This window comes from Delphinus delphis, chromosome 7 (genome assembly GCF_949987515.2).
Source record: "Delphinus delphis chromosome 7, mDelDel1.2, whole genome shotgun sequence".
NCBI classification, from domain to species: domain Eukaryota; kingdom Metazoa; phylum Chordata; class Mammalia; order Artiodactyla; family Delphinidae; genus Delphinus; species Delphinus delphis.
The window spans coordinates 109808739-109937846 of NC_082689.1; the positions used below are offsets into that span (position 1 = coordinate 109808739).

General features: G+C 42.3%; 1 protein-coding gene, 1 non-coding gene and 1 pseudogene across 7 annotated transcripts; 2 read left to right on the forward strand and 1 right to left on the reverse strand.

The window, feature by feature from the left end:
- The first annotated feature begins 4027 nt into the window (after window positions 1–4027).
- On the forward strand, window positions 4028–4100 carry TRNAG-CCC (transfer RNA glycine (anticodon CCC)). The gene has a single exon. It is a non-coding gene; the product is annotated as a tRNA-Gly (tRNA).
- A 38116-nt stretch (window positions 4101–42216) lies between these two features.
- On the reverse strand, window positions 42217–117831 carry SAP130 (Sin3A associated protein 130). 6 transcript variants are annotated; one of them, XM_060017001.1, is made up of 21 exons: window positions 117667–117831; window positions 115925–116042; window positions 108400–108635; window positions 107527–107685; window positions 106201–106312; window positions 105063–105187; window positions 103304–103428; window positions 97564–97711; window positions 97305–97395; window positions 96992–97096; window positions 93364–93505; window positions 91267–91388; window positions 86635–86937; window positions 85638–85812; window positions 78956–79060; window positions 67792–68150; window positions 63460–63708; window positions 63153–63278; window positions 45414–45517; window positions 43518–43631; window positions 42217–43295 (listed from the first exon to the last, which is right to left on the reverse strand). In XM_060017001.1, the coding sequence occupies exons 2-21, from the start codon at window positions 116034–116036 to the stop codon at window positions 43137–43139; spliced, it is 3171 nt and encodes a 1056-aa protein (XP_059872984.1). In that variant the 5' UTR covers window positions 116037–116042; window positions 117667–117831; the 3' UTR covers window positions 42217–43136. The 6 variants fall into 6 exon arrangements, with proteins under 6 accessions (XP_059872984.1, XP_059872982.1, XP_059872987.1 ...); XM_060016999.1 differs by having other exon boundaries at window positions 85638–85815; XM_060017004.1 differs by lacking the exon at window positions 117667–117831 and adding an exon at window positions 116988–117015.
- Window positions 117832–124573: 6742 nt separating this feature from the next.
- Window positions 124574–125210, forward strand: LOC132428216 (transgelin-2 pseudogene; annotated as a pseudogene).
- Window positions 125211–129108: the final 3898 nt, after the last annotated feature.

Genomic DNA, 129108 nt, shown 5'->3' on the forward strand with positions numbered 1-129108 from the left:
AAAAAAAAGTTATGTCCTCACAAAAACCCTTATTCTATTGTCATAGCAGCTTTATTTGTACTAGCCTAAATCTCGAATACTGCTCAGTCGTAAAAATGAACAAACTCTGGCTGCCCAACCCTGCCCAGAGGGAGCTTGAAGCTCAGGACCTGGGGGCCGTGGGCTCTGAGACCTCAAGGAGCACACCTCTACCATGCTTCAGCCCAGCCTTCAGGTCGGCTCAGCTTTCAGCTTCACGGCAAGGTCAGGATGCAACCAGGCCCGGCATCTCATCCTCCTTGTCCCAGGGAGTGGTCAGGCCTGACCCCATGATCTAATTCAGGCCAAAGACAGTTGCCGAGCAAGATTGGCGGCTTGCCTTTCTCCTGGCACTGCCGGCTGGGGTCTTGCCGCCTTGTCGCTTATGACCTGGAGGAGCTGGGAAGAAACCAGGCTGATTGTACCATCTGAGCCTAAGACACAGTCCATGCCTGGAGGTAAAGCTGCCCCCAGGCTCATCACTTATGTGCGCCAATAAATGAGGTCTTCTATTGAAAGAATAGGCATAATATAAAGTGACCCTGGAACAGGTCACATGGCATGAGACAACAAAAATGCCTCTGCCTGAATGCGAGAGTCGCTGAAATCCTCAAGTCTACAGGAAAGAGGAGTACGTTAGGGAAGAATTATTGTGCATGCCCTGAGCTCCAGCTTCCAGCCTCACGAAAACGGAAGATCCTAAAGAAATCAGAAGATTTTTGCAGGGGCTGTCACCCAGTTTTCTGACCCTGTTTTGTATCAGTCTCACTAAGGAATACATTTCCAGTTCCATCAGTGGAGCCAGGATTGGCTCTAAAGAGTAAAGACTCAAAAGACGGGTAACAAATAGGCAAGGTGTAATGCCTCCTCTGTCCCCGAGAGCCAGGACTGGGGTGTGTACTTGGGGTGTTGCTGACCGAGGAGAGGCCACAGTTTCTCACACTCCAGACTTCGCCGGAGAAGCGACATGAATGTGGTTTTAGCAGCTTCGAGGAAACTGGTCCTTCTTTGTTAGCCTTCACTTCTCTCAGCTGGTGCCGAGGAAACGTCAGGCTCCAGAGGCCTGGTTATCGTTCCTGTCTATCCGAGGGGCTGGCCATTGCACCCTCCCTGGGACAGGTCCACGGGAGGGTGCAACGTCCCCCTGATTTTTTTTTTTTTTCGGTACGCGGGACTCTCACCGCCGCGGCCTCTCCCGTTGCGGAGCACAGGCTCTGCAGCCAAGGCTCACGGGCCCAGCCGCTCTGCAGCATACGGGATCCTCCCGGACTGGGGCACGAACCCGCGTCTCCCGCATCGGCAGGAGGACTCCCAACCACTGTGCCACCAGGGAAGCCCCTGATTTTTTTTTTTAATTTTCAATTTTATTTGTTTATTTTTTGGACGCGCTGCGAGGCTTGCGGGATGTTAATTCCCAGACCAGGGATCGAACCCGCGCCCTCGGCAGTGAAAACGCAGAGTCCTAACCTCTGGACCGCCAGGGAATTCCTGAGCTGATCCTGATTTTTAGCAAGAAGAGTGGGACATTGAGGAGATGGGGCCCAGGTAAGGCACAAGTAACCCACCAATCCTCTGATCTCAAAATCAATCCACCTGCCCCACAGGAAACTTCGTACTGGTCCCAAATTTCACACTACGGTATTATAACAAGCTGTATTAGCCAACTTTATCATTAGGACCCAGAGACTTCAACAATTTGGGCAGAAAATTACTCCCAAATTCTCATCACAAAGTGACACTTTTTGTGAGATATTTCAGGAACCTTGGCAGGAAGCAGGAACTGCCTCAAGATATCTGAACTAAACACCTTTTCAAATAATTGTGAAGGAAGTGATGTTTAAAAATAAATTACAATAGAAGAGGTGCTATAGACTGAATGTTTGCGTCCCTCCAAAATCTGTTCGTGGAAGCTCCGCATCCCTTCTCCCACGCCTTGCCCTCTGCAACTCTTCCTTTGGCTGTTCCTGAGATGTATCCTTTATAATATGCCAGTAACCATGAGTAAAGTGTTTTCCTGAGTTCTGTGAGTCATTCTAGTGAGTATTGAAACTGAGGAGGGGCTGGGGGTACCCCTGATCTGTAGCTGGTCTGTCAGAAGTAGGGGCGGCTCCCTAGGACCTGCAATTGACGTCTGAAGCGGGGGCTGGGTTAGGTCTCGTGGAACTGACTTCTTAAACCAGCGGGGTCTGCCGCTAACCTGGGTAGTTAGGGTCAGAACTGGATTGACTTGAATTGTTGGACATCTAGTTGGTGTCAGAGAGTGTCTGACAGTTGGTTTCAGAACCACAGGTACACGTGGCCTTTTCTCTGGCTCCAAAAGGAGACATCTGTGGGGAAGGAGCCTGGGCGGGCAGGCCTACTCGTGTATCTAGTGCATATCAGATGCTTGGTACCTGTAGAAGAAATGTTGATTTAAAATAAGTATTGCTGAAATGCCTTGCAATGTGGGACATTCGGGGTATTCTAGTAAAAGTTGTAGGGGACTTCCCTGGTGGTCCAGTGGTTGAGAATCTGCCTGCCAATGTGGGAGATGCAGGTCTGGTCCCTGGTCAGGGAACTGGGATCCCACGTGCCGCAGGACAACTGGGCCTGAGCACCGCAACTACTGAGCCTGCGCACTCCAGAGCCCATGCGCCACAACTAGGGAGCCCACGTGTCACAACAAAGGATCCTGTGTGCCTCAACTAAGACCCCACGCAGCCAAATACATTAATTAATTTATTAAAAAAAAAAGGTGTAGGACATTTACCAAAGGTTCTGATTTGAAATTATGATCTGTGCCTTTCACTTTGAACTTAGTCCCATGTGACAGGCGAGGCCTGGCTTATCAATTTCATTCTGAGTTTATAGAATATAAAACCTGTATTTTAAAAAAATGCTTTTTCATTAATTATTTGCAACCTTCTCCAAATCAGACACAAAAGTCTTCATGTGAGGGGATTCCCTGGAGGTCCAGTGGTTAGGGCTCTGAGCTTCCACTGCTGGGTGCCCGGGTTCAGTCCCTGGTTGGGAACTAAGATCCCGCAAGCCGCACAGCACGGCCAGAGAAAACAAAAAGTCATCAGGTTTCCCTGGTGGCGCAGTGGTTAAGAATCCACCTGCCAATGCAGGGGACACGGGTTCGAGCCCTGGTCTGGGAAGATCCCACATGCCGTGAAGCAACTAAGCCCGCGTGTCACAACTACTGAGCCTGCGCTCTAGAGCCCACGAGCCACAACTACCGAGCCTGCGTGCCACAGCTGCTGGGGCCCGCACACCTAGAGTCCGTGCTCCGCAACGAGAGAAACCACCACAATGAGAAGCCTGTGCAGCACACGAAGAGTAGCCCCCGCTCGCCACAACTAGAGGAAACCCACGTGCAGCAATGAAGATCCAATGCAGTGAAAAATGAATAAACAAATAAATTTATTAAAAAAAAATCCTCATGTGAGCTGCATAAAGATACATGTGTTAACCAGAGAGAGGGTGGATGGGCAGGAGGGAGGAAGGGAAGACACACTGTTTTGTTTCTTGATCAGCTGTGATCACACAGGTGTGTTCATTTTGTGAAAGTCCACTGGGCTGTTTACTTAGGATTTATGTACTTTTCTGTATGGGCTTGTTACTTAAAAAATAAATGAGGGACTTCACTGGTGGCGCAGTGGTTAAGAATCCACCTTCCCAGGCAGGGGACATGGGTTCAAGCCCTGGTCCAGGAAGATCCAGCAAGCCGCGGAGCAACTAGGCCGGTGCGCCACAACTACTGAGCCTGCGCTCTAGAGGCCGCGTGCCGCAACTACTGAGCCCACGTGCTGCAACTACTGAAGCCCACACGCCTAGAGCCCGTGCTCCACAACAAGAGAAGCCACCGCAATGAGAAGCCCACGCACTGCAACGAAGAGTAGTCCCCTCTCGCCGCAACTAGAGAGAGACCGTGCGCAGCAATGAAGACCCAATGCAGCCAAAAATAAATAAATAAAATAAATAAATCTATTTAAAAAATACACTTTAAAAACAAATGACAGGGTCTTCCCTGGTGGTCCAGTGGGTAAGACTCTGCACTCCCAATGCAGGGGGCCCAGGTTCGAGCCCTGGTCGGGGAACTAAATCCCGCACGCATGCCACAACTAAGAAGTCCGCATGCCCCAACTAAAGATCCCCCATGCCGCAACAAAGGTCCCATGTGCCACAACTAAGACCTGGCGCAGCCAAAATAAATAAATAAATAAATTTAAAAAATTGACACTATTCAAATAAAAAGTTCAAATCCTCTCAGAACGGTGAGGATTAAGAGATCACATACGTAAGGCACCTGACAGTTTTTAGCACACAGGACATACTCGTTAGAGCTTATGTGTCAGCTCTGCTCATTAGATGAAAGGCCAGGTGAATATGCAAATGACCAAAGTGGGTAAGGAATGGATCACCAGTCCATGACAAAGAGTAAGATGTTCACAGAGCAAAGTGCACAGATTTGTGGTTTGCATTTAGTTCCTCCACCTACCAAGCAGGTCACTTTACCTCTCTGAGCCTTAGCTTTCTCATCTGATTAATAACTGCCCAACAGGTGATTTGCCACGGTTAAATGACCTACACAAAGGCCCTGTCATGGCACTCTACCTGTACACACACAGTGGTGCTCAGTAAGCAGTAAGCATGATGGTGATTGTTATCAAGTCCAAGCTCATACTGCTTGCCCTACAACAGGAAAATAAATCAAGATTCAAGTCATTGGGGCAAGGAATGGTGAATTTATTTGGAAAGCCAGCAGACCAAGAAGATGATGGACTCGTGTCCCAAAGAACCATCTTGACTAAGTTATACTAAGTTATACTAAGAATTCAGGTTTGTTTTATACTAAAAGGGGAGGGAGTAAAGTCAAACATTTCCTGGTTCTGGTCAGTCTCCAGAGGGGATGTGTTTCTTCTTTCCTGCAGTCATTCACAGGTGGACCTGGTTGGGATGCTTCCTGTGAGCTAAATAAAGATATTTTAGATTAACACTCATTACTTGGGAGGCAAGTTTCCCAGAGATGGGCCATTATGTGCAATTTAAGCTTATAGGCCTTTCGTGATTAACTTGTGATAGAATACAATGATTTTTTTTTTTTAAATAAATTTATTTATTTATTTATTTAATATTTGGCTGTGCTGGGTCTTTGTTGCTGCACGCGGGCTTTCTCTAGTTGCAGCTAGCGGGGGCTACTCTTTGTTGCGGTGCACGTGCTTCTCCTTGCGGTGGCTTCTCTTGTTGCGGAACACGGGCTCTAGGCGTGTGGGCTTCAGTAGTTGTGGCACGCAGGCTCAGTAGTTGCAGCTCGCGGGCTCTAGAGCGCAGGCTCAGTAGTTGTAGCACATGGGCTTAGTTGCTCCGCGGCATGTGGGATCTTCCCGGACCAGGGCTTGGACTCATGTCCCCTGCACTGGCAGGCGGATTTTTAACCACTGTGCCTCCAGGGAAGCCCCCGATTCTTCCCTATTACATGATGACTGGGAAACCTTGCATGCAAAGCCCTCACGCTACTGCAGTCTGCACCATGGATGTGCAGGCAGCTTGAGATACAGATTCTCCAGTGGCCATGAACCCCTAAGCTTTTATTGGCTGAAGCTTTCAACGTTGCTCTAGAAAGTGAAGCTTTCCAGGAAACACTGTTCACAATCTACCTTCAAGGAAATGATCTGCAGGTGCAGCTGCTCTGTCCACGCATTAAGCTCATTGCTGGTAATGGCTGTGACAAGACCATCGTGCCAAACACAGTGACCTTAGAAAATGTAAGCTAATGGCAGTTTTATGTTTTATGGAAGCTTTTCCTGTCTATTCACTGCCAACAAGAGCCAGTCCTGGCCTCTCTGGCCTGCATCTCAGCCTGGACATTTTAGGAAACTCAGCAGGAAATTACATCAGGGCAGATTAAAATGGCTCTTGGATATCCTGTGAAACTTAGGAGTAAAGTCATCCAACTAAAGCCTGTGGAAATATGATATGTATTAACACGTACAAGGACTTCCCTGGTGGTCCAGTGGTTAGGACTCCGTGCTTCCACTGCAGGGGCGCGGGTTCAATCCCTGGTCAGGGAACTAAGATCCCGCAGGCCACAGGCTGCGGCCAAAAAATAAATAAACATTTGGAAAAAAGAAAAACACGCACAGTGTTAATTGCCACCACTTACTCAGGCCCCGCTATGCGACACATGATGGTAGACACGTCCACACATCACTCCCGTAACAGCAATTTCCAGGATTTACTTAACCACCAAGGTGAGGAGTAGTCTCATCTCCTACAGCCCCTATGCTCTCCCATGTCACTTTGGCCCTCCAATGACTAAAAGGTCATACATCATCGTGTTCTAGGTATACGAGGTCCACATTATACTCTCATAGTATCTGTACATCAAAGATCAAGAATGAGTAGATGGGATGGGCTTCTCTGGTGGCGCAGTGGTTGAGAATCCACCTGCCAATGCAGGGGACACGGGTTCGTGCCCCGGACCGGGAAGATCCCACATGCCGCAGAGCAACTAAGCCCGTGCGCCACAACTACTGAACATTGTGCTCTAGAGCTCACGAGCCACGACTACTGAGCCCATGTGCTGCAACTCCTGAAGCCCGTGTGCCTAGAGCCCGTGCTCTGCAACAAGAGAAGCCAGCGCAATAAGAAGCCTGCGCACCTCAACGAAGAGTAGCCCCGGCTCGCCACAACTAGAGAAAGCCCACGTGCAGCAACGAAGACCCAACGCAGCCATTAGTAAGTAAATAAATAAATAAATTTATTAAAAAAAAAAAAAAGAATGAGTAGATGGGGCTTCCCTGGTGACACAGTGGTTAAGAATCCACCTGCCAATGCAGGGGACACGGGTTTGATCCCTGGCCCAGGAAGATCCCAGAAACCAAGGAGCAACTAAGCCCGTGCACCACAACTACTGACCCTGTACTCTAGAGCCCAAGAACCACAACTACTGAAGCCCGCGCACTCTAGCTCCCGTGTACTGTACTACTGAAGCCCGTGTGTCTAGAGCCCGTGCTCGCAACAAGAGAAGACACCGCAATGAGTAGGCCCCAGTCATCATGACTAGAGAAGGCCCGCGCGCAGCAACAAAGACTCAACGTAGCCAAAAATTTAAAAAAAATCTATTAAAAAAAAAAAAAGAATGAGTAGATGTGTCTAAGGCCAAGAGCCAGACAATTGTGCTGCGGAGGGAGTGTCATCTGAGTGCTGCCCATGGGCGCCTGCATTCTGTCTTTGCAGACCTGCTCTTTCAAAGGAGTGGGGCCTGTGGACTGGTGACCTGAGCAGAAAGGGGGAAAGAAAGGTTCTCAGAAGGCGTGTCATCTTGCTGCTGTGCAAATGGGAAATTCAGAAAAAATGTTCCTGAATGTTCTGGGGGAAAAGACTTGTTTGCTTAACTTCAAGGCCCATGTTAACGTGCATGAATGTTTCATACCCAGGCATAAGAGAACTTAGTGTAAAAAAAGAGGGCAGGGCTTCCTTGGTGGCGCAGTGGTTGAGAGTCCGCCTGCTGATGCGGGGCACACGGGTTCGTGCCCCAGTCCGGGAAGATCCCACATGCCGCGGAGCGGCTGGGCCTGTGAGCCATGGCCGCTGAGCCTGCGCGTCCGGAGCCTGTGCTCCGCAACGACAGAGGCCACAACAGTGAGAGGCCCGCGTACCACAAAAAAAAAAAAAAAGAGGGCAAATGAGGAGCTTAGCTTTTGTTTGTTTTGTTTTTTCTTGAAATGAGATGGTAACATCAAGGCACAATTATAGACTAATCACAAATTAATAAGAAAAAGATACACACACACACAACCCTCCCCCCCAAAATCGGCCATAATATGAATAGACAATGAATAACATAAACAATGCAAATGGCTAATAAACATAAGTAAAAATGATTGATCCTCCTGGCGGTTAGGAAAATGTAAATTCGAATATTTTCCCACCGTCGACTGGTACAATGTAGTACTACTGACACTTGCCAGTGTAAGGGAGTGTGGACAAGTGGGGAGTGGTGACGCAGTCCCGTGGGAAAGTGACTTGGCGGTGATCTCCGCGAGAGAGTGGGGTGGGTGGGAGGAAGGCCTCGGTCCTTGTCTTCTTTGAGGAAAGAATTCAGCCGAGAGACAGAGATTGTGAAACAGATCATAATCTGAGTACATGTGGAAGAGCGCGACGGCGAACTCAAGAGTGAGTTGCACCCAGTAGGCGTGCTTAGATCTCTTACATGGGGGCAGTTTTCCTGGTTGTCTCTGGCCAATCTTCTTGCGTGTGCCCATATTTGGCCTGACTCAGGGTCCTTCCTGGCCGGTGCACGCATCTCTCAGCCACGAGGGATTCCAGCACGAAGGTTTCTAGGGGTTGGTAGGACATATTATGGGCTGGTGGCTCCTCCCTCCTTTGGCCCCTCCCTAGACTAGAGGACATCCTCTGTGCATGTGTTGGGCTGGGAAATCCCCTTGACCACGAGAATGAGGAAAACGTGGTTGCTTTGTCTTCCACTCAGTCAGGGCCCAAGGCTCCTGCTAGTATCTTATCTTGAAGCGTCAGCAGGAGACTGGTTGCAGTCGCTCAGCCTGGGGCCCATCGATCTCCTACCTCAGCAGCACCTACCAAAATCCAACCCTAGTCCTGTTTTCATTAGGCTACAGACACTGTGAGATATTTCTATACATACATGTATTTCTCCGTATGCATATATATTTGCATGCCACAGATTGGAGAAAAAAGACTAGAAGGATGTGTAGCACCTGTTAGCAGTTTCCTCCGGAGAACTACGTTTTGTCACCACTCCATTTCTAGGTGTCACGCACATGTGCACAAAAACGTGAATACAAGGTGGTGCAGCATTGCTGACGATGCAAAAAAAGAATTTTTTACCACCTAATTTCATCACCAGAGAAACTGAGTCCAGAGTGCACTATGGTGGATTCATATAAGGAAAACCACGTGGTTGGGAAAGAGAGCCTGGTGGAACCCCACACCAGCAAAGATTACTCTCTAAGAAACTGTGAAGGGAAAAAGCCAGCGACCTACTTGGTCTCATTTCATCACTGTCAAATCGCTGTGATGTGTCTCTGTACATGTTTATCTATCTGCATGTGACTCTATGGAAAAAAAGGAGGTATAGACACAACTATTAGCAGTGGTTCCCCTGGAGAGGAAAGGCAGATGTGGAAGGGCAGGGGGAGAAGTGAACGGGCTCTTGTTTTCTTTCCTTTCTGTGACTCTGCCCGTAAGCAGAGGGGACAAACGAACCAACGTGGATTTCTCACATCAGTGGGGGGGGGGGGCCCACTCTCACCAGACCTGCTAGCCAATGCTGCATTGAAAGTTTTTACCCCCTTAACAAGGATAAAGTATTACTACTATAAATTAACACGTCAAAGTTTAATAAAATGTCTGGAATGGATGTTAATTTTTATTAAAATAAGGAAATAGAAATATTTCTAGAAGGAGAGAAGGAAATGCAAAGTTTGAATATTGGTCTTGTTAGCTGTAACCACACATAGCTTTATCTGTTATAGAAAGGAAATGTAAGCCAAGGGTTAGAAATGATCCAGTCCAAATATTTCATTTTACAGATAAGGAAATTGAGGCCCCAAAGGGTAGAGTGACATGTCCCTGCCACAGCTGAGTTGCCAGCCCCATCAGAACCCCATCAAAGTCTCCAAACCACCAGGCCAGCGCTATTCCAAGGTGTGAGAAGCTGTCTTTCTGTGATTTGTTACATTGCAGGGGCCTTGCTGCAGGTTGAGATGAGACCCTCCAGCAAGAGGCCCGGAGGGTAGGGAGGAAGGAGCCCCGGAGGGCGTGTGCCCCTCCCACGGTGTCCAGAAACTTTAGGTCCCTGGCGCCAGTGGACAGGGCGTTTGAGGTCATTCCTGTCCCCAAACCCTGGACACGATCCTAGGCCAACATGCTTAGGCCTTTGGAAAATGCTTCTGTGAAGAGGAGAGACCTAGGGGGACGGGAGTGAAGCACTGAATACATTTAACAGGATTTAGGTCCTAATCCGTTACTCCCCAAGGCAAAACTTAACCGCCTCTTCATGGCAAGAGGCTGATCTCTTTTCTTCCTACACAATCACTTTCAAGAGCTGAAAATGAGAATAACAAACTTGTTTGAACCTTAAAAAATATGTGAGCAAAATAGCTGTTTTAGGTGTGCTTTTTAAAAATGACAGTTTGAAAGAGACCTAATTCATAGACCACAAAACTGACTTTTTTACAGGGTACGATTCCGTGCTTATTAGTATATTCAGAATTGAACAACCATCGCAATTTACTTTAGGATATTTTCATCACCCGAATGGAACCCCACACCCTTTCCAGCCACTTCCCATCCTTCCTCTCCCCAGGCCCTGGCAACCACTGAGTGCCTTCCTTTCTCTATGGATTTGCCTCTTCTGGACAGGACCCTTCAAATGAATGGAATTATACAGTCTGTGGTCTTCGTGATCAGCTTCTTTCACGTCACCTAATGTTTCCAAGGTCTCTCCACGTGTCAGTACTTCGTTCCTTCGATGGTTGAATACGAATCCATTAAATGGATATACTGCATTCTGTTTATCCACTCATGAGTCGATGAACATTTGAATAATTTCCACTCTCCCCCCCCTTTTTTTTAAAGGTAGAGATTTTTTAAAAAATTAATGAATTATATTTATGTTTGGCTGCGTTGGGTCTTCGTTGCTGCGCGTGCACTTTCTCTAGTTGCAGCGATGGGGGGCTACTCTTCCTTGCGGTGCGCAGGCTGCTCATTGCGGTGGCTTCTCTTGTTATGGAGCACGGGGTCTAGGTGCACAGGCTTCACTAGTTGTGGCTCATGGGCTCAGCAGTTGTGGCTCTTGGGCTCTAGAGCGCAGGCATAGTAGTTGTGGCGCACGGGCTTAGTTGCTCCGCGGTCTGTGGGATCTTCCCGGACCAGGGCTCGAACCCATGTCCCCTTCATTGGCAGGTGGATTCTTAACCACTGCGCCACCAGGGAAGCCCTAATTTCCCCTTTTGGGCTATTATGAATAATGCTGCTGTGAACATTTGTGTACATGTATCTTTGTGGGCATGTGTTTTCATCCCACTTCACCTAGAGTGGAATTGCTGTTTCATATGGTAACTCTAGGTTTAGCATTTTGAGGAACTGCCAGACTGTTTTCCAGAATGGCTGCATCAGTTTACATTCTCACCAACAATGTATGAGCCCTCAATTACTCCATAGCCTCAACAATACTTGTTACTGTCCGTCTTTTTATTTATTTTTTAAACAGATTTTTTTTAATTTTAAAAATTTTTTGGCTGTGTTGGGTCTTTGTTGCTGCACGCAGGCTTTCTGTAGTTGCGGTGAGCAGGGGCTACTCTTTGTTAAGGTGCACGGGCTTCCCACTGCAGTGGCTTCTCTTGTTGTGGAGCATGGGCTCTAGGAGCGCGGGCTTTAGCAGTTGCAGTGCGTGGATTCAGTAGTTGTGGTGCACGGGCTTAGTTGCTCCACGGCACGTGGGGTCTTCCCAGACCAGGGCTCGAACCCGTGTTCCCTGTACTGGCAGGCAGATTCTTAACCACTGCACCACCAGGGAAGTCCCTATTGTCCGTCTTTTTATTTTCTTATTTATTTTTTATTTATTTTATTTTATTTTTTTTGCGGTACGCGGGCCTCTCACCATTGCGGCCTCTCCCGTTGCCGAGCATAGGCTCCGGACGCGCAGCCTCAGCAGCCATGGCTCACGGGCCCAGCCGCTCCGCGGCATGTGGGATCCTCCTGGACCGAGGCACGAACCTGCATCCCCTGCATCGGCAGGAGGACTCTCAACCACTGCGCCACCAGGGAAGCCCTTGTCTGTCTTTTTAAATGAGAGCCATCCTACTGGGCATGAAGTGGTATCTCATTGTGGTTTTGATTTGCATTCCCCTAATATCTTTTAGTGTATATATTTTTGATTTGCAGATCTTTTTTTGGAGAAATATCTGTACAAATCCTTTGCCCATGTTTTAATTGGGTTGTCTTTTTATTGAGTTGTAAGTATTCTTTATATATTCCGGATACAAGTCAGATAAGTGATTTGCAAATATTCTCTCCCAGTCTGTGGGTTGTAGATGCTCTTTTTGTAGCTGGAAACGGCACGGCGCCTCACTTTCCTTCACAAAATCATTTGGCAGTTAGCTGCAGTTTAGTACTTGAGAAATTATTCTTCTCAGCCTGAAGTGCTGGCAGAGCTACAGGTAGTGTTCAATTACTGATGGAAGAAACGCCTAAAGTCCTCAGTTTTGAGAAAGAAATGGGGCATGTGTGGAAGCGCCCTTGCATATTTGAAAGAATGCATTATTTCTTTTCTTCTTGTCCTTAAAGGAAATATAGGTCTCAGAAAAGCGAAACTATCAAGGGTAATCCTGGTAGGAGCCCTGTTTGGGGACTGGGGGTAAAATCTTTTATGCCCAGCCCACAAATTTGGCTTTTCTATCATGAGACTTATTCATTCGGCACAGAACAAGTTAATGAGAAATGGGCATTTTCCCAGCCATCTAACTGCCGTATACGTAACAGTACCCTGCCAGTAAGGGTTCTCTATCTCAAATGACAAAAATCCACCCAGGCTGCTTTGAGAAGGCGAAGAATATGTGGAAAGACATGGACATCTTTGGAAAGAATCAACTGGGTTCCAAGGCCGTGCAAGGAGAACCACAGTCAAGACTATCTTCCCACAGGACCTGCAAGGACAGTAAGGCTGCCGCTGACCGGTACGAGACCCCAAAGCTCACCCAGGGACAGGGCTGTGGGCACTGGCGCCCCAGGAAAGGGGAAGCCTTTCAAAACCACTAGAGGTGAGGAGTTTCTGCTACTCCTGACCCTCTGTATCTTAGTGATGTATTCCAGGCCACGGATGACACTCCTAGAGCTTCCCGTATCCAGTCTTTCCCTCTCTGCCAGGAACAGCTGAAGTTATGCTCTCCTATTCCCTTGCAGTTAAGACAGGGCAATGGGCTGGGAGTCAAAGTGACAGGTGTCACTTCTGTTTTTGTTTGTGTTTTTCTTTTTTTTTTTTTTTTGCGGTACGCGGGCCTCTCACCGTTGTGGCCTCTCCCGTTGTGGAGCACAGGCTCCGGACGCGCAGGCTCAGCGGCCATGGCTCACGGGCCCAGCCGCTCCACGGCATGTGGGATCTTCCTGGACTGGGGCACGAACCCATGTCCCCTGCATCGGCAGGCGGACTCTCAACCACTGCGCCACCAGGGAAGCCACGTTTGTGTTTTTCTTTTCTCTTTTTTGGCCGTGCAGTGTGGCATGGGGGATCTTAGCTCCCTGACCAGAGATTGAACCCGCACCCCGTGCAGTGGAAGTGAAGCATCCTAATCACTGGACCGCCAGGGAATTCCCAACTTCTGGGCTAAAGCATTTTATTGCCTGTGTGAACCCCGCTCAGCTGGTTATTCCCTGGGGTGTTGACAGTGAGGGCCAGGTGTTCCCAGTCTTGCAGCTACAGGACAGTGACCCTATGTTGATCCGGGTCTCCAGGTGACAGCGTGGAGTGGAGCCCCGGACAACCAGCGTTGGGTGTGGAACGTAGACACAGAACACCGGCACCGCTGAGCCACTGAGATGACACAGCTGTTTGTTCCTGGGGGACAAAAAGCAGTCTAACCTCTGCTCACCACCTGAAAAATACATACAAACAAGTCAAAAGGCAGCAGGAGGGGAACTAGAAGGAAGTTAAACATTTTTCTCCTCATCTTTAAAAGACAGGAGTCAATGATCCTCCTTTGTTTATAATATTTATGAGACAGGCTTGGACCTGGGACCCTTTGCTGCAGTGCTTGCACCTGAACAGAAGGTCTCCTGGAGCAACAAAATACAAAGGAAATATAAGGGACTAAAAGTAAGTGCGTGCATTCAAGTGCAGTTGGGGCAAATTCTGGACAAGATACAAACAGACCAGAAATCCCAACTGCCACTTCTGAGGATCCGGGAGCAAAAGCAGGGGGTCGGGAGCAAAAGCAGGGTACTGCACATGCCCGCTGCACACACCACCACCAAAGGGGTGGGCAAACCACCTAAGCTACCCCTCCCACCGACCCCTGGACCCACCCCTACCCTCACCCCATATAAGGAACAAGCTTGCCCCTGCTGAGTGAGTGAACAAGCAAGGGAAGCTGTTGTTGGTTCTCGCTCCCGAGGCCTTGCCTGAATTTCTTGTCTGGCCTCTGATCAATTTCTATTGATTAATTAAGGAGGCCAAGAACCCTGGTCAGTAACATTTACATTTTATTTCAAATTATATTTCCCCCACTGTTTAATCATGGTTCTAATTTTAACTTGATTCCATTTTCACCTTCAGTCCTTTTACCTTGACTCCTCTGCTGTTGAATTCTTTCATTTGAATCTTTCTTATTTAGCTAGATTTCATTTTGGGTAGCTTTTTCAGCAGTCCGTCTGTTCCTCTTGTATTTAAAGAGATATCTTCACAGTGTATAAAATTCTTAGGTCAATCTTTCCCTTAGAATTTTGTAGGCATTGCTCTATAGTTTTCTGTTATTGCATTTGGCATGGAGAAGTCTAATGTTTGACCCCTTGAAGAAACTTGCTTTTTTTAGAAAAAAAAAAACAGCTTTATTGAGATATAAATACATACCATAAAATTCATCTGTCTAAAGTGTACAATTTGATGGATTTTAGTATATGTACAGTTTTGCAACAATCACCCTAGTCTAATTTTGTAAGATGCTCGTTGCTCAAAGAGAAACCTCCTCTCCCGTAGCAGTCACCCATTCCCTCCTCTCTCCGGCCCCGGGCAACCATTGCTCTATGATGGATTTGCCTAATCTGGACATTTCATATGTATACGGACTCATGCAATATTTGGTCTTTTCTGTCTGGCTTCTTTCACTTAGCATAATGTTTTCGGTCAAATAATATTCCACTGTATGGATGACGGATGGACATATCACATTTTGTTTATCCATTCATCAGTTGATGGATATGTGGGTTGTTTCTGCTTTTAGGCTATTATGAATACTGGTGTTATGAACATTCATATACAAGTTTTTGTGTGGACATATGTTTCAATTCTTTTGAGTGTGTACCTAGAAGTGGAATTGCTGGATCACATGATAATACTATGTTTAACCTTTTGATACATTGCCAGAACATTTTCCATAGTGGCTCCACCATTTTACATTCCAACCTGCAATATATGAGGGTTCCAGTTTCTCCCCATTGTGGACAAAACATGTGATTGTCATCTTATTTATTATAGTAATCCTAAAGGGGGTGCATTTGTATCTTAATCTGTTGTTGATTTGCAAAACTAATGATGTTAGGTATTTTTTTCATGTGCTTACTGGCCATTTATGTATCTTCTTTGAATAAATGTTTATTTAAATCCTTTGCCCATTTAAAAATTTGCATTATTTATCTTATTATTGAGTTGTAAGCATTCTTTAAATACTCTAGATACAAGTCGCGTAGCAGAGACAAGATTTACAAACATATTCTCCCGTTCTGAGGATTTCCTTTTCACTTTCTTGATGGTGTTATTTGAAGCACAAAAGTTTTAAATTTTGATAAAGTTCAAATATTTTTTTTTTCATTTATCACTTGTGCATTTGGTATTGTTTCTAAGAAGTTATTGCCTAACTCAGTGTGTTGCAGGAAGGGGGACCCCTCCAGGGCCTGAGAGTCTAATACTTGTCTAATACTAATACTCGGAAATGAACTGTCCGAGGAGACACACGTGCTGACAAACAAGAGACTTTACTTGGAAGGAGGGCCCAGGTGGAGAGCAGCAGGGTAAGGGAACCCGGGAGAGCTGCTCTGCCACGTGGCTCGCAGTCTCGGGTTTTATGGTGATGCGGTTAGTTTCCGGGTTGTCTCTGGGTGAGCATCTTCCTTGGTCCATATTTGGTCTGACTCAGGGTCCTTCCTGGTGTCACGCACATCCCTCAGCCAAGGTGGATTCCAGTGAGAAGATTCTGGGAGGTTGGTAGGATGTATGGACTGGCGTCTCCTCTCTCTTTTGACATTTCCCGAATTCTTCCAGTTGGTGGTAGATTGTGAGTTCCATGTTCCTTACCAGGACCTCCTGTTGTAAGAGAACTCTTGCAGGTGGTTACTATCCGGCCTGGCCAGGATGGGCAGTTTTGGTTAGCGGTTCCCCTAACAACTGTACTATGTTTTCTTTTCAGACAAAGCAAGAGACTTCATTGGGAAGGGGCGCCTGGGCAGAGAGCAGCAGGGTAAGGGAACCCAGGAGGACTGCTCTGCCGCGTGCTCTATACCTTAAGTTCTTACATATAGGTTTTGGAAGCATTTTGATCCAATTTTTGCATATAGTATGAGATGAGGATCCCAAATCATTTTCTTGCCTGTAGATACCCAGTTGGCCTAGTATCATTTGTTGACAAGTCTATTCTTTCCCCATTGAATGGTCTTCAGTGGAGCCTTCCTCTTTATGTCTGGATGTCTGAAGAACTGTTTATCCTTAAAGTTCAGAAACTTAACCAGGAAGGGTTTTTATGGCAATTGCTCTGTATCACTTTTTCCTTATGCCTGTTCCTTTTTTTTTTTTTTTTTTTTTTTTGCGGTACGCGGGCCCCTCACTGTTGTGGCCTCTCCCGTTGCGGAGCACAGACTCCAGACGCGCAGGCTCAGCGGCCATGGCTCACGGGCCCAGCCGCTCCGCGGCATGTGGGATCTTCCTGGACCAGGGCATGAACCCGCGTCCCCTGCATCGGCAGGCGGACTCTCAACCACTGCGCCACCAGGGAAGCCCATGACTGTTTCTTTGATATGCAATAGATGTAGGTTCATTTCAGGGAAAACTATATTGTATACTGGGAGAGGGAAATTTAAAAAAGGAATTAACATCTCATACTAAAATTCAGTAAGATTTTTGGTCTTTAAATGAATAAAATTTAACGTTATTTATATTTTAAAAACAGTGGTGTGGTACAATACATTCAATAAAATGATTTCTGCCCTTCATCTCAATTATCTACCCCTCATCACAGAGTAACGTCCAAAGCTATGATCACCATAAGTTAACACTGCTTTTTTGTCTAAGTGGTAGAACTTCAGGAGATTCACTAATTTCTTCTTTGTACCTCTCTGAGTAGATTAATTTTTTTAAATAACGGGGATATATAATTTTATATTAAAGTCATCATTACTTTAAAAAGTCACCACCTTCAGTTTTTCAAATACCTTTAAGCACATTTCAAAGTGATTTTATTCCTTAATATTGGAAGGGAACAGTTGACTGAAACCACCCGCCTTGGCCAGGCCCACTTGCCTGAGCTGTCTCACAACAGGAGGTCCCAGTAAGGAACATGGTGCTGCCACTGAAAACTAACCGGGAGAATCCGGGAGGGGCCGCAAGAGGGGGGAGACACCAGCCCCCAGTGCCCTTCTCGCTGGAATCCATCTCAGCTGAGAGATGCACATGCCACCAGGAAGGACCCTGAGTCAGACCAAATGTGGGCCAAGCAAGACGACTGGCCAGAGACCACCCGGAAACTAACCCCATCACCATAAAACCTGAGACTTCGAGCCACGTGGCAGAGCAGCTCTCCCGGGTCCCCTTACCCTGCTGCTCTCCGCCCGGGGCCCCTTTCCAGTAAAGTCTCTTGCTCTGTCAGCACGTGTGTCTCCTCGGACAGTTCATTTCTGAGTGTTAGACAAGAGCCCATCCCGGGCCCTGGAAGGGGTCCCCTGTCCTGCAACAACATCACTGCAATGTTACACTTTACTGATTTCTTTTATTTTCTCCAGTTTTGTTGAAATATAGTTGACACATAACATTGTATTAGTTTCAGGTGTACAATATAATTATTTGATATATTGTATATAGTGCAAAGTGGTCACCGCAACAAGCCTAGTTAACTCGCGTCGCCATACATAGTTACATGTTTTTTCCTTGTGATGAGAATTTTAAAAATCTACTCTCTTAGCAACTTTCAGATACACTAGAGTATTGTTAACTATAGTCGCCATGCTGTACATTACATCCCCATGACTTATTTATCTTATAACTGGAAGTTTGTACCTTTTAACCCCCTTCACCCAATTCCCCCTCCCCCATCACTTTACTAATTTCTTACCTAGAGATTCTTCAACTCTGACCAAAGTAGCTAAATATTCATCACTGTCTGAATATTGGCCCTTCGGAACTATCTTAAAGGCTCTGCACAGAATATTCCATTTCATCGTCTCGTCAACACCTCGGAAATAGAAATTATTATTATCTCAGTTTAACTGATGTAACAGTTGAGGCTTAGAGATGTTAATTAGCTTTCCCAGGGGTAATTGAAGAAATGCAGGAAACAAAATCCTACTTGGTGCCTTTATTGCTCCCCACTTCCCTCTCCAAGCCCCTTGAAGAATTCCCGTGACTCTTTTTAAAAATAATTTATTAATTAATTTATTTATTTTTGGCTGTGTTGGGTCTTTGTTGCTGTGTGCGGGCTTTCTCTAGTTGTGGCGAGTGGGGGCTACTCTTCGTTGCGGTGCACGGGCTTCTCATTGCGGTGGCTTCTCTTGTTGCGCAGCACGGGCTCTAGGTGCACGGGCTTCAGTAGTTGTGGCTCGCGGGCTCAGTCATTGTGGCTCGTGGGCTCTACAGCGCAGGCTCAGTAGTTGTGGCACATGGGCTTAGTTGCTCTGTGGCACGTGGGATCTTCCCGGACCGGGGATCAAACCTGTGTTCCGCGCATTGGTAGGTGGATTCTTAACCACTGCGCCACCAGGGAAATCCAGAATTCCCATGACTCTTACGGATAAGTGAAAATTATGTAGCGGGGCGTACAAGACCCTGAGCCATGGGCTCTGGCACATTTGTGGTTTTCTCTCTCGTTATTACTTCCCCTTGCATCCTGCCCTTCCGCTTTGCCATTTGTTGCTTTTTCCTTTTTCTGAAGACTATTTATCCTTTATGATTTACGGGATTTCTTCCCTACGTATTCTATGTCTAATCTACCAACTTTTTAACCTGCCCACATTCATTGGTTCAATGTTGTCTCTCCCTCCAGACTATACGTTCCTGGAAGGCAGAGACTGTCTGATTCATCTTTCTGCCCCAATAGAGTCACTCAGGGCTTAATAAATATTTGTTCAATTCAATTTCAAGATATAGTTCAATTGCTATCCTCATTCTGTCACTCCTATCCTGTGATGATTTCCTTCTCTAAACCCTGAAAGCACTTTTATTTCGTGTACCTGATTTACCGCTTAGCACATGCTGCTGTCTATTGCTGCCTTTCTTTTTGATGTAAACAGTCTGCAATAAAACAGCCAGAAAGTACAAACATGCTTTGCTCTATCCGTCCTCAGACTTAACCCTAGACCTTGTTCACAGTAGAAACTCAAGACAAAAGAGAGCAGCATGTTTTCCAAAATGCAATTGTTACACACTTAAAAAATTAAAAAAAAAAACAACTTGTGTTAGGTAGAAGTCTTGGATGGCCCCCAAGTTCCCTTCCCCTTGGTGTAAACGACCTTCTTCTTGCCTTGAGTGTGAGTGGGACTTGTGTATATGATGGGATCTTACGTTCATAATTTGATTTCATCATATGGCAAAACTGAAGGGATTTTGCTGATGTGATTAAGGTCCCTAATCAATCAACTTTAGGTTAATTAAAAGGGAGATCATCCTGGGTGTCCTGACCTAATCAGGGAGCCCTTTAAGAGAGGCTTAAGACACTCCTTTGGGCCTTGAAGAAGCAAGCCACCAGGAGTTCCACAGGAATGAATTCTGCCAAAAAGCATGTGAGCCTGGAAGAGGACTCAGATGAGATGCCAGCCCTGGATGATACCATCATTGTTGCCTTTCAGACCCTGATCAGGCTCCGGATTATGCGTCCTGAGCTCCCGAATCATGGAAACCATATGTATCAGGGTTCTCCAGAGAAACAGAACCAATAGGATCTATAGATATATATACATAAGAGGAAATTTATTACAGCAATTTGCTCACATGGTTATGGAGGCTAAGTTTCCCACAATCTCCCGTGTGCAAACTGGAGAAACAAGAAAGCTGGTGGTATAATTCAGGTTGGTATAATAAGGAGGATATACTCATGACAATTCGAGTCCTCATTTCTGTAAGGGGTTGTGTGGCTGTAGATGGTATTTATACCGGCCTTCTTCTACTATCCATTTTGTATTCACTTTGCCTTCAGCGAGCACCTCAGCTGGTCATAGTTCTTTACCTGGTAGGGTGACTCAAACCTTCATTCTTGAAGGGTCTGGGCCATAAGTAGTCCTGCCTGGATTGAGCTGCTGTGGTTTTCCATTGACCTTAATCACAGGGCATGGAAATACTAAGAGACGCCCTAAGGTATCTTCTGTATTCCAGATACACTCTTCTTTACCTCCATCGTGGAGTCCAATTTCCCCACGGTCATCTAGATCAATCACCAGAGAAACTCCCTCCCTTGCCTGTTGATTCAGAGGCATGAGGAATGCAAAGTGGCCTGGTGGCAGTCTTCACTTTCAGTTCAGTGGAATCATTGTTGTGTCTGCTGGTGGAAGCATTCCTCCTGTTGGAAGCAAGACCTCTAAGCCAGCAGAAGTCACAGGAATTGGAAGCAAAAATTTTGTTAGGGGGTCACTAAGGGTAACAGTGAGTGGTACCACTACCATTTCTACCCCTTGATTCCTAGACCTGTGAGTCCTGGCTATCAGAGAAACAGCACCATATATTGGACACTGATTCAGAGAATATACAGTCTTTTGGAGAACCTTGACCCAGCCCTGAAAGGTATTGCCACCTAGCTGGTGCTGTAACTGAATCTTCAAAAGGCCATTCCAGATACAAGTAGAGATTATCATACTAAGCGAAATGTCAGAAAGAGAAAGACAAATACCACATGATATCACTTATATGTGGAATCTAAAATATGACACAAATGAACCTACCTATGAAACAGAAACAGAATCACAGACATAGAGAACAGATTTGTGGTTGCCAAGGTGGAGGGGTTTGGGGGAGGAATAAAGTGGGAGGTTGGGGTTAGCAGGTGTAAGGTTCTATATACAGAATGGATAAAAAACAGGGTCCTATTGTATAGCACAGGGAACTATATTCAATATCCTATGATAAACCATAATGGAAAAGAATATTAAAAAAAGATGTATATATATGTATAACTGAATCATTTTGCTGTACAGCAGTAATTAACACATTATAAATCAACTATACTTATTATTAAATCAAGTATACAACTATACTTATTATTATTAAAAAAAATAATAATAAAGGAAAAGATAAAAAGGCCATTCCACCATTCTATCAAGTCCGCTGCTTCAGGCTAGTGGAAGGTATGATAAGACCAGTGACTTCTGTGAGCATGGGCCCATTGCCACACTTATTTTGCCGTGAAGTGCATTCCTCGATCTGAAGCAATGCTGTGTAGAATACGATAACAGTGGATAAGGCATTCTGTAAGTCCACGGATGGTAGTTTGGGCAGAAGCATTGCATGTAGGGAAGGCAAATCCATTGCCAGAGTGTCTATTACAGTAAGAACAAAATGTTGCCCTTCCCATGATGGAAGCAGTCCAATGTACTCAACCTGCCACCAGGTGGCTGGCAGATCACCCCAGGGGATGGTGTCACAGGGGGGCTCAGTGTTGATCCCTGCTGCTGGTAGCAGAGCGAGGCTGGCCTCGATGAGTGGAAGCCCATGTGTAAGCTCCATCCCTGCCACCATGGCCACTTTGTTCATGAGCTCGCTGGGAGATGATAGAGGTGGCTGGGGAGAGGCTGACTGGTATCCATAGGACAGGTTATCCTATCCCCTTGATTATTCAAATCCTCCTCTGCTGTGGTCATCTTTTGGTGAACATTCACATAGGACACAAATATAGTCTTATCCAGAGAGGTCTATTCACACACATCTTCCCCAAGTTTCTTTGTTGCCAAAGAAATTCATATTCCTTCCAAGTCCCTGACCATCCAACCAAATCATTGGCCACAGCCATGAATGGGTATATGATCACATCTGGCCATTTCTCCCGCCAAGAAAGTGAACAGCCAGGTGCACTGTCTGAAGTTCTGCTCGCTGGGAAGATTTACCATCACCACTGTCCTTCAGGGATGTCCCAGAAAGGGACTAGTGTGCAGCTAGTGTGTCCCAGAAAGGGACTAGTGTGCAGCTGTCCACTATGGTGCCTGCATATCGTAGAACCATTTGTAAACCAGACCCGAGTCTTTTTTCCTCTGTCAGCTGATTGTAGGGAACTCCTCACGAGGCCAAGAGTACAGGCTGGGAGAGAGAAGGCAATGTAAGAGGAATGGGGACCATTGGCATTTGGGCCACTTCTTCATGTAACTGACCGGTGCCCTCAGGGCCTGCCCAGACCCAAGCACATATATATTCCACCATCACGTGACGATGGAGCATTGCCATGCACACCCAACTTTATGGCTCGGTGGGTCAGGTAACACTCAGTTCACCATGCATAGCTCAGGTCGTACAGTAATTTGGTGGCCCACGGTCAAGCATACAGTCTCTACTAAGGCCCAGTAGCAGGCCAAGAGCTATTTCTCAAAAGGAGAGTAGTTATCCATGGAGGATGGCAGGGTCTCGCTCCAAAATCCTGAAGGCCCGTGACACGATTCACACACAGGAGCCCGCCAAAGGCTCCAGACAGCATCCTTATCCACCACCGTCGCTCGAGCACCACTGGATGTGGTGGATCATAGGGCCCATAGCAGAGCAGCTTGCACAGCAGCTGGACCTGGTGTAGAACCTCCTCTTGTTCTGGGCCCCAGTCGAAACCAGCAGCTTTGGGGTCACGCAGCAAATGGGCTGAAGTAACACACTCAAATGAGGACTACGTTGCCTCCGATATACAGAGGCTCGCTAGGCATTGCCTCTTTCTCGGTTATAGGAGAGGCCTTATCCTTCAACACAGAAGGCCTGTCTTGACATGTTGCACACAACTGTGTGCAATGTCACTGAGGTAGGAGGCCCCCGAATTTTACTTGGCTTTCCTTCTCATCCTCTGACACGTATCCTACCAATAAGTCTAGAGTAGTGCCTACTTCCTGCTTACAAGGTCTCATCAGCACAGTGTCACCAACGTGATGGGCCAATGTGACATCCTGTGAAAGGGAAAGGTGATCAAGATCCCTGTGGACTAAACTGTAACACAGCGTGGAGAGTTGATATACCCCTCCGGTAGGGCAGTGAAGGCTGCAAGCAAGCTGCTCTGGGGAGCTTTATGGACAGGTGAGGAGGAAAAGGCCAGGTCAATAGCTGCATACCAGGAACCAGGGGATGTGTAAATTTGCTCAGGCCATGCAACCACATCCACTACAGCAGCTTCAGTTGGAGTCACCACTTCGTTGTTCATGTTAATCCACTCTCATTCTCCAAGATCCATCAGTCACATAGGAGAGCTGAATGGGGATGTGATGGGAATCACAACCCCTTCAACTTTCAAGTCCTTGGTAGTGCTGCTAATCTCTGCAATCCCTGCAGGAATGGGGTATTGCTTTGACTGATTATCTTCCTAGGAAGAGGCAGTTTTAATGACTTCCATTGGCCTTTCCCACTACAATAGCCCTCACTCTGAAGGTCAGGGAACCAATGTGGGGATTCTGCCAGCTGCTAAGTATGCCTATTCCAATTCTGCATTCTGGAACTGGGGAAATAACCACAGGATGGGCTTGGGGACCTACTGGGCCCACTGTGAGATGGACCTGAGCTAAAACTCCATTGATGACCAGAACCCCATAAGCTCCTACTCTGACTGGAGGGCACCTGACATTTTTGGGTCTCTTGAAATCAATGCCTAGTCACAGCCAGTGACCCTGAAAGGTCTGGTTATTCCCTGTTCCCCAGTGCATAGATATTCTGGTAAAAGTGGTAAAAGGCTGTAGGTCCCTTTGGGGAAGGCTGGGAGAAAGATTAACAGTATACATTTTTGGTAGTGTACTGGGGTCCTTCCTCAAGGGGACCCAGACTCCCCTTCATTCCAAAGGTTCTGGATCTGTCAACTGGCTCAAGTTTGGGAACTGAGGGGGTGTGACTCTCTAGTTTTATAATTTGAGCTAGACTTTTGTTCACTTGACCTAGAACTTTTCTGCTTATACAGATGAAGAATCTAGTAGGCTTCCTATCCATTTCATGTCTAGTAACCCCATGATTAACCAGCCAACACCATAGGTCTGAGGCCTACGGCAAGTCAAAATATTCAGATTGCTGCTTTGACTCTGCTGTCCACTGCGGCAACTATGCCTGCCTGGCCTCTGGCGCTACGAAGCCAGAAAAGCACTCCTTTGGGCCTTGCAGAGGCAAGCCGTCTGTGTTCAATAGGAAATTATGCTGAAAAACCACGTGAGACTGGAAGAGGACTCAGATGCTATCCCAGCCCCGGGGGATACCATGATTGCAGCCTTGTGAAACCCTGCCCAGGGCTGCAGCTATGCTTTGCTGGGTTCCTGAAGCATGGACACTGAAATAATAAATACTGTTGTTTTGTATTTGTGGTAACTTATTACACAGCATGGAGAACTATGAGAATATGGATAAATGTAATGAGAAGAAAAAGCAGGGATGATTCACACCCTGAATGCAATAATTGTAGCAACCTGATAGCCATAAATCCCTGAGAGTGCTTTAAAAATACCAATCATAGGAATTCTCTGGCGGTGCAGTGGTTAGGACTCTGCACTTTCACTGCTGAGAGTGCAGGTTCAGACCCTGGTCGGGGAACTAAGAACCCGCAAGCTTCAAGGCCAAAAAAAAAAAAAAAAAAGGTAAATAAAGTAAAATAAAATAAAAATACCAATCACATGCTATTAAAATGGTAGAAGTTAACTTATAAGTGAGCATTTTATTTTTTTTTTGCGGTACGCGGGCCTCTCACTGTTGTGAAGCACAGGCTCCAGACACGCAGGCCCAGCGGCCATGGCTCACGGGCCCAGCCGCTCCGCGGCATGTGGGATCTTCCTGGACCGGGGCACGAACCCGTGTCCCCTGTGTCGGCAGGCGGACTCTCAACCACTGCGTCACCAGGGAAGCCCATAAGTGAGCATTTTAAAACACTGGTATGCTAGTTTGAATGAAAAGATTATACACACTTTCTTTGTAAAGATTCCACTTCGTCTTTGTAAAACAAAAAGGTAAACTATATGTGAATCAAGAATTTTATTAAGAGAATTTTATTAAAGTCAGTCAAACTGACATTCAATTATAAAAGGTGTTGACAAACAATTACTGATACACCAGAACTGAAGGAATATTGTACCTTTGAGGCCTTCTTGAGGAACTCACTGGAGAACAAGTTTTAAACAACAAAATGGAGACTTTGACATAAGGACTGGTGGTAAGCACTAAATATATAGTTATTTCTAGAACTAATACTAATTGAAGATTACAAGGGAGAGTAGTATGCTCCCTACTGTTGATGTGCTCTGATATTGTAGTATAGTATAACAATTTAAAAAATGAGGGAGGGACTTCCCTGGTGGTCCAGTGGTTAAGACTCCGTGCTTCCAATGCAGGGGGTGCGGGTTCGATCCCTGGTTGGGGAACTAAGATCCCACATGCCACATAGCCAAAAAAATAAATTTTAAAAATAAAAAATAGAGCTTCCCTGGTGGCGCGGTGGTTGAGAGTCCGCCTGCCGGTGCAGGGGACACGGGTTCGTGCCCCGGTCCGGGAAGATCCCACATGCCGTGGAGCGGCTGGGCCCGTGAGCCATGGCCGCTGAGCCTGTGCGTCCGGAGTCCGTGCTCTGCAACGGGAGAGGTCACAACAGTGAGAGGCCCGCGTACCGCAAAAAAAAAAAAAAAAAAAAAAAAAAAGGGGAGGGCTTCCCTGGTGGCACAGTGGTTAAGAATCCACCTGCCAATGCAGGGGACACGGGTTCGAGCCCTGGCCCAGGAAGATCCCACACACCGCGGAGCAACTAAGCCCGTGTGCCACAGCTCTTGAGCCTGTGCTCTAGAGCCCGTAAGCCACAACTACTGAAGCCCGCATGCCACAACTACTGAAGCCTGTGTGCCTAGAGCCCGTGCTCCACAACAATAGAAGCCACTGCAGTGAGAAGCCTGCGTATTGCAATGAAGAGTAGCCCCTGCTCACCACAACTAGAGAAACCCTGCGCTCAGCAATGAAGACTCAATGCAGCCAAAAATAAATAAATAAAAAAATAAAATAAAATAATGAGGGGAGAGCCTTCAAGGAGGTGGAGCTTAATTTTTCATCGCTTGAACATGGGCTATACTTAGTGACTTGCTTCCAAAGAGTAGTTTATGGAAAGGAGGTGGGGCGTAACTTTACAATTAATCACTACACTTAAATATGCATTTGTATATCTATTAAAAAGTCCTAGAAAGAATTACATACCCAATAGCAATAATCATGCCCCACTGCCTAGACTGTGATGTTTAAACACCACTTCCTAGTAATTGAAACCAGAGATTCTTAGAGAAATGACCAATTTGTGAAGCAGGAAATATACAAGATATGTTTAGAACATCTTGCCACACCAAAGAGCAACATCGTAACAAAAGGAATCAGGAGTAAACCTGAAGATGCTCCTACTGGCTGCTAACATTATAAAATTAGGCAGCAAGCAACTCCTGTTGAAAGAATACAACATCACACACAGTCCTACCAAAATAAAAAATCAAAAATGAACAGATCAAGACTCTGGATCCAGAGGACAGAGAATCACGTTTAACCATACTATTAAGTACAGTTGGCAAAAATCAGACTGTGGGGAAAGGACTGAGTTCCTTAACAAACAAATTCTAAGAAAAAAAGGACAGGAAGGCCACCTTTGATTAAAGATTTAAAAGGCATATCAACAATGGAATATTACTCAGCCATAAAAAGATATGGAGTTATTTGTAGTGAGGTGGATGGACCTAGAATCTGTCATAGAGTGAAGTAAGTCAGAAAGAGAAAACAAATACCATATGCTATCACATATATAAGGAATCTAAAACAAAACAAAACAAGTTTCTGATAACCTAGGGGCAGGACAGGAATAAAGATGCAGATGTAGATAATGGACTTGAGGACGGGGCGGGGGGAAGGGTAAGCTGGGACGAAGTAAGAGAGTAGCATGGACATATATACACTACCAAATGTAAAATAGATAGCTAGTGGGAAGCAGCCGCATAGCACAGGGAGATCAGCTCAGTGCTTCGTGACCACCTAGAGGGGTGGGATAGGGAGGGTGGGAGGGAGGGAGACACAAGAGGGAAGAGATCTGGGAACATATGTATATGTATAACTGATTCACTTTGTTATACAGCAGAGACTAACACAACACTGCAAAGCAATTATACTCCAATAAAGTTGTTAAAAATAAATAAAAGGCATATCAAAGACAATAAGAAAACAGGCAAGATGAACTGTAATGTTTAGACAGACATAATTGGTTATTAAAATCATAGAGAAATGTAAAACTATGATTACAATAAATGTCAAGATAGAGGAGTCCATTAATGCCAGAGTTGATTTAGTAAGATAAATCACATTTTGGGCCATAAAACATGTGTTAGCAAATTTAATAGAATAGAAATCATACGACGAATGTTTTCAGACCACAGTGAAATTAAAACTAGAAACCAGTAACAGGAAGATAACTGGAAAATTCCAAAATATTTGGAAATTAAACAACGTACTTCTAATTAACACATGGGCCAAAGAAGTTTCAAGAGCAATTAAATATTTTTTGAACTAAATGAAATTGAAAATACAAATTTTCAAAATTTGTAGGATGAAGTGAAAGCAGTTTTTTGTCTGTCTGTTTGTTTTGATGTGGACCATTAAAAAATATATATAATATTTATATTTTTTTGGCTGCGCCAGGTCTTAGCTGCAGCACACAGGATCTTCATTGGTTGGGGAACTAGATCCCACATGCTGCAACTGGGAGTCTGCATGCTGCAACTAAGAAAACAGTGTTTAGAAGTAACTTTCTGGCTCTAAATACATAAATTAAAAAATGAAGAAAGATTGAAGATCAATAATCTAAGCTTCAGGCTTCCCTGGTGGCGCAGTGGTTGAGAGTCCGCCTGCTGATGCAGGGGACACGGGTTCGTGTCCCAGTCTGGGAAGATCCCACATGCTGTGGAGTGGATGGGCCCGTGAGCCATGGCTGCTGAGCCTGCGCGTCCAGAGCCTGTGCTCCGCAACGGGAGAGGCCATAACAGTGAGAGGTCTGCGTACCGCAAAAAAAAAAAAAAAAAAAAAAAAAAAATTAAAAAAAATCTAAGCTTCCACTTTAGGGAACCAGAGAAAGAATGGCTATTTAAACCTAAAACAAGCATAGAAGTTATAAAAATCACAACAGAAATCAATGAAATTGAAAACAGGAAATCAACAGACAAAATCAACAAAACCCAAAAGTTGGTTCTTTACAACTATTGACAAAACTCTAGCTAGACTAACAAGGAAAAACAGAAGTCACAAATTACTACTACCAGACATTGAAGAGGGAACTTTACTATTGACATTACAGGAATAAAAAGAAGCATAGGGGAATACTAGAAACAACTGTATGCCAACAAATTAGATAACTTAGATGAAATGAACAAATTCTTAGAAAGACACAAACTACCAAACTGACTCATGAAGAAACAGAAAATCCAAATAGATCTATAAGAAATAAACAAATTGAATTAGCAATCAAAAAACTTCCCACAAAGAAAATCCCAGGACCAAGTGACTTCACTGGTGAATTCTAAAAAACGTTAAGGAAGAATTAATACAAACCCTTCACAAATTCTTCCAAAAGAAAGGACAGCAGGGAACATTTCCCATCTCATTCTGAGGCCTATATAACTCTAATAAAAAATAGACAAAGACATCACACACAAAAAGAAATGCACAGAATATCTTTAATGAATATATACTAAAAACCTTTAAAAAATTAGCAAATCAAGTCCATTAATAAAAAGGATTATACATCATGACCAAATGGGATATATCCAAAGAAACACAAAGTTGATTTAATACCTGAAAATCAATTAATGTAATACACTACACATCAATAGGATAAAGGACAAAAACCACATGATCATCTCAATAGATGTGGAAAAAGAATTTGACAAAATGCAACACTGTTTCATGATTAAAAAACACTCAACAAAGTAAGAGATTAAGAAGGGAACTTAATCTCGTAAAGGGCATCTATGAAAAACTCATATTTAACACCATACTTCATGGTGAAAGACTAAATGCTTTTCCCCTAAGATCAGGAACAAGACAAGGATGTTTTCTCACCACATATGTTCAATACTTACTGAAAGAGGGAAGGAAGGGAGGGAGGGAGGGAGGGAGGGAGGAAGGGAGGAAGGAAGGAAGGGAAGGAGGGAGGAATGAATAAAAGGTGTGGAAGGAAGGAATAAAAGATGTACAGACTGGAAAGAAAGAAGGAAAACTATCTCTCTTTGCATATGACAGGATCTTGATCTTGTATATATAAAATTCTAAGGAATACAGGAAAAAACTGTCAGAAGAAATAAACAAGTTTAGCAAGTTTGTGGGAACACACAAAATCCAAACTGTATATACATAACTTCAAACTGTACTGTAGTGACATCAGGAAAGATGGCAGAGTAGAAAGCTCCAGGAATCTATCCCTCCACTGACCCAACCATCAGATTGCCAGGAACTGTCTGAAGCAACTACATGGTACAGTCAGTAGAGTAGAAGAATACTTGCACCATCCAAGAGACAGCTGGATGAAGAGGCTGGTAAACTTTTGTCTATTTCGGCTTCCGTGAGATGGTGGCTGCTATTCCTTAGTCTTAAGCCCTGGAGCAGGCAGCTATGGAAACAGCAGCCTACACACACTCCTGGTGTGGCTTGCTGGACCCAGAGTGGGTCATAAGGACTTTGTCCTCCAAAAGATGGGGTTGTGGGTTCTGATTTGATAAATGAGCAGCAGCCATGGAGGTGGGCCATTGTTTCAACCCATGGGCTAATGGGCCTCCCAGACATGAGTTTAAAGAGATAGGTTTTTTTCTCTCTTTTGAGAGCCATTTAAGGAAATCTCTGTCAGTACACTGGCTGACTGTAGAGACAACAGAAGAGAAACTTCAGTGAACATACACAACAGAGAATATACACTTTGCAAAAAATAGTATGGAAAAGCTACAGAAGGAAGGCTCCAGACATCAACAAAGAAAACTCAGCAATCCCTGATGAGTGAAGTATTAGATTTCCAGAGAGTTACCACAACATGATGCCCAGAGCATCCACTTCTCAACAGAAAATACAAAACACAAAAAGAAATAGAGAAGTATGGTCCAGTCACACGAAGTAAAGAGTCTAAGGAAACTATCCCTGGGGAAGGCCAGATATTAGAATTATTAGTCAAAGGTGTTACAGCGACTATTTTAAATGTTAATCAGCTAAAGGAAACCATAAACAAAGAACTAAAGGAAATTAGTAAGGTGACATCTGAACAAAATGAGAATATCAATAAAGGGATGGAAACTATAAAGGGCAGTGAAAAAGAAATTCTGGAGCTGAAAAGTACAATAACTGAAATGAAAAACAGAGGGATTCAAAAGTAGATCAGAACAAGTAGAAGAAAGAATCAATGAATTTGAAGATTAGATATTAAGAAATTAACCAATCTGAGGATAAAAATAGTGAGGAAAAAATAATGAAGAAAAGTGAATGGAGTCTAAGGGACCTGTGGGATACCATCAAGCAGAACAACATATACATTATAGGAATCCCAGAAAGAGAAGACAGAAAGGGGCAGAAGAAATACTTGAAGAAATAATGGCCCAAACTTCCCAAATCTGATGAAATATATGAATACACACCTCCAAGAAGCTCAACAAACCCCAAACAGGGTAAACTTAAAGACATCCACATCTTTTCAAGGAATACATTATAGTCAAATTGCTAAAACTCAAAGACAAAGAGAGAATCTTGAAAGCAGCAAGACAGAAGTGACTCCTCACGTACAAAGGATCTTCAGTAGGGTTAACAGCAGATTTCTCATCTGAAGCCATGAAGATCAAAAGGCAATGGGATGACATTCTTAAAATACTGAAATAAAAAAGCTGTCACCTAAAAATTCTATATCTGGCAAAACTATCTTTCAAGAATGAAGAAGAAATTAAGACATTTCCAGATAAACAAAAGCTGAGGACGCTCATTACCAGTATATATGCCTTATAAGAAATCCTAAAATGGGGACTTCCCTGGTGGTCCAGTGGTTAAGACTCCACTATCCCAATGCAGGGGGCCTGGGTTTGATCCTTGGTGAGGGAACTAGATCCCACATGCTGCAATGAAAAGACCCGGTGCAGCCAAATAAATAAATAAATATTAAAAAAAAAAAAGAAATCCTAAAATGAGTTATTCAGACTGAAATGAAAGAACACTAGACAGTAACTCAAAGACATAAGAAAATATTAAAAAACAGTAGTGAAGGTAACTTCATAGGTAAATAAAAAGCCAGTATTACTGTACTTTGGGTTTAGTTTATATTTATAATATCTCCCTTTTCTTTTACATACATACATATATATATATATGTGAGTGTATGTGTGTGTGTGTGTGTGTGTGTGTGTGTGTGTGTGTGTGTGTCTGTGTTGGGTCTTTGTTGCTGCGTGCAGACTTTCTCTAGTTGCAGTGAGCAGGGGCTACGCTTCACCGTGGTGTGTGGGCTTCTCCCTGAGGTGGCTCCTCTTATTGCGGCACGCAGGCTTCAGTAGTTGTGGCAAGCGGGCTCAGTAGTTGTGGCTCACAGGCTCTAGAGCGCAGGCTCAGTAGTTGGGGTTCACAGGCTCAGCTGTTCCTCAGCATATGGGATCTTCCTGGACTAGGGATCGAACCTGTGTCCCTTGCACTGGCAGGCAGATTCTTAACCACTGCGCCACCAGGGAAGGCCCAATGTCTCCTTTTTCATATATGATTTAAAAGAAACATGCATAAAATAATTATAAATCTATGATAATGGGTATATAATGTATAAAAAGGTAATCTGTGACAATAATAACATAAAGAGGGAGAGGAGGCGATATACAGGAGCAAAGCGTTTGTATACTATTAGAACTATTATTCAAAGCATATTATCATAATTTTATGATGTTAATTGTAACCCCCGTGGTAACTCCCAAGAAAATAACTTTTAAAATATACAGAAAAAGAAAGAAGGGAATCAAAATGGTACACTGCAAAACTAACTTACTACAAAAATGGCAGGAATGGAGGAAATGAGGAATAAAAAACATGGAAGAGACACAGAAAACAAATAGCTAAATGACAGAAGTAAACCCTTCTTTATCAGTAATCACATTAAATGTAAGTCCTTTGGACTGGACATTTGTGTCCTCCCAAAGTTCATCTGTTGAAATCCTAACCTCTAATGTATTAGGAGGCGGGGCTTTTGGGAGGTAGTTAGGTCATGAGGTGGAATCCTCATGAATGGGATCAGTGTCCTTATAAGATGAGACACGAGAGAGCTTGCTTCCTCTCTGCTCTCCCCCATGTGAGGACACAACAAGAAGACACTCACTGCAAATCAGGAAGAGTGGTCTCACCAGTCATCAGGCATGCCGGCACCCTGATCTTGGACTTCCCAGCCTCCAGAACTGTGAGAAATAAGTTTGTTGTTTAAGCCACCCAGTCTATGGTATTCTGTTACAGCAGCCTGAATTAGGATAACATGTAAGTGGTAAGGAGATTGAATTAGTAATGAAAAACCTCACAACAAAGAAAATCCCAGAACCAGATGGCTTCACTGGTGAATTATACCAAATGTTTAAAACAGAATCAATACCAATTATTCACAAATTCTTCCAACAAACTGAAGAAGAGGAAAACACTTTCTAACTCACTCTATGAAGTCAGAATTACTTTGATACCAAAACTACACAAAGGCACTACAAGAAAAGAAACAACAGATGAAAATCTTTATGAAGATAGATGCAAACACCCAACAGAATACTAGCAAGCCAAATTCAGCAGCATATGAAAAGGACCATCCCATGACCAAGTGGGATTTATTCCTGGAACGCAAGTATGGTTTGACATATTAAAATTAACCAATGTAGTAAATCACATTATTAGAAAGAAGGAATAAAACCACATGATCATTCCAATTGTTGCAGGAAAAGCATTTAATAAAACTCAATATAAAAACACTCAATAAACCAGGTATAGCAGGGAAATTCCTGAACACAATAAAAGTCACATGTGGAAAACCCACAGCTAACATCATACTCAATTGTGAAAGACTGAGAGCTCTTCCTCTAAGATCAGGAACAAGGCAACAGTGTCACCTTTCACCACTTCCATTCAACATAGTTCTGGAATTCCAAACCAGAGCAATTAGGCAAGAAAAACAAATAAAAGGCATCCAAATTGGAAAGGAAGAAGTAAAGTTCTCTCTGTATGCATATGTTATGATTTGACATGTAAAAAAACCTAATGATTCCACAAAAAACTGTTAGAGCTAATAAATTCAGCAAACCTGAAGGATACATACAAAATCAACACACAAAAATCAGTTGTATTTCTATATACTTGCAATGAACAAGACAAAAGCAAATTGTAAAAGCAATTCAATTTACAATAGCATCAAAAAGAATAACGTACTTCGCAATGTAAAATGATGCAGCCACTATGGAAAGTAGTTTGGTGGTTCCTCAGAAAGCTAAACACAGAATTATCATATGATTCAGAAATTGCACTCCTAGGTACATATCCAGAGGAACTGAAACCAGGCACTTGAACAGAGACTTATATGCCAATTTTCGTTATAGCATTATTTATAATAGGCAAAATTTATAAACAATCCAAGTGTTCACCAGTAGATAAATGGATAGAATAAAATGTGCTATGTACATATAACAATATTATTCAGACATAAAAAGGAAAGAAGTTCTGATGCCTGCTACAACCTGGATGAACCTTGAAAAGCTCACGTTGAGCAAAATAATGCAGACACAAAAGGACAAATATTGTATGATTCCATTTACACGAGGTACCTAAAAATAGGCAAATCCACAGAGACAGAAAATAGTTTCGAGAATACCAGTGGTTGGGGAAGGGGGAATGAGGAGTTACTGCTTAATGGTTACAAAGAGGTAATGAAAACATTTTGGAAATAGTCGTGGTAAAGTTTGCATAACGTTGTGAATGTAATTAATGCCACTGAACTGTATAGTTAAAATGGCAAATTTTATGTTATGTATTTACTACCATTAAAAGGTTAATAATGTAATATATCAAAAACCAATGAATTATATACTTTAAATGGGTGAGCTGTATGGTATGTGAATTATATTTGTCAAGCTGTTTCAAAATAAATAAATAATAAGTACAATATTTAAAAAATCAATTGTATCTATATAGTAGCAATAAGCAAACAAAAAATGAAACCAAGAAAGCTGTTCCAACTACTCAGCCATAAAAAAGAATAAAATTTTGCCATTTGCAACAACATGGATGGACTTGGAAAGTATTATGCTTAGTGAAATAAGCCAGACAAAGACAAATACTGTATGATATCACTTACGTGTGAAACCTAAAAAATAAAACGAACTAGTGATTATAGCAAAAAACGAAAATAGACTCACAGACACAGAGAACAAACTAATGGTTACCAGTGGCAAGAGGGAAAAGGGGGGCAAGACAGGAGTAGGCGGTTAAGAGATAGAAACTATTATGTATAAAATAAATAAGCTACAAGGATATATTATACAACACAGGGAATATAGCCAATATTTTATACGTGTATGAAGAATAGCCTTTAAAAATTGTAAACCATTATGCTGTACACCTGAATACTGTAAATCAATTATACCTCAATAAAAAATTACAAAATAAAAAAATAAAGCTAATCAAAGGGGCCTGCCACAAATATTTTTGCTACATAGACCAGACCGCAACATTTTTCCTACACTTACTAATGCCAGTAATTATGTGTCAATGGCAGGAAGCTGTAATGACATGAAGAATCTACTACAATAAGGATTATGTCTTCTTAAAATCTGTAATAACCAAGGGGCACAGAAAAAAACTGTCTTCCTCTGGGCCTGACTGTATTTCTGCTTGAATGTGTTAAGTGAGTTGTATAATAAATTAACAATAGTTAATATTAAAAAAATAAAGCTATTCCATTTACAGTAGCATAAAAATAATAAAAGTTAGGAGTGAGTTTGACAAATGAAAAACTTTTACTCTGAATATTATAGAATAATTGAAAGAATTTAAATTAGAAGTAAATAAATTCTAAAATCAGTCCAGGTACACAGATCAGAAGACTTCATATTAAGGGGGGCAAATTTTTCCCAATTTATCTGTAGATTCAACACAATACCTATAAAAATCCCAGATGACTTATTTGCAGAAATTGACAGGCTGTTCATAAACTCACCTGGAAATTCAAGGGGCCCGGGACAGCCAGAACAATATGGAAAAAGAGTTCCAAAATGTAGAACTCACAATTTCAAAACTTATGGCAAAGTTTTAGTAAACAAAACAGTGTGGTAGTGGCCTAAGGCTAGACCAAGGAATAGAACTGAGAATCCAGAAATAAGCCTTCACAAATACAACTCACTTATCTTTGACAGATGCCAGGACAATTCAATGGTGAAAGAATAGTCTTTTCAACAAATGGTGGTGGAAACACTGGCTAGGCATGTGCAAAAGAATGAAGTTGGATAAAAGTCCTAGAAGAGAACATAGGCAAAACATTCTCTGACATAAATCATAGCAATGTTTTCTTAGGTCAGTCTCCCAAGGTAATAGAAATAAAAGTAAAAATAAACAAATGGGACCTTACAAATCAAACTTACAAGCCTTTGTACAGCAAAGGAAACCATAAACAAAACAAAAAGACAATCTATGGACTAGGAGAAAATATTTGCAAACAATGTGACCAACAAGGGCTTAATTTCCAAAACATACAAACAGCTAATACAATTCAATAACAAAAAAACAAATAACTCCATCAAAAAATGGGCAGAAGACCTAAATAGGCATTTCTCCAAAGAAGACATACAGATGGCCAACAGGCATATGAAAAGATGCTCAACATTGCTAATTATTAGATAAATGCATATCAAAACTACAATGAGGTATCAACTCACACTAGTAGGAATGGTCATCATTAAAAAGTCTACAAATAACAAATGCTGAACAGGGTGTGGAGGACGTGGGTGTGTACACTGTCAGTGGGAATGTAAATTAGTGCAGCCGCTATGGAAAACTGTATGGAAGTTCCTCAAAAAACTAAAAATAGAATTGCCATATGATCCTGCAATCCCACTGCTGGGTATATACCTGGAGAAAACTATAATTCAAAAAGATACATGCATCACAATGTTTACAGCAGCACTATTTACAATAGCCAAGACATGGAAACAACCTAAATGTCCATGAGCAGATGAATGGATAAAGAAAATGTGGTATATACCATAATTCCACAATGGAATATTACTCAGCCATTAAAAAAGAATGAAATAATGCCATTTGCAGCAACATGGATGGACCTAGAGATTTTCATACTAAGTGAAGTCAGACAGAGAAAGACAAATAGCATATGGTATCACTTTTATGTGGAATCTAAAATATGACACAAATGAACTTATCTACAAAAGAGAAACAGACTCAGACAAAGAGAACACACTTGTGGTTGTTGTGAAGGGGGAGGAGGGATGGATTGGAAGTTTGGGATTAGCAGATGCAAACTATTATATATAGAATGGATAAACAACAAGGTCCTACTGTAGAGCACAGGGAACTATATTCAATATCCTATGGTAAACCATAATGGAAAAAAATCTGAAAAAGAATATATGTATGTATAATTGAATCTCTTTGCTCTACAGTAGAAATTAACATAACATTGTAAACCAACTATACTTCAATTAAAAAAAAAAAGAATGAAGTTGGACTCCCTACATCACATCAGATGCAAAAATTAACTCAAAACAGATTCAACTCCTAAACAGGAGTAATGGTTATAGGGCGCAGGGCTTGTTTTGGGGGCAATGAAAATACTCTAAAATTGACTGTGGTGATGGTGCACAACTCTGTGAATATAGTAAAAGTCACTGAATTTCACACTTAAAGTAGGTGAATTGTATGTTATGTGAGTTATAGCTCAATAAATATTTAAAAAAATGAGATGAAAGATTATCACTACTGTACCTACAGACATGGAAAGAATAATAAAGAAACACTAGGAACAGCTCCATGCCCACAAATAACTTAGACAAAATGTTCCAATTCCTTGGAAGACAGAAACTACCAACACTGACACAAGGAGAGAGACAATCTGAATAGGCCTATGTCTATTTAAAGAATTGGATCAATAATTAATCATTTCCCAAAAAGAAAAGTACCAGGTCCAGATGTTTTTACTGCTGAATTTGACCAAACATTTGACGAAGAAATGGTACCAATTCTCTACAATTCCCTCCCAAAAAGAGAACAGAGAGAACATTCCCTAACTCATTGTATTACCAAGACACTGAAACCAGACTTAAGGCATGTACGAAAAAGAAAGCACAGACCAGTATCTCTCATGAACACAGATGCAACTAAGTGTTGGCAAACTGAATCTAACTATGTGTAAAAAGAATTATACACCATAATGAAGTGGGATTTATTTCAAGTGTGCTGGTTTGACTGGCTGGTTCAATAGTAAAAAATTAATTAATGTAATCTATCATACCAACATGCTAAAGAAGAAAACTCGTATGATCATATTAGTGATGCAGAAGAGCATATGACAAAATCCACCATTCATTCTATGATTGAAAACTCTCAGCAAACTAGGAAGAGGGGAGAACTTCAACTTGATAACAAACATCTACAAAAAAACCCTGCCGCTAATGTCATACTTAATGATGAGAAACTGAACACTTTACCCTTATGACTGGGAACAAGGCAAGGATATTCCCTCTTACCACTCCTACTCAACACCTTACTGGAAGGCCTATCTAGTGCAATAGATAGGAAAAGGAAATAAAACCTAAACAGATTGAGAAAGAAGAAATAAAACTGTATTTGTTCACAGATGGAATTACTGTTTACATAGAAAGTCCTGAAGAATCAACAAAAAAACTTCTGTGAATACAACAACATCACAGCACACAAGGTTAACAATATATAAATGTGGACTGCTTTCCCACATAACACCAGAAAACAATCAGAATTTGAAATAGAGAATTCCCTGGCGGTCCAGTGGTTAGGACTCCAAGCTTTTACTGCTGAGGGCCCAGGTTCAATCCCTGGGGTTGGGAAACTAACGTGCCGCAAGCAATGCGGTGTGGCAAAAAAAAAAAAAAAAAAAAAGTACCATTTACAATAGCACACACACAAAAATGAAATAATTAGGTATAAATCTAATGATGTACAGGCTCTACATGAGGAAAACTACAAGACTGATGAAAGAAATCAAAGATCTAAATAAATGAGGAGACAGTCCATGTTCACAGACTAGAACACTCAACATTATTAAGATGTCAATTCCTTCCCAACTTGATCTTAGATTTATGTAATCCTAGTCAAAATTCCAGAAAGCTGTTTTATAGATATTAAGATTCTAAGATTTACATGAAAAGACAAAAGACCTAGAATAGCCAACACAATACTGAAGAACAAAGTTGGGGAACTCATACTCTCAACTTAAAAACTTACTGTAAAGCTACAGTAATCAAAACAGAGTGGTTAAAAAAAAAACAAAAAAAACTCCCCAAAAAACAGAGTGGTACTGGCAAAAGAATAGGCAAGTAGATCAATGGGACAGAATACAGAGCTCAGAAATAGACTTCCACAAATACAGTCAACTGATCTCTGGCAAAGGAGCAAAGGCAATTTAATTAAGAATAGTCTTTTCAACAAATGATTATGGAACAATTGGACATCCATGTTCAAAAAAACCCCGAAAACCAAAACCCAAAAAACTTTACACAGACCTTACAACTTTCAAAATAATTATCTCAAAATTGATAATTATAGCCTAAAAGTAAAACACAAAACTATAAAACCACTATGACAAAACATAGGAGAAAATCTAGGTGACCTTGGGTTTGGTGATGAGTCTTTAGCTATTATCCAAAAGCACAATTCATGAAAGAAAAAACTGATGTTGTACTTTATTAAAATTAAAGACTGCTCTTCAAAATGTACCATTTATTAAGTAAATGGCAACATAAGCTACAGACAGGGAGAAAATATTTGCAAAACACACATCTGAAAGAGGACTGGTATCAAAAATATCTAAGGAACTCTTAAAACTCAATCAGAAAACAAACAAGCTAATTAAAATATGGGCAAAGATCTGAACAAATACTTCATCAAAAATGATATGAAGATGGCAAATGAGCATTTGAAAAATGCTCAACACCATATCATTAGGGAACTGCAAATGAAAATAATGAGAAACCACTACACACCTGTTCGAATGGCTAAAATCTAAACACTGACAACACTAAATATTGACGAGGATGTGAAGCAACAGGAACCCTCACTCATTGCTGGTGGGACTGTAAAATGGTACAGCTGCTTTGGAATATTGTTTGGAAGTTTCTTACAAAACTAAACATGGTTTTACCTTATGACTCAGCAATCACACTCCTAGGTTTTTACTCGACTGATTTAAACCTGAGATTCCACACGAGAAGCTGCATTCAAATGTTCACAGCAGCCTTACTCGTAATAGTCAAGAGCTGGAAGCACCAAGATGTCCTTCAGTGGGGAAATGGGTAAACAGACTGTGGCATAGTCACAGGGCAGTAAAAAGAAACAACTTAGGATACATTTAACACATGGAAGAACCTCAAATTATGTTGAGCAAAAGAGCCAGACACAAATAAGTACATACTGTGTGATTCCATTCACACGAAATTCAAGAACAGACAAAACTAATGGGTGTGGGTGGGAGGACACAGGTGTACTTGACTACAAAGGAGCTCCTTCTGAGGTTACAGTAATGTCATGTATCTTTATCTGGATGTTAGCCATGGTTGTATATGTGTGTCAAAATGCACAAAACTGTAAATTTAAGATTTGGGTATTTTACTCTCTGTAATTACATCACAATAAAACTGATTATTTGGAAGGGAAAAGTCAAGATAGTGGTTATTTTAGGGAGAGGTAGAGCGCTGTGATTGGGATAGAGCATTCTGTGGCTAGCAAAGTTCTATTTCTTACTCTGGGGGACCATTTCAAAGTTGTTCTTCTTTTAAGAACTTATAAAGCTATACATTTGTTTCATGTACTTTTCTTTACCTGTGCTGTATTTTACATAAAAAAGTACAAAAACTTAACATCCTTTCAAAGGTGTCCATTTCATCACAGGTTGGGCTGGACTATATATAACCTCTAAATAACTTCTAAACTCTAAAACTGTGTGATTCTATATTATTACTATGATAAAAATCAATGAAAATATTCTAAAGCATTTTCTATTTAATGATCTTTTGAAATACCTAGGTTTAAGAAAATAATATGAAAGATTTTCTAGACCAAGCAGATGGATTAAAACTTTTTCCCCAGGGACTTCCCTGGTGGTCCAGTGGCTAAGACTCCCCACTCCCAGTGCAGGGGGGCCTGGGTTCAATCCCTGGTCAGGGAACTAGATCCCCACGCTGCAACTAAGAGTTTGCATGCTGCAACTAAGACATGACTCAGCCAAATAAATAAATAAATATTAAAAAGAAAAACAAAACAGAAAAACTTTTTCCCCCAGATTTATGTTTCATTTTCTACTGTAAAGAACAGAAACCATAATCGACGTCCTACCTCAAATATATTTCTAATTCTTTCTCATCTTTAAGTATGTGAATGATAGTTTTCTGGACCAAGAGCCACTGGGTGTCTGGACTTCTCAGCACTATCTCCTGGTCATAAATCCCTGGAAAGTACAACCAACATAAAATCACCAATTAAGGTGTGTACTGACATTTATCCATACAAAGAACAGAAACGTACAAAGTAGCTGTGTCTGTAATGACCAAAACCTAACAACCTGAATGTCTTTCTACAGGTGAATGCAGAAACAACTTGTGGAAGGAATATCCATATCCATACGATGGAATGCTTGCTACTCAGCAATAAAAGGCAATGAACTATTGAAACAAGCCACATGAGCAAATCTCAGCATAAATTTCCATTATGCTGAGTAAGAGAAGCCAGACTCCCTCCCTCAAAAAAGAATATACTGTGTGATTTCGTTCAAATGAAATTCCAGAAAACGCAATCTGGAGTGACAGAAAGCAGATTAATCTTTGCCTGGAGATGGGGGGTGGTGAGGCAGGGAGGGGGGAGAGGCAAGAAATCACAAAGAGGCACAAGGAAAATCTGGGGTCTGATATCTTCACTCTCTTGATCGTGGTGATGGTTTCATGGGCATATATGTATGTAAGATCTTATCCGACTGTATACTTTAAGGTGCTTTGTTTTTAAATAATGCTGTACACACATATAATTCATCTCCCCCTCCACCCTCTTCTATCTTCTGATCACATTGTCCTCATAAGGCGAGGGAAAACAGAAAACACCACCGTTCTAACCTGCACTGACAGCAAAGTGTGTACTGACAATCTTCCTTTGACCAGGGTTATCGAAGTTTTGTTTAAACAGAGGTAACAATTCTTTGAGACAGAATAGGTCTATAAAGCAGGACCCAAAGTACCTGGGTCCTGTCCTTCAGAGCCAGCACATCACATATACCTGGGCAATATGCACAGGTGAGAAACGGAGGCAAGGAGCCCTGTGCCAGCACAGGCACTATACTGCACACAGCACTAAACCGGCATCGTCTAGTGCACAGTCAGTAACATCTTCAGGCTGAAACACTCCAGTGAAGCAGCCTTGACTGTTCCGAGGACCTCTTTAGCTTATGCTATGCAGGCCATGTGGCCTAACCGGGGGAAGGCTGGAAGCCTGCTTTGCTTCTCTCTTCCCCAATCCTACAACAGATGAGAGTTTACCATTCCAGTTCGAGGAAGGCTGTCCCAGGAGGGCCATCTCTGGTCCCAAAGACTGGATCACTCGGCATAGACTCCTGTCTCAGATCTGTGCAGGTCAAGGCAAAAAGCAAGGCTGGGCTTCCCACTTGAGCTAGTTCACAGGAAGCAACCTTGTAAAGAAACTCCACTCTCCTGGAAGCTCTACCCCTAATTGTCCTATACCATGACCAATTTCTATCTGCAGTGGGATACAATGTAGTCTCATATTTAAGATAACCAAAAGCCAACAGGCTTCACCATCTGTGACATCTTCAAGATACGAGGGTAAGTGGAACTCTATGTGGAACAACAAAACTTTAACAGAGTAGACTCAACAACGTGAGAGAAACTACAGTAGGGTAAACACTCGAGCGATGTGCAGTACAGCACTGATTAACTTATAAAAAGATGTAAACTGCTTCTGTACAAAAACCTCTTTGAGTCCTTTATTAACGTTTGGAGATGTGTGGTACATACAATCAACAGCATCGCACCAGCTACAGAAGTACAGGTAACCAAGAATGTACTTCAGAACAAAGATCTCAGAGCAACTTACGGTGTTGCCTGCTCCGAACCTCCACAAAAACCCAACTCTGACACACGCAGGACAGACAATATAACAATTTCACTTTGAAATGGTTCTTTAAAAAAATGACAAGAATCGATAGTTCAAACCCTTTAAAGTGAGATGTGGCAGGTCTCTCGGTGCCATGGCACTGCTTTAGAAGGCCAGTGTGGGCATCTGAAGGTCAGAGTAAGGACCGACTGGGGTGAAGGGAAGAGGTTCGATTTTCAGCGTAGAGAGAGAACAGATGGTCTGAGTGGATACTTTCAGTCCAGGCTCAGTATGGGTCCTGCAGGAATCCAGCAGATAAATACAGTTTATCAACTGGAAGGCCGAAAAACGCCAGCCAGTCACTTGTGTCACTGATTCCAACTGGGAGACACTGATGCATCAGGAATCATGGATGACATGGTAAGTCTAAGAGGGAGACGCCTGAAAGAAAGACTGGAGTCCACTGTGTCAGATCAGCTCCGATCCTTCCGTGTCACTGGATGCTATGGGCCCGTCTGCTTTCGAGCATGAGTTAAGGAACGCTGTCTTAATTTCAATGTTCTGCTTTGAAAATAACCAAAGCCCTCCCCCACCCCCAACACCATTCTTCATAAATTCTGTTTCCAAAGTCCTGATTTGGGGTCTAGACTTTTTCCTTTCGCTTCAATTTTGACACCTTCTTGACAGTCCCATTCTTATTTAGAAGCTTCAGGACACGATCTTTGTGATCTAAAACCTTAAGCATGGAGTCTCTGGCCTCACTGATTTGATCCATCACAAGTTTACACCTCTGCATATTCCCCTGAAACAAAAGACATCACATCGTCAGTAAGTAATCTTCGGAACAATGTGGCTTTTAAAGAACTTCCCACCTTTGGATTGAGCCATTTTGAGGCTTTCACACAGAAAAAATGTTTCAGTGTTTCTTGAAAATGCAGGCTGAAGTAACAGGTTTTTACTAAAGACATTAGTGGACGAGAGAGGGAAAGGGAGAAGGAAGGAGAGGGAAAGGACTCCTTCAAACCTGTATTAGTTCATTTATTCGGTGTAAATCATCATCAGTTGCTGCTTTTTTCTTTGGGATGATCCCTTCTTGTAGGTTGGTGAGTCTTTCATAAACATCGTGTTCTAGATTTGTCTGCAACAAACAAGAGGGAGGGCGTCATGACCTCGGAGATACTTCTGTCAAACTCAGGCAAACAACCCACCCTGAATCACCTGTGTAAACTGGTATCGGATCTGTTTGGGTGATAAAATCATTTCTCCCAATGACTAAGATGCAGCAAAGAAAATTGATCAACAATTTACATTACAATTTGCCATAATTCAGAGTCCATCTTCCAGGATAACTTTTGTTTTTAAATTAATTTATTTATTTTTGGCTGCATTGGGTCTTCGTTGCTGCACACGGGCTTTCTCTAGTTGCAGTGAGTGGGTGCTACTCTTTGCTGGGTGCGTGGGCTCTAGGCACTCAGGCTTCAGTAGTTGTGGCTCACTGGCTCTAGAGCGCAGGCTCAGGAGTTGTGGCGCACAGGCTTAGCTGCTCCGCGGCATGTGGGATCTCCCCGGACCAGGGCTCGAACTCGTGTCCCCTGCATTGGCAGGTGGATTCCCAACCACTGTGCCACCAGGGGAGCCCCCAGGATAACTTATTTATTTATTTGTTTGTTTGTTTGGTCGCACCACACGGCATGTAGGATCTTAGCTCCTCGACCAGGGATCAAACCCGTGCCCCCTGCAGTGGAAGTGCAGAGTTTTAACCACTGGACCGCCAGGGAAGTCCAAGGATAACTTTTAAATTCTGCCAGGAATTCACAATCCCTCTGAAAAACAAGTCTGTAAGTTTCAGAGAAATATGCTTTTATGCTACATAAAAAAACTAGCCATGGCACTACTTTAAAAACAATACTCATAAAAGACAATGTTCTTCAGATCACTGCTACTCCAAAGATGGAAAGACTTTGTGAGGTTTTTTTTTTATTTTTATATTTTGCGGTACGTGGGCCTCTCACTGTTGTGGCCTCTCCCGTTGCGGAGCACAGGCTCCGGACGCGCAGGCTCAGCGGCCATGGCTCACGGGCCCAGCCGCTCCGCGGCATGTGGGATCTTCCTGGACCAGGGCATGAACCTGTGTCCCCTGCATCGGCAGGCGGACTCTCAACCACTGCGCCACCAGGGAAGCCCGAGGTTATTATTTTGATCACCTCCTCTTTACCTTGTTGAAGGAAGGATTCCCGCCTAGGGTTAGGGAAAGGGCTGAACACCTAACACATTGGACAGAAGAGATCAACAGCAGTTTACTAGTCAGTATACTCACAGCCCAGGGGAAGAGGACACCGCACACCACGCACGGCCACATGGGGGCTGCACTCCATGACAAGCAGGGAACGGAGTGAAGGAGTAGGGGCTGTAGGAGGCAGGCACTGCAGTATCAAGAGGGAGCGGTGCCCCCTGGTGCTCCCGGGAGGATGTCACCGGCTTATCTGAGTATCGCAAGCTGGCAGAGAACTGAAGCCCACTATTCAGGAAGAAGTGGGAACTGTGCCTGGTCCCCACGACAAGGAGCAGCGTGAGGAGGAGGAGCTTACACAGCTGGGTCATCTGACGCCCCCTCTTTTTCAGATGTCACGGCAACAGGTAACACTGAACCTTAACTGTACATCTTACAAACTTAAGTTGTTCAGTATATTTCACTTATGGGGACCAAAACTAAGATATATTTAGATTACAATTACATCCATCCACAGAATAGGTAACAGTAATTATAATATCACACAGCACACATAAAAATTCTACCATGACCCACGTTAACTGGGAACGCTTCGGAATCACTCTAAAGAAAATGTTCTATGAACTCAGACGTCTCCAGCATCCATCCTTCTTTTCAGCAGGATGTAACAACTGCTAGAGCGCCACCTACCAGCTGCAGCAACTGGGCAGCACAGAGGTGAACCTTCCAGCCTTGGGCACGACAGGATACTCCTTTCTGATTAGCTATTTCCTGCAGCATAGCTTTCTTCTCCTCTGGAACCATAAAAAAAAAAAAAAAAAGTATATTTCAATTTTTATAGAGCTAAAGTCATTTGTGTTCAAGCCACTACTTTATTAAGAACTTTACTTAAATATCTTTAAGTCACTGAAAATACAAGTCACAACATGAATAAAAGCTCTTTTTGTCCACACCAGAAGAATTCTTTAAAGACCTACTGTGCTAATCTAGTGAGTTCAAAAGAGAGTAATTTAGTACTCTAAACTCTTAAATGAAGGAAATGGTCTTTAGTGGGTTGGAGCCTTGCTCATGTGTGAAGCTTGCCAGCTGTGGAGAGTTTGGGCATGAAGCTTAGAAGCTCCGTGGTGTTATCTAGATCTTGGAGAAGCCACAGGGCTCCAACCTGAGTCACATTTAAATGTAGGTAGAAAAGTCCAGTAACCAGCACTGTAGTAAAATAAATATGAATTGTATCATTTGGACTGGGGAAAGAAACTAGGATTGAGGGGGACCTGTCAAAGGTGAGTTTAGCTGTATCTGTGAAGTTTTAATATCACTGTTTAACTAGGACTTAAAATGTAATTACATAGTACATGGATAATTAAAAAACATTTTTTTAATTAAAAAACTTATTTTATTATTTTAAAAATTAATCTTGAAAAAACCTTACCTATATGTTTGTCAAAACTGATACAGTATACAATGCCAAGACCAAACTGGACCGTAAATGATGAACTTTGGGTGATACTTGTATGTCAGTTTAGGTTCAGCAGATGCAACAAATGCACCACTCTGTGGTGGTGTTGACGGTAGGGGAGGCTGTGCGTGTTCGGGAGGGGGTGGGGGTGGGACATGGAATATCTCTTTTGATATGGTTATGAACCTAAAACTGACGAACTTTACTTCTCAGAGCAATTAAAAAAAACCTCTGTCTACTAGACAAATATTAGCATGAATGGGATGAAAGAATTTTAACCTTTTTGAGAGAACTGTAGATTCACATACAATTGTAAGGAATAATACAGGGAGATCCCGTGTACTTTTTTTTTTCACATCTTTATTGGATTATAATTGCTTTACAATGTTGTGGATCCTGTGTACTCTTTATCCACTTTCCCCCAGTGGTAAGATCTTGCAAAACTACAGTCAATATCACAACCACGACACTGACAGAGTCCACTGACCCTATTCAGATTTCACCAGTTTTAGATGGATGTGTATATTTCATTACGAGCATTAAAAAACACTTTTTAGTTTCACAGAAGTTGCAAAGATAGTCTAGAGATATATCTGGTAAGGGACCTGTATCTAAAACATAGGAAGAATTCTCACTACTCAGTGATAAAAAGACAAAACAATTAAAAAGGGCAAAGGATCCCAAAAGACATTTCTTCCAAAAAACATATACAAATGGCCAACATCACATGAAGATATTCAACATCATTAGGCATTAGGGAAATGTAAGTCAAAACCACAGTGAAGTACCACTTCCGACCCATTAGGATGCTGTAATAAAAAAAAGAGTAAGTGCTGGTGAGGATATGGAGAAATCCGAAGTATCCTCATGCCCTGCCGGTGGGAAAAATGTATTTACTTTGGAAAACGGTCTGGGAGTTGCTAGAATGTTAACTATAGCTAGCAAATAACCCAGAAATTCTATTCCTACGTATATGTCCAAGAGAAATGAAAACAGATGTTCCCACAAAAATGTAGACACATGGGGCTTCCCTGGTGGTGCAGTGGTTAAGAATCCACCTGCCAATGCAGGGGACACAGGTTTGAGCCCTGGTCCGGGAAGATCCCACATGCTGCGAAGCAACTAAGCCTGTGCGCCACAACTGCTGAGCCTGCGCTCTAGAGCCCACGAGCCACAACTACTGAAGCCTGCACGCCTAGAGCCCGTGCTCCACAACGAGAGGAGCCACCACAATGAGAAGCCCGCGCATCGCAACAAAGAGTAGCCCCTGCTCGCTGCAACTAGAGGAAGCCCACGCGCAGCAATGAAGACCCCACGCAGCCAAAAATAAATAAAATAAATTTATAAAAACAATGCAGACACAAATGATCACAGCACCATTATTCATAATAATCAAAAAGTGGAAACAACCGAAATGCCCATCAAGTGATGAATGGATAAATAAAATGTGGTATATATCCATAAAATAGAAGATTATTCGGCAGGAAAATGGAATGAAGTACTCATACATGCTACATGGCTGAACCTTGAAAACATTATACACTAAGTGGAATAAGCCTGTCACAGAAGACTGTATAATATATGATTCCGTTCATAGGAAATGTCCAGCACTGGAAATCTACAGAGATGGAAAGCAGATCAGAGGTTGCCTAGGGCTGGGGGTATAGGGAGGAGTGCAGATGGCAGGACTGGGGAGGATGGCTAAGGGTCGTGGAGTCTCTTATTGGGGTAATGAAAATGTTTTAAAACTCACCGTAGTGATGGACACGCAACTGTGAACATACTAAAAATCACTGAATTGTACATGTTAACAGATGAATTGTATGCTACATGTATTATAGTGCAATAAAGCTATTACTGGGGAAAAAAGACAGTAAAGAGAGGTCAGGTATTTCTCCTTCACCACTGTCTACATCTTAATAACTGTAGTACAGTATCGCACCCAGGAAACCGCCACTGATGTAAAGTGAGTACACGCTATTCATCAGTTTAGACTGACGTGACTGCCACCGCAATCGAGATTCAGAACTATTGCATCACCAGACATCTCTCCTGTGCCACACCTTTATGGTCACACCACCCCTGCCCCATGATTAACCCCCAAATCCACTCATTTGTTCTCTATCTCTATAATTTTGTCACTTAGAGACTGCTATATAGATAGAATCACGTGATATGTCTTCTTTTTTTTCTTTTTGGTATGTGTCCTCCTAAGATTAGCTGTTTCCACTAAGCATCAGCACAATGCCCCTGAGATCCATCTAGGCTATTACATGATCAATAGTTCTTTCCTTTCCATTCCTGAGTAGTATTCAATGGCACTATAGTTTGTTTAACCGTTTGACGTCATTTGTGTTGTTTCCAGATTTTGGCTATTACCAAAAAGTTGCTATGAACGCCTGTGTACGGATTTTTCTGTGAACACAGGTTTCCATTTTTCTGGGATAAACGCCCAGGAGTGCAACTGTTGGGTCATATGGTAAGTGTATGTTTGGTTTTTATAAAACTGCTAAACTTATTTTTTTCCAGAGTAGCTCAGCAATGTGTAAGAGACAACTGACTTGTGACATGACAGTGTTCTTCTAAGCTGCTTCCCCAGTGAAACTGGGGAAAATTTTTAAATAACACTTTAAACCTCTGGGGAAGGTCCTAAGGGCAAAGAGCAAAGCAGAAACATCTACTCAAGCAAATCTACGAAAATGTGGAAAGAACAGGAAGTCTGTGGTATTTAAACCAAGACCGCTCCCTCTCTCCTCTCTCCAGTTGAGAGGCGGTGACTCCATCCCAGATTGCTGCATCCCAGCCCACAGAGCCCCCTCTCCGCCAGCCGCTAGGGAGATGGCTGTCCTCCAAGGAGAAGCGAGACATTTCTCATCCTGCTCCATGCTCCCTGCTGCTGAGGCCAAGTCCCGGGCGAGTCGAACTGACGTGGGGGCTCCCTTCTTTTTGCTCAACCCCACTTGTGGGATGGAGACTGTACCTTAGGCAAGGCGTGCTGAGAACACTGGGGCCCCAGGAGCCCTTCTCCTGGCTTGTTAAATGGTGGCGTCACATTAGGAGAGGCAAACCAAGCGGACATACCCCAGGCTACTCACTCCTCTTCCCCTACCCTGAGTGCTCACCTCCTAGAGCAAGGTGTTACTCGGAGAAAAGGCTGTCACTGTCCCACTCCCACCTCCAGAGCCCTAGGCTCAGAGATTCTGCCTGGAGGGAGAAACAGGCCATAGCACAGGAAGCTTCTAATCTCTTCCCAAAGGAGGTGGCTCCATTTTCAACAGAGTACGCAAGTTCATATGCTCCCCAAAGCAGCGGAGAGTGCAGTCAAAGTGGGAGGAAACGGACAGACCCAGTGAAAGGCGCGGCCTAGGCTGTGGGCTGACCAGTTTTCAGGAGAGAACAAAGAGTAAGACAGCTGGCAGGAGCTCTCCTGGGGGCAGAACAAACATCAAACACTGACCTCAGAAACCATTCTGGCAAGGAGCTACAATATGACTGGATTAGTTTGCAGAGGAATTTGTGTTTAAGGTCAAATTCCAGTACTGTGTTCTAGGAAATCAAATGGCAAGCAAGTAGTGGGGTTTATCAGCTGGATGTAGTCAGGGAAACAGTGGGGGAGAACCGTACTAATGCCACTGTCTTCCCAGGTGACTGTGGGCATCCAAAGCTGTGCCTCCCCAAGGAGTAACGTCAGAGGCTTCTTAACACTTGGTGGTGTTGGCGGGGTGCAGGTGATTAGACTTCACTAAAAGAATCCAGCCAGTCGATAAACAGATAAACAAGCAAACAGCAAATAACTACAGTGGGTCTTGGAAGAGATGGGGAGATCAGTGCCAGGAGTTGCTACAATATAGTATCTAAAATGTCCAGTTTCTAACAAAAATTATGAGGCATGCAAAGAAACAGGAAAGTATGACCCATACACAGGGAAAAAGAAACAGGCACCAGAAACTGCTTGAGAGAGTGACCAGATGTCAGATTTATCAGAAAAAGATTTCAAAGTAGCTGTTATGAATAAATTCACAGAATGAAAAGCATGAGTGAAGAAGTAAAAGAAGGTATGATGATCATGTCACATTAAATAGAGAAAATCAGTAGAGAGATAGAAATTACTTTTTAAGAAAAGAACCAAATGGAAATTCTGGAGTTAAAAAGTACAGTAAACAAAATGTTAAAAATCTACTAGAGGGGCTCAACAGTAGATCTGAACTGGTACAAGAGAATTAGTAGAGTTGAAGACAGACCAACAGCACTGAAGAACTGAAGGGAGAAAGAAATGAAGAAGAATGAACAGGGCCTCAAAGAAACATGAAACACCACTAAGAGCACCAAAACATGTATAAAGGAGTACCAAAAGGAAAAGAGAGAAAGGAGGAGAAATATTCAAAAAAAAAATGGCTGAAGACTTCTCACATTTACTGAAAACCAATAAACTATATATCCAGGAAGCTCAAGGAACCCTAAGTATGATAAATGCAAAGATACAAATAGACATATTATAGTATTATAAAAATGTTGAAAGTCGAAGTTGAGAAAATCTTCAAAGGAGCAAGACAAAACATGATGCATCACTTACAAGATAACCCCAATAAAATCAGCAGCTGACTTCTCTAGAGAAACAATGGAGGCTAGAAAGCAGTGGGGTAACACTCAAAATGCTCAAAGGAATGTATGAGAGATCTAGCTTCTCTACATCCCCACCTGGCATTATCAGTATTTTTAACTTCAGTTATTTTGGCTGTGCTGCGTGGCTTGTGGGATCTTAGTTCCCTGACCAGGGATTGAACCCTGGTCCCCGGCAGTGAAAGCGCCAAGCCCTAACCACTGGACTGCCAGGGAATTCCCTAATTTCAGTTATTTTGGTAGGCATCTCAATTTAAGTTCCTCTAATGGCTAGGGATAAACGCTTTTTAAAAATTAAATTTTACTGCTTTCTGTTCCAGAATCCAGTCAAGATACCACAGTACATTTACTTGTCGTGTCTCCTGAGACTCCTTCTGGCTTGATGGCTTCTCAGACTTCCCTTGCTTCTGATGACCTTGACAGTTTTAAAGAGTACTGGTTAACTATTTTGTAGGATGACCTTCTAGTTAGATTTGTCTGTTGTTTTTGTTAGGATTAGATAGTGGTTATAGATTCTTGAGAGGAGACATAGAGAAGTACCATTGTCATCACTGCCTGAGAAGGGTACGTATTATTACATGATTCATTACTATTGAAATTGACTTTGATCACCTGGCTGAGGTGATGTTTGTCACATGTCTCCACTGTAAAGAGAGAGAGATACCCTCTTCCACACAGCACAGTTTGGAACAAAGTCTCTACATAGCCCACACTTAAGGACCAGGATTTATACTCCCTTGGACATCTTCTCAGGTGCTTGCCATCCATGTATCTTCTTTGGTGAAATGTCTCTTTATGCCTTTGTCCATTTTCTAACTGGATTATTGTTTTTATTTACTGTTAAGTACTGAGAGTTCCTAATATATAATCCTAGACATGAGTCCTTTAGTAGAGATGTAGTTTGCTAATATTCCCTCCCAGTCTATAGCTTGTCTTTTCATCCTCCTAATAGGGTCTTTCACAGATAAAAAAACGTTTTATGAAGTCCAATTTATTGTTTTTCTTTTAGAGATGGTGTTTTTGATGTTATGTCTAAGAATTGTTCACCATGCCCTAGGTTTTGAAGACCTTCTCCTAGGTTTTTTTCCTAAAAGTTTTATAGTTTTACATTTAAATCTATTATCCATTTTGAGTTAATTTTTGCATGAAGTGTGAGGATTAGGTTGAGGTCCCCCCTGCCCCCACCAAACATATGGATGTCCAGCATTATCTGTTAAAGAGACTCTCCTTCCTCCATTGAATTCCTTTTGCACTTTGGTCAAAAATCAGTTGGCCATATTTGTGTGAGTCTATTTCTGCATTTTTTATTCCATTCCTGTCATCAATACGTCTATCCTTCTGCAAACACCATGCTGTTTTGAGTAGTGAAGCTAAAGAAGATTTGGTAAGAAGATTTCTGTTGTTTTTCAAGATTATTTTACCTATTCTAGTCCCTGTGCCTCTCCACATAATGTTTAGAACAAGCTTTACTAAGTTTACAAAAACCTCTGTGATTTTGGTAGAAATTGCAGTAAATGTATTGGTCAATCTAGGGAGAACTGACATCTTTGAGTTTTTCTAATCATGAGTGCTGTATGTCTCTTTATTTAGATCTTCTTTCATCAGCATTTTCCAGCTTTCAGCAAACACGTCCTGTACATGTTTTGCTAGATTTGTACCTGAGTATATCACTTTGGGGGGAATAATTGTAAATGGCATTATGCTTTCAATATGTTTCCACAACATTCCAGGTATCTAAAATTATAATTGATTTTTTTCATGTTGATATTGTAGCCTGTGACCTTGTTGAACTTATTTACTAGTTTCAGGGGTTTTTAGTAGAATCCTTGAGATTTTCTATGTAGACAATGATGTCATTTGCAAATAGTTTTATTTATTCCTTTCCAACCTGTATAGCCTTCTATCTCTTTTTTCCTTACTTTATGATGTGACTAGAACTTCCAGTTCTATCCTAAGTTAAGAGTGGTGACAGAAGACAGTCTTATCCTTTTGCTAATCTCAGGTAGAAAGCATTCAGTCTTTACCATTAAGTATAATGTTAGCTCTAGTTTTTCTGTAGACTTTTTATCAAGTTGAGGAAGTCTTCCTCCTTCTCTATTTTTGAGTTTTTATCATGAAAACGTTTTGAATTTTGTCAAACAAATTTTCTGCATTAATTGATATGATCATGTGATTTTTCTTTAGCTTCTGTTGTGGGTTGAATTGTGTCCCTCCAAAAGATGTTTAAGTTCTCACCCTTGGTACTTGTGAACGTGATCTTATTTGGAAGAGGGTCTTTGCAGATGTAATCAAGTTAAGAAGTCATACTGAATTAGGGTGGTCCTAAATCCAAAGAGTCAAGAAACACAGAGAGGAATGCTCTGTTGGAGATGGGGGCATTACTCCATTACTGGAGTAATGCAGCAGCAGGCCGAAGAATGACTAGGGTTGCTGGCAACCATCAGAAGCTAAAAAGAGGCAAGGAAGGATTCTTTTCTACAGCCTTCAGAGAGGGCATGATCCGGCTGATACCTTGATTTTGGACTTCTGGCCTCCAGAACTATGAGAGAATATATTTGTTATTTTAGGCTATCCACCTTGTAGTACTTTGTTATGGCAGCCCTAGGAAATTAATATAGCCTGTTAAAAACAGTGAATTACACTGATTTTCAAATGCTGAACTAACCTTGCAGAGCTGTAACAAATCCTACTTGATCAAGGTGTAAAATTCTACTTAGATATTGCTGGATTAAATTTGCTAACATTTTGTTAAGAATTTTTACAACCATATTCATTAAGGAATATTGATATGTAGTTTTCTATATTTGTACTCTGTCTTGTTTCTGTATCAGGAAAATACTGGCTTCATAAAATGAAGTGTTCCCTCCTATATTTGAAAGAGATTGTGGGAAATTGGTGTTGATTCTTCTTTAAACGTTTGGTAGGGCTTCCCTGGTGGCGCAGTGGTTGAGTGTCGGCCTGCCGATGCAGGGGACACGGGTTCGTGCCCCGGTCCGGGAAGATCCCACATGCCGCAGAGCGGCTGGGCCCGTGAGCCATGGCCGATGAGCCTGCGCGTCCGGAGCCTGTGCTCCGCAACAGGAGAGGCCACAACAGTGAGAGGCCCGCGTACCGCAAAAAAAAAAAAAAAAAAACGTTTGGTAGAATTTCCCAGTAAAAGTATCTGAGCCTATAGATTCCTGTTTGGAAGCTTTTAAATTATGGATTCAACTTATTTAATGGTTATAAGACTATTCAGATTGCCTGTTTCTGACTGAGTTTTGCTAGTATGTGGCTTTTAAGGAATTGGTCTACTTCGTCTAAGCAGCTGACTCTATGAGCGTAAAGTTGTTTGTAGTATTTCCTTATGCTTTTAATGGCTGCACAGTCTTAGTAATATCCTGTTTCCTTCTTTTAAAAAAATTTTTATTTCATATTGGAGTACAGTTGACCAACAATGTTGTGTTGGTTTCGGGAGTACAGGAATGTGATTCAGTTATACATATACATGTATGTATTCTTTTTCAAATTCTTTTCCCATTTAGGTTATTACAGCATACTGAGCAGACTTGCCTGTGCTACACAGTAGGTACTTGTTGGTTATCTATTTTAAATACAGCAGTCTGTACATGTCAATTCCAAACTCCCAATCTATCCCTCCCCACCACTCTTCCCTCCTGGTAACAATAAGTTCATTCTCTAAGTCTTTGAGTCTGTTTCTGTTTTGTAAAGAAGTTCATTCGTATGTTTTTTCCCCCCCACATATAAGCGAAATCATATGATATTTGTCTTTTTCTGTATGATATACTTCACTTAGTATGATAATCTCCATCCATGTTGTTGCAAATGGCATTATTTCATTCTGTGTAATATTCTATTGTATATATGTACCACACCTTCTTAATCCATTCCTCTGTTGATGGGCACTATGGTTGCTTCCATGTCTTGGCTATTGTAAATACTGCTACAATGAACAGCAGGGTGCATGTATCCTTTCGAACTATGTTTTTCTCCAATATATACCCAGGAGTGGGACTGCTGGATCATATGGTACTTCTATTTTCAGTTGTTTAAGGAACCTCCATGCTGTTCTCCATAGTAGCTGTACTAATTTACATTCCCACTAATAGTGTAGGAAGATTCCCTTTTCTCCACACTCTTTCCAGCATTTATTGTTTGTAGATTTTTTGACAATAGCCATTCTGACTGGTGTGAGGTGGTATCTCATTGTAGTTTTGATATGCATTTCTCTAATAATTAGTGAGGTTGAACATCTTTTCATGTGCCTCTTGATCATCTGTATGTCTTCTTTGGAGAAATGTCTATTTAGGTCGTCTGCCCATTTTTTGATTGGGTTGTTTGTTTTGATGACACTGAGCTGCATGAGCTGTTGGTAAATTTTGGAGACTAATCCCTTGTGAGCTGCATCACTTGCAAATATTTTCTTCCATTCTGTGGGTTGTCTTCTTGTTTTGTTTATGGTCTCCTTTGCTGTACAAAGCTTTTTCGTTTAATCCGGTCCCATTTGTTTATTTTTGTTTTTATTTCCATTACTCTGGGAGATGCATCAAAAAAGATACTGCTGCAATTTATGTCAGAGAGTGTTCTGCCTGTTTTCCTCTAAGGGTTTTATAATGTCTCGTCTTACATTTAGGTCTTTAATCCATTTTGAGTTTATTTTTGTGTATGGTGTTAAAAGAATGTTCTAACTTCATTTTCTGACATGTAGCTGTCCAGCTTTCCAGTGCCATTTATTGAAGAGACTGTCCCCCCTCCACTGTATTGTACTATCTCTCCTCCATTGCCTCCTCTGTCATAGATTAATTGACCACAGGTGCATGGGTTTACTTCTGGGCTTCCTATCCTGTTCCATTGATGTGTATTTCTGTTTTTGTGCCAGTAACATACTGTTGTGATGACTATAGCTTTGTAGTATAGTCTGAAGTCAGGGAGCGTGATCCCTCCAGCTCCATTTTTCTCTTTCAAGATTGCTTTGGCTAATACGGGGTCTTTTGTGTCTCCATACAAATTTTAAGACTGTAGATTGCCTTGGGTGGTATAGTCATTTTGAGAATATTGATTCTTCCAATCCAAGAACACAGTATATCTTTCCATGTGGTTGGGTCATCTTTGATTTCTTTCATCAGCATCTTAGAGTTTTTGGAGGACAGGTCTTTTGCCTCCTCAGGTAGGTTCATTCCTAGGTATTTTATTCTTTATGATGTGGTGGTAAATGGGATTGTTTCTTTAATTTCTCTTTCTGATCTTTTGTTGTTAGTGTATAGAAATGCAACAGATTTCTGTGTATTAATTTTATATGCTGTAACTTTACTCAATTCACTGATGAGCTCTAGTAGTTTTCTGGTAGCATCTTTAGGATTTTCTAGTTTAATGACATGTCATCTGCAAAAAGTGAGTTTTACTTCTTCTTTTCCAATTTGGATGACTTTTTTTTTTTCCTTCTCTGATTGCTGTGGTTAGGACTTCCAAAACTATGTTGAATAAAAGTAGCGAGAGTGGCCATCCTTGTCTTGCTCCTGACCTTCCAGGAAATGCTTTCAGCTTTTCACTGTTGAGTATGATGTTAGCTGTAGGTTTGTCATATATGGTCTTTATTATGTTGAGGTATGTTCCCTCTATGTCCACTTTCTGGAGGGTTTTTATCATAAATGGGTATTGAATTTTGTCAAAAGCTTTTCCTGCACCTATTGAGATGATCATATAGGTTTTATTCTTCAATTATTTGTTAATATGGTGTATCACATGGATTGATTTGCAGATATTGAAAAACCCTTGCACCCTGGGATAAACCCCACTTGATCATGGTGTATGACCCTTTTAATGTGTTATTGGATTCGGTTTGCTAGTATTTTGCTGAGGATTTTTGCGTCTGTGTTCATCAGTGATATTGGCCTGTAACTTTCTTTTTTTGTGGTATCTTTGTCTAGCTTTGGTATCAGGGTGATGGTGGTCTCATAGAATGAGCTTGGGAGTATTCCTTCCTCTGCAATTTTTTGAAACAGTTTCAGAAGGATAGATGTTAGTGCTTCTCTAAATGTTTGATAGAATTCAACTGTGAAGCCATCTGGTCCTGGGCTTTTGTTGTTGGGAGTTTTTTAATCACAGTTTCAATTTCAGTACTTGTGATTGGTCTGTTCATATTTTCTATTTTTTCCTGGTTCAGTCTTGGAAGATTGTACCTTTCTAAGGATTTGTCTTTCTTCCAGGTTGTCCATTTTATTGGCATACAGCTGCATGTAGTAGTCTCTTACGATCCTTTGTGTTTCTGTGGTGTCAGTTGTAACTTCTCCTTTTTCATTTCTAATCTTACTGATTTGAGCCCTCTTTTTTTTCTTGATGAGGCTGGCTAAAGGTTTATCAATTTTGTTTCTTTTCGAAGAACCAGCTTTTAGTTTTACTCATCTTTGCTATTGTTTTCTTCATCTGTATTTCATTTATTTCTGCTCTGATCTTTATGATTTCTTCTAACTTTGGGTTTTGTTTGTTCTTCTTTCTCTAGTTGCTTTAGGTATAAGGTTAGATTGTTTATTTGAGATTTTTCTTGTTTCCTGAGCTAAGATTGTATTGCTATAAACTTCCCCCTTAGAACTTTTTTTTGCTGCATCCCATAGGTTTTGGATCATTGTGTTTTCATTTTCATTTGTCTCTAGGTATTTTCTGATTGCCTCTTTGATTTCTTCAGTGACCCATTGGTTGTTTAGTAGCATATTGTTCAGCCTCCACGTGCTTGCAGTTTTTGCAGTTTTTTCTTGTAGTTGATTTCTCATCTCATAGCGTTGTAGTTGGAAAAGATGCTTGATATGATTTCAGTTTCTAAAATTTACTGAGGATTGATTTGTGACCCAAGATGTAATCTATCCTGGAGAATGTTCCATGTGCACTTGAGAAGAATATGTATTCTGCTGCTTTTGTATGGAATGCTCTGAAAATATCAATTAAGTCCATCTGGTCTAATGTGTCATTTAAGGCCTGTGTTTCCTTACTGATTTTCTGTTTGGATGATCTGTTCATTTTTGAAAGCAGGGTGTTAAAGTCCCCCAGTATTACTGTGTTACTGTCAATTTCTCCCTTTATTGCTGTTAATATTTGCCTTATATATTGAGGTGCTCCTATGTTGAGTGAATATCTATTTACAACTATTATATCTTCTTAGATTGATCCCTTGATCATTATGTAGTGTCCTTCGTTGTCTCTTGTAATAGTCTTTATTTTAAAGTCTATTTTGTCTTTTATGAGTATTGCTACTCCAGTTTTCTTCTGATCTCCATTTGCATGGAATACCTTTTCCCATCTCTTCACTTTCATTCTGTATGTGTCTCTAGATCTGAAGTGGGTCTCTTGTAGACAGCATATATACAGGTCTTGTTTTTGTATCCATTCAGCCAGTCTATGTCTTTCGGTTAGAGTATTTAATCTGTTTACATTTAAGGTAATTATCGATATGTGTGTTCTTATTGCCATTTTGTTAACTATTTTGGATTTGTTATTGCAGGTGGTTTTTCTTCCCTTTCTCTTTGTTCTCTTCCCTTGTGATTTGATGCTGTGTTTGGATTCCTTTTTTGTGTATCTATTGTAGATTTTCAGTTTGCGGTTACCATGAGGTTTTGATATAGCAGTCTATATATAAATAAGATTGTTTTAAGTTGCTGGTCTTTTAATTTCAAATCCATTTCCAACATCCTGCATTTGTGCTCTCCTCTTCTCACAATTTTGCTGGTTTTGATATCATATTGTGTGCCGATGATTTCCTACCTTTACTGTATGTTTGCCTTTTACTGGTGAGCTTTTCCAATTGTAATTTTCTTGTCTCTATAGTAGTTTTGGTCTCTTCTTTTTCACTTAGAGAAGTTCCTTTAGAATTTGTTGCAAAGCTGGTCTGGTGGTACTGAATTTTCCTAGCTTCTGCTTGTCTGTAAAGCTTTTGATTTCTCTGTCGAATCTGAATGAGAGCCTTGCTGGGTAGAGTAATCTTGGTTGTAGGTTCTTCCCTTTCCTCACTGTAAATATATCTCACCACTCCCTTCTGGCCTGCAAAGTTTCTGCTAAGAAATCAGCCGATAACTTCATGGGAGTTCCTTTGTATGTTATTTGTTGCTTTTCCGTTGTTGCTTTTAATCTTTTTTTCTGTCTTTAATTTTTGTCAGTTTGATTACTATGTGTCTCAGCGTGTTCCTCCTTGGAATTATTCTGCCTGGGACGCTCTGCGCTTCCTGGACTTGGTTGACTGTTTCCTTTCCCATGTTAGAGAAGTTGTCAGCTATTATCTCTTCACATATTTTCTTAGGTTCTTTCTCTCTCCTCCTTCTGGGACCCCTATAATGCAAATGTTGGTGCATTTAATGTTGTCCCAGAGGTCTCTCAGACTGTCTTCATTTCTTTTCATTCTTTTTTATTTATTCTGTTCCGTGGCAGTGATTTATAGCATTCTGTCTTGTAGGTCACTTATCCATTTTTCTGCCTCAGTTATTGTGCTATCGATTCCTTCTAGTGTAATTTTCATTTTAGTTATAGTGTTGTTCACCTCTGTTTGTTTGTTCTTTAGCTCTTCTGGGTCTTTGTTAAACATTTCTTGCATCTTCTCGATCTCTGCCTCCATTCTTTTTCCGAGGTCTTGGATCACCTCCGCTATCATTATTTTCAATTCTTTTTCTGGTAGGCTGCCTATCTCTACTTCACTTAGTTGTTCTTCTGTGGTTTTTACCTTGTTCTTTCATCTGGGACGTATTCCTCTGCCGTTTCATTTTGTCTAACTTTCTGTGATTGTGGTTTCCATTCCGCAGGCTGCAGGATTGTAGTTCTTGCTTCTGCTGTCTGCCTTCAGGTGGATGAGGCTAGATTAGGCTTGTGCAGGCTTCCTGATGTGAGGGACTGGTTCCTGCCCAGTGGTGGGTGGAGCTGTGTCTTGTTCCTCTGGTGGGCAGGGCCATGCTCAGGAAGACTTTAAGCTGCATGTCTGCTGAGGGGTGGGGCTGTGTTCTGCCCTGTTGGTCATTTGGCCTGAGGTGTTACAGCATGGAGCCTACAGGCTGTTGGGTGGGGCTAATGGTGGCCTCTGGGAGGGCTCACTCCAACGAGTACTCCCCAGAACTGCTGCTGCTGGTGTTATTGTCCCTGTAGTGAGCCACGGCCATCCCCCACCTCGGCAGGAGACCATCCAATACTAGCAGGTAGGTCTGCCTGTCTCTTATGGGGTCACTGCTTTTTACCCCTGGGTCCTGGTGTGCATGGGACCTTGTGTGCGCCCCCCAAGACTGGAGTTTCTTTTCCTCCCAGTCCTGTGGAATTTCTGCAATCAAACCCTGCTGGCCTTCAAAGCCAGATTCTCTGGGGGCTCCTCCTTCTCTTGTCAGACTGCCAGGCTGGGAAGCCTGATGTGGGGCTCAGAACTTTCACTCCTGTGGGAGAACATCTGTGGTATAACTGTTTTCCAGTTTGTGAGTTGCCCACCTGGCGGGTATAGGATTTGATTTTATAGCGACTGTGCCCCTCCAACCATCTCATTGTGGCTTCTTCATCTTTGGATGTAGGCTATCTTTTTCAGTAGGTTCTAGTGCTTTTTTGGTTGTTGATGGTTGTTCAGCAGTTAGTTGTGGTTTTGGTGTTTTTTTTAAGAAGGGCTGAGTTCACATCCTTCTACTCTGCCATCTTGAGCTAATCTCTGACACAGAATATCATGTGTCAAGCACTGTTTGTTGCCATGCTTGCATATGCAGTAAGTGTACGGCTGTTGTCTGCAGATGTTTGCAGTGCTGCCTCTCCTGTTTCCTTCTTCATATTCATGATTTATGTCCTCTCTCTTCTACCTTCTTCAGTCTTGCTAGAGATTTATTTTATTGATTTTTCTTTTAAAGAATTAGCTTTTTCATTTTATTATTTTCTGTTTTCAATTTCACTGATTTCTGCTTTTTTCACTATTTTCTTCCTTGTACCTGCTTTGAGTTTATGTTGTTCTTCTTTTTCTCGTTTTTTGACGTAGAAACTGTGACTGAAATATTTCCTCTTTTTTTTTTTTTTTTTTTGGTGGTATCCAGGCCTCTCACTGTTGTGGCCTCTCCCATTGCGGAGCACAGGCTCCGGACGTGCAGGCTCAGCGGCCGTGGCTCACGGGCCCAACCGCTCCGCGGCATGTGGGATCTTCCCGGACCGGGGCACGAACCCATGTCCCCTGCATTGGCAGGCGGACTCTCAACCACTGCGCCACCAGGGAAGCCCTCCTCCTCTGTTTTGATATAAACATTTAGTGCTATAGATTTTCCTGTTGGCACTGCTTTAGCTGCCTTCCACATATTTTGGTATGTTGTTCTTTTATCTTCATTCAGTTTTAAGTATTTTTAAAAACTTCCCTTTAGACTTCCTCTTTGACCCATTATTTAGAAGTGTGTTGCTTAATCCATGGCTTGGAGGTATCTGTCACTGGTTTCTAGTTTGATTCCATTATGGTCGATGAAGATACTTTATATTTTTCTATATGATTTCAATTCTCCCTAATTTGTTGAGGTTTATGATCCTAAATATGGTCTGTCTTTACATGTTCTGTGTGCACTTGAGAGAATATGTATTCTGCTGCAGTTCTAGTGTCCTATAATGTCTACTAGATGTTCGTTCGTGGTGTTCACTTCTTGTATATCCTTCTGATTTTCTGTCAAGTACTTCTATCAACTGCCGAGAAGAGGGTGTCGAAGGTCTAACTATGACTGCACATTTGCCTATACTCCTTTCAGCTGTTTTTGCTTCGTATATTCTGAAGCTCATGATTTTTGTTGCCTATATAGTTTTAATCAGTATGTAATGCCTTTTTTCATTTTTAGTAATTTTCTTTCCTCTGAAGTCTACTTTTATTTGATATTATTATAACTACTCTTGTTTTTTGATTAGTTTTTGCATTGTACATATTTTTCCACCCTTTTACTGTCACTCTACTGACACACTGTATCTGAAGTTTCTTACAGACATAATATAGTTGGATCTTTTTTTTTATCCTCTCTGCCCATCTGTGTTTTAATTGGTACTTCCAGACTATTTACATTTAAGGTAATTACTGATATGTAAGGCTAAGCCTGCCATGTTATTATTTGTTTTCTGTGCTTCTTATTCCCCTATTTCTCTTTTCTTTCCTCCCTGTGAATTACCTGTTTTTAGTACTCCACCTTTATTTCTTTGTATGAATATGACTTTAAAGCTTAGGCAAAACAGTTCAATTAAAGTTTAATAGTCAAGAGACTTGGCACAAGGTGATTAATATGTACATATCCAAACAGAAGATTTAGGAATCATCAGTATTTTCAGCTGTCAAATAACCTTTCCTGAGATAGCTTTTGAAGAGTGAGTTCCAATAAGCAATAAGAATCTTTTATGGCTTAAAATGTTACCAGGGAAAACTGTAAATATTTTCCTGCTACGATATGGAATTCCTGTGGTGTGAAGAAATGTCTGGTGGCTCATATCCTGCTTCCACCAAAGGCCAACATTCTCTGATTTCTCTTTCGAAATCTCACCCTCTTTTCAATCCTCAGGGTGTACTTGTGAGGAAGAAAAGCTGGGCAGTGCAGCCACCTCTGTACTTCCATTCAGATAGTGAACTGTCAGGACCTTCACTCCTGCTGATAGGCATTAATTAGTCAGTACCATCCAAATCAGACTCATCTTGAGGCTTCAAGGAAGCTTCCAAGTAAAGTTTATTTGAGGGAATGGGAAATATGACCAATTCTCTGAAAACTTACACTTCTCTGTGCAATGATTATATTTGAGATTAATGACACAAAGTCTATCCATAGAAATATTCGCAGATATTCGCAAAGTACTATCAGCCATTTTTATTATAAGTGGGTTAATGAATGAGAATGTTATTCTCAAGTTCAAAACCACAAAGACATTCACTGAGTGCTTGCACTGGACCATTCCAAGAGCTTCACATATGTTGAACAAAAGGTCTTTTGGAAAATATACTTCCTGGGGCTTATCACACATGTATATCTGAGCATCCTGGAACTACTGTGGACCATGTCCAGTAACAGTCTAGTATAGCTCTTCCTCAACCACTTTGAGGGCTAAAGAGGTCATCTGTGACCACTTGGGTAGCTGGCAACACATGTTGTCATTTATTCATTAGACTGTGTTTCCAGTAAAGTACACAAAGCTTTCTGAGGCAAAGGATAATTTTCCAAATTTTATGCTCAACTGTGTATTCTATCTAAGTTAAACAATAAAGTCTTGAGATTTTATAACAAAAACTTACGGTTCTTTTTGAAACTGGGAAACTGTGATTCTGTTTTTCTATTCTACTGTGATTTCAATATAGCTGAGTGAAAGACCCATTGCAAGTGTTAACACCGAACATTTCTGGGGAAACTGACCTTTGACCCGGACGTCACTGTACCGCTGAAAGTGGTGGTATGCAGCTTTCCAGGGGTTCCGATAGTGACGGAGCAAGGTAATGGGAGGTCTTGGACGCACTGGGACATACCTCACACCTTCTTCATCTATTCAAGAGAAGAAAAAGAAGACATTAAATAGCTTACTATCTATTTGCAACAATCTTCCTGGTATAATTCCTGCAGGTAAGCCGTAAGTGAAATCTGGCTATGTAAACAGCCTCAGGGATGGACCCCTGACTTAAGTGGGAAGCTTCTCGTGACAAAATTTAGCTCAAGTGAGCATTACCGATATACTCCTTGGGAGGAGACTTGCGCTTCTCTGCCTTCACCAGAAGACTCTTGGCAGTGGACTTCTCATCATCAGTGCTGTTTGTCTCCATCATGTCCCCTTCTTCTGTTGAAATCACGTGCTGCTGCTTCCGAGGTTTTTTCCTTGGCGAAGCACCGGGTGGTAGGTCACTTGTAGGCATGGACAGGTTGTTAGCCAGCAATGCAAGAGACGGAGACACACTGTTGGTAGCCAGGGGGGGAACTGCTGTCATAGGAAAAAGGGTGCACACATGCATGAGAGCCCAAACACAGTGGAAAGTGTCACTTGATTTCCATCAGTGAGAAAGATGAGGAAGACAGGAAAAAGAGCTAACATTTATGGAGTCTTCCGACATGCCCAGCGCTATGCTAAGCACTCCAACTGTGGCAGAGGCTGCCAACTGCTTTCTAATACCTCACATCTTCACCTCCCTTAGCACGAGCACCCCTCACTTTGAAATGGGCACACTGTCACTTGGCTGGAAGACCATATTTACTAGTCTCCCTTACAGTTCATTGTGGCCTTTTGAAATGAAAATACAAGTGCTCTGTAGCACTCTTAAGAAGTTTCCTTAAAAGAAAGAAGGCATGACCCACTCCTCGTCTTTTCCTGTGACCCTGGAACTCAGATGGCATAGCTGGAGTTCCAGCAGCTATCTTAAATCAAGAGCATGAGGGTCAAATGCTAGGGGTGATAGGAGCCTGGATCCCTAATGATTTTATGGAGTCCACATACCATGCCTGGACTGTCTGCCTCAGGATTCGCTTCAAGGGAGACAATAAAACCTTACATGTTCAAGCCACTGTTTTTCAAGCCCTTGAGCATGGATTTCTAGGAGATAACCCATTAACTGATATAATTTTAAAAGTAATCTGAGCAAGTAGGCATTATATTATGCCCCAATTTAAAGATGAGAAAACGTGGCACAAATCACACAAGTAGGAAGTGGGACAGCTGGGAGCTGACAGAGGCAGTCTGGCTTCGGAGCCTGGACTATTTAACTACCACAGTCCACTGCCCCCAGATAAGCAGCATTCTCAGTACAATGTTAACATCATTTGTTTGGGCCTGTATGGATCATGTGTCTGGGGACACGCAAACCATGAGAAAACTTCACCTCAACTCTTCTATACCATATATCCTTGGCCTATCCTTTCCCTCCGCCCTTCCTCAGCCACCCACTCCCAACAGTCATACCCTTCACTCTGTCATCACATCTCAATTTCTAGCATCTGACTTTCCAGCCCAAAGATAGCCCAACTATCTTTCTAGGTCACTTCTCCTAGTAACTTGCCTCCAATAATTCCTAGACCCCATTAGGAACTATTATCCATTAATCATACCACTTATTTGCTGTCACTCATCCCTCAAATGTCCACTCTCTCCTATCACTGGGTTTTAATTCTCCCATTAATTTTATTCACTTTATTCGTTTATTGTCCTTTCTTTTGCTTCACTGTACTCACTGAGCAAAAAGCACAACAGGCTAAATCCAACTCTCCAACTAGTTTGCACCTGTGCAGCTGAGTGTAGCCAGAGAAAAACACACAGCAACGGGCACAGGTGTCCTGTTAGCATGATTGCTGACCTCGAGCAGGCCCTTGCTGCTGGACGATCCTCCCGCATCTGCCAAGTCCATTCACCCTCAACACCTCCTATATCACCCCTGCCCTCAGCTATGACCCTGCTTTCTATCTTACTGGAAAATATAGAAATAATCAGAAGGAAATGTGCATAAATTCCCACCAGCTATACGTACTTACATGCATCGTGACCAGGCACTTCCTTTCTCTCTGTGATTTCAGCAGACACAGATTCCTTCACATACACAATAGGTCCCACCCACTCTCACCTCCTCAGACATCGCTTCAGGAATTCATCTCTTTTTCCTGCATCATCACTTCTTTCCCCTCTACTGGATCACTCCCATTAACATACAAAACTCATTTGTCCTGTCTTAAAAATAACTTCCTCTTGGCATCATTTCCCTTCAGATATTGCCCTTCCTTTTTCTAGCGCTTTATAACAAACTCCTCAAGTGCTGTTTATACTCCCTGTCTCTAAGTTGTTTCCCAGCTTTCTCTTGAACCCACTCCCCATCATGCTGCGGCCAATATCATTACGTGGAAACTGCTCTTCTCGAGATCTGCATGACCTTCATACTGCTAAATCCAATGGTCCTGCTCAGTTCCTACCTTACTTGATCTCTCACCAGTCATGACCCTTGTCCTGGCTTTCTAGGACATCATACTCTACGCTTTCTCCCTCTCACTCTGGCCCCTCCACTTAGTCTCCTGTGCTAGCTTCGGCCTCCTCTCCCTCCTCAAAATGGTGCAGTGCCGCAGGGCTCAGTTCACAGCTGCTTCTGTTTTTTATCCTGCGCTCATTCCTCAGATGATCTTATCCATTAAGATCTAACTTAATGGATAAGATTAAAAACTAACTCCTGATCTCTCCCTACACAATGGAGCCCCCCCCCCGCACCCTCCCCTACCTCAACTGCCAGCAACTCTATGCTTCCAACTGCCAGCAACTCTATGCAGCCAAAAACTTTATAGTTGCCTCTGATGCCGTTCCTCACACACAACATTCCATCTTAATAAAGAAATCCTCTCAGTTCTACTTCAACAATATATCTAGACTCTCACCACTTCATACTACTGGTACTGCTACTACCCTGGCTGAAACCTTCACTAGTCCCTGCAATTAATGCAGCAGGCTCTAAACACATCTCCCTAATTCCACCCTTGTCCCCAGTCTTTTTCCCACAGAGCAGCCAGAGTGGTCTGTTAAAAATGGAAGTGAGCTCAAGTCTCTCTTCTGCTCGGAACCCTCTGATAGCTCCCACCTCCCTCAGCAAAGCCGAAGGCCTTGCCGTGGCCCACAGGCTCTCGCAGTCTTGACCCTGTTTCTCTGACCTTGTCCATCCCGCTCCCCTCGTTTACTGAGCTCCACCTGCCGTTGCCTCTGCTATTCTTTGAGCACACCAGGCTTTTACATTTACTGCTCTCCCGGTCTGAAATGACCTTCTTCCAGATATCCTCGTGGCCAGCATTTCATCTCTTTAATGTCTCTGCTCAAAGATCATTTCCTCAGTAAGGCCTTTCCTTTAAAGCATTCTTAAAAATCACAGCTCCAGCCCTAACTTTCCCTTATATTTTGTCTCTACTTCATTTTACCGTCTGTTGCCCTTGCGAGAAGGTAAGTTCCAAGAGGATGGAGTTGTGCTTGTTTTGTACAAGGTTGTATCATCAGTGCCTGGTGCAGAGCCCTACAGGACAAAGGCCGGTGCAGAGCCCTACAGTTTGAGGAAGGACTACTGCCAACTTCCTAGTACCGAGAGGTTAAGAGGAAGTATCCAGTACGTTGAAAGAGCAGATGAACAGCAAAAGTGAGACCATTTCCTTTCCCCTCCAGGGTTATCCACAGTACCTTTCAACGGAAGTGCTGAGGCTAAATATGGGTGCCATAGAAGGATATTTCCTGGCATAATAAAATGAAAATAAATAAGCAAATAAATGCACAGCAGGTTTAAAAACTGTAGACATAGCATGACCACACCTCATAACTGAACAGACGGCATGGGAGATGGGGGCCTTCATGCCGAATGGTTAAGAGGGTAATACTGGGTAACTATGGGACAAACTGACTTGTTTTCCACTTTGGCTTTCTCTGTATTTTATAAATTTCATACACTGAATGTTACATTTGTAGTCAGGTAAAATAAGATTACACGTAAGTTATTAAAATAACAGAAAACCAACCAAACAAAAAGAAAACCTTTAAAGTGACCTGCCTTTTACAAACTAGAAGTTTAGAGTTGAGAAGAGGGAGGGGGTGATGGTAGTTTTGGGATTTTACTAATCACAAATAAATTTATCAAGACACTACTTTCTACAACACAAATCTTACTTTACTGCATACACAAGGCAACAAAAATTGGCAGGGAACACACTGTAAACTAATCAGCACTTAGCTATGATTGTATTGTGAACCCCTTTTCCATGGCAATATTTTCTTAATGAATACAAGAAGCTATGTTCAAAGATATTCTTAGGGAAATAATAATCTTTTTCAAGATTTTGGTGAGAAAATTAACTAGAAAAGGGTAGCAATATGGCTTTAGTTTTCAAAAGGAGCGCAATGCTTTCTTCTATTTATTAAAAACTAATGAAATACAAATTTCAAATGGGCATCAAGGCGTCAGACTTCCTGGCTGAGGGTCACACGAGAGTTTGGACTCTGAGGAGAGTTAGGAAAAGGGGAAGAAGCAACTGCCAGCAAAGAGCATACTGTGAATGAACTTACCAGAAACTGGCCTCATGATGTCCACTGGTTCCACTTCTTCTTTAACTTTTATCTCAGGTGCAGGAGGGCCCAAAACGGAGGAGAGACTGCTGCCCACAGCCACTGGCGGTGGAGGGGCAGTGGCAATGGTGGTGATGGGTGGAGTGACGGGAACTGCTCCAGGAATGGTCGGAAGGGCAACCGCTGGTTGTGACGGGGGGCTAGCTGCTGCAATCATAGTTGGAATGGCTGGTGGAGGCTGCTGAGCGGTGGGTGGGACTGCAACGGTGGGCTGATCATTATTTTGATTGGATATGGTCTCCATAGACACAGTGACTGGAGTGGCCATCGATACGTGGATCTCTGACTTGGGTTTGGCACTGAAACACAAAAGCAAACACAGAAAGTTGACTTAACCTGCATCATCTCAGAAGGTGAATATTTGTCCAATTCTTTTTGTACAACACACAGCACAACTAAAACTCTATTCCTTGATTTTAAAAGTTGAACTTTAGGGTAACTTTTAAAGGGAATTCAAGTTTCACAACCATCCCCATCGTTTTTATAGGCAGTAATAAAATTAATTTAGAAAACGAAGAACACTTTAAGGAAATCAAAGTCACATCACTGAAAGACAACCAATTTTCATTACATTAGTGTATTTTTCCCTCCAAGAATTCATTATTGCATATGTTGCCTTAGGAGGTTTTTTTTTTAATAACAACTATACTCACACTTCATATGTCATTTGTAAACCTACTTCTTATAAAACAGGAAACTCATGCACATGGAAAAGATCGAAAAGAATACAAATTGAGAATAACTTCCCTCCACTTCGAACACCCAGCCCTCTGCCCAGGGTCACCACAACATTCCGGTATGTTTTACCAGAAATACTTCAGACATCTAAAGTAACTACAAATACAGTTTTCAAAAATGTATATTCTATTTTTTTTCAGTTTTATAAGAAGTCATCGATGTCATTACAAATTCTTCTCAAACATTTTTTTAAGTAAAGTATTTCATTTGATAGCTGTAAAGCTTTACTGATTTATATTACTGCTGCTGAAAATTTATATACTACTGCTGAAAATTCAGAATATCAAAAGCAACACAAGACAATACCCCTCAAGTTCAAGGCCCCAAGCAACAGGACTTATATAGGCAAAAAATTCAATATTGACCAAAACCTCACACCATATACAAAAATGAACTAAACAAGGATCATAAATCTAAACGTAAAAATGTAAAACTATAAAACTTTTATGACTGGAGCTCTTAGACATGATACCAAAAGCACAAAAAACTGATAAATCGGGTTTCATCAAAATTAAAAACTTTTGGGCTTCCCTGGTGGCGCAGTGGTTGAGAGTCCGCCTGCCGATGCAGGGGACATGGGTTCATGCCCCGGTCTGGGAGGATCCCACATGCCGCGGAGCGGCTGGGTCCATGAGCCATGGCCGCTGAGCCTGAGCGTCTGGAGCCTCTGCTCCGCAACGGGAGAGGCCACAACAGTGAGAGGTTCGTGTACCACAAAAAAAAAAAAAATTAAAAAAATAAAAACTTTTGCTTTGCTAAAGACCATTTTGGGAGATTGAAAAGACAAGGCAGAGACTGAAAAATATATCTGCAAAGCACATACTGCATATATCTGAGAATACTATGCTAAGTAAAATAAGCCAATCACAAAAATACAGTCGGCCCTCTATACCCACAGGCTCCACATCTGCAGATTCAACAAGCAGTGAATGGAAAATATTTAGGGACAAAAAATTCCAGAAAGTTCCAAAAAGCAAAACGTGAACTTGGTGCATGCTGGCTACTATTTACACAGCATTTACATTGTATTAGGTATTATAAGTAATCTGGGGATGCGTAGGTTACATGAAAATACTATGCCATTTTATATAAGGGACTTGAACTTCCATGGATTTTGATATATGCAGGGGCACAGGTCATGGAACCAATGCCCCAAGAGGGTACCGAGGGGTGACCATACTGTAGGACTCCATTTATATGTGCTACCTAGAGTAGTCAAATTCACTGAAAAAGAAAGCAGAATGGTGATTTCCAGGGGTTGAAATGAGAGACAATGGGGAGTTGCTGTAAAACGGGTATACAGCTGCAGTTTTGCAAGATGAAAAATATCTGGAGATTGGTTGCACAGCACTGGGAATATGCTTAATACCGCTGAAATATACACTTAAGATGGTTAAAAAAATGAAAACAAAACACATATCTAATAAAGGAGTTTTATGTAGAAAATATAAAGAAGTCTGTAAACTCAACACTAAGAAAACAAATAATCCCATTAAAAATGGGCACAACACATGAATAATGAACAATTTGCTAAAGAAAATATTCAGAAGGCTAATAAGCACACAAGAAAATGTTCAACACTATTAGCCATTAGAGACATGCAAAGAAAGCTTCGATGATACACGACCACACACATATCAGAATGGTGAAAATATAATACCCTATGATACCAAGTGCAGGAAAGAATGTGGAGCAACTATTTCTACAAAAAACCTTCTAGGGCTTCCCTGGTGGCGCAGTGGGTGAGAATCCGCCTGCCAGTGCAGGGGACACAGGCTCGAGCCCTGGGCCGGGAAGATCCCACATGCCATAGAGTAACTAAGCCCGTGCACCACAACTACTGAGCCTGCGCTCTAGAGCCTACGAACCACAGCGACTGAGCCCACATGCCACAACTACTGAAGCCTGCGTGCCTAGAGCCTGGCTCCACAACAAGAGAAGCCACCGCAATGAGAAGCCCGCACACCGCAATGAAGAGCTGCCCCCGCTCGCCGCAGCTAGAGAAAGCCTGCGTGCAGCAACGAAGACCCAACACAGCCAAAAATAAATAAATAAAATTAAAAAACAAACAAAAACCTTCTAACACTAATAAATGAGTTTAGCAGGGTTGTATAATAAAAGGATCTCCTATGTTGCAGGTATGAATTTTAAATGGTCCAGTTACCCTGGAAAACAGTTTGGAGGTTTCTTATAAAACTAAAAATATACATGTACAATGCAACTCAGCAACTGCACTCTTGGGATTTTTATGCTACAGAAATGAAAATGGGTGGAAAATGTGGTCTACCCAGAGCACTGTACATGAATGTTTACAGCAGCTTTATTTGTAATAGCCCCAAACTAGAAACAACCCCAATGTACTTCAATGAGTGAACAGATAAACAGATTGTGCTACATCCATATGATAGAACAGGGCTCAACCAAAACAGTGCTACAGTGCTACCGCTTGGCATAGACTCTCAAAAGTACTGTGCCAAGTGAAAATAAGCTATATAATTATATATATAATTATGCGATTCCATTTACACAAAACTCTCAACATGACAAAATTATAGTGATGAAGAACAGCTGAATGGCAAGGCGTTAGGGTTGGGGGAAGGGTGTGACTGTAAATGAGGGAATGTCTCTGTTGTAATGAAACAATTCCATATTCTGATTATAACAGTGGTTATACAAATCTATTCATGTGATAAAATTTCAAAGTAGTATATACCAAAGGAAAAAAAAAGGACATTATAAAAATTGGTGATATTCTAATGAGGTCTGTAGTTAAGTCAACAGTATTGTACCAATGCCAGTCTTTTCATTTCAAAAATGTACTAGAGTCATGTAAGATGTAATGATTTGGGGAAGCTGGAAAAAGGGTACATGGGAAATTTCTGTACTACTTTTCCAACTTCTTGTGAGTCTTGAATTATTTCAAGATAAGCATTTTAAAAAATAAGGGTGGTGTAGAGATAAGGATTATTCTGGAATTAAAGACAATTAAAAGATAAAATAGGGCTTCCCTGGTGGCACAGTAAGAATCCGCCTGCCAATGCAGGGGACACGGGTTCGAGCCCTGGTCTGGAAGATCCCACATGTTGCAGAGCAACTAAGCCTGTACACCACAACTATTGAGCCTGCGCTCTAGAGCCCGTGAGCCCCAACTACTGAAGCCCACGTGCCTAGAGCCCGTGATCCGCAACAAGAGAAGCCACCACAATGAGAAGCCTGTACACTGCAACAAAGAGTAGCCCTCACTCGCTGCAACTAGGGAAAGCCCATGCACAGCAACGAAGACCCAACACGACCAAAAAAAAAGAGATAAAATAACCAGAGACATCAGCAAAAATATATGAGACTTAGGATCTCTGAAAATTCCCTTTCATAAAAGCAACAAAAAACTGGCAAAAAAAAAAAAAGAAAGTCAGAAACAACTTTTTCAGAACTCCTAGAAATTAACCAAAGGCTTTCAACAATCTGGCAAAACTATTCAAGAAAATAGGCTGAATCTTGGTAAGAACAGTAAACTTTGTGGTGTTTTAACTTGCACTGTTTCCATTCTTCCATTTCCAGCTCCACAGTAGACTTATCAGCCAACAGCCCACACTGACAGTGAAAACCAGCAGCCTTGCAGCTACCAGAGGGGTCAGAGCCACTACAAACCCTCTTTACCAAAGAATTACCATTATATGACCTGTCTGCTTGTTCCCATTTGCAAGGCTGTCTTATTTGACTTGACTTGGAGCTTGTCAGTGCAAACGACCTTTTCCCAAGGTGTGTTTTTGGAAAATATTAGAGGCAATCGATCAGTTTCCCAGCTGACTGAGAGGATGATAACAGTTGAAGCAAACAATAAGCTACCCAAAAAACGTGAAAGGAAAAACTGGAGAATGAAATGTCCATAGGAGATTTGACCAGCTCTGACATATTTCCGGCAGTCTAGGAAGCAACACGCACATGTAGGGCTGTGTGCATACCCAGGGCTAAGCACACGCCCAGGGAAGAACTGAGAAGGCCCTAAGTCTCCCCTCTGGCTGACTGTGAGCCTCTGTGCAAGCAGGAAGAGAGGGCTTAGGCAGAGCTGTCAACTGCCTGCCTAAGTGTTGACAGGGTACCCAAGACACACACAGAGCTCTCTGGCAAACACATGGAGACTTATTGGTTCCAGGCATTGAAGAAAATCTGTTCTTTCATTAGCTGACTACAAAGTTAACCAAGTAGATTTCAGTGGCTGCATTAGACAAAGATATAGATTTTAAAGAATTAGTTCAGAAAAGTCACTAAACAACTACAACTACAAGGAACAGCAACAAACCTGGGGAGGGGTGGGAGTCTGATGTTCAGAGTTGCCACATTATATTGGTTGCCTAGAGAGCAACCAATGCGGACTGGAGGGATGTTACCAAAAACAAATGACACAGAGATCTATAGGTCCACCTTTATTCAGAGCTTTTCTATAGGTTTGGTGGAGAGTTTGAAATGAACTAGTGGCTGGCAGGGAAAACCTAAGCAAACATGAATAGTAGCCTTGTAGTATTGTATTATGTGACTTCTTTTAAAATTCAATTTTTATATCTATTTTTTAGCGTCTGGATTTACTTTCTAAATCTACTGTTTTCTAAGATTTCAACTTTTCTTAATGTTTTGTTTTGAATTAGTATTCACGTTTCGAAAGATGTATTGAGAAGTCTCCTTCCTCTAACCTACCCACTACCATCTCTACACAACACCCGTCTATTTCAGTATTTCAGTGAATCTAAGTTGCCAACACTATACAATACACCAATATTTTGTGAACAACTTAAAAATACACTATTTAATGATAGGATATTAACATGCAGTCAATTTAAAGTTATATATTGATTTCAGAGATGTTGACATGTATATGTTTGATCTTACTTGTATCACAGCATGTTCTGTATGGTTTTTGTTTTGTTTCTTTTAAAATTTTTGTTCACTTTTTTCATTTCCACCCTCTATGCCTACACTGTTTTTTAACTGTACTTCATTCTGTGATGGTTTCTTCTAGATCTTTACTGAATTCTGTCCACTCACGTATCATCTCTTTACGTTTTCTCATTTATTCTTGGGAGTCTTTGTATTTCATCCTTGTGTTCTGTTTCATAAAAGTGGTGGCTATTTTGTTAAGTAATTTCTATTCACAGTCAAATATTCTGTTATAAATTTCATCTGTTCCCTGTAAATGTTTTTCTGGTGAGTGTTCTCAGCGAACAAACTAGTATATTTTGTTGCTTTTTTCCTACTTTTTAAACTTATTTTCCCATCAATCCTTCTGTTATTACTCGTCGGTAAATGAGTTGGGCTATTCCAAGAAACAGCCATTTACGTGAGACTCCTTGGGCGTGGGAGGGTAGGAAAACTGCTCTTTCAGCTGGTTGCTTTTCACAATCCAAATACTCTCTTCTTTCAGGTGCCACAGAAACAGACTGCCAACTGCAAAAAAAGGCCAGCCTGGTGCCTGTATGGGGCCCACTCCACAGCTTCTCTGAACCATACTAAGCCCAGGAAAGAGTCTACAACAGCCCCTCCTCACCCAAGTTTCTGCACGTTTTTCTCACAAGGGATAAACTTTTGTACTGATACATCACAGTGTGCTCTTCACCTTCATGAACTCCTTTTTTTCTACCACTTTAAAAATAACTCCATATGCTACTTTGTTTAAAAAAAAAATCTTATACAACTGAAAATAAGTGTATTACGTTTGCAAATTTAATATCTGGTGTTGGCAAGAATGTGCAGGAAATGGGAACACATAGCTTGTAAGCATGTAAAAAGGTAGAGTGATTGGAAATCAGAATTTAAACTGCACGTTTACTTTGACCCATCAATGCTACTTCCAGAAATCTATCCCTGAGAAATGTCTGCAACGAGGCTCAATGATAGATAATGAGATTCACTGCAGTAATGTTTATTACAGTGATAAATGGAAATAACTTAAATGTTCATTAATTGAGGACTTAATTATGGCACCAGCCTATCTGGGAACAGCACACAGTACAGGAATACAGTCTCCTTTTCTGGTTTTGTACTTTCCTGACCTCTAAAGATGGTTATGTCCTAAGGTGTGGTCCTCGTACCACTTCTCTATTTATACTCACTGTCAATGGGAGCTTTTCCACTCTCAAGGTGTTAAAGCACACATACAACATACCTTAGAGATAATGCAGGCTTGGCTCCAGACCACTGCAATAAAATGAATATCGCAATAAAGCGAGTCACACAAATTTTTTGGTTGCTCAGTGCATGTAAAAGTTGTGTTTACACTATACTGTAGTCTATTAAGTGTGTAACAGCATTATGCCTGAAAAAACACAATGTACATGCCTTAATTGTAAAAAATACTTTTTTGCTATAAAAAGCTAACCATCATCTGAGCCTTCAGGGAATCACAGCAGTGACATCAGAAATCACTGATTACAGATCACTATAGCGGATATAACAATAATGAAAAAGTTTGAAATACGGTGAAAATTACCAAAATGTGACATAGAGACACAAAGTGGGCAAATGCTGGGAAAAAAAAAAAAAGGCACTGATAGAGTTGCTTGATGTAGGCCTGCCATAAACCTGCAATTTGTAAAAAATGCAGTATCTGTGAAGCACCATAAAACAAGGTATGCCAGTACCTGCTTTAATTCCCAAATCTTAATCAGCAGCATGGACCTCCATCTTCAATTCCAGAATCGTATATACTTCAGAAATATATACCCAGCTATGCACGTGACATCTCCACTTCGGTGTGTTTAACCACTTGGATATCTCAAAATAAAATATCTAAAAGTAAACTCCTGATTTCCCCCTTGCTATTTCTCACTTCAGAAAGGGTAATTCCTTATCTGTAGTTGCTCAGGCAAAAATTGGTAGCTATCATTGCCTCCTTCCCTTTCTCTCCACTCAGAAAATTCTGACAGCTGTACCTTCAATACATATTGAGAATCTGAACTTTTCTGAAGACTTTTACTACCTCCATGCTGGTCCAAGCCATTAAGAGAGTCTAAGGTTTTATAATCTCCTACTTGGTCTCACTGCTTCCACTCTTGTCTTCTTTCAGTTGATTGTCAGCACAGCAGCCAGAGCAATCCTTTTAGAAATAAGTCAAATCATGTCACTCCTATGCCTTAGCCCTCGGATGGCACTCCTGTCTCACTCAAAATAAAATCCAAAGGATTTTGAATGGCCCACAAAGCCCTGTATACGTAATCTGGCTCTCATTGTTATCTCTGAACCATTTTGTACAACCCTGCCCCTCATTCTAGGCTGCTCTCCCTTGCTGCTCCTTGTTTATTCCTAAAATACAGACAGTGCTTACTTCGCACAACACTGATATGTGTGACTTTCACATACATACGTGAAACTGTATTCCCCCAGTCCCCCACCAACACTGTTCGAATTTCAGTTACTACAGTATAATTATTAACTGTGAGTAACTTCATAAAGTGCAAACTTTGCTACTAGCTCTTCGGTCCACAAATCACTCTGTAACTTACAGACATGCACATCGCACATCACTTCTTTCGAAGTATGTCGTTGACTGATTACTGCACATCTACTTCTCAGTTCATGCAGACGGCGAAGTGTGTAGTTGTGCTGTCTAGTTTCCTTGTGATAAACCCAGGTGAAATTTTACAAAAATGAACGACTGAAAGAGAACTGGCCAACAGTGATGAAAATGCAGAAAAAAATGTGATAAATCTAGAAGTAAAATGGGATGTGATTAGAAGATCTGGAAATGGCAACAGCAAAGATAATTTAGGATGAGACCTAGGCTTGTATGAAGCTATGGCTTGGACCACACTGAGAAAGTCCAATGAATATAAAAAAGGTGGTAAAGTCATTTTACTGTAAGCCACTATAGTGAAACGGAGTATTTACTTCCATTCTGGATTGAAGACTGTAAAAAAAACCCCACAACAACCCAATCACTCAGACCAAAATGTTGAATTAACTGCCACATTGAAAGAAGATGGAAATTACAGGGAGGATTAAAAAAAACCAAAAAACCAAAGCCTTTTACAGCCAATAAAGGCTGGATTCATTTTTTCAATAGTCAGCATTAATTTGATTAATGTAAGCTATCTGGTGAAACTGCTAGCACAGATAAAGATGCTGCTGTGGAATGTGCACCCAGATTCCAAGGATTAGTTAAGGAAGATGGTTTGATAAAAGGATAAAGATGTCCCTGGAAGTGATGCTGGCAACAACCTCACATTAAAGGAACTTCTGGAAATAACTTACAACACTGAAAAGACAAAGGATAGGGGCTTCCCTGGTGGCACAGTGGTTAAGAATCCGCCTGCCGGACTTCCCTGATGGAGTAGTGGTTAAGAATCCACCTGCCAATGCAGGGGACAAGGGTTTGAGCCCTGGTCCGGCAAGATCCCACAGGCCGCGGAGCAACTAAGCCCATGTGCCACAACTACTGAGTCCCGTGTGTCACAGCTACTGAAGCCCGCGCACCTAGAGCCCGTGCTCCGCAACGAGAGAAGCCACCGCAATGAGAAACCCGTGCACCACAACGAAGAGTAGCCCCCACTCGCCGCAACTAGAGAAAGCCTGTGCACAGCAATGAAGACCCAACACAGCCAAAAAATAATAAATAAATAAATAAATTCTTAAAAAAAAATCCGCCTGCCAATGCAGGGGACACGGGTTTGATCCCTGGTCTGGGAAGACCCCACACGCTGTGGAGCAACTAAGCCCATGTGCCACAACTACTGAGCCCACGTGCCACAACTACTGAAGCCTGCGCTCACAGTAATGAAGACCCAATGCAGCCAAAAGAAAAAAAAGACAGGATAAAATGTCAGGGCAGACCCAAACTTAGAAAGGAGTATGACAATTCACCAAAGCATAGAAGGACTCTTGCTCTGTATTGTAAGTTATTCAATGTGAATAAGGGAAGCATTGTTCCAACTACAGTCGTCCCTTAATATCCACCCCCGCGGATACCAAAATCCATGGATACCTGTGGATGCTCGAGATGTGGAACCCTTAGATACAGAGGGCCAACTGTACTCTTGATTAGCTTTTATTTATTTATTTCTTTTTTCTTTTTTTTTTTTTTTTTTTGGCTATGCTGCGCAGCTTGTGGGATCTTAGTTCCCGACCAGGGTTTGAACCTGGGCCCTCAGCAGTGAAAGCGTGGAGCCCTAACCCCTGGACCGCCAGGGAATTCCCACTTGATTAGCTTTTAGAAAGAAATAAAACACTTTAATTCTCAGCGCTTCTGATGTTCAAATTACAGTGTACTAAGTAAATTTTAGTTTTACTATGTTTTTCATTTCCCTATATATTTTAACTGACAGTTAAGAGAGTTTTTGATACGTTCACAAATGTTTTTAAGGTCACAGAACAGTTATAAATAACCATGCACAGTTTCCGTTTACGTGGTTATTTGCACATTCCTGCACTAATGTACAAAGTGGTGACTGCAAATACTCCTACCTCAAAGTCTTAGTCCCTGCTCTTTCCTCTGCCTGACAGTCTGACATCAGGGAGCATGTGGCTTATTCCTCCATGCTCTTAAAGCCTCTGCTCAGAGAGGCCTTTCTATAAGTCATCACCCCTTCCTCCCATCACTTATATTCCATTTACACTGTTTTCTTTTTCTTCACGTATTTATTATTTCTCTACACTCACTAGATAGTAAGCTTAAGGAGAACGGACACTTTCAGTCACTCTTATATCCTCAGATTCTAAAATGATACTTGGCACACACATGGCATTCATAAATTTTTTTTGAAGTTTTATGAAGAAGTAGATCTAAATATATTAACATGGTAAGCTATTACAGATATAAGTATAAAATGCAGTATATAAAACAATCAACAAAATCCTGTTTTTAAGAATCTATCAATCTATCTACACGTGTATGTAGAAAAAGACGTGGAAAGATGCCTAACAAAACTTTAACCAATCAACATTACTCTGGGGGAGTGCGACTGGCGGGGGGGTGGAGAATAGGACGATTTTCTCTTTATACCTTAAATATTTTTATATTGTCTCATTTTCTTTTCCAAAATATTACTTTTAGAATCAAGGAGATAAAGAGTAAAGAAAACGGAATGCATTAAGTATTGTCACGATGCCATTTTCGATAGCAACAATAACTGGTGTTTACTGCGAGGCGGGCTCTGTTCCAAGTGGATTCAATACACAAGGAGCCTAGGAGGCAGGTGCTGTAAGTATGCCCACTGCATAAATGAGGTAAATAACGGTCAGAGAGGCTGAGAAGCGTGTCCAGATCTCATAGCTAGAAAATGGTTCTTTCAGATGCACACACTAGTGGTTCTTTTTAGAGGCAAATGATGTGAAGTCTGCGACATGTATTAGACTTTTCTGTCCTCAATGATGTGCTCACCCTGCAGGCCTAGGCGACCCAGACGTACTCCGCATAGAGCTCTCCACTCGAGGGCTAGCCACTTCAGGAGGCTGAGGAGGAATGAGGGTTTTCCGAACTGCCATTCTGAAAGAGTAAAGAGACAAACCCAGACGGCATTAAAGGATAAGAACGACACATTTGCTAAGTGTACCTATGGCTAGGTATTTTTTAATGGATTTTCAAATTTTACCAAAGTAATGAAGGCAGATTATTTAAAAAACCAAATAGTACTAAAACGCTTTTAATAACATACAGCAGATCCCTTCCCCCTGCCTCCCCACTTCCTGCCTGTCTCTCTTCAGGAAGCAACCATTGCGACTCTTTTACCTGCTTCTTCTACCTTCTACCTACATATCTCCTTTGTACTTAATATTAAAATTTAGGGACTTCCCTGGTGGGGCAGTGGTTAAGAATCCGCCTGCCAATGCAGGGGACACGGGTTCAATCCCCGATGCCGCAGAGCAACTAAGCCCACGTGCCACAAGTACTGAGTCTGCTCTAGAGCCCACGAGCCACAACTACTGAGCCCACACGCCGCAACTACTGACGCCCTCGCACCTAGAGCCTGTGCTCCGCAACGAGAAGTCACCGCGATGAGAGGGCCGCACACCGCAATGAAGAGTAGCCCCCCTCACCACTAGAGAAAGTCCACACGCAGCAATGAAGACCCAATGCAGCCAAAAAAAATAAATATATAAAACATAAATAAATAATAAAAAAATTTAAAAATAAAATAACATTTAAATCTGTTTAGCAGTTACAATCATTATTGTACCTATGTATTTATATTGACCTGAGGAACTGAGTGAAAACAGTTGATCAAGGTAGCTAGTGATCAACTGTGTCACGCAGTAGACAGGCCACACGTGGCTCCGACTGACCACTAACTACTGGAGCTTAGCAATGTGGAAGTCATAAGTGATCTTGACACATTTAGTTTTGGCGGAGTGGTGCAAGCAAATGCTAGAAGAGTCGTCTGAGACGAAACGGCTAGAACATACCACTTTGCAATGCCTAACTGTGAATGGATCCAGACACTGATTGTAAGACTGCTAACATCTCAAAAAGGTTGACTTCCACACAGCATACTTCTCCTGATAAAAAGACTAAACCACCAACTTAGGAAGGAGTCTTGCCAAAAGGGGAGAAAAAGTGAAGTTCACCAAGCCTTTAGATTCAAGTAACAACTTAGAGAAAATGTGGAGGAGAGAAAAACAAGTGAAACCAGACAATGGGGGCAGGGGGTTGGATTGTGTTCCCTAATATGACCCATCCGAGTCCTAACCCCTGCTACTCGCGAATGTAAAAAAAATAGGGTCTTTGCCAACGTAATTAAGTAGATAAGATCATTCTAGACTTAGGGCAGGTCCTAAATCCAATGATCGGTATCCTTTCAACAGAAAGGAGAGGGAGATTTGAGACACACAGACACAGAGGGAAGGCCATGTGGATATGGAAGCAGAGGTTGGAGTGGTGCATCCACAGGCCAAGCAACACAAAGGACCGCCAAGAGCCACCAGAAGCTGGAAGAAGGGCACGGCGTGGATCCTCCCTGAGAGTGTTCAGAAGGAACCAACCCTGCCGACGTGTTGATTTCAGACTTCTAGTCATCAGAACTGTGAGAATAAACTTTTGTTGTTTTAAGCCACCAAACTTGTGGTAATTTGTTATAGCAGCCCTAGGGAACTAACAGAATGGGGATGCAATCGACAAATTCAGGGAGAGAGTTGGGAGGGGAGAGGAAAACTCTACAGGACAAAAGACCAAGTTTCTTCAACAGACAAACTGCAAGGAAAAAAGAAATGGAGGTAACATATATTAGAAGAGTCTTAATAGACATATCGACCAATCGTAATGTGTGTACCTTATCAGAATACAGACTCAAATAAATAATATAACAAAACAAAATTTGTGACATTTGAGATCACTGGAAGTTTGAACAATGACTAAATATTTGATAACATTATGGGGTTATAACACTTTTTAAAGTATGTATTTCAATAAACACATGCTGAAATATATACGAATATATACAAACAAAATGATGTGTTCCCTATGATTTGCTTCAAAATAATATGGTGGAAAGTGGTGGAAAGGCATACAGATAAAACATGAACTGATAAGTTAATAACTGAAGTTGAATGATGGGTATAAATTCAGATGTTCAAATCTGTATTATGTTTAAACCTTCCACAATAAAAAGTAAGAAATAAACAAAAAAGCAAGACCACTCAATCCCCCATTCCTCAGTACAAACAAACCCTCCAAACCCCTAAAGAGATACACTACTATAAACCCACAGAATGACCAAACTTAAAAAAGAGTGCCAAATAACAAGCGTCGATGATGATGAAGGCAAGGACCCCACTGCTGGTGAGAGTGTAAATGGGTACAAACACCTGGACAAACTGCTGGCGTTACCTGCTGGAGCTGAAAATGAGCACAGCCCACAGCCCAGCAAATCCCCTCCGCGGTACGTAACAGCACTGCATTTATGGATGCATCAAAGGTGATGTACAGAGATGTTCGGGGTAACATTATGGCCCTAAACTGGAAATAACCCAAATATCCATGGTTAAACTATGGTCTTCTCAGACAAGAGCATTTTATATAACCATAAAAAAAGTTACAGTTATATGCACTAACATGGATCAATCTCCCAAAATCAAGTGAAAGAAGATGGACTCACACAAAAAATGTATATGATTCTATGGGAGCTCAAAAGAGGCAAAACAAATCCATAGGGTAAAAAGAAAAACTGAAAAAAAAAAAAAAAGAAAAACTGGTTAGTAATCTTTGGGAGAAAGTGCTGATAATGTCCTGTTTCTTAACCGATACAGCAGTTATACGTTTGTGCTGACTCATTACACTGTACATACATTATCTGTGCAGTTTTCTATACTTCAGTGAAAGTGCTGAAAGAAAGAGAGACTGGAAGAAGTGGGGCTAGCAAACAGAGACAACGCCTTCATTTTCATTGCAAACAGGAGCAAAAAAATGGGGCAGAGAGTGGAGCAAAGTGGAAGAAATGATAACAAGTTTATACTTGTTTATGTGAAGGATCCACTAACAAGAAAAAACTGACGGAGGAGAGAGGCACAAGAGCTGGAGCAGTTCTCACGGAGGTGAGACGGGCGGCAGTCAGGCGCTCTGGAGAGATGCCCTGAGAGCTCAGCTCTGAGTGATGAGCCCACCACTGAGAGATGGAGGCGGAGCTGGAGACAGAGGCAGGCAGGCAAGCATGTGACAGCTAGCTTGTGAACTTCTCTTCTGTGTGTTTCCATTTTCTCAAGAACGTAGCAGAAAGAAAAAAGTAGGTGGGCACATTCATTAGCTACAAGTGAACGTAGGGGAGGAGGCGTGGAAGTCTGGAAAGGAGCAGAGGTACACGGGTGTCTGGAGGAATGGCCAAGGAAAGCAGACTGTGCTGGTCCGCTGGGAGATCCCAGGGGAGGTGTGTGAGGTTAAGGCGGACGAGGCAACACTCTGCTGCACACAGGCACGCGGCACAACACAAATTAAGCAGAACGCTGGATTTTAACTCTGACTTTGACAAAGTGAAGAGGACGACAGGGAAGCTGAGGCTGCACGCAAGGAAATGACTGCAACGCACCACAGACTCTGAACCAGGGAGGGCAGACAAAGAGGCCAGGAAAGGCAGTGAGGAAAAGTGAAAGGGTGGTAAGGACCAATAGACTGAAGGCTCCCAACTGGGTGTTGCTGGGAGTCGCTGCCAGGGACGTGGAAAGAGAGGCGGGCTGTGGGACCCTAGGGTACAGAAAAAGCTGCTGAACTTTTGTGCCGTGGAGTGCTAGCGCTCATGGGTGTGCCCTGCTGAGGGAGGGCGGATGCAGAGGATGCATTCAAGCAACTGAGAGGCCAGAGAGCTGGGAAATCATTTCTGTTTACATTAAAGTTGAAGATGGTATGACACAGCCAGACACTATGTACCTTCTGAAGGACAAACACAGACCCCAAATCAAACCTGAATCTGTCCCACAAGGTAGCCACCAGCCACATGGGGCTACTAAGCACTTGAAAGGTGACAAGTGCAACTGATGAGCATGATTTTTAACAATATTTCATTTAAACTAATTTGAATTTAAAAACTGGTACTTGATTCAGTTACTGGAAAACTTTTCAGTATGTCTGGATTAAGCTGGCTATGTGAAACTACTTTTTCAATTGCAAATTTTATGAAATCTAAATACAGGCCAGGAAGCATGTCCACTGTTGAGAAGGATGGGCCTGAAAGTGGCAGTGAGGCCCAAAGAGGACAGCCACCCCACTTCCAGGCCCAGTGACAGGATGGAATGGGGAGGGAGAGACAGCCACCACCCTGGGGAGAGTCGAGGAAGTCGAGACCCCGAAGAAGAGTCAGGTTCCAATTAAAGCAAGAAGCCACGCTCAGAGAAGAGGTCAGGCCACAGGGGACTGAGATGATGACGGACGATCTCAGAGGGCACAGCAGAAGGGACTTTGGAGGTGACTAAGCATGGGAGAAGGGCCAGATCTCATTTTGTCCAGTGCTGTGAAATTTCAAAATATTTTACCGTGGTGCCAGTTTGTATCCATTGCCATCTACTGTACCAAGCATTTCATGGTTCGTTAAAATAGGAAACTCCTACCCTTCGGTTTTGGTGATTTTCTATGAATTATTTTTAAGTCGTCCTCTTCTCTTCTCTGATCTGTCTTGCTGAAACCCCATCACTTGGAGGCAGGATCTCCTGAACTGGTTCTTTAAATTTTGGGTCTTTTCTCTCCTATTCTCTCTCTCTTTGTCTTTTTGCTCTACTTTTGAGAGATTTCCTCAATTTTACTTTTCAAGTTTTCTACTGAGTTTTTGATTTCTGGACACATTCTTGTTCTCGGAATGTTCCTTTTGTGGAGCACGGCCTTCCTGTTTCATGGATGCAGTTTTCATTTGTCCTTTGAAGATGGTACTGACAGTGTCTGTCTCTGTTCATGTGTTCTTATGTTTTGTTTTTAGTTTTATTCCCCTTGCCTAGCCTCTGCATCTTCTGAGCTGCTTTTTTCAGTGTGTTCGCTGTGGCTTCTACCTTGCATTGTTAGAAGAACCCTCAGATACCTGATATGCTTGGCTGCACGCTCATGAGGAGTGGGGGGACTAAAAAGCCGGTTGGAAGCTCTGAGCTTGTGGCGGGGCTTGTTTACTTTAAGGGCAATCGGAGCCCTGTCCTTAGTGTCCTTAAACCCCTACTGTTGGTATCCTTAGCTCTTTCCCCTCGGGCTGGAACGGACCCTAGAAGCAGGGTACAGTCGTCTTCTCACTTTCTGTCAACAGAGTTAAATTCAGCTGCCAGGGTCGTGTCAGCCACGAGGGAGAAGTCTCAGCACTCCACACAGGCTTGGTCCCCTAATCCGTTTTTGGTACAGCACCATGCTCTTCACTGTGCTGGCTAATCCAGGTGGATACCCCCAGTTCTTCCCGCTCCTGGTCCTTTTGAAGATTCACAATTTAAACAAGGATGGTTCTCAGCGCTCTTCTCTGCAGACTTAACGTTCACCTTTTTCACGGCTAAGGGAGCGAGTGAGCACTTGCCTATTTGCTTTCCAGCTTCAAAGACTTGTTGCTGTTGTGTCTTCTCCTATTCTCCCCACCTCTGTGTGTTTATAATCTTTTTTTAAAAAAATATTTATTTATTTACTTACCCACTTACTTATTTTTGGCCATACTGTGTGGCTTGTGGGATCTTAGTTCCCCAACCAGAGATGGAACGTGCGCCCTTGGCAGTGAAAGCGCGGCGTCCTAACCACTGGACCACCAGGAAATTCCCTACGGTCTTTTTTTTTTTTTTTTTGTGGTACGCAGGCCTCTTACTGTTGTGGCCTCTCCCGTCACGGAGCACAGGCTCTGGACGCACAGGCTCACGGGCCCAGCCACTCCAAGGCATGTGGGATCTTCCCGGACCGGGGCACGAACCCGTGTCCCCTGCATTGGCAGGCGGACTCTCAACCACTGCGCCACCAGGGAAGCCCCCCTACAGTCTTTTTAAAAAGCCTCTTACTATAAGTTCTGTAGGGTTTTGAGAGGAAGAGAAATTTAGAAGTGCATATTCAATCTGCCATCTTAACTACAAGCTCTGCCTTGTGTTTTCATTAATATGGTTACTGTGTCATGGACTGACTTAGGATTAAGACAGAGACTCTGGTCTCTGCTATGGCAGAGCACATACCTTCCCGCCTATGACCCACCAACTCAGAAGCTTATACGACAACACAGAACACTATTTGCTACTAAATATGACCCTTAATACACTTGGGAGACTGCCTGCCCCGAGCAACAATTCATTTAGGACGATGAGGAAAAAATACACAGCACACATTACTGTGCCTAGCTAGACAAGCCTGAAGAGTTCACTTCAAGCTACTTTAGGGGTTCTAGGGTTAAACTCTCAGAACCAGAGAGAACTCCTAAAAGTACGTAATATGCAACACATGCTTACAAACTGACACCCAACTGACTCCTGGATTCTTACCATCCTGCAGTCTGAGCTTGGCCAGGCTCTACTGAATAACCCGGCGGTCAAGTTATTTTGGAGGAAATTGAGTTTGCTATCAGCACTGGATTACTGCCTACTGTTTACACCAATTACCTCCAGAATTAGCGGTGTCCTTTGGCACTTCTGGATCTACTCACCCATCTGTGGCAGGTTTCTTCCGGAGTATACTTGGCCGTGGGGACGAGCCCTGGGCTGGAGCGTTGGTGCTCGCACTCTGGCTGTGAGTCTGCACCACAGTTGTTGCTGCTGGAGCGGCACTGAATGGGTTGCTAAGAGGGTTGGCTACAATTGTGGCTCCATCTGCCAACACCACTGCTGGAGGACAGGAAAGAGCAATGAAGAGAAGGAAACGGAAGTAACATCACTAAAATGTCACGTAAGACAAAAAACAACGATCAGACCACCACAATCAAGAGTATCCATGTTAGGACTGTCCAATTTCAAGAAGATGAGGGATAAGGACAAAAGCAGATGGCAAACTGGGGAGGTTACAAAGTCTACTGATGCACGATTAAGAACGTCTTTTCTTTGCTCTACAATCATAATTACTAATAAGTGAGATGAGATACATAAAGTATATAGTATACTGCAAGAAATGTTCTGCTACAGTTTTTTGGTGAAATACCACCAACTCTCAATTCCTAATAATGGTACCAACATTCCAGTCTATCTTTACAGCTTTACAAACAACTCCAAAAAAAATCTTAGGGAATTTCCTGGCGGTCCGGTGCTTAGGACTCCGCACTTCCACTGCCAGGGCCCAGGTTCAATCCCTGGTCGGGGAACTAAGATCCCGCAAGCCACGCAGCACGACCAAAAGGTAAAAAAGAAAAAGAAAATCTTGAAATGGAATGAGAACACTAGTCTTATGAGGTGAATGTACTCCCTCAACTAAGAGCTCTTTTAGAACGCTTCTCCCCATGTGCAAGCGCACGTTAGGCTGTTTATGTACGTAGTTTCTAATGCTTACAAAGACCCTGACAGGTAAGTTCTAAGCAACTCATGTTACAAAGAGAAAATTAAGGCCTAGCAAGCTTACCTGAGACCACAAAGCCAGCAACTGGCAGAACCATGATTCAAACCCTGTGTACCTTTTCCCTCCACACCAACTTCCATGTAAAAAATTAAAATTACCTGAAGTCTTTCCTTCAGGCTGAGGCTGCTGGGTCCCTATTGGTGCAGGCTGAAGTCCTTGGGTGCTGATTGGGGTTGCTGAGTGAATGCCCTGTGTGCCTATGGGGGCTGGCTGGATCCCTGGGGTCCCAATGGGAGCTGGCTGGATGCCCTGTGTACTGATGGGGGCTGGCTGGATCCCTTGGATATGTCGAGCGTGGGATGCATCCACTGTCATCAACTGCATGGGGTTCAGGTGGACTGTGGACGCCACCCCGACTCCAGTCTGAGCCGTGATGGCAGAGTTTGGAGCCTGAGCTGAAACTAAAAATGATGCAAAAAGTGACAAAAATGTTAGCTTTGATTGGCACAGTCCACATAAGGAGAAAAACACTCAAATCAAAACAATTTTTCCACTGTTCAAGATCTAAACTCTCAGTTAAAAAAAAAAAGTGCTACGTAAACTCTATACGTTGAGGCTTCCCCCCCACTACTTGCACCAATTTGATACGATCTCTGCAGATTGCTAGAAATAGCATTAAAATGAGAAAAAAGCAATCATTTATTAAAAGCCAAATGTGAGCCAGGCAACTATGTAAGTAATTAATATAAAACTTCTGAGATACATCCATGCCTCCAGGTCAAGAATCTTTGCTTTAATTGATAGAACCACTATCACAGGCACTTCTGAAATACAGTAGTTGCGGATTTTAAATTCCAAAATATGCACTGAAGAGAGAAGTAACTTGTCCTTTTATCTATCAGGCAAACATATCATCTGTGTATATTAAAAACAAACAAACAAAACTGAAAACAAAAACATTCCCAGGAAGCGACAAAAAAAAGAAGGGATTTCTCACTGTTTGTGGAAAGAAAACAAACAAACAAAAGACTTTTCTTCTCGGTCATCAAAACAATCTGGAAAAAGATATACGTATCCCCATGTTCACTGCAGCATTATTTAGAATAGCCAAGATATGGAAACAATCTGTGTCCATTAGTGGATGAATGGATAAAAAAGATATGGTATGTATATCCATACACACATAATGGAATATTACTCAGCCATTAAAAAAGAAAAACCCGAAATACTGCCATTTGTGACAACATGGATGGACCTAAAGGGTATTACGCTTAGTGAAATAAGTCACAAAGAGAATGACAAATACCATATGATCTCACTTATATATGGAATCTAAAATGCAGAAAACAAAAATAAACCAAGCTCTTGGATACAAAGAACAGACTGGTGGGTGCCATAGGTAGGGGTGGAGAGTGGGCGAAATGGGTAAAGGTGGCCAAAAGGTACAAACTTCCAGTTATAAGATAAATAAGTCATGGGGACGTAATGTACAGCATGACGACTATAGTTAGCAATACTGTATTGTATATTTGGAAGTTGCTAAGAGAGTAGACCTTAAAAGTTCTCATCACAAGAAAAACAATCTCTAACTGGACGGTGACAGATGTTAACTAGACTTGTGGTGATTATTTTGCAATATATATAAACATTGAATCATTAGGCTGTACATGTGAAACTAATATATGTCAATTACCTCAATTTTTAAAAAATAATCTAACTGAAAATGTTTTTTAACCATAGAGATAAAGGTTTAAATTATTATTATGCATAAGAAAAGTATAGTGAAAAGTTACTACGTGTAAATTTATAGTCATGGCTATATTGTAATTCTTCCTTTGAAAAATATATACATACACAATTTCCAGAGCATTATAGCTTCTTCCTGAAAAGTGTATCTGTGCTATTTCTGTTAAATAACAGGTTTTGGTCATTTGCCTGCTGTTGAACCTACAGTCTAGTCACCACTCCAAGCCTTTTTAAGATCCAATCTTATTTCACACTTTGTGTTCTCACTCACACTATGTTCCTGCCCAAACCAAACCACTCTGTTCTGACCACATACTCCAGCTAATACTTTATTCACAGACAGAAATGTGCTTTTCTCCAAACCCACTACGGCTCTGCCCTATACTTTCTGAAAGATGCTTTCCAAATGTCACTTCCTTCAGGAAATCACTCCTGACCTCCAACCCTACCTTCTCAAGTAGACATAACCTCTTACCTCAGAAGCAGCATGGCTTTGCTCAAGCCCCTCTTTTAAGATTTAGCATATTATAATATCTCTTCATGTCTAATCTTCCTACTAGACTCTAAGCTTATTGAAAGCTGTTTAAAAGTCAACTTTAAAAATAGAGCCTAGCATAGGAGCCTTAACCAGGACCTTACAAAAAATTAGGGTTTCAATAAATATTCAATAGGATACTGTAAGCTGGTTACTAAATCATTTTTTCATTTGTGTCCATCCATGTTTAGATTCACACGTCTGAGAAATAATATATTACCTCTCATCTGCACCAACAATGACAGTTTGATCCTGGAAGAAATAAAGTATTGAACGTACTATTCATTTTTCTGTGTCAGTATCTATCAGGGCTACAGCAGTGATGAAAGAAGAATAATGTAGAGAAACAGACGACTGGCAGGATCCCCAACACTTCAGACAGTGCTCTTATGATGGATTTTTACAATAAAGGTTTATATAGAATGATAGTGTCTGCATAGTTGATTCTAGGTCAAGAGAGACTCTGCGTGCCCTTTTCAGCTGGCTAGCATTCAGAGAAATACACAGTGGTCATGAATGACCTTCTCCATAAAAGCAAAATGACTGCACTGTTATAGAAGTTCTGTTATAGAATCATGTTATAGAGTTCTGTTATAGAACTTCACTGTTATAGAATTCAAGGTAGTAGATGAAGGAGAGAACCTGAAAGCAAGTGCTGTTACTGATAAAGAGACTTAAGAATTTTCAGCAGTTAGTGTAACACACACACGTGAAATTTACTTCCTAATTGCCAACATGCTTCTATGATACTTTTCGCATCCTACTTTTGGCAACAATCAATTAAACATTATTCTACTTTATAAGATTGTTAATTAAAAAACACTGTTATGAAGTTCCTTTAAAAAGAAAGTTTTGAAAAACAAACACCCCCCACCCCGCAAAAAAAAAAAAAAAATCAAAACACACACATAGAACAATGTAGAGATGGAGGAACCTATTTTCAAAGCTATTTAAACCTCAGTATTGGGACTTGCCTGGTGGCGCAGTGGTTAAGAATCTGCCAATGCAGGGGACATAGGTTCAAGCCCTGTTCTGGGAAGATCCTACATGCCGCGGAGCAACGAGGCCCGTGCGCCACAACTACTGAGCTTGCGCTCTAGAGCCCAAGAGCCACAACTACTGAAGTGCGAGCACCTAGAGCCTGTGCTCCACAACGAGAAGCTGCTGCAAGGAAAAGCCTGCGCAGCTCAATGAAGAGTAGCCCCGCTCACCACAACTAGAGAAAGCCTGCACACAGCAACGAAGACCCAACACAGCCAAAAATAAATAAATAAAATAAATAAATTTATATATATATTAAAAAAAAAACCCTCAGTGTTTGAAAGTTTTAGACTAGCACTGTCCTAATGAAAATATAAGTCATACATGCAATTTTAGATTTTCCAGTAGCCACATTAATAAATTAAAACGCAGGCCAGGGCTTCCCTGGTGGCGCAGTGACGACGCAGGGGACGCGGGTTCGTGCCCTGGTCTGGGAAGATCCCACAGGCCATGGAGCGGCTGGGCCCGTGAGCCATGGCCGCTGAGCCTGTGCTCCACAACGGGAGAGGCCACAACAGTGAGAGGCCCGCGTACCACACACACACACACAAAAACACAGGCCAAATTAATTTTAATGACATATCTTGTTTAACTCAATATATCCAAAAATTATCATTTCAAAATATAATCACTATAAAAGTTATTAATAACATACTCTACATTCTCTTTTCCATATTATGTCTTCAAAATCCAGGGTACATTTTACTCTTAAAACACATCTCAATTCAGAGACTAAATTTCAGAAATATTCGATTTGTATTTTGATTCCATAAAATCTACAATTTTGAAAAAAGTAGTTGCATATCACTAAGTTGTACCAAACATATTTGAAATTTCTCTCATTTTAATTAAGTAAAACAAAAAATTCAGTTCTTCATTTGTGCCGGATCCCCTTCAAATGCTCAATGGCCACCATGTGGGCGCAGCTGCAGTCCTGGACGGCACAGCAGACAGGCAACGGCCACAATCTGACAACCTGGCTTTCTTATGCCTGAAGTGAGCTGAGGGTCTCACAGGAAAAGACTATACAAACCCTGAGGTTTAAGTAGCATTGCTAGTCTGGATTGGCAAAAAGAACACTATTTACCGGACTGGATAGTGAATTTTGAGCACAACTGGACGAACATTAACAACACAACAAATATCCCACAAAACAATAGAAGCCTCGTAAGAGTACAGCTTTATTCGTTTTTAACTGCACTTCCATTTTAAGGGATAACAAAAACTGTTAACATAATTATCCTCAGGGTGGGATAAAATCATGCTACTATCACTAATAAGTAACAACTTTTCCGATTTCAGGGGTGGTGATTTACAACCTTAAAGCTTCAGATTTCAGCCTTATCTGAATCTGAAAATAAAAGCTAGAGTAATTAAATCCATACTAGAAATATTCGCTGATCGATTTCTATCTCATTGCATGCAAAAATTAAAATGTTAAAAGGCATCTTAACAGTGGGGCTCATACCTGGATACTGTCGAATGGTGGACACAGAGCTGGTGATCGGGGTGTAGGTGTGAGCAGCCAGTGGGTATGCAGAAGGTGGGTACGTTGGCAGAAAGTACTGGAACTGAACAGGAACAGATGGTCTATAGATGGAACACAGATAATATGAACCAAAATGGTTTTTCTTCTTTCCCTTCAAATGATCCTATCCCCTACAAACTCTTTTTACTTTTAACTGCCATACTAACGTTTCCTAAATTGCATCCCAAACAATTATATCAAAGGATACAGACCTAGAGAGAGTAATATTTTAACACGGATGGACCTAGAGATGATCATACTAAGTGAAGTAAGAGAGAGAAAGACAAATACCATATGATGTCACTTACAGGTGGAATTGAAAATATGACACAAATGAACTTATTTACAAAACAGAAACAGACTCACAGACATAGAAAACAAATTTGTGGTTACCAAAGGGGAAAGAGGCGGGAAGGGATAAATTAGGAGTCTGCGATTAGCAGACACAAACTACTATACATAGAATAGATAAACAACGAGATCCTACTGTATCGCATATATATATATAAAAAACTGAATCACTTTGATGTATACCGGAAACTAACAACAACATTGTAAATCAACTGTACTTTGGTAAAAAAAGAAAAGAAAAGAAAAAAACTAATAAGCATTTCTATACGCCACAAAAATCAAACAAGAATATTTAAAAATGATCCAATTCTGAAATTACTTCATGTGCACTCCACCAGGTTCTCACTGTGGGGTGGGAGAAGGGAGATACAAATACGGAATGGGGGAGGTAATGGAGCTAGACCAGAGATACCAGAATGTACTTAGTTTTTAAAATGTTATATACTTCCTACCTCTCTGCCTGCTGAAAGGGCCTAGAAGTAGTGACAATCCAGTAACAACAAACAGAGCTAATGGCTAGATCTTAGTTTCTAAATGATGCAAAGGAACCAGGGCTCCTTGGAGAAATGGCAGATTCCAGGGCTCAGAGGGACCAAGTTCACGAAGAGTTTCAAGTATCTTAATGTGGTGAGAAGTAAGGAAGGGCCAGAATGACCAGGACATAGCAAAACCCAGGAACTAGTCTGAAGGGGCTCCCAAGGACGAACCTGGAGACAATTTGAGCCTCGAAATAGATGACAGTAATGGATTATAATTATGAATAAATAAAACCAAATCCACGAGCCCATGCAGATGTTCAAAAATAAAATACACAGAAAAATAAATAAATGGGGATAGATGAACTTTCTTTACATCAGAATGTCAACTGATAAATATCAACGAAATGATCGAACAAGTCACTATCTTGCAACAAGTCACTATCTTGCATCATACTGCAACCATCAACTGATTCAGCCAGGAATCATCAATAGAAGCAAAACTACGGAGTGAAAGCTTATAAGGACACTTATAGTCTCAAGGTATTTCCACACAAATTAGTTATTTACAAAAAAGAAAAGTACACCGCTACAGCAGAAAAATCTGGCATCACCTTCATTAAGTAATTAATATTGAGATAACTATTAATGGGACAAAGGGTGAGCATGAGCTCTCTGATGTAGTAACAGTGAGAAGAACATATCACCTAATGGTATTCACTTCAAAAATGCACAGCCTGAATCTAACTCCGAGGAACAATCCGACAAGCCCAAATTGAAGAATATTCTGCAAAAACAATGGCCTATCTATACTCTTCAAAAATTTCAATGTATGAAAGAGAATGGAAAGCTAAAGGATCGTTTCAGTTCCCCATACTGTGGTTAAGTAAGAACAGCTTTGTTCTCTAGAGATGAAAATGGAAATACTTAGGGGATAAGAGGTCATGATGCTGCCACCCTTACACTCAAAATGGCTCAAAATAAATTAAAAAGAGAAGTACACAAGTCAAAAAAAAGATACTAGAACATTCATCAAAAGGAGAACAAATAAATACAGCACAGTTTCATAAAATTAAGGAAATTACACAATGTATTAGATTTTCAGGGGGAAAAACTGAAGATAAAGAAATACATGCCATATTCGTGGGACAATTGGTTTCACTGAAAAATCAAAACAATTCGTGAGACGATGGGGCACATTCCCTCCTACCTATTGTCACTTCGGGTTTCCATAGCCACAGGATTTGGAGAGGCTCGATGTCCTGAAATGGGAATCAGGCTACTCCTCTCTGCAGGGTAATCGGGTTGGATCCGAGGAGAAGTATGTGTGATTTGCTGAGGCACCACCTTAGCTACAAAAAGTATAATCCAATTACATTACTGCTCATATGCTTTCACTGGCATGCCAAAACATTCTTGGCCAGCAACAATCTTAAGAATGCAAACAGTAATAAGAAGCCTGGATTTTTAGTTTTAATCAAAATAAAAAATGAAAAGATGAGTACCTATGGTGCAACTGAATTATTTCAATCCAATAATACACTGATATATTTACACTGCTATCTGTCAAAGCAGGGTTCAACATTAATACTTTCAGCAACTACATCCTTTTCTCCTGACCTGGCTTCTTGGAGACCTTTTTTTTAAAAGGAGAAAACTTAAAAAAAAAAAAAAAAAAATCGACAAAAATTTGAATACAGAAATGGCAAACACCTTAGATTCTTTTCAGGGGCCCATAACTAATTAGTAATAATGTAGCTGATAAGTAATGAGAAGGTCATTTTAATTTCCAAGTCTTAGGTTCCTCATCTATGAGGAGGCCTTCTCTAGAAAATCACTTAATTTCTAAAGTCTTTTGAGTTTCCTGTGACTTTGCATAATATTTTATGGCAAAATCAAAATGATCATACAGTTTTCAAATTTAATTCTATCTGTAAAGACCCAAGTCATACAATGGCAGGCACGCAAACACTAGAGACTGGGATGATGCCATCACGTTACCCAAGGTGCAGCACGCTGAACACCAAAGGTAAGCAGCAACCCCCCCGGGCCCAGATATTTTCTGAGGGAGGCAGCTGGAGAAGTTTCTGCAGGATGATGGGTGAGATGCCCAGTTTGACCAGCGAGGATGGCCTCTGCTGGCTAACGCAGAGAGAAGCTGGCATGATGTATCTTCCATCAGTAGTCAGTCGAGAGGGTGCTGAGGGAAAAGTGAGTAAGCCTGTGTTTTCACTGTGCCCATAAAAGGTAGGAGAAAATTATGCTTCCAATAAAAAAGCGGCTGTGTTTGGCACAGTAGCTAACATCAGATGGTAACCACACACACACATGAATCATACCTTTACTTTTTCCTAATTAAAAGGGCCATACATCCTCAATTATTTAGAAAAAAAAACTTCAGGAAAAACATAATGCAGAAATGGTAAGTTGGGGCTATTTTCAAAGATAATCCCTGTTTTCTGTAGGCTGGCATCATCTGATTCTTTTTATAGTTCTGAGACCACTGTCATGTGTGCAGAAAATAAGGGTGGCATTCTATTGGAAATGGGCATTCACTGCAGGTGAAAACCCTATGCTTGGGGTTATCAGGCTCTTCCCCTGATCCAACACATTCCTATTAATAACAATGGCTGAACTCAATATCTAATCTCACCTGGAGAAAGCAAGTGACACTCAGAAAAAGCCACTTAGGTGATTTTAATATAGCTCTTATGCCCTCAACTTGAAAATCAATGCTCTAGGGTTAATATCAGTTTTCCCTTCTCAACTGAGGCCCTTCTGTACAGAGATCCCATTATGATGTAACAAATATCTGAGTTACTACACAAGAAGAAAACAAAACTAGAGCATAAACCTGACGGAACTTTGACAAAAGCAATCACACTAAGTAGCAGATGTTTAAATCTGTTTGGACACTTCTGTCAAATGATTTTCAGATCTAGAATTTAGTAAATGGTAAAAATTCAAAGATAAGTGAGCTGGGGAGTTAGAGAACACAGCAATGCAGTAACTTAGGACAGGTAAGAGGTCGGTAGTTTTAGCCAAATGAATGAACATTATTTGTCTCCTGCTACTTTCAGTGAGTTTCCCTGCACAGTGTTTACTCTTAGGAAGACACGGTGACATTAACAAGAACTGATCTCTAAATAATTCTCCACAGAGAGGGTTCAAGACACAACCAGACAGCCCCCTAGGGTACGCTGCCCCTCTTTACTGGTCTGATTTTCTTCATAGCAACACATTCCCTAGTGAGACTCTCGACTATAAAAATGAAAAGAAGGGGCTTGGCTCTGACTTGACAGTGCTGCAGATAACTGATGACACTGTTAGGTATAGCCAGAAAACAGCCTGAACTGACAACATGGAACAATCAACGATCCTTTTCAACGAAAGTGCTGTAATGCTGAACCTCTAACCCCACTGCCAGACTTCACAGAAGTGAGATTAAATTCAGAGGGTGTGACAGAAGTTTGGTTTCCCCAATGCCAAGCTGGAGTGAGCAGTAACGTGAGAAAGACCGCAGTTATTTTCTCTGCTAAAAGCCGTCTGTGGGGCTGAGTACCAATTTAAGGGCTGGAATGGCTCAGTTATTTAAAAGAGGAGCAAGGGTTTCCTGGGTCCTACCGTTACTCTGAAATGGGACACAGCAGGTAGGGGAGACACTTCTGTGTCTGGTCACCAGATTTCTGACCGTCGAGCATGTCAGTGCGTCCTCTCACAAAAGGCAGTCTTACTTCTAAAAGTACAGCAGATTAAAAATATGGCAGCTGTCCCACATCTCTGGGAGTGAAGGAGAGTGAGATGGCACACTCACTGTTACAGAACCAAGGCACAGGTAACACTAGAAACTAAAACCTGTCACTTGTGGGTGAAAGGAGTGTTCTGCCTCATAGGCCACAGCCTCTGCTTTGGAAGCTGTGACAGTAAGCTATCAACTCTGACGACAGGCATCGACAACTTGCCGGCCAAACCTTGCTGATGCCTGTTTTGGCCCATGAGCTAACAATGGGTTCACACTTTTAAACAGCAGGGGGAGGGAAAAATCAAAAGAAGACTATTTTGTGACACCTGAAAATGACACGAAATTCAAATTTCTGTGTCCATAAAAAAATCTAACTGAAACGCAGCCACACCCATTTGTTTACATATTGTCCATAGCTAGGTAGTTGCACACACCCAGGAGGCCTGCAGAACCTAAAGCATTTACGATCCGGCTCTATGGAAAAAGCTTGCCAATCCCTGCTGTTGATCACTAAAGTTTGGCTGCCAGAAATTTTTCAAAGATGTTTTAATACTGTAAATATACACATATTTAAAAGGGGAATAAGCAAAGCCTGGAAGGAATTTTAGGATGGTCATGAAGTACCTTGGGTGGCACCCAGATAAGAACCTCGGGGAAGTGACTTGAGGGTTAGCATTCTTCCCACTGTTGCATCACCCAGAGATTTTTCCTGAACAATCTGTCAGTGTACAAGGTCTCTTCACTCCAGATCTTTGCTTCTTCCTTGCTTTTCCTGTTGTTCTTGTCAAACTTTTATCAGTAAAGTTAACTTACTTTTTAAAAAGGTAAACATAGAAAAGGTAAAGGTTGATGAATAAGTCAAAAGTGGAGTTAAAGTGGTTTACTTTGAGCTCTCAGAGACGGTTATCTTCTTTTTTCTCCCCCTACCATCAAAATGCCAAATCTGTTTATGAAATAATACTCAAAGTTAAAGTCAGTGTTGCTTTGAAAATTAACAATTAAAAAAAAAATCAACACTAGCCAGCTATATGAAGACCTGGTCAGCGGGGCTGAAAATTCCTTGTAAGCTTCCATCTGCAGGCTGCACACCACTTACCAACCGGGATGTTTGAGGTGGTCACTGCCGTAGCATGGGATGAATGTGAGGGCATTGTCATGGTAACAATTGTACTCGTGGGAGCTTGTGTGTGTGACACCGATCCTGGACAGGAGAAAAAGGGAAATTCTTCAACAATGGCCTCTCTGCACACATTACAGATTCTCAAAAACCCAAGAAAAGCTCTTGGGAAAAAGAAAGAGAATTTTTCTAACCTAATTCTTGTTCTCTGCCTGAAGCTGAGAAATAAAGAATGAACCCACGCCTTATGCCTCCTTCCTCCCTGGCAGGAAGAGCAGGGCTGCCGACTTACCAGCCGTGGTTGCGGAAGGAATGGTGTTGGTTGCCAAAATAGGTGCTACCGTTGCTGCAGCCACTGGTGTGCCAGTACTGAAGATCGTTTTCTGTGGGGGGGGGACACCCCACAACACAATTAGAAACAGGAACATCTCCCACCCAATCCCGTTTAAACGCAATCACTGCCTTCGATATTGCCAGGCTTTTAGCAAGTTTTGCACAATTCTGGTTTTAACCCACAGGGTATACAGATGGCTCTTCATCTCTGGTTTTACCTGAGCCATGGTATGGAGCTGCTGTTTTGGCGTCCCTAGCGCAGGGTGAGATGGCAGTGTGATTCTTGTTGTCACATCCCGTGACTGGGCAGGACGCTGAATACTAATTGCTGCAGACGGTGGATGCTGGAGAGACAGAGTTGGCCGACTGGGAAGACAGAAAAGACATCACGATCTATGACTTGTCTCCAGACGCAATGCAGGCAGCCAAGGCCACTTACTGTCTCATGCTGGATCACAGTCAGCGTTTTATTTTTCACAGGTCTGTGAAGTCCACATGTGAACCAATGAAGTTAACTGCCCATCGAGTTTCTCTCCTGAAACTGCCATAAGCCTCATTCTAAAAGGTATCAATATGTACCATGAACCAAATAAATTAATCCTTAGTCATACTGAGTATCCTCGATATAATTAATCAACACTCTCTGACCATCTGGAGTAAGCATTACTATAACGAACACGTTTCACTCTGTGGACAAATCTGAAGATACACACTAAGGTTCTAACTGTTGAGGTAACATTACAGAAAACCTTGATTAACGGAAGCTTAACCTGTGACCTTGAAGCGCTGACTTCCTTCCCCCAATTTTATATCATCCCTTACCAAAAGATAAAGTTATAGTTATGACTGCCTCATAATTGAAAGGGATATCAACATAGACAGCATGTCAAATTAACTGGCAAGCATGCTACTGAAATTGCAAAAATGGTAAGAAAACTTGACAGTATATCAAAGTTGACATCTCAAACAGAGGGGAGAGAATGGGCTACTTAATAAATGATGCTAGGAAGACTACATAGCCATTTGGAAAAAATCAAATGAGATCCATACTTCACACAGTACACCAGGATAAATATGAAAATGATGAAAGGTTTAACGGAAAATAAGAAAGTACATGAAGAAAAGATAGAATTCTTTAATAGCCTTGGAGTGGCGGAGAGCTTTCTAAACAATTAAAAGCTCTAAAAATCCAAAATCTATAAAAAAAAATCAAGAAATTTGACTCTGTAAACCAATAAGCAAGCGTCCTAACACAGTAAAACACACTACAAGCAAAGTAAAAAGACTCATAGGTGAAAGTGTAATCTTAATATATGAAGAGCTCCTAGAAATCCATGAGAAAAATAACAGCCCAATAGAAAAACAGGCCAAGGATATGAATAGTCAGTTTGCTAAAAAGAAAACACAAATGGCCCCTTAACAAAGGGAAAAGACTAAGTCTTAATCAGAGGAAGAGAAATGTAATTTAAAAGACACTGATATATTATTGTTCACCTATCAGATTGGCAAAAATCCAAAAAATTGACAGGGTACTCTGTTGTTCAAGCTGTAAGGGAACAGGCACTTTTAAATATTCTGGAGGGAGTATAAACTGGTACAAACCCTATGGAAGGCAATAAGACATAGGTATCAAAATTACAATCACATATACCCTCTGATCACTTTTGGGAATTTATCCTATAGATATTCTTGCACACATGCATAATGACAAGAGTATAAAGTTATTCACTGCAATATTATTTATGATAGTAAAGTAAAGAAAAGAACCTCAAATCCACATACACGATGGGTCATCATACTGCTGCTAAAAGAACAACGAAACTCCACGTACTGAAATGGAAAGCTTTCAACATACGTTGTTATATGAAAAAACCCAAAGAGGAACATATAAATCTTGAGACTGACACACTGCCGGCTGCAGTAAGACGGCAGCTTAGGAATCTATGAATTAAACAATTTGGGGGGTAAAAAGGATAAAAGTTAAGAATTACATGTGAATTCGACTGTATTTAAGAAACACTGGAAGGACACCCCGAAAGCTATAAACATGTTACTTTACAAAGGCAAAGGGAAAGGAACATAGGAACTTGGTAGACGTGCGACAGAGGAGTGATACTCCCTACTGAATACCTTTTTATGTTTTTGTATTTTGGAACCACGTGATTATAAATGAGGAAGAAGAAAACATGAAAAGTTGAGCCGTAAGGGTGAAATGTGATTGGGACCTCACGTATCCAAACTAACCAATGGTTTCATCACAGGGATCCTCTCTCAAAATGCTTTAAGATCAGAGCTGGTGGGATATTAGTGCATAAAACTTACAAACTGAATAAAGGATGGCTTTCTCCCTATAGGAAGAGAACTAAATGGCATATTATTCAAGTTCAAAGGAAAGCTGAAAGCCTGGTCATAGGTGCAACTATGACACCTGGTGGAACTTACTGAGGAGAAAGCCTACTACTGAAGACTGGATTTTTAATAGTTGATGACTTAGGTCATCAGAGTACAGTGAAAGCTGCCCACTCCCAGCATTTACAATGAAATGCATTCAGAGAGATACATGTACACATAACTAAAATAATCACAAATTTTAGGATGGAGGAATCTAATTATGGGAACAATTCTGAAGATACCTGTAACAAAGAAGAATGCCAACAGAATCACCCGGAAAGGATCTCCTAAATTCAAACTTAAACGTGCTCATATTTTAAGAAGTCCAGCTCATACAAAAATATACCCCCAAAAGAGTATTTCTATTAAGTATTTAGATATGTGAAGTGTTTCTGAAAGCACAGACTATAGTCTTTGATTTTCATTTACTCTAATGAAAAATAACAAGTGTTAACACATAAAAAGTGTTAATGACCATTACATGTCAGGCATGTATTAAGTGCTTTATATATTAGTATTAATATATACATATTCACACACTAATATTTATACATTAACTGCCACATCAAGGAAGGTAATATTACGGCCATTTTCTAGGTGAGGAAATTGAGACATTTACTCTTTCACCTAGCACTCCCACTTCCAGGAATACACCTTGAAGGCACACCATCACAAACATGCAACATATGCCAAAATGCCCATCAGTACATCCATTAGCTAGGAAGTCAGACATTAGGAATTTATCACAGTTATAGATAATTTAAGTAGAAAAACCATCTGATCATTAGGGTTTTTGTCCGTTTAATTCCCTAGTGTATTTCCAGTGCCTAGAGCAGTGACTGGCACAGACGAGGTACACAATAATATTTGTTACAGGAGCGAAAACGTAGTTATATGCTAAAAATCTATCTGACAAAATTCAATATCCATTTTTTAGTAAAAACAATACACTGGAAAAGATAGATAATTCAACAACATGGTTTAAAAAAAAACTACCCCTAGTTTTCACTGTATACACATTTATACCTTTTGAATTTCATCATACCATCTGAATATATTAATTTTTTGAAGGTACTATAAAGTTAACATGAATAACAGTCTATTTTACGTTGGGCTGTTGTGTCTCTTTGTACCTCAGGCAATATATTCAATTACCGAGAAGTAAAGTGTCTTCATTTTATTGAAGAGGGGACTAAGGATCAGGGAAGTTAAAAACACTTATAATGACACACAGCTAGTAAATGACAGAGCTAGTGGTTAAAGTTACGCCCTAGGCACTACTCTGCATGTAAGTGTTATTTTCTTCAGAGCTCTGTTCTGGGCCCTCTTCTCATTATATTTATTCCCGCTGGGTAGACTCAGATACCTAGAGCATTAACTGTAGCCCACGTTAATGACTTCTCAAGCACAGACATCTCTTCAACTACCTGTTGCCACAGATACACTCAGTATCACAAAACTTAACCTTCTCTTTAAAATCTGCTTTCGGGGCTTCCCTGGTGGCGCAGTGGTTAAGAATCCACCTGCCAATGCAGGGGACACGGGTTCGATCCTTGGTCCGGGAAGATCCCACATGCCGCGGAGCAACTGCGCCCATGCGCCACAACTACTGAATCTGTGCTCTAGAGCCCGCGTGCCACAACTACTGAACCCACGTGCCTGGAGCCCTTGCTCTGCAACAACAGAAGCCACCACAACAAGAAGCCCGCGCAATGCAACCAAGAGTAGCCCGCACTCGCTGCAATTAGAGAAAAGCCCATGCACAGTGACGAAGACCCAATGCAGCCATAAATAAATAAATAAATAAATAAATCTGCTTTCTTTCCCTTGTTTCCTTTTCATTTACTTGGTCAAGCAAGGAAGAAACCAAGGAGGCATCTCAGACTGCTTCCAACTGGTAGACAAGTCTTCCGGATGGTCTCTAGTTCCCGACGGCTCTGTTCTCCATGCCCTATCCCTCCTTCGGCCCAGTGAATCACTTCTTGTCCATATTGCCGAAGGCTCTTTCCCTGGCACCCATGTAATCGATGGCAAGAATCAAGCAAGACCACTGGAACACTGCATGCTCCTGGCAAGACTCTCATGCCACTGCCTTCCCCAACTTTCATAGCTTCACCAGCACAATATGCCTGCAGGTCGTGAGGACAAATACCTTGATGTCTTCATCCCTGTGTCACTCACAAGCATCATCAGAGACCACCCCTCATTGACCAGATTCTCTCCCTGTATGGCTCTGTAAATCTCCTAATTGTACTGGCTTCACTTCTCAAACACCCAACCTTTCTACTATACCCTCTGGACTCACAATCCATCTTTAGCAAAATCTCCTGTATCCTCAACCTCTTCTGTGAATATATCCACTATCTTCCTGCCCTAATGAATCTTGGTTCTCCCTTGAGAACACTGCTTCCCTCGACAGCCCTCTCAACTGGGAGCCATTTTCTCTCATAAACCTCCTCCCCATCTATATTGCCCTCCTAAATCATCTCCTCCCAAACTCTTCTGTGGACTCCAGACTCATATATTAAGCTTTCTCAACATCTCCACTTGGGTGCTCAGAAGTCTGCACAACCTTAAAAGTGCCCCAAACCAGAGTCTGGAATTCCTCCCCAAACCTACTCCTCCCATTCTTCCCCATCTCAAGTTTAGGCAACTCCACTCTCCCAGCTGCACAGCCAACCAGCGCTGGCATAAGCCTGACTGTTCTCATTCTCTAATAACCCCGTACGTGCTTCCTCAGAAATCCCCTCCGCTACCTTCAAAGTTCTATTCAGAATCTAACCACATCTTTCCACCTCCAATGACCATCTCTCCTGGATTCCTGCCATACTCTTTGAAACATCCTGCTTCCAACTTTGCCTCCCCACAGCCAACTCTCTCCAGCAACCAGGCTGATGCAGCTACTTCAGATCATGGCACCGCTCTGTTCCAAACTCTGCTAAGGCTTCCCATTGCCCCCCAGTGCAGGCCAAATCCTCAGAGTGGTTCCTAAGGCTCGGCATGACCTGGGGACCTTGCTACCCCCCAAAATTATCTCTGGCCACTCTCCTACCATTAGCCTCTTGCTGCCCCTTTATGCGGCAAACATACTCCTGTATCAGGGCCTTTGCACTTACTGTTCCCACTGTCTAGAATACTCTTATCCCAGACAACCATATGGCTCATTTCACTTCTTTCCATTTTCTGTTCAACTGCATTCTTATCAACAAAGCCCTTCCTGATCACCTTACATGACAAAGTAAGCTCCCCGCACTGCCTACCCTGTCACTCCAAATCCCATTCGCCCTGATTTTTCCCCGAAGCACTCTCTGCCACCTAAAAAACTATATATTTTTTAATGGTATGTCTCCAGCCACAGTTTCTACAAACAGAAACTCTATGAGGGCAAGAATTTCTTTTTATTTGTTCACTGCTTTATCCTCAGTGTCTAGAACACAACATAGCTCATTAAAAAAAAGAAAAAAGCACTCAATAAATATTTGCTGAGTTGAATGAAAGAAGGAAAAGAAAAGGGGAGGGAAGAAGGGAGGATGACAGGATGGCTGATCTTCAAACCCCCAAATATACCTAAGTGCGGAATCAGTGGCATGGGCTGCTGTTGTAGTAATCACTGGAGACTGAGCTCTGGTGGCCGACACAGTTGCTACCACAGCAGGAGGGATGGTATTAGAGGTGGTCACAGGTGGACGAGACTACCAAGAGAAGAGAAAAACGTATTTCATTGAAAGCAAAATACAGTATGCCCAAAACACTGCAAGTATAATTTGAAAACTGGGCCTCGAAATAAGGGTGTTTATGTCCAAATGAAAATAAATTCTCACCATTCTGATTACCGAGTTCTCTTTTCAGATAGGTTGCTAGAAGGCCAAGAGCCAGAATTATCCCAAAAAATCCAATGCTGGTTGGAGAGTACACAAGCCCCTTCTTTTCGAATATGACCAGACTCAAAATTCTGTCCTACGATTAGTACAGACTGGAATCTAGCCCTTCAGCTCTAGTTCCCACAGAGCTGTCGCTGGTCCTGGAGCAGACACTTTTCATGACGACACAACCTAGGGCTTTCCACAGAGGGCCTACTCAGAACTGGATGCTGGCTCTCATGCCATCTGAGGGCAAAAAAGGCAAACACGTGGTAACAGCATTCTTTGCCAGCGGAAGGTGCAGGGTGCCCAGATGCTTTCTAGATGTTTCCATATGGATGTACTTCCCTCAGCCCTACATCTGTGTGTAAAATCTTCACCTGACTAACGAGTTCCACACTGGGCTTCACCCGCTTGCCCACTGTCAGATTCTCCAGTCATCTGAGCTCTCCTGAGTAGTCCTTCTTTCCTTCTCCTGCCACGTGCAGGTTAACTCAGCAAACTCTGCCCATTCTTGATCTGTTTCTCACCTGCAGACCTCGTCCCCATGGCGCTGCTCTCACAGCCTGTCCTCTCACACTAGGACTGCTGTGCTGTCTTCCTCACTACTGAGCTCTTGACCTTGGTTCTCCTCTTTCTCCAACCTTTCCTACCATTATACTCCTGGGGCCCTAATCAGTCTCCAAACGTGTTTTATTACCAGCAAGGTCTTTTATTTTGTTTAATGTGAAAGCTCTAGGCTAGACATATCTTACCCCGCGTCCCAGTCAGCACTCTTCCGTAGTATCTTAAACCCAGCTATTTCATACATGCTACCAGTCTGGCCCCAAAGGCACTGAACTTCTACCTTCTGTACGCAATTCAGCTAGATTAATCTTTCAAAGATATTTCTTTGACCATATATCAGTATATTCCAAAGACGCAGTAGCTCTCTGCTGTGTACAAAATCAAGTTTACAGTCTTCACCTTAGAGCCCCGAATTTAGAGACAGACATGGTATCACGCAGTAACACGTTATACTTCAGTAGTACTGAGGCCACAGGTTTCCTTGAAAAAAGTTGAAAGGCATGGACCATCTTCCTCAAAAAGCATACCTATGTGCATAAAATGTTTAGGGGTTCACACACTCCTATCCAAATTAGAATCCCTCAGTTCTAACTAGGCTTTACTCCACATTGTGTACAACCACCACTATCTTCCTCGCCTTGTTCACAGTGCTGCCCCCCTTCACGTCTCTGAATCCCCACTGCCACACCCATCCCAACCAAAAGCGTTCCCTTACTACCTCTCTCCTAAATTCCTACAGTGGATCACATGACACCATATGTAATTCAGCCTTCTCTACATCTTGGCAGCTAGATCCAAAGTCGCTTGAGGTTCAAGGACTCGCACAGTGCCAAGCAGAGTGAATGACTCAGAGTAGGCGCTGAACGCTTGCTGGCTGACTACCCACAACCCTGGCGTGCCTGGATTGGCTGGTGAATGATGTGCTGTACTGCCGGCTGAGCTGCAGCAGCATTTGGCAACTGGGAAGTCGGCCTCAGGACCGTGGTTACTTTAGAACTGGACATCACAGCAGCAGCTGCTGCACCTGGAAAAACAGTATTTTTTTCATTAGTATGGCTTCCGGGCTCATGATTTAAATAGCTACAATTATATTCCCTATAAGCTCAGTATGTCAGTATTCAGCTTAAGTGCTTTATGTATACTTCCCATTTCATCATACAGAAAATTAAGAGAACGTGCGCTCAAGGGCTGAGATTTCATAAGATCGATAATCTGTATTGCTTCTTCAAGGGTGTTCTTAAATGAAACTGGCTTTTTTTTTTTTTCTTAAACTGCAAGTATGTAGCAGTGAAGCACAGCACGGTGCTGTTATTACCCTGATTCAAGCCAAGGCTGCAGCAGTTTAACCACCAGTGAGAGTTCACTTGAACCACCACTGCCTTTGTACCATCAGTGCCAATATCAGCACTGACAAAAGGGCACACGTCTTAGTTTCGACCTCACACAGATCCCCCTGCAGTCTGTGAACCTCACTCTGAGAACAACCACTAAGTTACACTGAGAGAGAGTATTTGTTAGCCTGATTCTGCCGACAATAATTTTATCCTCTCCAACAGAAGGTAACAATTTCTGATCAAGTAACTGAAAAAACTCATTAAATTTAATACCTTACAACCTATCAGCACTTAATTGTAAGAATAAATTCATCTTATTGCCATGTGAATAAAAAGATTTGACTAAGCATTTTCACTAAATTTCAGAAATACTCAGTATTAACATTTGTGACTTATTTATTGAAAATGAAGCCCATATTTACACAACCACAGCTTTCAGGAGTTCCTCAGTATAAAGGACAATTTTTAGACCATACAGAAAATTTGAATTGCTCTGAGTTTACACACATACGTGTTGCAATATAACTATAATAAGCACCTATTAGGCCACACTAAAAATGTGCATTAATCTAAGTTTATTTCTGCTGTCCTGCAACTCTAAAAAGCTCATTCTGGATATGCTTTGTGTTACTGTATCTTCTACCAAACGTACACCTGTCACTGCATTTCAGGAGTCTGAAGAAAACACGCAGCCTTTATTTACCTCGAGGCAAATGAGAAGCTCCAATGTGAAGAGGGGGCCCAGGTGCGTTGCTCCGGATGATAGACATCTGTACGTTTGTGGTCATGATGTGATGCAGGTTACTGGGATGCCCCTGCAAGAAACAGGATGCAACGTTATTTCCAAGTGCCTGGTCTTAGCCACGGGTGCTTAGCCATTGCTTCTAGGAAGTCAGCTGCCTCCAAATGTGGGTCATGTTGTTCCTCTTAAGATAGTGAGCACCCCAAGGGAAAGGACATTTAGTTTCCTTTTCACAGCATACTGCACGATGCCCTGTGCCAGCAGGCATGTGGTAAGGGGCAGGGAGGACCCATCAACTGCCTTGAATCTAGCTAGCTGTTAGATTCCTATCACTGATGACACATCTGACTGTCCACTTTCAGACACTCTCATCTTCAATAGTAGTCTTTTACCCTTGTTTTCTTTGTCTTGGCCTATAGCTTATTTTTTCTTATTATCACTATTTCCTTTACACGCCACTGCACTCACGTATGCTTTATGCTAGCCAAGATCTCTAAGTAAATTCAGTCAGCATCCAACGGGCACTCGCCCATCAGTTCTGCAGCTCACCCCTACGTGTCCCTTCCTCACACCTGCCCGATCCTGATGCCAGTGCTTCTCAGGTGGGCATTCCAGCACTTCTGGGAGGACTCAGCAATATGACAAAATGAAAAACACCACAGTGCACCTTTTTGGAATACCATTTTTCTCCTGAAAACTTGAAGGGAGTGAGTTGTGAGATTCAGTTTTCATTGGTAAGTAATTTAAAATATTTAAATAAATCGAATACATATTATGGAGGAGGACTGCAATTTCAAAAAAAAAATTAAGTTAAAACATGAGACTTTAAAATAAAGGTTCACAACTGGTAGGCTGCTGAGGGAACCCGCCAGTCGCCCAAGAGACACACATCACCGTCCTCAGAGAACAGCCTTAGAGAAGCACTGCTGCTGTGAGGCTGTCCTCAGCCCACTGGAGTTCTGCGCCTGTAACCAAGCACAGCCGGACTCCTGTGCTCCTCAAGGTCACGGGCTGTCGTATCTAGATTCGCTTCTCACACTGCAGGGGGTGCCTCGTACACAGCAGATACCCACTACGTACGGGCCGAATGACAAGACCACTGTGCATACTGGTCTCACTCCCGAGGCCATCCTTCTCTGTCCACTCTCCTCTTGTCCCCTTGCAGATACCGGTGACCAGTTAATTTTTGATTTAGTCCAGTGCCTAATGTACTGCTGGCATTCAGTAAATAATGATCAACAGTTTGGCATCTCAGTTTGAAAATCAGCAAATTAAGAGGAAAAAAACCTGTTGTCCACTGATTGTTGCCACAGGAATGGCTGCAGCTTGAGGGATGCTACTCTCCATGGTAACGGTAACCTGCCCTGGAAGCTTGGGGGGAAGTGACAAGGTGGAAGGTGGAGCAGGAGCAATGGGACGGCTAGGCACGGTGGGCTTCGGGGGCGGCTGCGAACAGAAAACCACACGACACAGATCAACAGCGTTTCCAGCGATGCCCTTCATTCCACACACGCGCACAAATCAAACCTGGAGAGCGCCAGGAAGGATGCCCGAAGCCTCACATGTTCTATCTCTTAGCATCACAGCCTCTCCATTGAGGTGCTAGCATGGCCACGTTACAGATGTGGAAACATACGAAGCAAGGCTAGGTCCCTTGCTTAAAGCCACACAGACAGTAAAGACTAGAACTGGGAATAAAGCCCAGATCTGTATGGCTCACAGCCCACATTCTTTCTTCTATACCGTGCCGCCTCCCAAGTTTGGCTGGAAGTAAACAAAACTCCCAGTAACTGACACATATCCATATGGTTAATACACAAGGCGATATTCTGATACACCCAAATTAGCAAGCTATCAAAACAAAACCTTGGAGAAGAGTGCCACTCCAAGATAAAAGCTACACTAGCATGCCCATAACTTGAAATAAAATCCACGTCAAAATGGGTACGAGAAAAGATCCTGTGATGCCAACTGCCCAGCGGCACGAGACTAGGCACTGCAGAACAGCGCAACTCTGAGTTACAGAGAGGAGCTGAACTGATAGGTCCAAAAGAAAAAGCTATGATCCTAGGATACAGCCTAAGACTCTGTGAGCACTGTCAGAAATACTAGCCAGTCTTTAGCTGTCGTTCAATGTGAAATTTTAAACCTCTCCATTACCTTCATAAGTCCCTCCGAAAATGAGAGTGGCACTGCTGGCGTCAGATGTGCTGGCGGGGCTGTCACTGTGACAGGTGTGCCCGATGCAACAGCATGGTGTGTAGACAACATCTGCACCTGTGGATAGGGCCTTACCACAACAGGCTCTTGCTTCTCTTCACGGGACTGTAGGGAGCTGCTGGAACCCACGTGCTCCCTGGCAGTGACTTCAGCATCTCGACTAGATTCATCGTTGACTAGTGAAGACATGAAGGGTGAAACAGCGTGTCATGCCCTTCCAATATCAAATAATGTAACAGCACATGTAAGAGTGGAGCTTGCAGTTAAGTTGCAGGGTTGATAAACTGACCGTTTCCTTCTAAGATTTTCTTAACAAGGAGAATTTGGACATCAAATTCCTCTGATGGAGAGCAAACTCGAAAGTCACACCTTTGGAACATGGGACTTGTTTTAAAGATTGTAATTTCCTACTCCTATGAACAAAGGGCCTGAAAACTATCTAGAATGACCTCAAATACTTGAAATTGTAATATAAGATATAAGACAATTTCATTTAAAATATTTATTTAAAAAGTTATAAAAACCTAATATTAAAAAGGTGACTTGGGGACTTCCCAGGCGGTCCAGTGGTTAAGAATCCATGCTTCCACTGCAGGGGGCACAGGTCTGACCCCTGGTCGGGGAGCTAAGATCCTGCATGCTGTGTGGTGCGGCATCCACCCCCCCCAAAAAAGGTAACCAATTTCTCAGTCCAAATCCCTACAGAGTGAACAAGTAAAGCTCTATCATTATTACAGTGCACGCACCCTTTGAGACTCAACAATTCCACTTGCGTGACTGTACCCTATAGATACACAGCATGTGTGCACAATGACTCAGGTACAAGTTATCTGTTTCAGTATTTTTATACTAGCAAAGGAACCGAAAAACCTACATGTCCACCAACAGGGGACTGGTTAAATAAATTATGGTATACTCACACAACAGACTACCATGCAACTATAAAAATAAAACAAGAAAGCTTTTTAGGTACTCTTATGGGAAAATGTATAATATATATATATATTGTGAAAAAGATATATGAAAATACCAAGGTACAGAACAGAGAAAAAGCAAATAAAATACACACAAATATAAATACATTTGTATTTGAATATGGATAACGTATCTCCAAAGCATCTTGTTTGCCTGAAAGGAAAGAAAGTGGATGAGTGGAGGACAGGAAGGAGAGATATTTTTCAGTGTATATTCTTTTTTCTTTTGGAATTTTGGACCATGAGAACACGTAACGTATTTAAAAATTAAGTTAAAAAAATCAAGGAACTGGGACTTCCCTGGTGGCGGGGTGGTTAAGAATCCGCCTGCCAATGCTGGGAACACGGGTTCGATCCCTGGTCCGGGAAGATACCACATGCCACGGAGCAACTAAGCCTGTGCGCCACAACTACTGAGCCTGCGCTCTAGAGCCCGTGCACCTGGGGCCCATACTCTGCAACAAGAGAAGCCACCGCAATGAGAAGCCTGCGCACTGCAACGAAGAGTAGCCCCCACTCGCCACAACTAGAGAAAGCCTGCGTGCAGCAACAAAGACCCAACGCAGCCAAAAATAAATAAAACTAAATTTTAAAATGCTGTGAATTCAGAACACAATGATAAAAAATTTATTAAAAATCAAGGAACTAATGTAATGAAAAAGGAGAGTCTGTGAAAATATTAATTTGCACTATCATTTTCCCAAAACAGCACTGACATTATTTTTCTGAACATAAAGATTATACTTACATAAAAAATTTTAATTACTTGGAAAACTATAAAGAAAGTAAAGCTGCTCCCAAAGTCTATCCCCTAAAGGCACCAAGTTACTATTTTGGTAAAACGTCAGACACTTCTCAGCTCTTTAATCTTAGGTGGGTTTTTATTTACTTAACTTTTTATTTAACTATAACCTTCATAAAGACAAGTGTATAGCTCAATGAACTTTTACAAACGGAATACACCCGAGTTACCAGCCCCGAGATCAACAAGCAGAATGCTACCGCTTCCCCATAAACCCTCTGTTCAGCCTGATTCCAGTCACTGTACCTCCCAATGATACTCACTATGCTAACTTCTAAAACTATAGATTACTGTTGTCTATTTTTGAACATATATATATATACTCGTAACAAATGTACCTGGTTCTTGTCTCTCTCACTTATAGGTATAAGATTTGTGCATATTATTACATGTAGCCATAGCTCCTTCATTCTCAGTACAGTATGCCATTGCTTGAATAAATCACAAATTACCCATTTTACTCACAGTTAGTTTTCAGGTTTTTTTTTTACTATTATGAATAGGAATGCTAGTAATTATTCACGTGTATGACTTTTGGTGAACATTACCATTGCTATTGGATTCCACCTAAGAGTGGAATCGCTAAGTAATACAGAATATACACCACATCATTTCAAAAGTGCTAAATGAAATTCTATTGAATAGATGTACTATACCTTTTTAAACCACTATATCATCAATGAGCAAAAATTTCCAAATTTTTGCTATTGTCAACAACTCTAGAATAAATACCCATATGTACTCTGAGTCCTTGTTCAATGATCTCCTCAGGAAAAAAAATCAGAAATTTTCTCTTGGAGGAAAAAAGTGCTGGGAGAAAAGATTAACATATTTCATATTCTGCTATACATTGACCCTTCTCCTAGGTCATTCAGATTTTTAAAAATTTTTGATTTTTAAAACCGTTTTATTGAGGTATAACTTGCATACAATAAAATGGCTATTCTAAAGAGAGTTCAATGATTTTTTTTTTTTTACATTCTCACCAACAAGTTAGGAGCAGAATGGCTGGGTCAAATGGTAAACTTCATATGAAACTGCCGAAGTACTTTCCAAAGTGGTTGTATTATCTCATGTTCCCACCGGCAGTGTATTAGCGGTCCAGTTGTTCCTCATCCTCACGGATTCTTGACACACAGACATTCTAGTGGTTGTGTACTGGGTATCTCATTGTGGTTTTAATTAACATTTCCATGCTGACTGGTAATGTTGAACTTCTTTTTATGTGACCATAGGCCATTCATATACATCTTCCTTTGTGAAGTATATGTTCATATCTTGTCCATTTTTTAATCAATCAGGTTTATTAACTGAGGTACAATTTACATATAAAATCTAATTTTTTGTATAAAACTAAATTTTCACAAATGTATTCAGTACTGTTATCACAACACAATCATGACATAGAACATTTCCCTTACTCTAACAAGTTCATTCATGCCCCTTTGCAGACAATTCCCTCCCTCCCACCCCTACTCCTTAGAAACCACTGATCTATTGATGGTTCTATCACCACTGCTTTATCTTTTCTGGAATTTCATAGAAATAGAACCACACAGTATGTGGTCCTTTGGGTCTGGCTTCTTTCTCTCAGTAAAATGCTTTGGACGTTCATCCACGTTACTGTTTATAATGCTAGTTTGCTTCTTTTTACCACTGAGTAGTATTCCACTGTACGGATTAAACCAAACTTTGCTTATCCAGTCACCAGCTGATAAAATCTGGGTTCTTTCCAGGGTTTGGCTATTATGAACAACGCTTCTATGAACACTGAAGGAGAAGCCACTGTATGTGTGACACACATTTTCCTTTATCTTGGGTAAACACCTAGGAATGAGACTGCTGGGTTGTATGGTAAGCTTATGTTAAATTTTTTAACACACTGTGCCAAACTGCTTACCAAAGTGGCTGGATTACTTTGCATTCCCACCAATGCATGGGTTCTGCTTGCTCGAGAAGCACGTCAAAACTCGGTATTGTCAGTCTTTTTGTTTTAGTCATTCTAGTGGGTGTATAGTAGTTTCTCACTGTGGTTTTAATTTGCATTGCCCTGAGGAGTTAATACAGTTGAATATCTTTTGCGTTTATCTGGCCTTTATATAGCATCTTTGGTAAAGTGTCTATTCACATATTTCATCCCTTAAAAACAAACAAACAACAAAAAAACACAAGCTGTTTGCCTTTTTTGCTATTGAGTTACAAGTTTTTTATATATTCCAGATGTAAGTCCTTTGCTGACACATTTATCACAAATGTCTTCTCTCATTTGGTAGCTTGCCTTTTTATTTTACTAACAGTGTCTTTTGCAGAGCAGTCATTTTTAATGTTGATGAAGTACAGTGTATTAGTTGCCTCCTTTATAATCAACGTTTTTCGTGCCCTAAGCAATTTTTACTTACTCTAAGGTAACAAACAGTTTCTCCTATATTTTCTTTTAGAAATTTTAAGTTGTATACTTAGGTCCATAATTATACATTTCGAGTTAATTTATGTGCACAGTGGAAGTAAAGGTCAAGGTTTATTTTTTTTTCATATGGATATTCTGGTGTCCTGGCACTATTTTGTTAAAAAGACTATCATTCCCCTATTGAATTATCTATGTACTTTTATCAAAAATCAATTGACCATTATGTGTGGGTCTATTTCTGGATCCTCTAGTTTGTACCAATGATCCAGTGATTTATGCTAATATCACATTGTCTTGAGTAGTGCAGCTTTATACCAAGTCTTGAAGTAAGGCAGTGGAGTCCCCCAACTTTCTTCTTTTTTGTCTAAATTGCTTTGCTATTCTAGGTCCTTTGGTTTTCACATAAATTTTAGATTTAATTTTAGATTCAATTTTTAGAAAAGTACCTGATGTGAATTTGATTAGGATTCATTTGAATCTACAGATCCCTTTGGGTAAAGGAAAATACTGAGTTTTCCAATCTATGAACATGATAGATCTTTTCATTTATCTAGGTCTTTAACTTCTCTCAGCAATGTTTTACATCATTTTCTAAGCCCGGGTCATACACATATTTTGTTAACTTATTCCTAAGTATTTTATGGTTTTTTTTTTTAATGATACTATAAATGACATTTTTAAAATTTCACTATTCATTACTAGTATTTAGAAATATAATTGATTTCTGTACACTGAACTTTTATCCTGCAACCTTTAGTAATTTCACTTATTAGTTCCAACAGCTTTTAAAAAACATTTAGTATTTTCTGTATACGTGATGCTTGTGAATAAAGAGTTTTACTTCTGTCTTTCCATTATCAACTGATTTTTAACCTTCCCCACTGCCCAGATTTTCCCCTAATTAAAATTTTAAAGGAAATGGACAATTTCATAACTTTCCTCCAAACCTATCTGTCCAGGAAGACTTTGATTTTTGACACTTTCATTTAAGATATAAGGCACTGACCATTTTCCACTAAGCTCTTTTTGCAACTATGTATCGTTTCCTTCTAGGTATTTGAAGTTGTTTATTTTTATCAGAAAAGAACCTTGAAGCAGTAGTTAAGAGAATGGTTGTAATCTATACTTCTGTACTGTGAACATGTACTTGAAATCCTGAGATGCGTAGGATCCCAAATTACTTCTTCCAATAAGAGCACCAGGAAATATAGAAAAACATCTAACTACTTAAGGAAAACTTTTATTTTCTTTTTAAGAGCAACTGAAGGAAACAACATACACATTTCAGAAGTAAAATTATAGACAATTTGGGCCTAAGTCAATGATTTCCTTCTCAACAAAGTCTGAGGGCAATTATTGCTAATTGATACCCTTTTTAACGAGCAGCATAATTCTCGCAAATAGATGTTCAAAAATATTCTCTTTTGGGGTTTCCCTGGTGGCGCAGTGGTTGGGAGTCTGCCTGCCGATGCAGGGGACGCGGGTTCGTGCCCCGGTCCGGGAAGATCCCACATGCCGCGGAGCAACTAAGCCTGTGTGCCACAATGACTGAGCCTGCGCTCTAGAGCCTTCAAGCCACAACTACTGAGCCTGCGAGCCACAACTACTGAAGCTGATGTGCCTAGAGCCCACGCTCCGCAACAAGAGAAGCCGCTGCAGTGAGAAGCCCGTGCACCACAATGAAGAATATCCCCCGCTCGACACAACCAGAGAAAGCCCGCGTGCAGCAACGAAGATCCAACGCAGCCAAAAATAAATAAATAAAATAAATAAATTAAAAATGGATTTCTATTAAAAAAAATTCTCTTTAGCTATGCTCCTTTAAATTATTCGGTTGTGGGGATTCCCTGGCACGCCAGTGGTTAGGACTTGGCGCTTTCACTGCTGTGTCCTGGGTTCAATCCCTGGTCAGGGAACTAAGATCCCGCAAGCCATGCAGCTTGGCCAAAAAAAAAAAAAAATTCTGCTGTGAATTCATACAAAAGATAAAACACTGTCAAAAATCTGTGGCGCTATAAGAATTTGTTAACCTCTACCCTGTAGCAAGGATAGCACATACAAAGAAGCATGGACAGATAGGTCCTGGCCTTCATTCTAGGAGGAGGCCCGACCTTGCGTTACTGTGGATGATGGAGTCAGTAAAGACTTCCCAGAGAAAGTGACATCTGAGAGGAAACCTCAAGGAAGAACAAAGAATTAGCCAGATAAATAAGTGTGCAAAGGAAGAAGAAAGATTGTGGCAAACAAACAAAACAAAACTGGACTGTGCGAAGTCCCAAGGTCAAGAAGGCCGAGAACTTATCATCTGTTCAGAAAATATGAGCAGCTACTATTAAGCAGGAGGAATAAAGTAGCTTAAAGTTACTTTAAGTCTAAAGAGAACTAAAATAAATTTGTAACAAAAACTAAGTTGGCAGGAAGGAGGCGAAGCAATAGGAAGGAGGCCACAGCTCACAGGTGAGAGACAAAGACAGAACAATTAAACACCATGCCTGAGTTCCTGGTTTGAGCAATAAGTAGATGGTAAGTACCATTTACCATGATGAGGAACATAGAAATCAGGCTGTAAAGAAAGAGGAATAAAAAAAGGAGTACCTTACTTCACTTCGCAATGCCACCTTTCCACTTGATACACAGAATACAGAATTATTTGAAGGAGTAACTCAACTTCAGCACTGCTGACTGGACTAGATACTTCGCTGTGGGGGTGGTTAACGTCGTGTATTTAGCAGCATCCTGGGCCTCTAAATATCCAAGAGCACCCCCTACTTGTGACACCTAAAAGTGTACCCAGACATCGCCAAATATTCCCTGGGGGGCAAAATCATCACCAGCTGAGGCCACTGATCTTCAGCATTCAAAGAGTATACGACTAAAAACCAAGTTGCATATATGTGCGTATACACATCTTTTAAAATCTCTTTTCCTATACAGTAAGCTCCTGACAGGCAAGACCTGCGCCTCACACACCTTTGCATTCCTCATGGCATTATTATTACACCTCTGGGCCTTAATTAAGTAAGAACACATTAATACATTAAAAAGAGTTCTTGTAGGCGTGCTTCACTGTAAGTTTCATGTACACTCTGTACCTGTGAATCAAGTGGTTAAAACAGGAAGAAAGAAAGCCCTATTTAAATTAGAACTGTAATATATCCATTTTTCAAATTTGATAACCTAGTATTTACTAAAATCCCACAAAGAATTTGCTAATTTTTAAATTAGAAAACTGGCAATATTTTTAAAGCAGGAAGCAATATAGAAAAATATCACACATCTCACCTGTTGCAGCTGGGTTTATCAATCCTGCAGAACCACTGTTGGCTATCTGTGAAGGAGCCTGGCTTAGCCCGGTGGAGGGGGTTCCTAACCGAGGAAACTGTTGAGAACTCATTTCCACCTGCAGTGCATAGGCATATGGTTATTACTGGATTCTGATATTAGAATCAATGAGAAAGTAAAGCATTTTTAGTACCTACATCTCCCCTTAGAAAAGCAAATGTAGCATCATCTATCTAAAATGATACTTGTTTTCAATATACAGTGCAGAAATGGTGTAAACTGTTTAAGCTTTTGATGTACATAGGTTCAATTAATGGTAAAATCGTTTATGTGGTGCTGGGGGATATTATGACACCGCCCCCCAATACCTGTGGATTGCCACAAAAGTCGGCACTGCATTGTGTATAACATCCACGTGACAGATCTTAACACAATATATATACTTCTGTGTAAAGTTTCAAGGCAAATGGCATGTGCCTTTGAAAGACTTAAGCCTCACACCAAGGTGAACAGAACTGTCATCAGTGTGTCACAGGAGGAATCGGAGGCAGATGCCCTGTCCTAAGAAGGGATCAGATACCTTCCATCAAGACCTGATCCGAAAGGAATTCTCAAACGCTTTCCTGCACAGGCCTCCATTGACGGATTTCTCCCCCGCCCCTTTCACAGAGCCCCACTGAGCCAAAGGGAACCGAGACCTTCACCACTTTCCCTAAAATCGACCCCCACTCCTCCTTCAGGAGCCGATATCCCCGATACGCCCGCAATCCTGCCCCCACCCTGAAGTCCCCCGCTGAGATCAGAGAACACAGGTCTCCGGACACTCCGGATCTCTGAGACTCCATCCCTGGGGAAGGGGCAGGCGTTCTGAGGAGCCCCGGGACCAGTGTGCCCTTTACCTGCCGCCGCCCGCCGCCCGCCCCTCCCGATTCCACATCGCCGGGCTGGGGGTGCCGCGGAGGACCCATCTCGGTGGCAGCGCTGGGCTCCGAGGTCGCGGGGACGACTCGTGCCGCAGCGCGCCTTGGGCCCGCCGCTGTCCAGCCCCGCCGGCCCCGCTCACCCCCGCTGCCCGGCTGCCGCTGCGCTCCAGTCCTCTTCCCCCGAACCTGCCCCTACCTCCCCCGCCCGCCCATTGGCCCCACGCCGGGCGCGTCAGTCCGGGGCCCGCACCAATCCAACGCTGCCTGCGCGCTGAGATCCCGCCCCACCCTCCCGCCGACTGCCAGCCAATCAGGCGCGAGCCTCGCCGGGGCAGCCCAAACCTCTCGAGGCTGAGCCAATGGCAGAGGCAGACAAGCGCCGCAGGCGAAAGGGGCGGGGAGCTCGGAGGCCCCGCCTCGGTCAGGGTCTGAAAGCGGCGGGCGCAGGGCCCGGATGTGGAGAGTCACTTTAAACTGCTCCAGGAGCCAAACTCCCTGGGCCGCCCGCCCGCCCGCGCTCCCCCGGCCTCTCAGCTTCCCCGCCAAGGCCCACGCCCGCCACGCCCCCACGCCCGAATCAGCCCAGCCCTCCCGACGCCTCTCCCTTCCTTGCCACAGGACACCCGGCCTCTGCCGCCGGGCCAAAAGCCGTGCTCAGCTCGCGAAAGAGCTCAGGTTTGCGCCGCAGGAGACGAGGGACCGCTGCCCTTCCCCGGGGACGCGCAGCGGGAAGGACGCTGCAGCCCGGCTCGGCCGCCCCGCCCCCTCGTCTCCTCCCCTCTCCTCCCCTCCGCTCCCAGGCGCCCGTCCCGCCATTACCTGAGTGCTGCGCCGGGTGGCCGCCGCGCCGCCTCGAGCTCGCTCTCGTGCGCTCTCCGCCTGTGGAGCCGGCGTCCTCGGGCTCCCGGACCCGCCGCTGCCGCCGAGGCGCTAGCACTCTGCCCCCCACCCCTCAGCCCAGCGCCGCTGCTTCCGCCGCCGTAACGAGCCTCTGACCCATTGGCTGGGGTAGGCCCCGCCCTCCTCCGGAGAAGCCAGTCACTGCTCAGTGTGAGCGGAGAGCGGACGGGCCTGCCCCTCGGGGGCCGCTGAGGCCTCTGGGAAATGTAGTCCCAGATGCCGAGAGGGCGGGCCTGGGCGGGGCGTCCGGGCGACCGGGCTGAGGCAACACACCCCTTTGCTGTGTAAAGTCGGTTCTGCATTTTCTCTTTGCCTAGTAAAAAGCTCATACCGTTTTGCCTCAGCTGACGCCACAAGGTTTCATTTTCTCGAGGGCGGTGCGGCGCGGGAAAAGGTAATGGAGGCTGACTGCAGCGGGCCGAAGGGGCTGCAGGCAGGGCCGAGGGCTTTCCTGACTGTTCTTGATGTCCCCACAGAGGCCACGGCCCGCAAAGCCTGAGCATCGTGGGAAGATCGGGTGGGCGGAACTCAAGCGACTCTATCGGGTTTGCGCCCGGCGCGCTGCATCGGGAGCTGCACACCAGGCCGGACCCGCTTAGGAGCCGAGCACCTTCGGGTTAAAGCCGGCTCGGAGAGGGGCCTTTGGCGCAGGACTCCGGCACGGTGCACCTGCTCGGTTTTTCCAGATTACGAAGAAGCGGAGGGAGGCGGTGGTGTTTTGTTGTTTTGTTTGGGGTGGAGGGATGGAGTTTATACAGCGGCAGCAGACTTAGCCAAAGCTGCCGGAGCAAAATCTGAATCTGACAATAGAGTTAATGTCCCCCTCCTCCCTTCCCAGATGGTAATTTAGATCTGGAGTTTTGTGTTAAGAAATAAATGGGGCTCGCATCCCTTCTTCCTGTCGTGCACAGCTGTGTTCTTGCGAGGAAAAGAGTAGCGCGTGGCTACAAGAATGTCTCAAATACCCGCTCTCCTTACTCAAGGCACTTTCCTTTCTCACACTCTTCCCTTCTCAAATTTCTCCTAAAAGTAACTGATGTGATATACCTTAGCCTCCTCTCTCCTTAGGCAGTCCATTCTGCTTCTGCCACTCTTCTCAGACTGCTCCCCAAAGTTGCCAGTGACCTACTTACCTCGCCCAATGGTCCTGGCTTAGTTCTCATCTTGTCTAGTTTACCAACAGTAATTCTTCCTTAAAATGTGCTTCCCTATGGGAAAAGAATCTGAAAAACAATAGATATATGTATATCTATAACTGAAGCACTTTGCTGTACACCTGAAACTAACACAACATCGTAAATCGGCTATGCTCAGAAAAAAAAATTACTCCCTTGGTCACCAGAACCACACTCTCTCCTGATTCTACTTCTGTCCCTATTAAGTTGCTTTCTACTTCTTCTTTCTCACATATACAGCACTCTCCAGCCCTCTCTCAATGCTCTACTATCTTTCTAACTAGTTTAGTGCACTCTCACAGTTTCAAATACTGTTCTCGAAAATGACTCCATATTTTGTCTGCGTGGTGATAAAGGTAACTCAAGATAACTCTCTCTTGAACTGTATACCTACAGTCCCACAAATATGTCTTACAAGCCCCTGAGACTTAACATATCGTACACCTTCATTGATTTGCCTCACCTGTGTACTCCTCCCCCTTGTTTCTGGGTTTGGTTAATGGCATCACCATCTTCTCTGCCTTTGGTTTAATTCTTGTTGGTTTCCACTCTTCCATCTCCCAGGGTCACCCTATGGACCTCTGCACCTCCTTTCCAGTTGCTTCCGTAGCCTCGGCTCAACCTGTCATTAATTCCTGTCTGGATTATACTAACATTGCCTCACTCAAGTCTCTTCCTACCCTCAACCTGTCCTCCGCAGAGTTCTTTTTCTAAAGCATTCCTCTGAATCTGTTCTTTCCATCCATGATGTTCCAATGACTTCAAAATCTATTCCAAACCCGTAAACCCAGTTCAAAGGCCTTAGTAATTCAGTCCCTCCTACCTCTCAAGTATGGTTGAGTACTCTCTCAACCATAGTTTCCACCAGTTCTCCACACAGCTTGGCTTCCAGGGTTTTGCTCAAGCCTTGCCTTATATAGGCCTCACTCCTCAGCAGCTATGTAGCAGAGTGCTGCCATTTCTACAATGCCTAACTGCAAAGGAAATGATTTATCTTCTCCAAGAAGCCTTCCGTGAAATTCCTCTCCTTCCCCCCGCCCTACAGGATACTTCCGTGGACACTCCTTCGGTCCCTCTATTATAGTACTAATCTATCTACGATGTATTCTTCCTGGATTAGGCGGAGAGAGAAATTATTCATCTTTATATCTCCCATCAACAGGAAGGATTCAATAAATGTTTGCTGGGTATAATCACAAACACATCCGTAGTACATGAATGAAATCCGAATTTTCCTTAGTTACTAGAGACAGTCTCTGCTTTATTCACTTATGTCTCTAGTCCCTCACGTAGTGGATACTTGAAGGAAAATAGATGTTTCACCTATGGCTGTGTTGCTAAGATTTAGGATTCCCATCCCCTGAGCTTGGCATGCTGAAGACAGCCTTCTTGTACCCCAACCAGGCTAAGCCTTCCACACTTCTCAGGTCTTCAAGCCCCCCTGCCAGTTGCGGGGGCTTATTAGTATCTTGGGTTCTTGGAGATAGTGTGCACAGAAGAGAGTTTGGATGGATTGAACAAAGACACCATCAGGCATAACATCTCCTGGGTGGTTACCAAGAGAACAAATAACTACTGCCCTCTGCCAACAAAGAGAGTAAGTTCTCAATGCAAGTGTCCTGTGGTGGTCAGTCAAATGTCAGTGGATGGTCTGCAAGTGTTGGTGAAGCTCTGTTTGGTCTCTGCTGCTGAACCCAGATGGTTCTCAGCCTGAGCCTGGGTCATCTAATGATACTGACTCTTTGGTTCCTCTAAGTCCAGATACTCCCCTTGGCCCAACTCCCCAGCCAGGGAAATATAGTCCTCTCCAGGTAACTCATCTGTAAAATGAAAGTACCGTCACTTATCTCAATCTTATTGTGTAGTTGTTAAAAGCTACACACGTAAAGGACGTGAAGCTTTTGAGCTCACTCACATTCATTGTTTTTATTACCTTCTTCTGGTTTATTACCTAGGCCAAACTCAGACTCTGTCTCCTCCAGAGTGTGTATGGTGGACAGACTCTAGGATGACCCCTCATGGTCCCCCTCTTGGGGTTCATGACCTTGTGTAATCTCTTTCCTTTGAATGTGGCAGGATCTGTGACATTCTTCTAATCAATAGAAAATGGCAAAGGTGAGGAGATGTCACTTCCTTGACTGTATTATGTTATGTTTAGTTTTTAGCTAAATTTGAAACAATAGAGAAACATGATTTCGACACATTCAGGATATTTAATGAGCCAAGTTTTTTAAACTTGTTACAGCAAGTTTAAAAAGATAGTGATTGTCATACAACCCAGCAATCCCACTACTGGGCATATACCCTGAGAAAACCATAATTCAAAAAGAGTCATGTACCACAATGTTCATTGCAGTTCTATTTACAATAGCCAGGACATGGAAACAACCTAAATGTCCATCAACAGATGAATGGATAAAGAAGGTGTGGCACATATATACAATGGAATATTACTCAGCCATAAAAGGAAACGAAATTGAGTCATTTGTAGTGAGGTGGATGGACCTAGAGTCTGTCATACAGAGTGAAGTAAGTCAGAAAGAGAAAAACAAATACCATATGCTAACACATATATATGGAATCTAAGAAACAACAACAACAAGATGGTCGTGAAGAACCCAGGGGCAAGATGGGAATAAAGATGCAGACCTACTAGAGAATAGACTTGAGGATATGGGGAGGGGGAAGGGTAAGCTAACCTGCCGACATTTTGATCTTGGACTTCCATTCTCCAGAACCGTGAGAAAATAAATTTCCACTGCTTAAGCCCTACAGTCTGTGATATTTTGTTATGGCAGCCCTAGCAAACTATGTACTGTACGTATACTACATATAGTAGAGTATTGTTTTGTGAAATTTTAGTTTCAGTTGTGTGTATGTGCACTGGGTCTCAATGCAAGATGCATTTCTTATTATGGGTTGTAGGTCAAAATGTTTGAAAAACATTGAGCTGGAAGAAATGAAGGATTTTGCCTCCCAGTTCTGATATAAGCCAGTTGAACTAAAACCTTATACTAGGCAAACCTGGAGAAACCTTAGCTCCACTTTTCCTGGGTAGGGCGCTAAGGAGAAGAAATGGGTTCCTTATGAAAATTACTCTAGAACAGTGTTCTGGAGTGGAGTCTGTGGACAGAATTTACAGGGGTGTGAACTTGGATAGGAAGAAGGTACATGTTTATTTTCACTAATGTCTACCTGAAAATTACCATTTCCTTCCACTGTAAATAGAAGTAACAGATTTTGGTAATATTAGCAGTACTTGTAACTTTGTCACCAATTAAAATCACGTATATTTTCATATCACATTACACAAGCTCTATCTAAAAACGCAAATTGCAACCATTCCTATATTGAAAGTATATTAGTTTGTTATTTAATATATTAATAAAGGAGCACATGTATTATGATGCACAATTTTTTTTTTTTTTTTTTTTTTTTTTTGCATTACACGGGCCTCTCACTGTTGTGGCCTCTCCCGCTGCGGAGCACAGGCTCCGGACGCGCAGGCTCAGCGGCCATGGCTCACGGGCCCAGCCGCTCCGCGGCATGTGGGATCTTCCCGGATTGGGGCGCGAACCCGCGTCCCGTGCATCGGCAGGCGTACTCTCAACCACTGCGCCACCAGAGAAGCCCACAAATTTGTTTTTTAAATATATTTTGATAATAACCTTGTTAGTATATAATTTCTTTCCCCAGGATCCCTAGGTATTTATGCATTTAAGAACATTTTTCTAAGAAGGGTCCATAGGCTTCACAAGACTGTCAAAGGGGGTCTGTGACAGATAACGGGTTAAGAAAATCTCTACAGGTATATTTTTATAGACTCAGGTCCTGCCTCTGTTACATTTCATCTGAGTCCTTTCTTATCTGTTTCTTTCCACTTCCACTGTTTTGGTTATGACCAAGACTCTCCTAATGACCAGTTTCTTTTAACTGGGGACTTCTTTGGTTCTAACTTTGACTTGACATCTTCCCAAAGGCTGCCTCTGTGTTTACACCTCTGCTCTTGCGGTGCAGCCCAAGGACAGTGGCCCTACCCTGACCCTCGGCCCAGGAAGCTGACCCACAGGGTTACAACTTCTGGACTGCTGAGGACCAGTGGGAAGGTGTCTTGGCCACCCAAGGCCACCCAAGGAGCTTGTGGCCATTAGAAATCCAGCTAATAACATCAGCAGCACAGAATGGGAAACCTTCAGTCCCAGGCCCTGTGGACCTGTTCCTGCCTCCTGAGGGTGTTTGACTTACTTTTGTGACCTCCCTCACTGCTTCATTTCTTATTTAGACTTCCAGCCCATGACCTGAATTTGTAGCCCCATACAAGGTCCTCCAGACCCAAGAGGTCCACATTTCCATTGCCCACTATCAGTGGCCATATGGAGCACGTCCGTTCCCCACAGCGCGGAGTCTGCCAATTCACAATAATTGGGATCTTCACTCCCTTTGTCTTCCACGAGCACACAGCACTCCCATTTTGGTTCACCCACCTGACCAACACTGGGGGGAATTCCACACTCCCACAAATAAAAGAATGATACCTTCCAGGGGTGGGCAAGGACCATACTAAATTTCCTTCCCTCCACCCCCTTTATGGGAGCAATCATCCACCTTGTGCTGCGGGGCCCTACTTGGCCATCATGTCAGTAGCACACTCTGACCTCTAGAGGGAGCCCTGTGAATGACGAAGAGGAGCAGCTGTGAGCCTTCAGGGAATGGGGGGCTGGAACCTTGAATCACCAGCTGTCCTGGGGAATGGGGCTCATGTCTGGGCCACATATCCTAAGTTCACTGATGACCTTTAGTGTCCTTTGGGAAGGAATGCCCTACTTAATTTACTTTGTCTGTTCTGGCTCCCCACCCATCTCTGCCCAACTGCCAACATTTATCTATTTGGGGGGTCACGATTCTTTTTTTTTAAAAATCACTTTCATTTTTATTTATAATCGGAAAACAATTAGAAGTTAAAGGGGGAAGGTATCTACAAACAACAAGTGCTGGAGAGGGTGTGGAGAAAAGGGAACCCTCCTACACTGTCAGTGGGAATGTAAATTGATACAACCACTATGGAGAACACTATGGAGGTTCCTTAAAAAACTAATAATAGAACTACCATATGAATCAGCAATCCCACTCCTGGGCATATATTCCAATAAAAACATGGTTTGAAAGGATACACGCACCCCAATGTTCATAGCAGCACTATTTACAATAGCTAAGACACGTAAGCAACTTAAACGTCCATCGACAGAGGAACGGATAAAGAAGACGTACATATACACAATGGAATATTACTCAACCATTAAAAAGAATGAAATAATGCCACTTGCAGCAAGATGGGTGGACCTGGAGATTATCATACTGAGTAAAGTAAATCAGACAAAGACAAATATCATATGATATTGCTTATATGTGGAATCTTAAAAAAAACGATACACATGAACTTATTGACAAAACAGAAACAGACTTACAGACTTAGAGAATGAACTTATGGTTACTGGGGGTGGGGGGAGGGATAGATTGGGAGTTTGGGACTGACACGTACACACTGCTATATTTAAAATAGATAGCGGCCGGGCCCGGCCCGGCGCTTCACTCGCGCTGCAGACCCTGCCTTGAGTGCGCAGCTCTCCGGCCCGCGTGAACGCTTCCCCCAGACACCACCACCCTTTGGAATGGCCAGCAGGGGACCTGCCTACGGCCTGAGCCGGGAGGTGCAGCAGAAGATTGAGAAGCAATACGACGCAGACCTGGAGCAGATCCTGATCCAATGGACCACCGCCCAGTGCCGCAAGGATGTGGGCCGGCCCCAGCCTGGGCGCGAGAACTTCCAGAACTGACTCAAGGATGGCACGGTGCTGTGTGAGCTCATTAATGGGCTGTACCCCGAGGGGCAGGCCCCAGTGAGGAAGATCCAGTCCTCCGCCATGGCCTTCAAGCAGATGGAGCAGATCTCCCAGTTCCTGCAAGCAGCCGAGCGCTACGGCATCAACACCACTGACATCTTCCAGACTGTGGACCTCTGGGAAGGAAAGAACATGGCCTGTGTGCAGCGGACACTGCTGAACCTGGGTGGGCTGGCGGTAGCCCAGAGCAATGGGCTCTTCTCTGGAGATCCCAACTGGTTTCCCAAGAAATCCAAGGAGAACCCTCGGAACTTCTCAGACGACCAGCTGCAGGAGGGCAAGAATGTGATTGGGTTACAGATGGGGACCAACCGCGGGGCATCTCAGGCAGGCATAACCGGCTACGGGATGCCACGCCAGATCCTCTGATCCCACCCACAGCCCTGCCCCCGCCTGCCATGAATGGTTAATATATATATATGTGTGTGTATATATATATATTTTAGCAGTGACATTCCCTGAGAGCCCCTGGAGCTCTCACACTCCCCTCTGCCAGGGTTGGGGCCTGGCCTGTCTCCTCTGAGGGTGCCTGACAGTGGCCTCCCCACCGTGCTTACTAATACATTCCCTTCTCCAAATCCACCAAAATTGGACCAACTGGCCTCTTTTCCCCAGGACCAAAATTAGGGGGGCATCACCCCCTCTCCCCACCATACCTCTTCTCTTTCTCTCTGGCCTCTCTTCCCCTGAGCCCTGTGCCCTAATCCATTCCTTGGTTGGGAGTCAGGGATGCTGCCTAACGGCCTTCTCCCCACAAGTACGCCTCGCCCACAGCTGTGGCTGCAGGGACTTAATTTATAGGGAGGGGTCTGTGGCGGCTGCTCCCCCAGCCCCAGCTGGACTGCACTCACCACGCTCCTGAGGCAGCCTGCCCTGGCAGAGGCCTTCAGGCCTCTCATTTTACATTCCCCTCTCTGTGGCTAAGGGGTGGAGGTGAGGGAACCGGGGAGGGAAGGCTGCCCACCATGGGCTGGGGCTTGAAGAATCTGAGTTTGCTGATTTAAATAAAGAATCTGTCTTTTTTTTTTAACAAAAATTAAATTAAAAAATAAAATAAAATAGATAACCGACAAGGACCTAGTGTAAAATAAATAAATAAATCATAAAAAAGGAAGAAAATAAAATAAGGTATCATGTTTTACAACAACATTTTAAAATCAAATATGATTAGATGGCAAGATTTATACTCCAAATATTATAATAGGACGTTGAGAGAAATTAAGGAAGGCTTAAAGGAGGTACATGCCATCTCCATGGACTGGAAGACTCAACTTGAAAACCTCTTATTCTCTCCAAAGTGATAGAGACTCACTACCATCCTGGTCAAAATCCCAGCAGGTTTTTATCCCCGCTGTGTGTGTGACTATAACAAGCTGATTCTAAAATATTTTTTGTTGTGGTAAAATATATATAACAAAATTTACCATTTTAACTGTTTTAAAGTATACAATTCAGTGGCATTAAGTACACTTGCAATGGTGTTTGGATAGATTCTTGACTGCTCAGGCTAGCCTGACCTCACCATCAGGACCCAAGCACTCCCTTAAAGGAGACTCTGGATTTTAGCAAAGGGGTGCAGTGGGTGTATCTAGAAAGCAACCAGTCTGGGACAAATGTATCTATCTAATCTCATCCAGGCTTCTGTCTAGGAATAAACAATGCTCTGCATCATGGTTAGCTTTAGTTTTTCCCTTTAAGCTGACTGTTGGAAGCACTTCACCACTATGTTCTTTTTTTTCTCACTTTTTTATTTAGGAATATTTCAAACACATCGAAGAGTTGACAGTATTGCATAATGAACATCTAGATTCCACCCACCTAGATTTAACAATTTGCAACATTTTGCACAACAATTTTTAACATCAGCTTTCTTTATGCTCTCACCCATCCTCTCATTGTGATTGTGTTTGTCGACACCCGCTTTTTTCCTCCTAGACCATTGGAAAATAAGTTCAGGCATCAAGACGCTTCACCTTAAAATGCTTCAGTATGAATTTCCTAAGAATAAGAACTTTCTCCTACAAAACTTTAATACCCCAAGTGAGAAAAAATATTTTTTATATAGTAGTGTATATATGTCGATCCCATTCTCCCAATTCTTCACACACCCCCCTTTCCCCCTTGGTGTCCGTATGTTCGTTCTCTATGTCTGTGTCGCTATTTCTGCTTTGCTAATAGGTTCATCTGTACTATTTTTCTAGATTCCACATATGAGCGTTAATATACGTTATTCGTTTTTCTCTTGCTGACTTACTTCACTCTGTATGACAGTCTCTAGGTCCATCCACGTCTCTGCAAATGATGGAGCCTCAGTTCTTACAAAGGGGTTTCCCTGGAGACTCCTGACAAGTACCATCAATTCTGTCTAATATGAACGACAATCCTTTCTAGTACCAAACATATTCCTAACAATACAGTATTGACACTGTCTCTACCCAGCACAATGTGTATCATATTGAAAAGTACCCCTCCCGATATTAGAAGTAATTGGCAGCCCCTATAACCCAGAGCCTGCTGAAATTATTCACACTTGCAATCCTAAAGGTGTTTAGCCTGCCTGCTGACCCTGCCTCGCCCATTCCTTCCCCCGGGAACCACAATAAAAACTCTTGCCCATATTATACCCTTGTTCTCTCTGCCTCCTGGCTAACCCGCCTGCTTCCCATGTGGCCCTGCATGGTGAGGCACGCCCCCTCCTCTGGGAATTGTGAGAAACCGTCTTTTCAATGGCAATTGTTTTCTGATCTGTTGGCCTCACCATACCTGAATAATAGTTAAACCTACATTTGAAAACAATTATGCAGTTTACAGTTAAGGGAAGGTATGGTAACATCTCAAATGAATGCTAAACGTAGAAGTTGCAGATCTGTGTAGGTGAATCAAGGGAGAATTGCAATGGCCTGTCCAGTACTAGATTAAATTAAGTTAAATTCCTCCCAAGACTAAATGGCAAAATGAGATTCAAAGTCAATGACTATAATACATGCTGATTTATCAGGTAAAGAGATCATTTAAAAGAGAAAAAGCAGAACTAATCACTTGATTTCCTTACTTGTAAAAGGGCAATTTAACTACTTCCCCAGCAGTCTTCAGATTTTCCTTATTTTAAGAGCAGTATAGGGACTTCCCTGGTGGTGCAGTGGTTAAGAATCTGCCTGCCAATGCAGGGGACACAGGTTCGAGCCCTGGTCCGGGAAGATCCTACATGCCGCAGGGCAACTAAGCCCATGTGTCACAACTAGTGAGCTTGCGCTGTAGAGCCTATAAGCCAAAACTACTGAGCCTGTGTGCCACAACTACTGAAGCCCGCGTACCTAGAGCCCGTGCTCCACTACAAGAGAAGCCACTGCAGTGAGAAGTTCACGCACGGCAAGGAAGAGTAGCCCTGGCTTACCGCAGCTAGAGAAAGACTGCGTGCAGCAGCAAATACCCAGAGCAGCCAAAAATAATTAATTAAAAAAAAAAAAAAAGAGCAGTACAGAGCATGGCATCTATTTCCATCCAGATATGTGTGTCACTTACAGATTCAACATAATCTGTTTCAAAATCTCAGCTGCCCCCCCCGAAATTGACAAACTAAAATTTATACGGAAATGAAAGGGACTCAGAATAGCCAAAGCTATCTTAAAAAGAAAGAAGTAGGAGGACTTGCACTTCCTGATTTCAAAACTTGCTACAAAGCTACAGTAATCAAATAGTGTGGTACTGGCATAAAAATATACATATTGGTCAATGAAAAAGAATTGAGAATCTAAAAATAAACCCTCACATTGATGATCAACTGATTTTCAAAAAGGGTGCCAAGATAATTCAATGTGGGAAAGAATAATCTTTTCAATGAATGGTGCTACAACACTGGATAACCTCATGCTAAAGAACAAAGTTGGACCCTTTGCTTACATCATACACAAAAATTAACTCCAAATGGATTATATACCTAAAAATAGAGCTAAAACTATAAAACTTTTAGAAGAAGGAGTCTAAGAAACATAGGAGTAGGTCTTCATAACATTGCATTAGGCAAAGTCTTCTTAGGTGTCCATCAAAAAAGTGAAAAGACAAATCCACAGAAAGGGAGAAAATATTTTCAAATCATGTAGCTGTTAAGCAACTTATATCCAAAATATACAAAGTATCTTATAACTCAATGACAAAAAGGCAAATAAAAATTTAAAAATAGGCAAAGAACAGAGAGAGAAACGAAACTGAGTTATTTGTAGTGAGGTGGATGGACCTAGAGTCTGTCATACAGAGTGAAGTAAGTCAGAAAGAGAAAAACAAATATC

Excerpts from the sequence above, each read along its gene's own strand:
- SAP130 (XM_060016999.1), bottom strand. The coding sequence starts at position 116,036 with ATGAGTTCTCAACAGTTTCCTCGGTTAGGAACCCCCTCCACCGGGCTA. Across the intron at positions 106,313-107,526 it reads CAACAATCAGTGGACAACAG|GGGCATCCCAGTAACCTGCA; the intron begins GTTTTTTTCCTC and ends TGTTTCTTGCAG. Across the intron at positions 43,296-43,517 it reads GAATAAATGAACTAATACAG|GGGAATATGCAGAGGTGTAA; the intron begins GTTTGAAGGAGT and ends CTTTTGTTTCAG.